A 144179-nucleotide genomic window follows, 5' to 3' on the forward strand; every position below is an offset into this window, starting at 1 on the left:
CAGAAGTCCAACTATTGAGACAGCTGTTCTATATTACTTGAGACTGTAACCTGAATAGACTATTTCCATGTGATTTTCACAAGGCACAATTGTTTCCCAGGGCATGTGACACACTAGGAATTTGCTGGTATAGTTCCATTGGAAAGGGACTGACACTGCACATGTGTGTAGTTTCTGCTAGTAGGGAGATATATGTGTAGTGGTCTGTTCTCTTTTCAGTGCCATATTTTTTAAACACTGGAAATGGGGGCAGAATTTCTGTTTCAGATGTATCATGCATGAGTTTGAAGTGTGTGACGATCAAAAATCTACAGAAAAGCAGCCAATGTTTTTTGTTGCTTATCTAAACTAACCAAGACCAGAACAGACCTGTTACTTTCCCTTCCACATGCCTCTGCTGGCTCCTTTCACGATTCCTGTGAAGTCATGACCTTCCAAGCTGTCAGGCAGCCTCTAACAATCAGCATTACAGTCTTTACACCTTTATACTAATTCTGCCTCGGATTAAGCAGGAAAAAACATCTGCAAAGTATATTTGTCTTTCTACATGCATACAGCTGAATTCAAATTGAAGATCTAGTATTACAGTATAGGAATGCAATACAGGTTGCTCAGTTAGTATTTCCCAGAAAGCTTCTGGAAAGATCACAATCCTAAGGTGTCCTTTTGACAGGTTTCCTCTTTCTACAAACTTGCTCTTACTAGAAGATTCATTTTTTGTAATCGTAAAATCATAGAAACATAGAATAGTTTGGGTTGGAGGGGACCTTAAAGATCAGCTAGTTCCACCCCCCTGCCATGGGCAGGGACACCTTCCACTAGACCAGGTTGCTCAAAGCCCCATCCAGCCTGGCCTTGAACACTTCCAGGGATGGGGCATGTACCACTGCAAATTCTTTTTTCCATTGCTTAATGTTTATCATGACCTGTGTCTATCTCTCATCTCTGACCAATTATCCAAAGGTCAACACATAATGCCAACTTCCATGTTACTTCATTGCCTACTGCTAATATTTTCTAACCAGTAACTCCCTTTTTTCCCTATGTCTGGGAAATAACAATCATAAACACCCCCCAAACCAGACCTGTTTTAATTCTTTGGTCCTTTCTACCTTGTTCACAGAAGTTCTGAATGATTTGTGCTAGCAGGCTGCACCAGCATCATACAGTCAGAAACAGATATTCTGTCCAGCAATTGCAATGGGACAGTGAAATGTGAGGGTTAGTGTGTGAGTACCTTCAGAAGAAGAAAATAGAGCATTTGGTTTTTTTTTAAACCTGAGAAGCCAGCAAGAACTAATGGATGGAAGGTAATGCTAAGCAAATTTCAACTCAGGAAAAAAGGCACAGTTCTTTTACACCAAATACGATTAAGAATTTGAGGTGGGTACAAGCAACAGGGAAGAATTAATCCCTGGATATGTCCAAATTCAGACAGATTTCCTTTTATAGAACCAGTACTTCAGCCAGGTGGTGTTTGACCATGTTTTATCAATTACGTGGTGTCACCACACAAAAGTAGCACACAACCGAATAGACTATGAGGTATAAATAAGACGATCATAATGATTCTTCTGGCCTGAAACTTTGTTTCCAGTCAAGAGTTCCCACGCAATGGAAACCCCGAGCAGCTGACTGCAGTCCCTTTGTCAGGGAGAGGAGCAACAAACTCTTACTCCCTGAGGTGTCCTAAGCAATCCCAATGGTTGTTGTGATGTTGCTGATGTTGTCCTGTTGTAAATGCCCAGACATCTTGACAACCACACTCAGCTCAAGATTTTTTCCTCTCCTGTGCTGCTGTCGTATTTGTGTCACTTGGGGAACACTGCCAGTGGATTGGATTGGGTACAAGTGTAACCAGACAGGCCACCGAGGCGGGGAGGGAGGACAGCTGTCCTAAGCATTCAAAGCTTTACATTCTGTGCTGCTCTGATGTGACTTGGGCCTCAAGATATTTTTTAAGCTGGAAGAAAGCCTTTTTTGGTCTTGCAGCTCTCTGAATCTGCCTACCTGTTATTTAGGATATGTTATGGTAGAATCCGGAGCAGTATCTTATGCTGTTTTATTGCAATAGAAATTCAGAATAAAAGAAACAGGCTTTTTACTGCCCAAGGAGAAAAAAATTTACTGCCATCTCAAGCTATCTGTGTATCTGGAATCTAAAACTTCCTCAGATTAAAATGAAGAGTAATGGAAAAAAATTTTGATTCAGGTATCAAAATGTATATACTTACATCTGTAAAAGTTTTTCAGTCAGCAATGTAAGTATTACCTTGAGATAAAAATATAGTTGCAGAGGAATACTCAGAAAGGCTAGCTTGTGAGACAAGACACAGGCTAGATGATCTATGAAAAAAAATGAGAAGTACAAAATATGAATAACTTGTCTAAGCTGTGTTTGAATGTGAAGAGTGTGTGGGGAATCCTACAGTCTTTATTTGGGTAAAAACACCCTTTGAAATCAAATGTATCTTTAACTTGAGGACCAAGGACACTAGTGGGTGACTAATTTAGTGACAACTGAATGCCAAAGAGTAAGAAGAGTAAATAATCTGTTGAATGGCATAGAGAAAGAATTCAGCAAAACCTCTCTGTCAGGAACACTTGCAGCCATACAATAACTGAGTAACAGTAGCGGTGATGGTAAGAACTGGTGACTTCCAAATGTAGCTTGATCTGAAGCACCAGAATATGGACCATAGAGAGAAACAGGAGTTAGAGGCTGGGATGGAATAATCAAGTAGAACTCCTCAGCCTGTCTCCTGTAATGAAACATTGCTTTGTTTTATGCACTGTGGTATTGCTTTTGAAGACCTGAAGAAGAAACCACAGAGGAGTGGAGAAGGACTAGGGTGTCTCGTTGAAACTTCTTCAGTGGTTTCTTCCTTTGTTGTTATTAAAAATGGCCAATGCTATCTACTAAGACAGTGTAAATTTGGGGCCTGCCTGGGACTGGTAGTCTTAGCACACCTCTTATTGTACCTGTCTGTGGTGGACTCAATCCTTTTGGTTATAACAACCAGAGAATCAAAGAAATCCAGCAGTAGTAAGGAACAGGAATTAAGGAGTCCAGCTGCTCTCATTCCTAAATAAAATTGTGCCTGATCTTAATTTCCAATAGGTCTTCCCTATTTACCATGAAATCTGGTCAGACCTCCACTGTATCATTCCTTCAAGCTGCTGTGGATGTAAGTCATTTAGCCCTGAAATCAAACAATATAATTTTTCTAATGAGAGTTACCTGCTTCCAGGCTTACTATTTTAGAGCACATTTATGAGCATATATAAGTCAGATAGCACATCATGTGTGGCACGGGCCATACGCAGCATAGCTACATGCTTTCAGTGACATGAACTGATGGTTATGCCACAGAAAATTCAATAACCTTGAATAGTGGGATATGCCTGAACTTGATACCATTTGACGTTTTCGTATCAGCTCTCACATTGGACTCCTCATGCAGGTGATCTGCTGTATGATCTGTTATGTATTCCTTTCCTTCTCCTTCACCCCTGTGAAAGAGGAGCAGATAATTTCCATGTTATCTGTGTGAGGCTATGTGGAGTGTGAGAATTTTTTTCTGTAAGATTATCTGACTGAGGACCATGTCAAATAGGATGATAAGGAAAAGAGGAAAGCCAAACACACAAACACAAAAAATGCGACTAACTATTGATAAGAAAGTCAATAACCAGAAGTAAAATCTGGTTAGTGGCACTAATTGATAAGGATAGTGGAGTGTGAGAATACTTATTTCAGAAAGATGATCTGGTTAAGGAGCGCCTAAATTCAGGTTGATAAGAAAAGGTGAAGGCTACAAACATACAGAGACACAGACCTGACAGACAATGATAGAGTTTATGAGAAGAAACAAACCTTGCCAGTCGTACTAATTGATGAGCTATTCCAGAAAAACTAACCTGGACTTTGAAACAGAAGATTATAACTGGAGTGGTTGGGATGGGGTGGGTGAAGATCCTGAATGCTGGACCAGAGGAATGGGAATTGGTCGATCTGTGCAAAGTGATGAAGAAATGTTTAGGGGAAGGAATCAGGGAGGAACAATGAGAGGAACAGACAGAAAGGGGTATAAAAGGGGTCGGTTATGTATAAAATAGGGCTGGTCATTACAGCGGCTGAGCCCTGTGTCTGATCACTGCAGTCTGTCCTGTCTTCTTTAAAACCTTTCTCAGCTATGTATAATCTCACTCTTCATCCCACGTGTATGAATGCTGCATGGACTGAGTGCTGGTTACTTTGGGGACTGGTATGAGTGGAAGGGGTGCCAGCTATTTGTGCCCCTACACCCTACATGTAGGTATTGAGTGTGAGGCCTGGGAGTGGGGTACCTGTGGGATGAGTGTATGAGTGCGTGCATCTGTGTGCAGTGAGCACTGACTTAAACCACAGACAGTAGGTGACCAGACGGCAAATGTGTGTGTGCTTGTGAACACAGAGAGCATCGTCTGTGTGTCTGCACTAGTGACCTTCAGTATCTGCCAGACCAAGAGGAGCAGGGGACAGGACCGCAGTCAGTGGGCGCAAACTGAAACACAGGAGCTTCTAAACATCAGGAAACCCTTTTTGTTTTTTACAGTGAGGGTGGTCAAGCATTGCACAGGTTGCTTAGGGAGGTTGTGTAGTCTCCATCCTTAGAGATATTCAAAGGCTCTTTGGACATGGTGCTGGGCAACTGGCTTTAGGTGGCCCTGCTTGAGCAGGTGGGCTGGGCACGATGACTTTCAGGGCTTGCTTCCAACCTCAACCATTCTGTGATTCTGTGACTGGGTTGCCTGTGCTTATTAAGTCTGGTGTAAGTCCTGTATGAAGGTGCTGTTACGAGCAGTAACCCCCACAGCCGGCAGCTACTAAAGCCTGAAGGCATTAAAATAGACTTTGCATGGTGCTCCCAGTGGTCCTTTGGGACTATAGGTGTCTTCCCTGCGTTTCCCAGAGTGGTGAAGGCACATGACTGTAGTGTAACTAGTTCCAGTCTCTGTCTGCTTAAAACCTGTGGTTGTGTCTCGATTTAATCTGTTGATTAATCTGAGATTAGATGATAGAGATAGCTGTTGCTACAGTGGATATCTGCAGAGGGTGTCGTGTGACACTTGAATAATTATACTAGGGTAAGACAGACACCCTTATGGTCCTCATCTTTGCACTTGGCTGAAAAATAGATTTCATTGTAATAGCAAATGAAGAGGTGTCACTGAGCTGATATACTGCTATAGGGTCTCCTATGGTATGGTTTGTCTACATAACTACAGTTAACAAACTGTAGTAAGTGCTGTTGGTTTTGTTAAGGTGTATCACAAACACTTCCAAATGATTTGATTAAATTAAGGAAAAAAACCCAAATCCCAACAACATTTGGAATGTGAGCTGTAACTTCACATCATTGGTGAGAGACTGTAATTTACTTGGCTCACCCTAAAATTTAGCAAAATGTATTTAGGTATGCATTCCCACTGGCTGAAGCACCAAGTTTAATTAAAGTATCACTGTCAGCCTGTTACCAGCTCTAGAGTACTTTATGTTGTTCAAAGCAGTGGAAAATATACTCGTGTTGCCACTTGCAGTAACTCATAAAACAAGTAGTTGAAACGTTCTGCTGCACCAGGCAACCCTGTATTTTCTGTTTGTGGCTGAGCTAACCCTCTGTCAGCTTTTAAAAGAGGTGTTAAATCAAGAAGGGTATGAATCAGAGCTTTCCTGAGTCAGTAAAACCTTACCACTGACTCTGATGTACTCCAGAGTGGGTCCTTGGACAGCAGGGTGACACATTACCATTTAAATATCTTTTAAATTATTGACTCACTGTAACTCACAGGTGTGTCTTCTTAGATATAAATAAGGATACTTACTAAGAGATTAATTTTATCTTAAGTTGCAGGGGAAAAAAATTCCAACATTTTATATATTCAGGTATTTTAGTATTTGTTCAAAGGCTGGTACTAGAAGTGTCTGATGTTCTGGATGCAGTTCAGTCTAGTTCGGTTGGAATTACAAGTTGAAAAACCCTGTCTGACTGTTTAAAACAGCTTCCAGCAAGTGTTTTTTTTTACAGCTGCCATCATCCTCTCTCCCAGGAGCTGCACAGCCTTCCCTTGGTTGCAAGTATCTCCTTTTTTTCCTCCTCCAAGTGTCTTGGCTCTTCCGTGGTCTCATCTCCACACAGCCCATCTTAATTTCTGGGAAAGGTAGTTTTGCCTTTTGGCAGTTCACAGCTGCATGTAGCCAGCCTTACAATGCTTGTAAGTTGGGTGCCAAAAAAAAAAAAGAAAAGGTTTTAATAAAGGAAGAGAAAATGCATGGAGAAAAATGAAAATAAGCAGAAAGCAGAAGGTAGAAAGAACTGTTTAAGTTTCTTAGGAGCAGAGATGGGCTTGTTCTCTCCCCACCCCACCCACCCCCCCCTCCAAAAAAAAAAAAAAAAAAAAAAAGTAGGCAGTCAGGTGTGTTTTCCCTTGTGGATTTGTGCTCAGCTGCATGAACACATTTACAGTGCTGTCAGCAGTCAAGTGCATCTGTTACTGCTCTCTTGTTAGCAAATCTTCATAAGCAGGTGCACTGCCTCCAAAATTTATTTGAATTAGGTCTTTCAGGTGGTGGTATTCTCCTTTGAATAAGACACATTCTATTTGGTATATATATGGACCCCATACCTGATAATCCTGAACTTCTGCCCAAAGGTAATTGAGGAAAGAGCACAATTTGTTTTCATATGGTTGAATTTGTGTGCATTGTTTTGTCTCTCATTTGTAATGCCAAGGGAGATGCTAGGACCTTGGCAGCTGTGAAAGAAATCCAGGAGACTGTTCTATGATCACCAGTGCGCAGTATCTGTTGTTCTAGCATGGCTTTAGAAACTTTACCATAGGGCTTTGTGAATAATTAGGGCTGCCGCAGGGATAAGGAACTTCATTGCTAGTTACCGGTCTTTTAATTTATATGAAACTATAAATATGCTGCAAGCATTTGAAGAAATCAAGAGCTGACATATTCACAAAGCTGGACTTCTGAAGCTGCCATACAAAGATGCATTAGGTTTTCTTGGAACTGGAGAAAGCTAAAAGCACAATGTCACTATTAAGGCACTTTTACAGGCCAAAAACTTACCTCTTCTGACACCATTTCATTTCATTACCGTTTTGATGTTTCCTCCAGTAGCTAAAAAGCTAATGCATCTTTTTTCTGAGCTCCATTTCAGGTCTTCATGTTCCCCCTTTGCTGGGGTAGTTGAGCCTTTACCTATTAAACAACCCACATGTAGGGACTGGTATAAGATAAAGAGGTAGTTCTAAAATACCACATTCACAAAAGGATTTTAGCACATGCTCAGTTTTAAGTGCTTGAATAATCCTCTTGATACCCTGCTAAATCTCTGCTTTAAAAACACACCTCTTAGGGAAGAACTTCTGTTTGGGAAGTGGAGGAATCAGGGAAAGATGTCTTCAGTGTCAGGAAGGAAGTTTGTTTGAGAACATAATGTAAATTATTTTACAATTAAAATGCTGGATAATTTTTGTGCTCTGCTACCTAAATTTCAACGCCACTGAATAGGACAATATTGCAGTTTCCCCTTCTATCCTGTATTGTGAATAGCTATGAAGAGGAGAATTTATTTATTGACTTACCTGGAGACAACGGGACTGGCCTCACTGTGTGGCTTGTTCTTGTCTATGGCATGTTCCCTACAACCCTCAGGATGCACTTTCACATTTTTGGTATCTAACCACACCCCGAAGAAAGAACTTAAAATAGAAGAGAGCTCAAGTGTGAAGGCAGACAGAGCAGGCTGTACATTCCTCTATTTCTTTAAAGATAATAAATATAGAATAAGAAATTAAGAGCAGAGAATGCAATGAGAACTTTAAAGTTTTCATGAAAACCACTCTTACCTCCCATAGGAAAATGCAATAGGAGAGAAAAGGAGCTGTGTAAGTAAAGTGGGTTTGTTCTGCTTTATTACGTGCTAATTACTTTGACAGCTGCTTCTGGAGCAACATCTATGCTCAGTACATATGCACTCATTCCAATGTGTCTGCCTCTGTAGATCTAATTCTGTCCAACAGAGTTATAATTTAAGATTGATGGGAGGAAGGGAGAAGTTTGTGTCAAGCAAATGGTAGTCCTAGACAATAAGAAAGTTTAGGAAAGTTCCTTACCAGAGCTATTTAGGAAACTTGGATTAATACTGTGAAAGCAAGAAGAATGAGTTGGTTAACGGCTTTTCCATATTTTGCTCTGCTTCCCATACATGTATGCATAAGAAGCAAGCGTGACTTAAAAGAGCATTGTTCATATATCAAAGTTTTTTATATCAAGCACTGGAAGATCTTAATTGTCATTTAGTGACTTTGGTCTTGACCCTATTACTATATAAGTGAATTTAAAGATCTTGTTGTTTTGACATACTTTGAATATCAATAATTTCCCCGCTTATTGTGTGTTGCTGACTCACAGGATATTTGAGTCATTATGGGCCAAGTCATGAGGTGTGATTAGGTCTGCCATATAGCCAGGTTTTCCCAGATATAGTTGTCCTATTTCCAGACAGAATAGGAGGAATGCAATTATTGCTTCATGCTTGTTACAAAGCCTTTTTGGAGGTCCTAAGTTTCCTTCTCTTCCCTTCCCCTATATGGGCTCACATAACGGGACAAACCCCTGCGGGGTTGCATACCACCGGAATGGGGCAGAGTAACTGAGCCCATGCTCACCAGCTCTGCAGAGCCAGTGCTGCTACCCCATCGCATCTGGACATGTCAGAGCCACCACAGTGGTGCCTTGGAGCTTCTGGATAGAAATCTAGGAGCCCTACAGGCACCAAACCTCTATTTTAGTTGGTAGTAATCAGGAACCAGCAGGGTCTCACAGAACTGAGTGCTTTGGCTGTGTTTTTTTCTTTGTGTGTACATGCCTCTATGTGTATCCTTCCTACTTTACCTACAAGACACAGAGAAATCTCTCTCAGGTTCACTGGTGATATTATGGAGATGGAAACAGTGAGGAGGAATTGGGCTTTCTTTAAATGCATATTAATAGGCTTTTTATACTGTTGCTATGCCTTTACATGTTGCAGCCATGTTCTCAAATACAGGGAGCTCTTAAGGAGGCAATAGGGAGGCTCATTTTACAGCCTGAGGCACCAAGGGGATCTCATGTCTCTACTAATAAGATTCTGGAGTTTGCGTCTCCTCACTGGTCTTCTGAGTTAGTGATTATTTCAAAATGTCAATATTTTCTAAATAAAAAGTTTAAACTGTTTTCTGATATTAAACTCTTTCCCATGTGCTTGGTGTTGCTGGGAAAAGAACTTTCAACTTTCAACATAAACAATAGCTTTTTTTTAGGAATAAGGTCTATCTTTTATTAAAATACAGTGTAAAACTGCATATGGGGTAGGGCTTTTCTTCTGCCTTTATATCAGACCCTTATTGCCTATTACGCTGACCTCAGTTTTGGGAGAATCACTTGGGTAGTTCTAAATATAGCACTGATCTGCCCTTAAATGGGCGTGAAGGGTCAGTAGCCTTTAGAGAGGAGAATTATTTTTGTTTTCCTCAGCCAGAGTTTACTAAGCTGGGAAAGGCTGGTCTTCCTCTTTGCTTCACAATTTTTCTAAATCCCTTGGTAAGTCCATTTTTCATCTAGGTTTTCCTTGTTCAGAACAAATGAGAGTGATTGTGGGAGGGTGTTGAGTGTTTTTCTGTAAAAAATAAATTGCCTTCCTTGGGGAAAACAAGCAATAAGCAGGACACAGACTGATTTATGAAAAGACAAACAAAAAAGTTGAATCGTTTTATTCTGTGCATAGTCAGATTGATTTCATTGTGTATTACATTTCCTTTGTTTCTTTCTGCATACAAAGAACTACTTTATACCACTCGATAGCTCTATTGGTATATGTGCTTCTCCAATTGCATATATATTGGCAGTGCCACTTTCTTGTGTGCTTATACTATATAGAGACAAAATGTGATTTCTCTGAAGTGTGTAAATAATTAAGCATAAAATTCTATAGTAGCTGGCAAAACTACTTGGCATTCTAAGAATAGGGTGTAGCTAGAACCAAAAATTCTACTTTTATCTTTTGTCTACCATACTTTCAAGTACATGTCTTCAGGAGACACATTTCAGTTGTCTATATTGTTCTAGGCTATGTGATGTGCTCTTCCCCATATGAAAATTCCAGCAAAATACCACTGATAGAGTCTTGGGAAATCATGTTCATGTTCTTGAAACTATGCCCGTGTATTGATAATAGCTGTGAGTCAATGAATGTATCATAATGAAGGATAACGAAGGCTGAGATGATGGGAAGTGACTTCCACTATCTCACTGTCTCACATTCCTTGCTGTCCAGTTGATGTAATACACTTGCCAAGTGAAGGGAAATCTTAAAACTTTTTCAGAACATGTTGCAACTTTTTGTGCATTTGGAATTTTAGGATAACAGGGTTTCAAGTCAATGTGGACAAATTCAGCCTTATTTAATTCCCAGTCATCTAAGATCATGAATTCATGAGAAAGCATCTCCCTACCTGGGAGAGTACTCCATTTTCAGAATTAATGAGAAAAGTAATGCGTGCATTTCTGTGGATGACATGAACCAGATTGAAAAATATTTCTGTTTAAAACTTTGTGAAACTAGGATAATACTATTCCCAAACAAAGGAAGTGTTATCAGTAAAACACAAGACCAGCTAGGATGTAGCTAAAGACATCAGAAAAGAAAAGACAAGGAATCTCAAAGCTTGCTGAGTAATATCTGGAATTCTACAGGGTTTTAGGAAATAAGAATTCCATATGCTTTTTTTTTAATTCCAGAAGCATTTGTATTCTGTTATCAGAAAAGTTAAAACTGAATTCGTATTATGCAGAAGGAAAAAACTCTTTAATGGGAAAGAAAGAAGCATCCTAAAATGACAGTAGATTGTGTGGTTTTTTAAGTTCATCCTTTTTCACACACAGAACATAATTTTCTGTGCAAGTTCTAAATACACACATGCATATAGAGATAAAAGACCAGAGAGACATATTAGCATTTTAGAATTTCATTACCAAAATGGAGAAGGTATTACCAGGCCCTCTACAAAGGTTGACAAAACAGGGCTTCCTAACAATACTTACCTTTGAACAATGTGGAGAACAGCAAGCAGAACTACAGACAGGTAGAGGAAACAATGCTTACATCATGGGAAAAACAGGACAAACCTTCAAGTCAATACAAATAGTTAAAAATACTTAAGAAATATGAGATACCAAGGAAGCAAGAATGAGGATATGCACTTAGGAGCAGGATGTACTGATCTTTCAGCCAGAATGAGGAGGACAGGCTACATGAGGGCAGGCAAGAACCCGCAAATCATTTCTGGCACTTCTGCAGATGGACAAGGACAGAGATGAGCAGAGAAAGTGCATGTTCCATAGTATAGCGTTGACAGGTCAGGCAAAGTACATGCTGTATAGTGCATTGCTCATGACAGGAGCCTCCTGAGTCTGGGAATTCAAGTTGTCTATCTATGGTGAGCACAACCATGCTCTTCTTCCCATGGCATTTATCAATCCCATCCGTCAATTTATTTGGTTGTGTGCCTGCTCTATGAGGCTATGCGAATGATCATGCTAGAATTTACTGCCTGTCCTTTAAATCTTAAATTAACTTGCTTATCAAACTAACAATGTCTATATCAGACCCCTGGCTTCTCTGCTGAAGTATGTGGCCGCTTGTCATGTGGTCCTAGATTATTGCTTTCTATTCAGATCAGCATTACTATGGCATAAAACTATGCATATCCTGGCCTGGGAACTCTGCCTTTACTCATGATCAAGTATAAATTGTTGTATACATGCTACTAAGCATGTGGAAATGTATATGTGAACAGTTTAATTCATCTGTGTTTTATATCATTAATCTTTAAGAACATTTTGACTGACTGAATATTTTTGTTTGGGTTTAATAGTCTTCTGAGTGGTTTATACAGCACATTATATGAGTGCTATTTAGGTCCTTCTGATGTCCCTAGCATTTTCAGTCATAGAAATAAATAGGAATAATAAACAAAGAAGGTAGGAGTACAATGTCGCTGTGTTCCACCAAAAAAGTAGAGGATGAAAGACTAAATATTTTAGGATCATCTTGTCCTGTAACTTTAGGTCTTTTTTTTGAAAACTAGGGACGTTAAGAGGATCTGCATGGATGAAGTTCAAGGGTTGTTTGTGTCACACAGGCCATATATTTCAGCAAGTTCTCTGTAACTCTTGCAGTCACATACCACTAGAACTTGGTGAATAGAACTTGAGATTTGCATTTTAAATTGCTACAATTAACCAGAAAATAAATTTGTCTGTCTCTTGGCCTATTTATGCTTTTTTGTTGTTGTTGAATTTTCAGTTGCCCACTGGGAAGTGTTTTGGTTTGTTTTTTTTTTCACCCAATGCCTCTGCCAAACTTCTACCTGCATCTTGATTTTGTGTCAGTTCCACCAATTGACTCTTCAGTATAATTAGGTCTCCAGCCCCTACCAGTAATAAAATCTTAGTTCACCTAAATCAACAACTTCAGCACGGCTAAGTTGTCATCCGCGTATGGTGTTATTTACTCTGTTAGTGGTGGGTTGACTAAATATTGGTATATATTTCAAACATCTCACATAAATGAGTATCAGTGGAAAACTGGGAAAAGTCAACACATTGTTCCTAGGAAGACAGTAGAAATGTCTCTTATTATGAACTCAACATACCCTACATGCTCTGTGGACTCTGCTGAAGGTGGTTTTAGAGCAGGGCTCTGATTTTGCTCTTCAGGTACTTGTCTTTGCAGCACTATTAAGTATTAAATACATACTCTGCAAGCATCATTGAAATGAACTGATGATGATTATTACATTTGGAATTGTTGACAGGCTGCTCCCCTTTGTGTTAACAGAAGGCAAAATGAGTCTGGCTGTTAACGAGCTCAGTTAATTGCTTGCATGGAGGCTGGGAGTGGATGGCTATGCTTGTTTCTGTTCTAAGGGTGTTTGGGTAAATGTAAAAAAGATTTGAACCCAAATTTTGAGAAACTTTGGGTGCTGATTAATATGAGAAGATACATTAATTACAGTGTAAGTTTTACATTTAGTGGAAAAGGCTGAACTGTAAATGACAAAGATGTTTTCTCCTTTCCCAAAAAATGAAAATAACCTGCACTGTGATCCATCTAGACAGTTGACATTACTCTGCAACCTTTCTATGTCAGATTGCAGTGGAAGTTACATACATAGCAACATGTAAATCACATGTTGACAAATTCACAGAATTACTTAACTGGGCCACACGTAAACATGAGTAGCACTTGACAGATGAGTCAGCTTAATCTACAGGTTTGCCCTTTGCACCTTCATTCAGGTAAAAAGGCTAATTAAAATTAGAAAAGAGGGAACATTATACAATTAACTGTCCAGTTAACATATGAACTATGGGGGAAGTCAAATGTCATATACACAACAGTCACACAGTTAGAAAGCAGGAAAACCCCCAGTATTTGGTGTCTGCAGGTATAGCATGATGTCATGTACCAGTATCAAAACTAGGAGAAGCCAAGGATGCTCACGGATCTGTGTAACTGTGTTCATGTAACAGACAGTATGTCATATGGTGAGTTAGTAAGTCCATGTCAGCTCAGCATTGCACTAGGGCACCTAACTAAACTAGCATCTCTGCAAGGTGCTGCACTGTGCTGTACTAGCTTGGGTCATGTTAACTTTCTTATTTCTTTAGAAAGGTGGTAATATATTTCTTTAATGTTCCATAGCAACATTGTAAACCTGTTCTATTTTTGTCTTGCAGTGTCTGGTGTTTTGCCTAAAGCTCTCGTTCTTCAACGTGTGACTTGTCATTCTCATATCTCTTGAAAAAGGACTGAAAAGGTAACTATAGACTATGCAGAAGATGCAGCTATCAGGTGATAAATTGTAGAAACTCATCTCTTTAGGTCTCATGACTTTTTTTTAATACGATGTAATATTGAGTATATTTACTGTTCTCTGGCAGAGACCTTTTTCCTGGAAAATTAAAACTAGCTGATTTAAGAATGTCATGACTTGGGGACATCTGACTCTGCTTTCAAATACCTGAAACTAAGTCAGCCACAGATGGAATTTATTACACAACTTAATCAATAACTAGCATTTCCTTTTGTTGGTAAATACTATGTACTGGAAATATGGTATTTACAGGTATTTTACTGTGTTTAAAGGTTCAGTTTCTTAGCCTATAAACCACAGTTTGTGGTTTGTTTTTTTTTTTTTTTTTTTTTTTTAAATTATTTGGGTTTAATTTTATACAGTTCAGGCAAAAAAACCCTGCCAAATGAACACACAAAATGAAATGACTTGCTAGAAGAATTGCAGTCTTGCAATGAATCGTTATACATTCTTTCTGAAAATATGACGTGTTGTATAAGAAATCTAGCTCTCATTTTTCAAGAATAAATTGCTGCAATGAAATGTAGAAAATAATTTTTTTTTACACATACAATCTGGCTAGGAATATAATTAGAAAAAATGTTAACAAGCCACACTTTAAAAACTAATGTAAAAGTCTTGGTAATATCTGTAATTTTTCAACAGTTTTATTATTGCTTCCCATTTTCAGATGGGGATTTTGCAAAACGATTTTTCAAAATATGAGATACTAATAAAAATTCCGTTATGTGACAGAAAACATCATTGCTTTCAAATTATGTAATAAACATTTAGAAACTTATTTTCAACAATATTTCATTAAGGTACATTGATTGCATGTACTTTTCACACAGTAAAAAGATTAATGAAACCAAAAAAATTACCTGGAATTTGAAAGGTTACAATGCAGTTATTTCTTCAATTTTGAACTAGATTTATTTTATCAGAAATTGCTTTTCCCTGAAACAGTTTTAAATTGAATTTTAATGTGGATATTGCTCATTTTTGTCCCCAGAGCATGTATCTCCAGGTGTTTGATAGGGAACATAACACAGCCTAAAACTGGTCAGTACCAGTTGAAATTAAGTACCAGTACCTTTGAAATTAAGTAAAAGGGGCTCGTGTTACAGCTTAATGAGTTTATAAGACTTCTATTCAAATCCCTTTAAGCTTTCATTTGAGGTTTGTTATGAAGCTGCCTACTTATGGGTCTTCTTGTTACAAATGCAGACTTTCGGTGTGGGTCTGAGGAGTTCCCTCACAGGCAGGTTCTCCTTGGCAGGTCCGTGGCTGGGCAGGGTCAGGCTGTGAGGAGCCGGAGACCAGCTGGAGGCAGGGCTGAGGGCCCTGGGGTCTGGATGTGGCATCCTGGGCCATGGGCAGGGTGGGGGGAGCCCTGGGGGAGGCTAGGCAGGAACAGTCAGCCCCCAGGACGCTGACACCCTCTTGGTGTGGCCCCTGGATGAGCTAGTGTTGCTTCACTTCCCATGGGTAGCCCTGAGGTGGGTCCCTGGCCATGGCTCTGCCTGTGCCCCAGCTGCTGGGGCAAAGCTAACAAGCTGCATCCCCCATGGGAGAACAACGGGGGTGCTCCCCTTGCCTGCCAGAAGGAAATTAGATGTTATTGCAGGAATTTACTTGACTAAAATCTTCAGGATTTGGCCCAAGCTGCTTTATAGACTTTATATTGGGAAATTGCTCCTGTTGTCACTGAAGTGCAGCTGGGGAAGGTGTTGGCTGTTCAGTTGCCCCCTGGAATCCCTCACCGCTGTTTAGGCCAGGTGGCCCAGGACTAGAGAGCCCCATATCCAGCTGAGACTGTAAATGGGACTTATTCAGCAGACAGTAGTTACACAAGCTGGCACCTACTCAGGGCATGGCTGGTAACATTCCCTACTTTCACAATAAGTTGTCATCATATTTCTAATGAGCACAAAGAGGTAGGCACCTCTAGGTTCTTTTAATGGCATGGTTGGGAATTTGCTTAACTCCAATTCAGTGGGAAACATGCTCTTCCCACCCACACTGCTTCTTGGAGCTGCCTGAATGTTTCTGAGAACCTTCTACCCAATTACTGATCAAACTATGCCATGCTTTGGAGAAAGTCCACTGGAGGACAACCAGAATGATTGACAGTATAGAAAAGTAACCCATGAGAAAAGCTTTGTTTAGTTTAAACAAGAGAGCTGAAAGGAGATGTGAAAAAAAATCTTCAACAGGGTGCTGCAAAAATGGGTGAATACAGACTATTTCTTGTTGTCATGGTGAATTGGACAAGAAACAGTGAGCATAAAAATTTGCAGCAAGGGGCAAAGTAAAAGGTTTGAAGAGCAAAGACTGGAACACCTGAAAATGCCCCAAAAGCTGTCAAATTTCCATCCCTGGAAATTTCTACAGAGATGTTAAATGACATCTGCAAAGAAGGGGAAAAATGATCCAACAAATTCTCTTCTAGCTTTATCATCTATGATTCCATAGCTTACACTGTGTGGCTGATAAGATACAGCCTGAGGTACCCATTTATATCATTGATGACTCTATTTGTCATAAACTGATGGAATTTTATACATTTGTATATGTACATGGACATCTAAGTATCAAAAAATATCAAACCTAATTGTCTGAAATATATGGCTAAATGTGATTTCACTCTCTGCAGGAACTGCTGATTGTAACAAACTGAAATATGTCTTCAGTAGCAGTGCCATTTTACCAGAGGAGGCACAAGCACTTTGATCAGTCCTATCGCAACATCCAGACAAGATATGTACTTGAGGAATATGCAGCAAGAAAGTAAGCGCCTTGTATTTTACATATGGAGCATAGAGAAGTTTCTATTTTGGGTAATCAGTTCTTAGAACCAAGATATTTAGCTTCCTCCTCTGTTCCCCAAAACTGTGATTTATTCAAAATGGTAGTTTTATCAATTCCTTCCATTGGGATGCTCGTCTATAGAGTGCCACCAGCATAGCTAGGCTTTCTAGCTACATTGCAATACAACCACACAGACATTTTACCTCAAGATCTGTCCTGTTTACTATTTCCAAATTGGAAATTCTTTTAGGCTTCAATTGAAACTCTGACTTAAAAAAATTTGTCATTAAACTTGTAAATCACAGAAACAATTTTTTACCCATTCTTCCATGTGACATGAGGATATCCTGTCTCCTGAAGCTGGCTATTCTTAATTATAGTTTTTGTCATTCAGTTTCCTTTTTAAAAATTAAATAAAGCTTTAACTCCTCTCATGTGAAATCTCAGAGTTTTAGCCGCAAGATACATGATCTTTTTATTTCGAAGCCTGGAGCTTTGAATCTTGGCTGATTAAGAATCCCTGTCCTCCCTCCTCAGTAAGTAAGATGCCTAGCTAGCTGTCTAGCTTGTCCAGCTTCCCTTATGAAAGACAAGAGTTTATGCAGAAGGTTTTGTGAAGTACAGAAAGGCAGGAATATTTAGAAATAGAAAATGTTGTAGGGATTTTGGGTGATTTGTCTATTACACAGGTTGGTACCCTCATGGTTCACTGAAGTGCTATCACAGCACTTGAATGACTGAAGACTGAGATAAGTATAAATTTAATAGAACTGAACGAAATAAAATGCCTAATAATCTCCAGTGACAGATGATGGGCATTAAGCCCTTGAAGGGCAAGTGAGAAGCAGCACCCTAGTGCAGTCAGGGAGGGATGCAAAGCAGGTTTCTCACTGAACAGTGCTTGGTCATGGTATTCAGCTCATTTAAAGTTGTTTCTTATACTTTTGAGTTCATGTTTTACCAGAATTGCCGGGTTATAACAATGTCTTTTATATTTGAAGGGCAGCTTCAAGACAGGCTGCTTATTATGAATCAACTGGCTTGGGAAAAACAACATGTAGACTCTGTGCCAGGAGGGCACGCACCTTGGCTCACGAAGCAATACAAGAATCGAGGAAAAGGTAAAGCTCTGTTTGTCCCATCTGACCTGTGTAGTGGCTCTGGTACCATTTAGTATCACTCTTTTGCCCGGTCTCTTTTCAGAGTTGAAAAGACTGGAGGCTTCTCTGTCACTGTTCTTCAGTAATCTATTTTGGCTGGAATACTAAATGACTGAGTGTCACTTTCAATCTCACATTTCAACCCAGCGTTGTTCCCCTAATCCCCACTCTGACCCTCGAAAACAGCTTTAAAACCAAAATAAATTAGAATCTGCCTGGGATCCAAAAGTCAATTTTTAACTGATTCACTTCACTATTCCTAAATTTCTGACTTGGATCAATTTAAACATTTTGAGTTCTTTCCTTAATATCAAGAGGACTCACTGTCACATCTCAGTTACAGCCTTGATATGAAGTCCTATAGTAAATGTGCTGACAGCAATATTCCTGTTAGTGATTTTGACTGTTTCTTCTCTGCCATGCTCTACAATGACTGCACCAAAGACACAGAGAATTTTTACTACAAGAATGAATTCTGCATTGTTTGTAGAAAATGTGTTGCGAAAATCATATACATTCCTATGGTTCTGGTACTTTGATTGTTTTTAAATGTATGTCCTAGAAACAGAATGTTCTAGGAATATCAAAATAATTTGTATACTCTGATTTATTTTTTTAAAAACTGTCTTAATTTTTATCAATATAAAAAAATACATGACAGAAAAAGGCTGGTATATAAAGTACATTGAAATGGTACAAAGAAATATTTTTAAAATACTATACAAATAATGTCTTGATCTACTGCTCACTGAAGCTTATGCAAGTCTTCTCATTTGCTTCACAGCATGCTGGGTTATGCTTTAAGAGTCTTACTGTATTCTACAATGACAGTCATGTTAGAAATGCCTGATGTTCAGCTCCCTCCCTTTGTTCTGGTGGCAAGGCAAAGACTAGTGTAGGTTGATTACTGAATCAGCATGAATGCAGAAGCACGAGCTAGCTCCTTCTGAAAATGTTTATGAGTAGGTTTTTTTTAGGTATTCTAAAAAATCTATGGAGTTAGATTGTCAGGGAACAACCCATACATTTCTCAAAATGTTGTCTTTTCCTGGTAATTTCTACAATACTTCCCGCTCACCCTTCTCCAAGGACAGCTTTTTGGCATGCAGTCATTCATCAGATCCTTGTGGACACCTTGGTCTGTATCTTTGAGGTGAGGTCAGCTGATACAGCCCATGGAGCTATCACAGCTGGGTGCTAGAGCCAAAGGAACACTGTAAGCAAGGCCCAACTGTTACCAGGGTGTGAGCAGTCACAGAACGTGCCTTCATTCCTCTTCCTTCTTGTGTCCATGGGAAGGAAAATTAGGGACCAGTAGGAAGCCAGGCAGGTTCTTGATCTTGATTACCAGAGGATTAAGATCGTGGGGTACCACATCTATGCGAGCATGCCCAGCTTTCAAGACCTGAAGCTATGGTACCATATATACAAGGGGAAAGAAAATGAAGGAAAATTCATATTCATTGCACATGCTCATTAGAATAGGCAGATAGGCTCTAAGAATAATTTCTAAACTTGATTTTAGATCTTGCTGATATGTTTACAGAGCCCTCAGTTGCCTAACGTGTATGAGTGACAATCTTAAAGCTTCATATTCGTTGCTTTTACCTGATATTTTTTCTTGTTGTACAGGACTCATGAACAAAAGTCTGATGCAAGTGAAGAGAAAAGGATCCGGTTTGCCAGTGAGTTGTCTGCTTTGGAAAAAGAGATTCACACAGCCAGACACCATGCTAGGGAACATCTGGATAGACTTGCTATACAAAGGATGGTACAGTGCTGAACTTTTTTGTGTTTATCCAAGCAGGATTGTAAGATATACTGAAATTTAGGCCCATGTTTCAAATACTAATAGAGGTTTAGCATCTTTTAATTGTGTGAATTTAAGATTAGATCTTCTACCCTATTTGAGTGTGGTGCTAGATGCTCCTTTTCTTTTCCTATATTTAATAGGTAGAAGAAAATATGGCTCTGGAAAGACACGCTCTTGAGGAAAGTATAAGTCGAGCTCCTGAAATTCTAGTGCGCCTGAGGTCTCACACTGTCTGGGAAAAGATGTCTGTGAGCCTTTGCTTCACTGTCCAGGGATTTCCCACCCCTGTTGTACAATGGTAAGAGACCGGCGTTTCCTAGCCCTCTAAAAATGTTGTTAAGCTTTTTTCATTTGGAAGTTATGGCATAACTGATAAGTGTCACATACATAATGGCTATGTTAAACCCCTTTATAATCCTCATAGATGTGCTGGATTGTAGCAGTTGATACTGCAGTGGAAGGAGTGGGAGGACAACTTACTGAATGGCCCTGTGCAGTAAAAGAAGCAAACCTGAGTATTTCAGAAAGCAGACTGCGGAAGGCATTCCAGTCTTTCTGGAAATTGAGTTCTCTGTTGAAGTGGCAAATGGCAAAACAGCTCACAGGCTTTTGCTAAGCCTGGGTGAAGTTGCACAGCATCATTGTTGCTACGGGCTGTATCCGTTTTCGGTTTGTGTCAGGCTCTATTGAGGTGGATATGAATGTAACATACCTAAACCGGCTCTCCTTTCCAGACAAGCGCTGTCCTATATATGTGAGAGCCCCAGGCTGGATTGTGAAGGTCTAACCTGAGGCACAATCTTGTGTTATTTCCCTTGTTTGTGCCAAAGTGCTTTACTGTGATCCAAGACAAAGTTTGCTTCCTGTGTGTCAGGGCTAGTGGACTGGAAAGTTCAAGTCACATGCCATCTTCTCTCTACTTCACTGCCTGCTCTTCTGGTTTGAGTGCACGTCTTCTCTTCCCACTTTCTTACTGCAATGATGGTCCCCCTTTGCCTTAATGGTCCAATGTGTATCTATCCATATCTACTGGAAAATGCTCTAAGCAGGTAGAGAAGATTTATATAGAGAGCTCAGATGATAGTAAATGATACCTGGATGTAAAAATCTACTAAATGAATGCACTGAATAGTACCTGATACTAATGAGTTCATTTTTTTCTTGATTGTCAGGTACAAAAATGAGGAATTGATTACCCCTGCAAGTGATCCAGTGAAGTACAGGATTGAAAGCAAATACGGAGTACATGTGTTGCATATAAACAGGTAGATTATTCTGGGGAATACAACAGTTTTTTATGTCAAATACAATTAAAAATTCACACAAAAACTGCAAGAGAGTTGTTAAATTCAGCACACTTCTCTGTTGGTAGTTACATTTAAGCCAGAGAATGGTCACTAAGTTGCTGAATATTAAATCCTGAAAATGAAAAGAAAAATCAGATATTTCTATTATTTAACTACAGCAGTCTACAAGAAAATAGAAAAGAAGAGGTAAGCAGCTGGAAGAATAGGTAAAAGCTGAAAGAATAACCAAAAGGAAGTTTCTTTTTAATTAGAATTATATCTTCTCAGCATTCAAAGTGGAAAATTGTCTGTGTATTTTATGGTCTTGCCATGATGAAGCTCTTTAAGGTAAGCAAAAATTAGGCTGGTCAGGGCAAGGCTGCTTAGTCTTCAGTATTTGTTTTATTTTATGTTAGGTTCTGTTTACTTTTTGATCTCCTTTTCTTTGTTCTGCAAAAGGTAGGGAAGTGTAATTTTTTTTTTTTTAAAAAAGGTTCTAATGGAATTAATTTTAATTTAATTAATTCTATTTTTCAAAATTATGTTAACCTTGTGGTACAAAAAATGCCTGGGTAGAACAGTTTCCCAAAGTAATCCCATGCTGTCCTAATCAATTGAAATATTGCATGCTACATGTGACTCAATACAAGCTTTTTTTAAAAAAAATAAAAACCCAAAGAAAAATGAGGGCATGACTGTGGTATTTAAAAAGAAAATTAATATCTAGAGCAGAGACACAAACCCCCCATTTTCATTTCTCCAGAACATGAGCATCAGCTGTGCTCAAACAGCTGGAATATTTGTGGCTAACGCTTAGCTGGCCAAACATTTCATCTTCTACCCTGTCTCCATCTGTCAGCAGTGGAAGCAGCCCTGAGCACAGCCTTGTGACATTAGTACAGAAAATAAGTGCATCATTCCTTCTGCTTTTGGGAAGGACTATTTGCCTTTGCCATTATGCAGCAATGTCCAGCACAACTGTTTACCTTTTCATAGCTCAGGGTGGGAGAAACATCTACAGAATATGGCAGCAAAAATCATGATGTTGGTGCTTTTTAAGGAGTAGCAGTACTCTGGAGTACTTCTAAGGTACTTGTAGTCTTCTACCCCCACATCATGGATAACTTGCTGACTGCTCTCTCTATCCTTGAGATGTCTCAACACAGCTGATTCTTCCCACCATCATTACCTCTGGAGTTAAGAGCAGCAGGTGAAAAGATAAAAACAGGTGGTCTTCTTGCAATCCTTGCCCTTGCAGCAGAGTAAATGGAAAATGCTCTCGTTTTTCTGGGTATGTCTGTGACAGTCAGGAGATGAAACTTCAGTGACTTCCTGCCAGTGAGTGACTGTGACTGTGTTTGTTTCCCTTGGTTAGTGTCCATGAGTGACTGCTTGGTGAGTCCACATGCCGGATATGTAGTACATAGGTTCCTTTTGTGACATTTTGGGAATAAGTGGCTTTTTGAAGAAATGAAAATCAGTGTCGATGCTGCTTTCTGAGCATCTGTAACCATCAGGCTGAAGGGTACTAATGGCTTATGGATATCCCCTTGGTGCTTTTTTTTCTTTTTCCTGTGCTGGTTATCTGTCATGTAGACACCATACACAATCAGCTTTGGGGGTGTTCATACCCAGCCGTATTTATTCAGACATACCACAGAGTAATCTATTGGTACCCACTCAGGTTCCCGCAACCACCCATCATCACCCACTGTTTACTGTTCCCAGACCTGTACGTTTTCATGCAGGCTCCCTCATGTTCAACCAAGCTGCCATCTTCAGAGACTGTTGCTCTGTGTCTCTTTCATTCTGTCTGGCCGTGTGGTCTTTTTGCCACCTAAAGATGCCTGGCTGCTCTCCTACAGGTTTCTCTTCTCCATTTAAAAGAATAGCGGGGAATTGTTATGATTTATTTACCATAGAGTTATACAGTTTATTCAATCAAAATTTCTAATCTTAGATTTATTTCTTTATTACTATTCTATTTTATTTCAAAACTTAACCATCAGCTGTATTTTCTGTCCCAAATGACAGAAAATCAACATACAGAAAGTGAAAGAACATTTTGATAGTGCATTACTAATATTAGGTGTTTCTCATATTGAAAACAATGGATGTATAGCTAGTGGTTAAAAAAAAAAGTATTATTAATGCTTTTATACAAACATGTATCAATTAACTCTGGATCTTCCATACCTACCTTTGTTCTTTGTGCACATATATTTGGAGTATTTTTTTGCACGGAGGGTGGGTGGATGGGGGGGTGTGGGGAAGTAGAGCTGTTGGGATTTTCTACCTATCCACTTCTGTGCTCTTCTCAGCTGTTCATACCAAAGTGCTGAGCTACATGCCATCTGATCCGCAGCCACTCAGAACGGCCCTGGAATTTCTTGGCTACCTTTCTAACGCTTCAGTGAAGCTCGGGGAGTGAACTTTTCCTTCTGATGCAAGTGTGATATTTATTCCTATGAGTATTCCTTGATCCCAGTGGAAAAATTCTTGAGGTGACCAGAATGTAACCGTGTCATCTTAAAGTAGTAACTGGACACAATTTCATCCCCCTGTTTGCTGTCTTCTAGGGCCCATAAGCCTATACAGTGACTGGATCATTTTCTCTTCTCTGTCTCATATTTTTATGATGTTCTGTGCTCAATTTACCACATTTTCTGCATGCATTCAGTGCTATCATTATCATATAGTGCTTCTTTCTTGCTTCTTTTAGGCTTCTTCAATTGGGAGCTTCAGCTCAAGGTCTCCCTTGAGCAGTAAGGAAAAGGGGATTGGAGTGTCATTATATTTTTTGCACGTAATTGGAGGAGAATAGATACGGCCAGCCTGCACTGGGGTAGTGATTCATTCCATCTTTCATCTCACTTTTAATAGGTGATTCAGAGTAGACTGTGAGGAATCCTCTGAGGGAAAGCTACCAGTAGTTGAAGGGATTGAGACATGTCTGAGAATGTGAGGGTTTGTTCAAAATGTATTTCTTTATCCCACCTAATTTAACTATGGGTAGGCATATAATACAAGATTTCTATATCAGATGTAGTCAAGATGAGGATGCCCTGTCGCTTTATAGCATATCTGCAAAATATTTTCTGTCTTAGTGTATATCTTAGTATTCTCGATTTCTTAGTTGCAGCTGCTACTTGTTTAACAACAGGCTTTGGTTTTTTGTTTGTGTTTTTACTGTGATGCCTCCTTAAATGAATCACTTAGCTTTATGCAACTGTGAATGGCTATATTACATTTTCTCATATGTCGGCTGAGGCACAGAGGGAACAGCAGTGTGCCTCTGGCTGGGGACATTCCTCCCCACCCCCCCCACCCCCCCCCCCCAGTGAGCAGGCAGGTGAGCTCTGATAGGGGCTGGATGGTAGAAGGATCAGGGAAGCAAGTTTGATTTTCCAGAGCACTGTCAGTGTGTGCAGATGTGGCTGCACAGTCTCACCTGTACAAGGCTCAAAGTTTGACAGTATTTTGTCTTTTGTTAAGGCCCTCTCCCTTGCTTGTTTCATTAAGTCATCCCTTAAGTGCTAGTAATTGCAGCAGAAAAGGTTTGTGGTTGCATCAACAAAAATGTGCGGCAGAGCCAGCAGAGTGCAGTGTAATACCTGCTGCCAGCAGGCAGAGCTAGCTCTCTCATCAGGCGCTGCACTCCTCAGCACCACCAGCATTGCTTTAAAAAAAAAAGCTTAAAACTTGAATGAGCCTCCTCTTCTAACTATTCTCATTTAACAAATGACACTGTGCAGTCACTACAGCGCTATTTTAGTTTGATTAGGCACAAAAAGCTTGAGATGATTTAATCTGGAGAGATAGTGAGGCCTGTCCTTTCTCCTGACATAGGTGGAAGCAGAGCGGAGCAGAGTCACTGCGGCAGAGGCAGTCCTCTGGCATAGAAGGCAGAGCCTTTGAGCTGTACAGGGTTGCTTGGGTGATAAACTGCAGCTCCCAGGGTTTTGCAGGTATGCAGTACCAGTGAGTATATAGGCAGCAGGCATGGTGTTGTGCTCTTTTTTCCTTGCTGAAATATAAACAACAGCACCCAAATGAAATGGTCTGTGATCTTCTGACCCATCAGTCACTGTCCCCTATAAGCCGCAATAGTTGTGAGCTTGAGGAAGTGGTCACCTCATAACAGAGGTCCCCTCGTCAGTAAAAACAAACCCCAGCCAAAGGAAAAGAATCACTCTGGTTCAGTCTGACTGAAGAACCAGAACATGAGATGGTAATACTGTAAAGTATTTTTACATTGTGATGTCATATAGCCATAACACTGAAAATTGTGTCATTTGGATTCAAAGGAGGCAATTTTAACTCTGTAATTTACTACATACTGCCTCCTGTTCTTGTCATGCACTGAATTGTGTTCCAATTCAGGCAAAAATGTTGTTTCAGCCTTAGCTCCTGTGTTTAAATCTACACCAGGCAGACAGATGAAAATATGCATTTTAAACAGATGTATCTACCTGGGGAATATTCCCCGCGCAAACATTAGTGCTTCAGAACCTCATGTGGATTCAGGGCAATTTAATTTTCACAGAAAGTATTAGTATCTTGGGACAGATACAGCTCTGCACTCACACTTCATGCTATCTAAATGTACTCCATGCATATTTCATCTGACCTTTGTAAAGGCTGGAAAACACATTCTCCATCATGATGCCAGACTAACTGTTGGAGAGACCACACCTTGCCTCCTGGGTACTTCAAATATCATTTCTAACTGGTTTTGACTCAATGCACTTTGCAGTGCAATTCAGGGAATCTAGGATTTTTAGCATACAGGGAAGTAGATAGTTTCCTAGATAATCCTCAGTCTGAGAGTTATCTTGGCATGAAAGGAGGGTCAGGACCTTATGTGACTTGCCGTGCTATCCAACTTTCTTCAGAGTGGGTCTTAAACAAATGTGCTGTGTAGCTCTTACATATTAACCCCATACACTTCCAATATCAGATTTGATGGCATTCTACTGAGTACTAGGCTATCTAAGATGGTTTGATTTCTCTCCTGGAAAGTCAGGTTAGAGATCATAGCAAGGAATTATAAAATGCTTCCAAAGCAGTGACCTCCAGAAAATGGATAGAGTTGTTACAGCTTCTTAAATAGCAGAAAGTGCTTGGCCTGCAGGATTGTTACATGTATGTTCATAATAACCGTAAGTATCTTGTTTCTCTTCATAAAACCAAAGGATATTGTAAGAGTGTGGTCAGTTATTTTGTCCGTAACTTGTTCTTTTATTCTTCCTGAAAAGAATAACTTTTGTCAAATAGTTGCTTTCAGACACTGAACTTCTTGAGCTAAAGAAACAACACTTTTGTGAATCTCCTGTCTGTTCTAAGACTTTTAGGATCATACTCTGTTTTCTCTACCTTGGAGACCATCACAAACAGGAAAATCTCATCAAATAATGTTTTTTGCTGTTCCTTATGAGACCAAAAATATGGGGAAGGGTAAGCACAGATATATACCCATTTGAAAAGTTAATCAGGTATCTGCCATTCGGCTTCTTCATTTTAGGGAGACAATTTTGCTGTTCTTGCACCTCTACATTTCTGATGCTTTGAGTGGTCTAGCACAGACTGGGGCCACGTGTTTGTTCAAATTACACATTTTATAGTTTCTGGATTATTTTTACACCACCTTGTGGTTAATGGTAAATCACTCTTTAGAGCCTAAATCCTATGTAATTCTTACAGAAATTTGTTCCTATTGACTATTTTATCTGTTGTTTTGCTGGAAAATGAAGCCAAAACTGACAGCAGATGATGACTACTTTAAAGTGATACTTAATCAGAGTTAACCTCAGTTAAGATATACTGATATTTTGTCCTTGTTGTCAACACTCTGTAACAATGAGCTGTTGAAGAACAGTTAAGTTGGATTTGACAGATGCAAAGCAGCCTGAAGTGATGCTTTGTTTATGCGAGGGAATGACCTAATACAGCATTGATGAGGTACTGTTCATGACTCAGTTGTGATATGGGTGCTCTATGCTGTCTAAATCATGTCCAGCCCAGGGACAGATCAGCACCTCATCAGCAAACACAACATGGTGTCCTCAGCCCCTGCCCTGACAAATGTAAGTGTGCACTGTTCTCCTGGAGGGTCTAGCTCACCCAGGAGAAACCTGCACATGTAGGTGGTAGGAAGACACTGTGCACCTCTGTAGGTCTTTGAGCAGGATGGTGAGTGGCATGGACTGTGGGCTGGAGAGCAGGAAGACTTTATAGGGCAAGTATCTAGAGGCAAGGCCTGCAGGGTATGCTATAGCATATACATGCTACCAGTGCCTAGGAATCGCACTCATTAACTCTGCCTGACATAATAAACTGAAGATGTGACCTTCTGGCATGGGTTAGACTAATCTTCTTGTCCTTCAGGACAGAGTTGCCAGGACATCCAGACTGTTTTCTGGAAATGGTCCCTTACTATCTCCTCGGCTGTGTCCAGGAATCCTTTTGGCGAGCTGGCACGCACCAAGGCATACCAAGGGCTGCTCTAACATATCAGCACTACCTGATCAAGATCCAGTTTCTGGGGACAAATAATCTAACACTGTTTAATTTACTAATATTTAATATATGTTATTAAATACACTATGTACTATTTACTGTATACTCTCTCTATATCTCCTTAAAGTAGGGATGTAGTACAGAGTGATGAGAACACCTCACAGTTCCAGTACAGTTAATTCTGCGATGCTCCTTCTTGTAAGAAATTTTTGAGATGCTTCATTTGTTGTTAGCCTTTTTCATTACAGCAAGACACTGTACTGGGCTGTGGTAAATGTATGAACTATGTACATCTCAGTATAGAGGCATTATAACATGACTTAGGAAAAAGGCCTGTACTGCAGTTTTACCTTGCTTTTGCCATTTTACCACCCAAGTGTTAAATAGTGTGAAGCTGGGATAGTAAAAAAAAATCTTCTTTTAAGAAGTTAGTGCAAAGATGTCAAGTCTGACAGCTTTCAAGCAAGTCCAAAATCAGTTACGCTTTATAACCCAAATATTAAATAATATTGAGGCTACTATTCTGATTATTTTAAATTGTTTTTCAGACTTACTTTGCTTGCCCAGACTGTAGTAGGGCACTCAAGGGCTTCATACCTAACTGCAGGCTTTTTAAGTGACCTAAACTTAGGACTTACCTCTCTGTATTTGATAATTAATTGTATGATAAACTTTGTATTTTACTGCTTTGTGAAATGTGTGGCTGAAGAGTTGCCTTCAGGAGGAGCTGTTGGTCCTGTATGTTTAGAGAGATAAATCTCAATTTAGTAGGGCTTTCATCAAGCGGTGTTTTAGACATCACAGTACAGATAGTATCATTTTTGTGATATGACACTGTCCAGACTATATGCAAGAGCTGAAAAATAGGTGTCTGATGTGCCTGTCACAGGTGCTATATACCCCCAAATTGGCATCCTTTTATGCAATTTACATCAAACACTTTTACATATTCTTTCTTCTCCCACACCTGGGATATATGATCTCTTAGAAAACAGGTGCAACCAGAATTTCATCCCTTTCATTTGGCAGTTGCCAAGAAGTTACAAATTTGCTCTTCTCAGAGGAAAGTAAGTGCATGTATGCAGAACATTGTATCTCATCACTGGAAATTTCTGAGTGGCCTCCATTAAATGCACTACTAAATAAATTGCACAGAAGCAGGATTTAATTGTGTGTGTTTCAGACAGCACTCTGGTTAGCTGATGGCTCAACCTAATAGAAGTTCCAAGAAATAAAAAAATCAACAATTTCATTTGACAGACATATTGTAGAATACTTGACTAATGGAAAAGTTCAGGAAAAAATATTGAATTGGACAAAATAAAAAGTTTTGTTCATTCAAAACTAAAACGCTTTATTACATATTATTTAGTATGTCTCTGAAAACAAAACAGAAGTAAAATCTGTAATACTTTTTTTTAAATTAGAATATTCATCCTGAAATGTAAAAATGAAATATTCTACCCTTTTTTTCCAAATTATTTCTTTATCTGGACTAAGTTCTTTCAGCAAAATTGAGGAAATCTCATTCTACCCAAATCTGCATTTAAAAAAAACTAGTCCAAAATATTTTTAACTTCTACTAGTCAGTAGTCAGTTACATTTATGTTTATAACTTAGCAAATAAGTTTATTTCAATTGTAAATTTGAGTAATTGCACCAAAAATATATATTTGCACATAGTTTAGTTTCCTTTAATTATATGTCAAGAGTTCTTCTCCTTACCTACTCCATTTTAAATAAGAAAATATTGGGACATCAAAGTTTGTACCTATGTCTTAACATCTGGCCTTACGTCTACTGATAGAAATTCCTCTTCAAGGAAGGATGTAGTAAGTGAGACAAGCTGGGTCCTATTTTACATGAAGTAACTATTTTTTGCTTTATTTTTCATTATATCTTCCTAGCATAATAAATATGTTTTCTCACTAAAATTATGTATCAAGCAAAACCATCTACGCCCATGAAAAATTTTGGTTATTTCCCCTGTTTTTGTATCATTTCCTCTGGACTGCCTAAGGAGATAAGAGAGGCAAAAAATGCCTGTATCTGCCTGCTGGGAATACCTATAGAAGAAGGAATTTATGCAAGCATCACATGTACTTTTCTTCCATGTCTCTTTCTTAAAATATGTGGCAGCAGGGCAAGATGGATCAAGGAAGAAGGTTACATTCAGAAATGGAATAGCCAGATTGGCATCCTCCAGCTATCTCCTTTGATCATTCTCTAAAGGTCGTTTCCAGTTTGTTTCAAATTAAAGCAGCCTATACACTAAACCGTGGCAAAACTGCAGTAAAAAACAGTACCAGCTTTCTAATTGTCTTTCAACATCTTGCACTGTGTGACAGCAGCAAAAATCTTTATACACGTTCTTGGGGTTGACATATTTTGGTTTGTAATATCAATCATTAAGAGAATTTGTATTTGCATAAAGAGACATCTGTTTTCCTCCTTCCCCTTTTCAGAGCTGATTTTGATGATTCTGCTACCTATTCAGCAGTTGCAACAAATGTCCATGGGCAGGCATCAACTAATTGTGCTGTGATTGTGCGAAGTAAGTCCTATTTCATGATTAAACCACAGAACAAATATAATACACATGTCATTGAATGTTTATTTTTTGTTTATTTATAGGGTTCAGAGACAATGAACAGCCTCACCCAGCTGGGATAATGCCCTTCCACTGTAAGCATTTTTTTCTTTTTGCTTAGATAGTTTATGTACTCTTACCAGAGTAATGCTTTACAGATGAGAAAATTTGATACAGCTTGCTACTTCTGGCTTTGCCTTCTAAGCATTCAGTTACAATAGGAGCTGTCCAGATGCTTTTGCTTTCCCAGTTGCATTTCTAGATCAGCATACAGTATACAGAGAGCTACAACTCCTGTTCAGATTGGACAGTAATTTGTTTGTGTCAAGTACAATTTACTTATACTCAAGAATATTTTCATCTTCTCATGCATAGTGCCCTTGTCATATGATGTCTGCTTTACTCACATTGATGTCCAGTTTCTGGAAAAGTTTGGAGTCACCTTTGGAACTGAAGGTGAAACACTGACCCTGAAGTGTTCTATGCTGATCACCCCAGACCTGAAAAGACTACGACCTCGTGCTGAGTGGTATAGAGATGGTAAGTTAGTGCATTGAATAGAAGCTATCTGGAAAATGCTGGAGGAAACACTGAGGACACAGATCAGGCTTAGAACATGACATTCTCAGAATTAAATTTGAAATAGAGAAAACAAATATCTCTAGTTAGAATTTATAAGCCTGCATTCCCTTTCAATTAAGTGATGTGGTCATCCTTTCCTTGGGCACCCATTTACAGCAACAGGAGGTAATCTCATGCTATCTAATAACACAGTAGTCAGAACATGTACTGACTAGGTGGAGATCCAAACTCACTTCCTAAATTTGACCACGTTTATAAGTGAATGCTGTTACCACTATGTGGAAGGGTATTCACAGAGCAGTAAATTAAAGTCTGAAGCACTGAGGTGTGGGCATAGGCCTCCACTTCCATCTTGCTACAGTATTTATTGCAAATTTTATATTAAAATCAATTTAAGGTATAGTTCAAAAATACTTACAAGAACCAGGCCTGAAAGACACGCTTTTACTCTGTTGTTAGTGCCATGTTAGTAGTTGCTTTCCTTGCCTCTTCTGTCGGTGAAAAACTATGCTATGCCAAGTGAAGCAGTCTTAACAGAAAGTACTAAAAATAACATCACTGAAGTATATTATATGCTGTGGTGGATGGTACACAAACCCTGCATGAGTAATGTTTGTTCACCACACCAAAAAAAAGTCTTGAAACATAAAAATAACTACTTAAAGTTTAACAGTTAGCAGGCTATTGTAGATATCTATCTCACCACTTTTTACCAGCCACAGTCTCTGTGTGGGTTTCTGAAGTAAATATTCTGCCTGAGGATTTAAGGAAAGCCTTGGTTATTTGTGAATGGTGAGACCTTTCCCCAAAGGGACCGCATTTGAGAATGGAGGGCTCCCAAGACTGATCAGACTGGTCCCAGGCAAGCTGGCAGAAATTTCCATAGCTGACAAAACGTGGTGCATAAACTAAGAAGTGGCAGTAAGCTTAATAAGATGGTCAAGAAAATTTAGGACTAGGAAAATCAGAAAAAGAATGCTTTTATTGCTGCTTGTTATGCCTTTTGTTTCATGTACATTATTGTTTTAGTCAGATTTGCATCCAATCCTTCAGGGAACAGACTACTACTTACTGTTTCATTCCTATTGCTCTATCACTGTGGATACTTCATTGTAATGGAACTACTATATGTTACTAAACCAAAAAAATATGAAATAATAGAAATGGGTTTTGTGTTTGGTGAATTATCTAAAATCTAAGGCTCATCCATGAACCCAGTTACTGTTTCCACTGAAGTGTACAGGGATTTGTAACCACTATAAATAATTGCTCACCTCACCATTGAGTTTACCCATCAGTTTCAATGGAACCTTTACTTTGTCTCCTGCTAGGCCCAGTTTCTCAAGGTGCTAAACCTCTGGAATTTGGGGTTTGGAGCTGCAGCTATGACAAGCTGCTAATTTTCAAGGGATGCCCTGTATTTTTCCACTTTTCCTCCAACATGAATTTTTTTGCACATAGGTGAACAAACAGTTAAGGCCCTTTCAGTTTAACCCTTTATAATGCCAAGATAATTCCCTCTTGTATGTAACAATAATATGCTCTCTGTTTTCCCTTTTATTTGACTCAAGTTTACCTTCGCTGTGAAAACCTGAGATGAGAACTTGGTCTCTTTGAAACCAGTCGGTTTTTGCTATTGAGTCACATAGGCTTTCATCCCATTATTCTACTTACGTTACAGGAAAATAATATGATACAAACAAGCTTAGATTTGTCCTTCATTGCACATACAATATTTCCAAGAGATGTACAGATGCATCAACTGGCAGAACTTGTTCCCAGACTCAGCAGGAATTTATGCACTATGAACCTCTGCTATGTACTACAGTTCTCTGTGTTGAGGTCTTGAGAACTGGAGGCAATGCATAAATGTAAACAATGAGAAGGTTAATATTTTTTTCAACATAATGCTTTTTAGACATTCTGGGGTTTTTTTGAGAGGTAATATTTAATTCTACTCTTGCACTAAGACAAACTGGGGTTTTCCTAATTTTTTTCAGTTTGTGTAAATCAAATAATAACTAAATCCCTGAGAGGGATATGTATGATTTACTTCTAATAGTTATTCACAAGAGAAATATGTGTTTTTCCAGCATTAATAAGCCTCACACGAGTGAACCTTACTGGGGATGATGTCTATGAGACTCCTAGGGGTATATAGTCAACTGAATCAAATCCTCTACAGTGGTTTGGGATTTGACAAACATGAATAAGAGTCTTTAGTTCATGGCCCACTCAGAACAATTTAAGATGCTGAAAGAACTAAATCAAAATAATCCTTCAGGAATGTATAACTAATCTGGATATGAGTTCAGCTGGTAACAGGAGCTTTCTGTTATTGATCTCTAATAGAATATATACATTATAAAGCTGTATGCTCCAGCATTCTGCAGACATTTATACTGTAATCTAGAATAAAATAATTGAATTCAGAGGGAAAAATCATGGAATGCAGAATTTAGCTGAAACTTCAGCAGACCAGAATACATGATGAAAAGAAGCTTCAGGATTTAGCAGTTCCCCACTCTTTATATAAATTTTCAGCAATGTTTTAGGAAAATGATGTCATGTACTGAGAACAGCATGCAAGGCTTCAGTCACACTGCCTCCAAGGGTTAGTGTCCTGCAGGTTCATTCTTTGGTAAGTTCTGGGAGAAGTGACAGAGCACAACATGTGAATACACTGGGAATTTGAGTGCAGTAGTGAGACCCTGTAATTGTAATATTGTTGTGATGGCAAGTGCATGAACACCTGCTCTATCAGAACTTCTGAATATGTTTGCGGCCTGCAAAATTTACTCTTTTTCTTGGCTTGTCTAGAAAGTCATCCATCCAGACTGCATTAAAAAAGAGAGCTCCTACTTTCTTAGGGGATCTGGTGGGTCTTTGACTTTGTGTGAAAGAGAGAAGTTTTCTGCTTTTACAATACATGACTGCCTCCATAGTTTCTGGTCTCAGGTACATATAAAGGGTGGAAATGGGTGATTTTGGCCTTACTGGACAACAGACTTGCCTATTGTTTCTATATATTAGAACTAGAGAGTCTACAATTCCACTCAAGCTTGGAGTCTAAATAAGTTATCTGCTTTTCAGAGCTGCTGTTCATTCAACTTCATTTTCTCTTCAGGATTTTCCACAGAACTCATGCTTTGGTTAAAGTTTCTAGGTGTAGACATTTTCTGTTTCATTTAAAATACTTCATGTCTCTCTACACAAAGTCTCAGTACCATTGTGACATGCAGGACAGAAAGGGGACATGCAGATTTTCTAGGTAAGGATCTCATGGGAAGGAATGTGACTGAATTTACTTTGTACTTATCTCAGAAAACAACTGTATGCTTACGTGATTATGTAATTTACTGCTGTAAGTTTTAATAGTGTATATCTTCAAGATGCTTTATTATCTGGATATGTTTTTATACCTTCTTATGCAATTCAACTGGTAGGTGGGAAAACTGCTTTGCGATTGAGTGTCTGCACTAAAGTGTATTTAAACAACAGAATAATAAACGTTTATAGATATCCAGCTCCTTTAAATACAGTTCTGCTGCATTGATTACAATAAATTAGTATGCAATAGGTCTTAGGGAGTTAAAAATAAAAAATAATACAATCCATTATTAAAAAGGGTGATATGAGAAAGTCCCTTGGCTAGCATAAAATATCCTGCTCATTCTTTTGCTCTGGTTTCACTAAGCAATCAGATTAATTTGCATTAATCATGGGCCACCACCTCTCACCTGTGAGAGATTCAAATTTAATTTTGTTCACTGCTCAACAGGCATGCCTTGAAGATTTAAATTTGGTGTATATTTATAGCAGTCTTCAGATTAAACTGAAATCTGGTCTTTAAACTTGAAGGAAGAAATTGAGTAATCTGACATTTGACTTGAACAGGTACCAAAACTCTTTAAAAATGAAACAAAGCTCTACCTTGTATTCATTACAGAGTATGGCTAGTTTTCATGTCACTGTTTCAAAGTGTGGATAATATTTTTCTCTGTCAGTGTATTAAAAGTTATAGTAATGAAAATTCTGTTGGCACTGCATAGGGTAGCCTGAGACCTCATATTCTACAGAATTCACTGATCAAGTAAGTTTAGAGAGATGCAGCTTACTTTCTGTAGAGTTTTCAGAGCATCAAAGCACCATCGCTCTGAATAAAGCTAGTGTAAAGGTTAGTTTGTGCTTCTCATTAGCACAGAGCTGCACCAGGACATAGGCTGTTCTGGCCAGCTCAGTAATGTGTCTGATGGGTCTTCTCTTCCAGATGTGCTGATAAAGGACTCCAAGTGGACAAAGCTGTATTTTGGAGAAGGCCAGGCAGCTCTTTCCTTTACACATCTGAACAAAGATGATGAAGGTTTATACACCCTGCGCATGGTTACAAAAGGTGGAGTGAGTGAATACAGTGCATACCTGTTTGTCAGAGGTAAACTTTTCATCTGTTTCTTGAGGAGGATTTTAAAAGAGTAGTAGAAAGATTAGTTTTATTAAACAATCCCATGTAATGATTGAAGTACAAAATAAGTCCAGCATCATTTCATAGTAATTTGATTTATATAGTAGTCTGTGCTAGAAAAAATAGTCACCCTACATGAATGGGGAACTTCAAGAGAGACATGCTCCTGAGGACATTTTCTTTCCTGAAGAAGCAGAGAAATCATTCTTGTGAAGAAACAGCTTGTTCCTTTCTTTGCCATCTCCTTTCCTGGTAGGAAATACACATCTTTGCATACTACTAGTCCTCACTGTGATGGTTTTAGTTCTAGAGATTGCCAGCTGGGAATAAGCCTTGCTGCACATTTTCGTGTCCTGTGCCTGGCCTTAGGAATAGACACAGGAGAAAGCAAAAGAAATATCCCCACCACTGTACCAGTCACAGTCACCTCATTAATTAGAGAAAAGAAGCAAAGTAAGAAATTGGCTCACTGAAGAAATAAAGTGTTCACAAGGGACATAGGTAAAAGGAGGTAAATGTATTAAAATAGAATAAAGGTCAGAATTTTCCCTCACATTTGCATGCAAAACTCCCAGTGATGTGAGAATGAGCTTCCACATGCACTTCTGAGCAGAACTTAGTTTTTACTTTTTTGTTTTTTTCGTTAGAAGGTGAAAATATTTCTGGCTGAGCAGTTCTTTCACTCTCTTAATACACTGGACAACATCCTTGATGATGGCAAACTGGAGCAGCCCCACTGAAGCCATTGGAGCTATATTAATTTTAAACCTTGTGCTTGGAAACGTATTGAAACCTATGTGTCTTGCAGAAGTGTCATCCAGACAGTTTGTGTGGGGTGGAGAAACATTAATGTTTTTACAGAGGGTTGAGTTCCATCTTCCTCACAGGACTGGTGCAAGGGCTTAATCAGCTTTGCAATATGTCTTGAACAGGCCACTCTCCCACCCTGATCTCATTGGAAACAATTTACTAAAGCTTTCTATTTGACAATTAACTTGTAAGAAAGAAAGTACCCATTAATATATAATAATTTTCCTAAAAGTTTTTGTTGTGTTGGTGGGCCAATTTTAGGTACCTCTATTGTCCATTTTATACTATATCTGGTCCCTTTGCATGCACAGGGCCCTGGACTTGAGCTATGTCCTCTGGAGTTTCTAGTGTCTTCTATTGGCCTTCCTCTTGCCTTTTTTCATGTAGGCTGTGATATGACACTAAGCGCCAGCCATTTCACAACTGATTAGATTCTATAAATTTAGACTCTGTACAGGGTGTTTTTCTGTTATAGAAATGTTTCTTTGAAATAAGAGAACTTTACCTGTCAGGAGACTTCGTTAGGAGTTGTGGGTCCACATCAGTCAACATCTCTCAAAATGAAGCCATAAAAGAGTATCTTAATGGTAAAACATTGCTTACTTATGCCTGTTGGTACTGTAAGACTTTAAATGAAAAGTAGCCTTAGAAATGTACTAGGAGTTTGCAAATCTTTTATTCCTTAAGAGATTTATTTTCCTCAGCTACATGTTCTTTACTGAGTACCTTGGTCTGATCATTGAGCCACTGTTTTCAGTGGGAAAGAGCATCAAAAACAGATAGGGTAGTTCATCTTTTAATTCTCATGGGAAGTAATAGGTGTTTGATGCTTAAATTGTTTTTCTGTCCTCAAAAATATTCCTGATCATTTTTAACTATGTGGACATATAGGCATTTTGGGCCTGATTCATTAACACAGTGAATTAGTGTGTAATGAAATCTTTGGGCTCCCATTCATATAAACAAATAGCACAGTGAACTGGAAATCTTCCTTTTTGTCTTTGTGATAGATTTCAGAAGAATCAGGGTCAAAACTGATTTATTTTTATTTGTGGTCCAGATGCTGATGCATTGATTGCGGGAGCACCAGGGGCACCGATGGACGTTAAATGCCATGATGCTAACAGAGACTATGTTATTGTTACCTGGAAACCACCAAACACAACCAGCGAGAGCCCAGTCATTGGATATTTTGTTGATAAGTATGTAAACACTGGGATTTATTTCGTTCATTGCCAAAAACATGTATATAATGAAGGAAAAATAATACCATTATGTCCTTCAATAGGGTTCTTTAGATACATATTTACAGACCCTTGGCACTGGTAATCAGTTGCCTGCTGTGTTAAATTGCTAGATTGTTCCCTGGCAAACTTTTAGCCCAGATGATCTAGTACCTTCCCAGGCAATTCTGGGCACAGTCTTGGAGTTAGCAAGGGCTGGGGGCCATTCCCAGTAATCATTTGCAGGCAGCTACATTTCATCAGACACTAAAAACATTCAATAATATGGAAGTGGCCAAATAAGAGAATAAGCCCTGGCAATATTTAATTTACAGAAGCCAGAATCCATGGGCATCCTGAATTAGATTTAGCCTCTTTAATCTGTATACTGCAAAAGCTGAAATCTAGGATTTATTACACTATCTTTTTATTTCTGCCTTAACTGTGGTACACCAGGAGCTCAAGGCATGGGCTCCCGGGAGCTGGTAGTTTAAATCAGAATGGCAGTCCTCCCTCCTTCAGCATGCTTTGCACTTTGCTGGGGTTTCAGCTCAGTGCAGGCAGCCAGAGAACAGGGGATCCAAGCTTTGTTTTGCAAGCCTCTTTCCATGAAGCAGATGCTTCCCCCTTGTAGCCAGAGCAGAACATCTGATGCTTAGTGTCTGAAACTGCCAGTCAGCAAAAACATTACTGAAATGATTTCATAATGTATGCTACTCTAGACTTACAAGCCACGTTTGTAGCTCATTGCTACTTGCTACCCTGTAATTTGGTCTAGTTATGTGACAACTGCCTGAGAACTGCTGGAAAATGTTGACTTATGAATGGCAGCCAGTATGAGGAAATTAACTTAAGCCCTGGGGACTCTACCACTTATATCCAATTTGTGCAGTGCATAGGTCATGGGAGTATTTCTCCTGTTTTCTGTATAATCTAGTCAGCTGTGCCTTTTGACATTTTGCTTGGATTACTGCAGTGCCAGGGAGCCCTGGATTATGACCCTATTTTTCCTGTCACTGTCAGGGCAAAAGGCAGTCTTCTCCACAGAAGTTTATAGTAGTAGGACAGAAAACAGATATGTACACACAAAGGAGTCAGTATAAGGGCATCATTCTGCTTCCTAATGGCTCTTACACTCCATGGCCTGAGCATTGTTGGATGAAAAAGCACAAAGATGTTTGCTTAAAAAATTGACAAGAAAGACATGGAAAAGGTTAGGTGAATGTTACAATTTCATCATGTTCTTTGCAGATGCGTGTTAAAAATAAAAGTGAATAACTTGTTCTTTATATGACAAAGAAGAGAACCAAATGGAAGGGAAGCAAGAAGTTGAAAAGGCCAAAAACCATGCAGGAAAAATTACCTTTGAGATTGTATTATGAATAAATATGAGCAAGGTGGGAACTGGTTGTCTGATCAGAGGAAAGAGCATATAAAATGTGTGACTTTCATTAATGAGGTGTATGGTTTAGTTCCTCAACTTAGTGAGGATGACTTCTGAGATTCTGACTTGGTGTGTGTATTTATTGTGGGATGATACTGATAAATGCTGTCTTTTGCTACTCCAAGATGCGAAGTAGGTTTGGAAAACTGGGTCCAGTGCAATGATACTCCTGTAAAAATCTGCAAGTATCCTGTGACTGGTCTTTATGAGGGACGGTCTTACATATTCCGTGTGAGAGCAGTGAACAGTGCTGGCATTAGCAGGCCTTCTCGAGTCTCTGAACCAGTTGCAGCTCTTGACCCTGTTGACCTGGAGAGAACACAAAGTAGGTTATGCAATGGTGAAACATACGTTGAATATTTGATCTTGGTTTTTTTTTTTTTTTTCCTGTTTGTTTGTTTTTAAGATCCTGTTTACTTAGTTAACTTAAGGAGCAGGATTTATTTCTTCTTTTGGTTGAATATCTCACTAATTTCAAGGTGGGGGATGTAGCTGGAATGGCAAGGTTCATACAATTTGGCAGAACCTGGCGAATCCATCTCTGTTATGGGTGGTTTTTCTCAGCTTTAAATATATACACACATTATCACAAGGGGCAATGTTTTAGAGAGAGCTAATATGCCCTGTTGCATTTATCCACATCTTTTTTTCTCAGTGCAGTGCCAGTGCTGGCACAAAGCCCCCATGGTACAGGTTGTGGGGTCTCTGATACTGTGAATTTTCTGGCAGATGGCAAAAGTCAATCTATCTGATGAACAAGCTCTTTCTGAAAGCTGTTGTGCTCATGGTCACTGCAGGTTGCAAAGGAGCCTTATGAGAGGTTCTTCATGAACAGAGTAAGCTGGCTGGCCATGGGGAGTAGTTTGATTGGTTTAGCCTTGTCCTAAACTCCTGTACGGACTCTGTATATTGTGTATTTGCACACTTTCTGTTTTGTGTGCCCCTTTTACTCAGAGGGGAATTAAACTCATTATGAAGACTGCAGAGCACTGCCCCAATGTTGTTTGTAAAATCTGACTTGAATATGCTATGTTTCCATTACCTTTATGATTAATTCCTATAACAGAAGTCCAGTTCATGGTACAATTGTTTACTAATTTTCCACAGAACCGAATGCCTGTACTGTGACTATAATTCTTGCTTTTTAGCACATCTTTAAAAAGTACTGTCTTACCATGCTCTGTTTTCCTATGAAAGTGAATGAACCAGTGTACGACTTTGAGTTGACTCCATCTGGGGAAAGATTTACTAACAATGTTATAGAAATAGAGGTATACAGGCTTTTAAACAGGTGATGAACAATAATTTGCAGAATTTGTGAATATATTAAACTGATTCAAGAAATTAATTGGCTATTTTAATTAACAGCTATTTCTGTGGATGAAGGGCGAAGGATTGTGATCAGTAAGGATGACCTTGAAGGTAAGTATCTTTCCTATGATTTTAGTCCATCTGCTTATATTTCAGGAATGTAGCATCATAATTAGAAACATAGCTTGAAAAGAAATCCATCTAGTGAGTAAACTCTTTATAATAATGAATAAAAATAGATATTGCAAGTCTGAAAGAACACAAGCAAAAAGTGAGGTCTAAAAGGACAGAGAACACACTCTCAACAGCACTACTTTCATTATGTGCTGACAGCATCTCCTCACCTTTTTTGCTTCGGCTAGTGCTAAGCTGAGCTTAACCAGCTGAATATTGCATTTGATTGCTCATATCTCCCTTCCTCCTACCCTTCTGTGAGCCAAATACAGCTTTTTTGGAGTGAATTTGATGATCTGAACAAGTTATTTCCATTTTCATAAAAACCTACACTATCCATCCCAATTCTTTAATATATATCTCTCTATATTATATAGATATATCTATCTGAATAGGGAGGTTGTTCTTAAGGTTAAGGTTATGTACTAAATATTGTTTTTCCTCAGGAGAATGGGAGAGGTCACTGCCAACTTTTGAGATACAGCCTGAATTTCTCCTGTCTTTGCCTGTTTCTATACGTGGTGATTATTTTTTAGGCTTGGTTAATGATCTTTTTTTTTCACTTAAACTGTCAAAAATGTTAATGGTAATGGCTCAGCAGTAAAAAAGTCTGTGTACTCTCTTCCACAAAGTTCATAAAGCTTTAACGGTATGTGATTATTGAATAACATAGAAAAAGAGAAATCACCTGAGAACAGGTATAGTTTGAAGGAGAATCAGACATTAAATGGTTTCCCCAGTGCAAGGGCAGGACAGATGAAGTTTCTCTATTTTTACAGTGGTCTAAAATGAATTGATAGGGGTACTATAGGAACAGAATCACGTTATAGGATCAGAATACATTTGTCTTACTTCTTTGGCTTCACGGAACATACTTCTGCGCTCAGGGCTCCCTGAGAATGATCAGAGGCATTAAATGGCCACTCTGGCATAAGCATTAATGTTGGCATTTGGATTTCTGTTACGTGAATGTGCGCAGTTATTAACTATATGGTCTCCACGTCTATATGGTTGTCATTTATTAAATGAGTATGAATATCCATATACCATTGTTTAAATAGATCACTACTTTCACCTGCAAGATTGGAGACCATTTCTGAAAAAGTGATCTCATAGATCACAAATGGATTTCCTTTTTAGTGCTGGATCACCTTCCATTCTGGAAGAGCAGACTGTACCATCATGTTAGATCATTACAAATCATGTCATCTTTGGGTTTTCAGGGATGTAAGTTAAAATGTTCAGTTATGTAGAAACCAATTTGAAACCTTTTGACTTTATGCATTATGCTGTGAAGGTTTATTGTAATTTTCTTGACTGTATGTGCCTTTCTTAAAGAAAAAGTGTATTTGCAAGAAGTCAATATAGAAAGCATTGACAGAAAATAAATTTTCTTTGGATATGTCAGTTTGTTTTTAAAAAAAGTCTGGTTTTGTTTGGGAAATGTGTGTGATGAAATAACTTCAGTGCACCTTTTGAGCCTGGTTGGTTCTACAGATGTTTATAAACTGTTAAAAAATCACTTCCATGATTTAGATATTATTATTGAAACATTTTTTTAAATATAAAATCCTGAGCATTTAGAGGATATATGCTCCTTGCTAGCCTGAGAAGTGGCAAAAGGTACCTTAAAAGAACAAAACTTTTTGCTTTCTCTATTGCAAACCATAAAATAAAATATTTGTAGCTATCTGCTGAGTTGCCATTTCTGACCTGTTACCAAGAAGAAGCTTCTTCAGGGCTGTGTAGCTATGCCTGAAGCAGTCCATCATAGATCCTAGCGTCTCCTATCTAATACGGGTTTACACCATTGTAATTGCTTGGACAGCAAAACTGGTGGCTTCTCAGACTGCAATGGGTGAGCATGATCGCAAAGAGCCACACTAAATTCCTCCAGCCTGGCCCAGGGTACTCAGCTCCTGCCTCGTAACCCTGCAGAGTGAGTGAGGAGAGGGTTTGATTAGGCCACACCAACTGGTCGAGTCACCAGAGGGCTGGTGACATACTTTTATGTGTTTGATCCACGTCTATATGGTTGCCAATACTATCATGTTACAGCATACATTGCTGATAGGTTCTGCTTTCCACTTTGTTTTAAGCTGCTTTTCTGCTTACTGTTCATCCCTTCCAGATATCTTCTTCTAGTCTCACTTCTTGTAATAACCCTTTAGACTTCTGCCTTTGATCAAAAAAATTTCTTGTTTGCATATAGTGAGTAGGTTTTTTTTCTAAGGAATTCTGTCCAGCAGATCAAATGTGATCAAAGAAACAAAATGTGACAAATGCACAGGTTTTCAGGGGGCAGATTTAATTTTTACTGAAAAAGTAAATAACTAGCTTTTAAAACTGATGCTTTATTTCTTAGAATTTTGTTGAAGTGGGCAAGTGAGCTGCACAGATGATACCGTAGCCCCTAATAGCTGAGCATTGCACTGCAGGGTGGGACTTCAGAAAGATGAGCTGTGGCATGAGTGCTGACCCAAGGGTTAATCTGCTGTTTAACACTCACTACGTTTATTGCTCTTCCAGGCGACATTCAGATTCCAGGCCCTCCCACCAATGTACATGCTTCAGAAATCAGCAAAACATATGTTGTACTCAGCTGGGATCCACCTGTTCCCCGTGGCAGGGAGCCACTGACGTATTTCATTGAGAAGGTACTGTACTGTACAGTGGTGGCATTCAGCTGTAAGGTGTTCCATTGCTGTGTGCAATTACATTCAACTAATTTTTAGAACTACAGAATGAACAATAAACCTAACAATTTCTGTGGTCTCACAGGATTTGGCAATAGGATGTTAGAGAAGCATGGACAATCAAATCTCTTATTACATGATTTAATGAGCATTGAAATTCAAGGTCCGGGAAAAAGAATGCTCCTGTGCTATTTGCTTACTATTGTCTAAAATGAAAAGAAACTACATGTGTAAGGTAGAGGTTTAATAGAAAAATCTTAAGATTTTACAATCCTAACAGGCAAGACTGGGAAGTTTGCAGTCTGCTTGTATTAAAGGGAAGTTTCTGATAGTCCTGTGGTAGAGCAAGGAATAAACAGCAACTCATAATTTGATCCTCACTTTCCTTTTTGCAGGCTTATGACACTCTCTGCTATACCCTGACATTTCCAATTTATTCCCTGTAAGCTCAGTGGAGAGGCAGATGCCTTTCTCAAGTTCGCTGCTCCCTGGTAGCCTTCATAGCTACCACCTTCTTCCCTTTGACTTGACAGGGGACTGCAGTGATTACAGTGGGAGAGATCTGTTCTTCTCCCATCTAAGCTACTAAGATTTAGATACATCTGTTCCCTGAGCCAGGTTTTTAAATTAAGTATTTTGGATTATAGCCAGAAGTCATAATCTTTCTTCCTTGCTACAAAGTTTCCCCAGTAGGTAAATTGGGCATGGTACCTGACCTCTAAAACCCTTACATGCCAAACTATACTTAGTTTTTATGAATTATGCCTTTAGCATATACCCCATCTTAATGATCCACAAACATTAAAACTGTCCGTAAAACTGGACACATTCAATTTGCATCTTTCATATTGTGACAGCCTTTTCTCAGGGCTTTACCATGTCATTTTTTTCTTCTCACATCTGTCAAGAATATTCCTCCAAAGTTAATTTCCCAGACAATCATTCTGCTCACATCACTCCTCTTTTTACACCCCCCATCTTGTCTTTTCCTTCATTACAGTCAAAACTACCACTTCAAAAGGCCTTCACAGCCCATGTCTACATTCTTCTTCATCCATTACCATCTGGGTGTTGAACCAATATGTGTCAAGTGAAGTCCAGTCACTAGATAAATTTCCCAGCAAGCACGTCCATGATTTCTCCCACTCTGTCTTTCACGTTCAAAAGAAGTAATGAAAATTTCCATAGAAATAAATATCTAGTTTTCTTTCTGTGCAATAAAATAGCATGTCTTTGTACTTATTTGTGCTTATTCCCACTTGTATACATCCTCTGTTATCGATAAATGTCAAGCATACTGACTTAAGGATTTTGAATCACTCTTGGCATGAAAATATCTTGTTTCCAGAATATGAAGAAATAGCTCAGATAAAAATCTCAGATGTAGATTTACATTGAGTGGACACCTACATTTGATTAGTTGAATTTCATTCTAAGTATGAATTAGAAAATATATATGTGTCTGCTTGTTTTGCAGAAATGGCTTTATATAACCCCAGACACAGTATAGAGCAATGACAATGATGAACAAGTCTTAATTAAATGCCAAACTTACTGAGGGAAAGTGAGAATGAGAACTAAAAGACCATTATTAGAAAGAAAAGGTTCATTATACTAATTAATACCTGAATCTAAAATCTTTTTGCATATAAATAACTTCTACATATGAATAGCTCAGTCAGTTCATAGGTGAATGTTTGTTTTTTGCTTTCAACAGTCATCTGTTAATTTTGAAAAGCACAATTTCTTGTTAATTTATTTAAAATAAGGAAGACTCAGTGCTGAAGAATAAAAATGTATTTTTAAAGGCTTCAGGAAACACAAAATGGAAATGAGTTCTCTATGCTGTATAGCAATGTTCCCTTGAAATCATTATTTAACAGATAAACCAAATCAAACTACAGAATAAAATGTGATGTTGATTCTTTCCTTTGTGAAAATGAAGTAAAACAATTAGTGTTTTTCATGCCAGAAAGTAAAATATATGTAAAAATAATGCTTATTTAATATTTCCATATTTTTATGATGAAAAAACGGATGTTATATTTCTTTTTTTCTGTTAAGAACACTAGGTGGATTCAGTATCTATGAAAATATTTTGATATATGGGCCCCAGCTGTTTACATTTTTATTATTTATCTATAGTAGGCCTCATTATACACAAGGTAGTTTCCAAGCACCCATGAAACACTTCCTCCTCTAAGAAGTTCATGGTCTATCAGGTTTTGTTCCCAGACTCTCTGTTCCAGAATTTTATAAACTTTTAATTTGTATGCACCTTCCTGTGCTTGAACAAAATTTTATTTAAGCTATTTACTGGGCACTTGGGTTTTACTAAAGTTGTTGAAAGAATCCATGACTAATTTCTGTTTTGGACCAACAGTTTATCTAGGGAACCTAATGGACGGCAGACTTCTCTCAGAGTGCTGGTTTTCTGGCTTTCTTCCACGTGCAGTTGCGGTGATGGTTAGCTCAGCTGCTGCATTGAGAATATTCAAAAGTAATTATTTCATTTGATGAATGTTTTTAGGGACATGAACTTACTTAATATAATAAATAAAGATAAAGCAGTGAGTAAAATAGCATCCCCTTCCCTACCTTTCTTCAGAATTTGGATTAGGACTTGCTTTTTTTATACTGAACCTTTGGGTGTTCAAGTGAGTTTTGCAGGACATGAGAGTAATTCTTTTGGGACCAGTCACAGTTGACAGTTGTGGCCCTAAGTGAAGGCTAGCTGTATGTACAAGTGTGCATATATTGAAGTCTAGACAGGCAGGGAGACATTCAGTGAGGTATTCAGACCCTTTTGCAGAGTAATGAAATGCATGAGCTATGAAAATTTGCATATGTTAAAGTGAGGTATTTGAGAGTGACCCTTCTCTCATAGCTATGAAATAAATTCATGACAAGATGCAATGTTCATTTTTGACAGTTCACAGAAGTGATTCACAGCTTTTTTTTTTTTTTTTTTTTTTTTTTTTTTGTAGTCTATGGTTGGCAGTGGAAGCTGGCAAAGAGTCAATGCACAGGTTGCAGTAAAATCTCCTCGCTATGCAGTGTTTGACCTTGCAGAAGGAAAATCGTATGTTTTCCGAGTCTTGTCAGCAAACAAGCATGGCATCAGCGATCCATCTGAAATCACAGAACCTATTCAACCACAAGATACTGTTGGTAAGGCATTAATTGTAAGGTATTAATATTAAATACAATTCATATTTTACAAAATGGAAATAGAGAACTCTCATTATAGTTAGATTAGTATAATTACAAGAATAGTAATCAAATCAATTTGTGTTCAATACTGTAAATAATTTCAAAAAGACCAAGATGCTAACTTTTAGAAACATTCCAAAACTTTCTTAATAATCACGTCTCCTTGCTGAGACTAATAATTGTTAAAAAGTTAAATTAATTTTAGGTTTTTATTCTTCAGAGTGCTCTATTAATGTGACTTGTAAAAAAATAGGATAATACAGGTTAATTGCTAACTTAATGATTGTATTGTCTGGCTCAGGTAATTATATACTACCTAATTCCCTACAGTTTCAGCTAGATAAGGTAGCCTTTCATTTCTTTCTTAGTATTCTAAATTGCAAATTACTGCTGATGCAGAATTCCTGTGTCATGCAAATGACTGGATTTCAGGGGTAGGGGAAAGATACACCTACATATTCAGTGGTAACTTACAAATGAAAAGTGTTTATCTTGGGGCCACTTTCACAAACACAAGTGAAAATTTAAGGAGTGGTTACTCATCATGTTGCTCAAATATTTGGTTTGCTCTTGCAGTTTTGCAGGGGTCACATATAAAAGCCCCATGTATTGACAGCTGTCACCTTAAGAGCACATATTTTACTAGCACACTTGCTGGAAATATAAGAAATATTTACAGTATCTGATATACCATAGTTCACTAAGTGTTGATAGCCATAGCCTTCTTAATGTTTACCATTATTTTAAGAAATGTAATCCATCACCTTTAGCTTTGTCTATAGCTATACATAATGAGATAAAAACATCTTTTGCTTTTATGTATTCTTGATTTGATGTCTCATTAATGCATATAAATTATTTAAACCATTCCACATGCCCCAAAGTAGGGAAGAAAAACTCTGTATTTATTTCACTTAGTACAGAAAATGGACTATCCCTTAGGGGTTAAAGCAAGATGTTCTGAATAAATCATAGCTATAGCTGAAAGTAGAAAGCAGAATATGGTATTTTAAAGAGAAACTGCAGGAGTATTTTCAGAGGTGGAGTTTATCACCTGAACTAAAATATATCAGACGCATATGGCCTGTTTTGGTTGCCTGCACATAGCACCATTTGACATTCCTGAGAGTAGCTGAAACAACTTCATGGGGTTGGCAATCATTTTGCAGGAATTATGGGTAGCTTTCTCTCTTGGGCACAAACTGGAGGATGGATGGGGTATCCTAGGCCATCCAAAATTACACTTAATATTATGCAATTGAATTGAGTGGTTAAATAATATGCAGTTTGAAATGAACAGCTAAATTTTGATGTTTCCCTGTAGACATCTACAGGTGCTGTAGATGCCTCTGCTCTCACTGTGGCAACTGCAGGATGGAGCTCCATGCTGATGGAGCTCAAATGGCTGATGTTGCCGAAAGTTGCCCCATGGCACACAGCTACGAAGCATCTACATTGGGGTGAGATGAATAATTTTCAGGACTCTGATCAGATCAACCACTGATCAGAGGCTCAGTTTAATTGACTAAACAGAATCTAGTACATTTTGAAATGCTTTCACCCTTTTCAAAGGGATGTAGATGTTCAGTATCTCCTGTGTCATATATGGCAGCTCCATGAAGAAGTCTCAGATGCTCTAAAATGGCCCTAAATGAATTTGTTTGGGTAACTGAATTAAGCCCCAGCTCTTTGATTATAATGGCAGCTTAAGAACATATGATTGTAGACCCAGATAAAGTCCTAAATGTAGGTATCTATCTCAAAATGAACTCAATTGATCTTACAGATTTATTGCATAAAGTACAACAGTGGGTAAGTATTATTTTTTTATTGTGAGATTGAAAGACTTAATGAAAAAATGCTGCCTTTCTTTTCTTTCATGCTGCTTGTAGTTCTCTACAGTGTATCAATCTGAGGAATTTAAAATGCCTTCAATAGATGAGTGCTGGATGCCTCTCTTAATGTACCATGAAAGGCTGAGACACTGCATTCATTCCTTATATTATGAAAGCTCAGGCACAGACTGTGTGTTGGCCCTTACTAAGATTTATTTTTTTTTTTCCATTTAGATCTTGACGTTTCTGGTTCTATTTATGCACATTCAAGGTGTTTAGATCTATATAAACCAACAGTGACCTTTCACTGCATGTAAAGTGAACTGTGTACTATGCTACATTGGGAGAACTGTAGTCAACTGATTGAAGGAAGCTTTATCCGCTTCTGCTTGGTGCTGCTGAGGTTGATCCTGAAGTATTGGTTCCAGTTCTGGCTTCCTTAGACTAGAGGCATGGATGTAGAGGAACAGAGGGACTGGAGAGGGCCAAGGGATGGCAACCAAGATAGCCAGGGACCTAGAGGTTGTGACCTGTGAAGAGAGATGGAGATAGCTGTGCTTGTTTAGTTCGGTGATTTACAAAGATGGTGGTGCGGAACTGCTCTCAGCAATACCAGATGACAAAAAAAAAAAAGAAAAAAGAAAAAAAAGAGGCAACAGTCACAAATTGTAGCTTAGTAAATTGGGTTGGACATATTTTCTCAGTGAAAAAGGTGCAAGAGTGGTGCAATGCTGGAAGAGGTTGTGCAGGGGAGCTGTGAAATTTTCATTGTCAGAAGTTTTCAAGACTTGGACAGACCTGTGACTGACAATTCAGTTTAGTGTTGGAGATAATCCCATTCTTAGTGATAGGTTGGACTAGACAATCCTCAAAGACCTCTTCTAATCAATGCTCCTATGCTTCTGTGAAATCCATCTAGCTAAGTTTAGCTAAACACTTAGCAGTCAAACATATGTTTAAAGTTGTCCTGAAAAGCTGGCTTTTTCTGAATTGGGGTTGTCATTAGTTGACTGGAAAGCAGTATTTCCTAATACTCATGCTATCACAGCTCTACAGTTTACATGCATTTCTTACTGATGCAGTAGTGTTACACGGACATAACCTATACATAAGCCTCTTTATTTGAAAGAGAACTTTTGAGAGAGAACATTTTCATATCTGTACGTCTTTATTCACACTGATATTTGAAAATATGTTCTCCTACAACTCACTGATCAGAAAATCTATATAAAATCAGACAGGTAGGGAGCCTCATCACTTAGAGTAAGTTTAATATAGAAAATATTCTATATAAAAATTTCTATATAAAATAGAAAAATAAATATCTTTATACAATGTATAGAAGTATCCAGACTTACAGTGAAACAAATATACTAAAATGTATCTCATATAGCAATATTAACAAGTCATAGCTGTAGTGATTAAATATGATAAAAGTATACAGTGTTGCATCTACCTCAGCTTACTTTTATTTTTATGTATTTCATAGTAGTATATGTTTTCTCTCTTTTTCTTAGTTGTCCCCTCTGCACCTGGTCGAGTAGTGGCAACAAGAAATACAAAAACATCAGTGGTAGTTCAATGGGATAAACCAAAACATGAAGAGGATTTGTATGGCTACTATATTGACTATTCTGTGGTGGGATCAAATCACTGGGAACCTAGTAATCATAAACCTATTAAATATAACAGGTATTGACAGTACTTCTGTATTTTGGGGAGATTTGAAAACTGTAGGATAGTTTTAAGCTAATTTTGGTGTTATCATGGAAGGAGAATGTTGAATGAATGTGAAGAAAAACAGTGTACAAATTCTCAGAGCTAAGCTTTTCAGATTGCAGGGCAGACTTGTCGTGTGTCATGCCCCCCACCTCCCTCCTTTTTTAAAAAAAAAATCTCCAAAGGGAAGCATCTTTTGTGTATTCCATGACTTTTGAGTTATAAAAGCAGGTTCCAGAGACATGATTCTTTGAGTATGCATAAGATGAATGACTTTCTAAAAGTCTGAATTGTGTTGTGGGATAAACAGAGCTGATGCACATGAAGAAGACTATGAGAAGAAGAGGGAACTCGGAAGCTTTCCCGTAGTCCATGGACATCAGGGCAAAAGGGCAGGCCATGTCTGCTATAAATATGGTAGGGAAAGTGCTTTGGCTGCTGGCACTACTGTGCAGGAAATCCAAGTGTCCTGTCCCAGAAACATCAGGGCTCCCTGACCTGCTAAATCTATGGGTAAAGGACAGTAGCCCCTTTTTCTAGTTCCCTTGTCATCATGCTAGCTCTGTCTGTATTTCTGATGATTTTTGTACTCACTCCTGAAAATATTATACTTCATTATGTGATTCTTCAAGTAATTTCCTGTGTGATAATCATGTTTAATTTTATTGTAATCATTCACCAAATGCAAAGTTTAGATGCGTAATTTGTATTTTCTTATGGGCATGTAACAAATACATCATGTTTTTTAGTGTATTTTGTCAGTTATTAATTAATTTTGAGTGAGTATTCTGCCAAATCCTTTGACCAAGTAGTCAAGGAATTTGATCAAAGAAAATGTAGAGGCTAATTCTTCGTCAAAGGGATTGGGACAGCACAAAAATAAGAAAAAACACTTCATTTGTTCATATATGAACATATCCTACAGTAAGACAGTTCTGACTATTGTGCTACGGTAATTATCTAGAACCTGAGCTCAAAACTGAAAGCTGGTTTTGATAATGACTATGAAAACACAGTGAAAAATATACTCCCTTCCCAGAATAGATTAGAGTTGAGCAAGCCAGAGTTCAGAGGGATTGTATCGCTAGTTTATCTGACTCTACCCGGTACATCAGCAATAGCAATTTAATGAGTACTGTGACTTTTATTCCAGTGTCCCATCCAATTACATTGTATGTTGTTGTATTATATTGTAAGTCATTGCATCACAGTTTCCCTCTTAGAAATATAGTCCTTTGTGAAGCACTCATGCAGTTGAGTTTTCTGTTTGTTGCCAGGATTTCATGTTACAGCACGGAATGGTTCCTATAAAATATAAACTAATATGTGATCCTACTGTTTTAACCCAGGTTTGTTGTTCATGGTTTGGAAACTGGAGAGCAGTATGTCTTCCGTGTGAAAGCTGTGAATGCTGTAGGATTCAGTGAAAACTCACAGGAGTCAGAGGCTATAACAGTACAGGCAGCCCTTAGTAAGTATAATTTTGTGCAACTTGACTTCTTGTTTCTTGAATGAATTATGTATTTCCAGCAATCCACTCCTTTGGTCTCATATGTTATAACAGTACATTTTGCAGCATTTAGCACATCCTCTTAGTGATGTTTATGCTCTGGCATGTGGCTGTTCTAGAGAAAAGACGTTGTCGTGTTTTTTGGTTTGGTTTTTTATTTTTTTTTTAAGTTATTCATAATGCCTGTTAGAAATATTGGGTCAGATTCACTATAATGATCAGGTTGCTGTCTGTTCCTCAGCTGTAACAAAGAAAACGTGAAACTGGATTGTTAAACAAGTAGCTTCTGGGTGATTTGGAGTAGTGCAAATCAGTTTAGCACAAAATCTGCTCATTAAAAAGAGTTTTAGGAAACTTTATTACTGTGTGGCTGATGCAAAGACAAAATTCCCTTTGGCTGCTTCAGGTTGGAGCACAGTCTACCTCCTGTGGCACCCTGCAAACAAAATTTCAGTGTAAGAACTATCATTGTGCAGCCTTCAGTGGGAATGATACATGCCGGGTGAAAGGTTGGATAATTATTTAGAACAAAAAGTACACAGATCTGGGCTACTATGATCAAATTTTCATTTCTGCACAGTTTCATTTTCATACTGAAAAATTAAAAATAGAACACCTTTGCCCTATCTGAATGTCCTCCATCTCTTGGAGAAGAAGACCAATAGGCATACTTGTCAGAAATAACCGTCTAAAAGATTTATATTTCATAATGCCTATTAGAAGATACATTTGGATGAGGTGTTACTGACAAACTTACTCTATTTGATTTTTTCAGGAAAAAGTGTGTCTCATATGGGTAGGTGGTACATGGCACATCTATCACCCCTGTGTTGTAAATGCACTTGCACCTTTTATTTTGTCACTGTGTGTTTTGAGGATGAGGGTTGCATGGGGTATGTCACCAAGCTCAAAGCACGCGGATCTTACACACACACTTATGGGATGTGGATGTTTTTTATCTATTTTGATAGCCTTAACAGAAATTTAGCAGGACTATTTATAGGTGACTTACATTAGCATGGATAGAATCTTCCTGTAGTATTATTTTAAAGGTATGTATAGGAGTTTGCTATGGTCATTTACCAAGAAGCAGTAATAATTGCAAAGGCCATATTTTATGGCTGCTGAGTATACCACCACCTTTGAAAAAAAGAACAAATCAGTTCTGCTGATTATTATCCATTTTCATGCTAATCATTAGTACAGCTACAAGATCAGGGACTGTATTAAAGGCCTCTGCCAAAATATTCTCTTCTGAATGAGGTAAGCTACATTCTCTCAAGTTATACTCGTAATTCAACTGAAAATATCATATGAGCTTTACAGGCAGGAGCTTAGCCTGTGCTGACTGCAGCACAACAGGGTCAAGAAAGGGTATCTTTGGGCAAAATTTCATGCATGGATGGCAAATACAAAACAGTGTCTGCTAGAAAGGTGTTTGTTAGTGGTAGGGGCATAAAAAACTCAGGAAAACAGTTTTCTTCATCTCTAGGAGGATGTCTGGGTGACACTTCTGCTTCTGCTACAGATGGGAGTAAACTCATGCAGGTCAACTCATGAAGGAAGTGTCTTTTCTGCCTCAGCATAGGTTAAGTTACTGAAAGTCTAGATTTTTTCTATACCTTACAGGGCAGAAAGCACTCCCAGTCTGAAATAGGCATCTAGTAGGGGGATAGGAGAGGGAAACCATGAAGTCCATAGATCAGACAATCATGACTTAATTTCATTCAAGTTCAAGCCGCCTTCTTATTTTTTTTCTTATTGGGTGATTCTTACTGTATTGCAAAAGCACTTGAGCAGCTTATTTGTTTCTTAACAGGAAAAGATCTGGTTAATTTCAATCTTCTAACAATATTTGGTCTGGAGACATTTTTGCTGGCATTATCATTTCCATACCAAAGATAATCTATTCCTTCTTGCTATCTCGTGAGAGGGCAGCACATTAGGCAGATGTTTCAAAAACTTCCACGTTTATGTCTGAAGATAAAATTAATGTTTATTAACAGCTTTACAACTGCTTTGTTACTTATATGTTACTGATAGCAGTATGCTGCAGGGGGAAAAAAAAAAAGCTGTACAAAAAATGCTAAACAACTTCTACACTGCAGTGTTTTAGACTCTGTCCTAACTCTCAGGTTGCTTATTTCCTTATAGCTTGTCCATCATATCCTCATGGTATCACACTTCTGAACTGTGATGGTCATTCAATGACCCTTGGCTGGAAAGCACCGAAGTACAGTGGAGGTTCACCAATCCTTGGTTATTATATGGATAAGCGGGAAGCTAACCATCAAAACTGGCATGAAGTCAATTCCTCCCTTATTACCCAGACGATTTATACGGTTGGTACTTTTTAATCCTTATCTTTCTGGCATTGATGTGCACCATTTCTTTGCTTTTGGCGGAGTTCTACTTTCTTGCAGAAAAATTACTGTAACAAAACCAAGTCCTTCCATTTTGTATTTTGGAGTGCAACAGGCCTAAAAACTGGATTAGAGAATCAGTGCCATCCTGTGCTATGATATTCCAATAAGGCCATTCAGATGAGGAAATTTTTGAGGTGAAAGGTGTAAAGCACATTTTTTACATAGAACAGGATGAGCTATAAAATGCTTCATAAAGTAAATTAATTAATGAGCACTATATATATCGCCAGTATAATAACATGCAGAGAAAGGATGGAAGCATTTAGCAGGACAGATCACAGAATCACAGAATGGTTGGGGTTGGAAGGGACCTCTGGAGATCATCTTTTCTAACCCCCTGCTAAAGCAGGTTCTTCTAGAGCAGATTGCACAGAATTGTGTCCAGGCAGGTTTTGAATGTCTCCAGAGAAGGAGACTCCAAAGCCTCTCTGGGCAGCCTGTGCCAGGGCTCTGCCATCCTCAAAGGAAAGATGTTTTTCCTCATATTCAGGTGGAACTCCCTGTGTTGCAGTTTGTGCCCATTGCCCCTTGTCCTGTAGCTGGGCACCACTGAAAAGAGCCCGGCCCCATCCTCTTGGCACTCACCCTTAAGATATTTCTAGACATTGGGTAAGCTTCCCTCTTAGTCTTCTCTTCCCCAGGCCCAGCTCTCTCAGCCTTCCCTCGTAAGGGAGAGGCTAGCGCCCCCTCATCATCTGTGTATCCCTCCACTGGGCCCTCTCCAGTAGTTCCCAGTCTCTCTTGAACTGGGGAGCCCAGCACTGGACACAGCACCCCAGATGCGGCCTCACCAGGGCAGAGCAGAGGGGCAGGATCACCTCCCTCCACCTGCTGGCCATGATCCTCCTGATGCACCCCAGGGTCCCACTGGCCTTGGCCACCAGGGCACACTGCTGGCCCATGGGCACCTTGCTGCCCACCAGAGCTCCCAGGCCCTTCCCCGCAGAGCTGCCTCCCAGCAGGCCAGCCCCAGCCTGTACTGGTGCGGGGGGTTATTCCTGCCCAGGGGCAGGACCCTACACTTGCCTTTGCTGAACTCCATGAGGTCCCTCTGCGCCCAGCTCCCCAGCCTGCCCAGGTCTTGCTGAATGGCAGCGCAGCCTGCTGGGGTCTCAGCCACTGCTCCCAGTGCTGTGTCACCAGCAAATGTGCTGAGGGGACACTCTGTCCCTTCATCCAGGGCATTGATGAAGTTGAAGACTGGACCCCTGTACTAACCCCTGGGGAACACCATGAGCTACAGACCTCTAACTAGACTGTGTTGCTGATCACAACCCTCTGAGCTCTGCTATTCAGCCAGTTCTCAGTCCATTTCACTGTCCACCTACCTAACCCACACGTCCTGAGCTTACCTATGAGGGTGTTATGGGAGACAGTGTCAAAAGCCTTGCTGAAGTCAAGGCAGACAAGACCCACTATTGTCCCCTCATCTACCCAGCCAGTCCTTCCACCATAGAAGGCTATCAGGTTGGTCAAGAATGATTTCCCCTTGGTGAACCCATGTTGACTACTCCTGATAACCTTCTTCCACATGCTCAGAGATGTCCTCCAGGATGAGCTGTTCCATCACCTTTCCAGGGATGGAGGTGAGGCTGACTGGCCTGTAGTTTCCTGGGTCATCCTTCCTGACCTTATTGAAGACTGCAGTGACATTGCCTTTCCTCCAGTCCTCAGGCACCATTCCTGTTCTCCATGGCCTTTCAAAGATGATGGAGAGTGGCTCTGGCAATTACATCTGCCAGCTCCCTCAGCTCTCAGATGTGCAGCCCATTGGGGTTCATGGATTTGTGGGTGTCAGATTTGCCTAAATGACATCTAATCTGATCCTCCTTGACCAAGGGAAAGTCTTACTTTATCTGGACTTTCTTGCCTCCAGGGTCTGGGATTCCTGAGGGCTGGTCTTAGCAATAAAGACTGAAGTGAAGACGGCACTCAGTAACTCTGCCTTCTCTGTGTTGTTTGCCACCAGGGCACTCACCTCATTCAGCAGCGGGCCCACATTTTCCCTATCTTCTTTGTGCTACTGTTGTACTTGGAAAAGCCCTTCTTGTTGTCCTTGACATCCCTTGCCAGATTTAATTCCAAACAGACCTTAGCCTTCCTTGATGCATTCCTGCATACTCTGATAACGTCTCTATATTCCTCCCAAGTGGCCTGTCCCTTTTCCCACATCCCATAAACTTCCTTCTTCTGTTTGAGTTCGGCCAGAAGCTACTTACTCATCCATGCAGTCCCGCTGTCCCCTTTGCTTGATTTCTTACTCATAGGGATGCACTGACCTTAAGCTTGGAGGAAGTGATGCTTGAATATTAGCCAGCTCTCTTGGACCCTGCTACCTTGTAGAGCCCCAAGCCATGGGATTCCTCCAAACAGGTCCTTGAAGAGGCCACAATCAGCTCTCCTGAAGTCCAGGGTTGTAATCCTACTTATTGTCCTGCTTCTTCCATGCAGGATCCTGAACTCCATCATCTCATGGCCACTGCAGCCAAGGCTGCCCCCAAACTTCCCATCTCCAACCAGTCCTTTGTTTGTGAGTACAAGGTCCAGGAGCCTCCTCGACCCCTTGGCTTCTCTACCACCTGTGTCAAAAAGTTATCATCAGTGCTCTGTAGGAACCTCCTAGACTGTGTGTGCACCTAGCTGTGTTGCCTTTCCAGCAGATAACAGATGTCATATGATCGTGCTGTCAATAGAACTGGAGACTTGTAAATCAAATGGAGATAGGCTGAGAACAAATCTAACTGCACCTGTTCATACTCTCTAAATCTGCCTTCAGCTGGAAAGGAAGTATATTAATAAACCTAGCATTATGCCTCATTGCCTCCTTTCCAGAGTACCAGAGCCATGATTTTAATTTTGAAATAATTTTTTTCTGGTTGCACTTACAATGAATTCAGTTTCTTAAAACAGGAAAATTTTGATGTGAACTTCCATGAGGAAAGGTTAGGAAGATAGGATGTAGGAATTAATTATCAATCTGATGCTTGATAATTTAAGTTGAACAACGAGATTTTATTCCCAAATATTTCTTAAAATTATTTCTGAAAGTCAGAAAGTTTCCTATAAACCTCACAGCAGAAATAAGTCTTTAGCAGCTATTTGACAATAAAGTAGAAAATAATGCTGCAGATGAGCTCAGGAAGATTATTTCATACAGAGAAGGCAGCCAGCAACACTCAGGGGTATGTATGCTTGTGAGTGAGTTTATACCTGACATCTCTGACATAGCAGATGGAGCATGGTTGGTGAGAAATAAAAAAGGGCAGGTAGGATAGGCATGGAAGGGCAATACTAAACAATGCTTTTAAGATATTTTTATTTTTAATGCATTTGTAAACAAATGAGTCATTTAAATCAAGGGAAACCATTCATAGTTTAAGTAATTGGATATTTAAGTCTCAGCCCTGCCAGTAACTCTCTTTGTGCCTGAAGATGCATCTTCATACATTAGTTTGAATGACTGAAATCTGAAATAATGATGGGAAATAAAAGCAAGAAGTTTTTAGTAGCACAGAAAATTTTATGGCATATTGCAAGGTGAGAAGGCCTTAAGATATACAGTACAGAAATGAGAAATCACTAAAGGTTTAAACCCCACTGAATAAATAATTCTATGGGAACCCCTAGATAGTCTTTCCCTTAATAACCTGGGATTTCAAAACCATTTTTACAGGCGGAGCTGTTATTCTATCTTGTGAATCACACTACATGGCTCTCTATCTTCAGGAAATTCTGTTTGAATTGTATCAGTGCATGACTTTTCCTAGCTTATGTTGTTTGCTTTGGTCTTGTATTTGATGCTATCTCATGACGTGTTTGTTACCATACCATCATATGTTTATTACCATTAAAAAAAGCACACCAAAATCCTTTTTTATTTCACATTTTCCCAAAGGATATCATTATTATTTATTTATTCATGAAAATCTAAAACTGTTTAGTATGTCCACTAGAAGTACTACCCTCACCTGTGCCTTTCTTTTGAGACATATGACTAAATATAACTTCGGGAAAATTATGCAGAGGTTGGAAGTGTAGAAGACTTTATTATATTTAGGTGATCTGGAAGAGGAAGGGTGAAAGAGTGCTGCTCCCATGAGGTGCTCAGGGTGTCAAGAAGCATATGCATTATAGCTTGTCTATCTTGACCTCAAAATGAGATGGTGATGTGGTGATGAACTCATTAGAAAAGTTAGGATTCATTTACCAGGGATGTTTGCGGAGGTATAGCATGGATTCAGGTCATCCCATTTCCAGTGCTTACTTCCTCACTTAGTAATGGTAGGTAATATTAAGAGAAAGATGCATACAAGCCAGAAAAAAATTACTAAGACAGTCTTTCCCAGAGTTATATCAGCACACTGTGGAACTAATTGGATTGGCTTTTCCTTTAGTTTCCTGGTTTCCTTTCTTCCCTGATCAGTTCACTATGACCTCTTTAGACCAAAACACCATTTGAACTCTTGCTTAAGTGAATGACTTACGAATAGCCATTCATAAGCAATGCAAGAAGGTTATTTCATGTTAAAACACTCACCCATAAGGATCTGCTAGTGGTCATTCATTGAATGGGCTCCTTGGACCTTTATTCTAAGCTTTTACAGCCTCTCATGCCAATATATTGAGTGCTGTTATTCGTAGGATGATTTGGCTGAAACATGGAAGCACAATGTAGATCTCTGCAGTGATTGGTTTCAGAGTAAAATCTTCTAATTAGATCCTTCCATACTCCAGCAGAACAGTAAGAGTAAGGCCTGATAATTAACCAATGCTTATTTTAAAATGTTTAATTTATTAAAATAATATAAATCGTGGCTTTTGATATATTGAATTGTTTTCTCAAAAAAGGTAGAGGATTTGACAGAAGATGCCTTCTATGAATTCAAAGTTGCTGCTGCAAATCTGGTTGGAATAGGTCAACCTTCAGATCCCAGTGAGCATTTTAAGTGTAAAGCCTGGACTATGCCAGAACCTGGTAAGTCTATTAGTTCCTCATGAATTTTAATTCAGTATAAACTCCTTAAAACACCGTCAGTGTAATGTTTCAGCCAAATTCTACCGGAAGTCTTTTGGTTAATTTCTGCTGTATTACCTATTGAGTTTGCCATTGCTTCTGAGATCTCCTGTTAAAAGCTACCGCCACATTCCCATTGGATGTCCTGGGAAGTGGGTGACCTTTACTTAGCTTGCTGAGTGTCTCCTTTCACTGCCTGCATCAGCTTGGAGAAGAAAGTCTTCAGCCTTTAGTCTATGTTTTTATCTCTATCAGCTGTTCACCCCCAGCCTTCCAAGCTCTGCTTCACACTCGCCACCTGTACAGTATATAGCCATTTCTGCACCATAATTGCAGTCTATTAAGAATACTCCTGGAGTTTCAGATTCCAAAACTATAGTTTTTGGTCATAAGTAAGACACAACAGGGGCCTGTTTCTTGACATAGAGGCAAGTAGCACTGTGTAGCTCATGCTTAACATCTGAAGGCTTCCAGTCTCAACTAGCGTGCCCTTATTCATGTATTTCCCCTAGATTGTACCTAGGTGTTACCTAAGAATTATTAGCCAGGTGTTAGAACAAATGTTCTAACAAACACACAGCAGAAGTGACTGCTAATACTCAAATCTGTGCTTAGGTTGTCTGCAGTTTTGCAATGTAGGTGTATCTGAAGACTGTCAACTGCAATGCTAACTCTGTAGAAAATGTTAAATAAGTATTTTGAATTCAGGACCACCAGTAAAAGAAAGTTAAACTTTAGTCTACCTCATGAGCACAAAACCCTAAGCGTTAGACATCTAGGGAATTTGTTCCCCTCAGTAATGCTCGAGTTCTGTAAATAAACTATGAAAGGGTTTTTGAAGGCCCATTCTGCTTATTTTATAACATGATAACACCCTTGCTCATACCAGGCAAGACTTTTGCTGAAGCTATTTCTGATGTCTGCTACCATTTGCCTAAACAAAGCATGTCACAGTACAGCCCATAATGAAAACACAGGCACCTACCACTTTAATATATTTCTACCTTTTCCCCAAAATGCTGTAAAATACTGCTGTATTGTTAAATCAAATTCTGTTTATGACACTGAGCTTTGGCATGCATTTAAGGATCTATTCTAATACTTATTTATGTCATCAGGAGCTGTCTGACACCTACACACATCTGTTTCATGCCTAAATGTTCATGCAAATATTATGTCCGTAAAGAAAAAAAATCCAACCTCTAAATCTGGTTTTGTAAACCTACTAGAAATTTTAGTGATTTCAAAAGGACATAATTAGCATAAAGCGACAGGAAAATGTCAGTTTCCTTTTCTATGCTATATGTAAAAAGTAATTCTGGCCTGGAACAAGAAACAATTCAGTAAGATTGCGGGATCATTTACTAAGAAAGACTCTCAAATGTCACCTAACTCAACTGCTTGCCCACATGTACTATCAGCTATACCTATCTCCTTGACAGAGGCTTGTCTAATCCATCGTTAAAGGCTTCTACCCATGAAGAAGTCTAGTCTCTTTCGACAGGATCTGTTCCTAATCTTACTATGCTTACAGTTTAAAAGCTTTTTCTGATGTTCCTGAATCTTTCTTCCTGCAATTTAAACCTGTTTGCTTTTTGTCCTGTCCACCAAAAACTTGAAGAAGAGATTATTCCTTTCCTCTCACATCCTAGATTTCCCCTTCAACTGACAAAATCCAGTTCATGCAATCTTCCCCATAGATCAAGTATTCTTTATCTCTACATAAACAATTTTTTTGCTATTCTTTGAACTTTTTCCACTTGATTCATGTCTTTCTTGATTAGCAGCACACAAACTGGAGACATTGTTTCAAATAAAGATTTTTCAGTGCTGAGCAGAGAAATGGTAACTCCACACCTACAATTATTTGCCTGCTTAGAAATCCCTTTCTATTTGTCTTTTTAAAGAAACATTATACTGTTATGCTAAGTTCCAAGTTTACTTCTTTTCAATGTCCAGATTCTTTTTTGCAAAACCGCTTGTCAGAGAGTTGTTCTCCATGTTTTCTAGCTAAATTCTTCTGAGTTTATAAATCTTCCTTTCTGGATTTAATGACATGACAAAGCTGTCAATAAAATATTTAATATGACCTTAACTACCTTTCCGTTAATTACATTTTCTTATGATCTAGTAATATTTAATATAAATGCATTATCAGTGGAATAATTATTTTCCTTAAAGAAAGGATCTGTGATTTATTCTCTCTACAGTGTTTCTAAAACGTCAGTGAAATTGCCTAGTGTGTAAACAAGTGAAGATTATCCTTCATTTTAAATTATATATAAAGAAATAAAATAAAAGGCACTTTCAGGAAATGAAGAGAGTGAAATTTCCATTTTCATAATGAACAATCTGACCTTTCTACTCCTTGGCCGATTACATTGTTCTCATTATGAAACCAATTGAACGAAGAGCATTGCATTCGTTGTGTTTAAAAAACAAAACCACAAACAACACCCTCATACCCACCCCCACTCCCACAAATTGCCAAACCTGTTGAAATATTTCACAAGTCTTTTGTAGAATAAGTTTTTAAACTATGGTTTAGCAATAATGAAAAGAAATAATTGAGATTTAACTCTGGGAGAAAGAGGCTGACCCTCTTCCTTGACTTACTAAAGATACTGAAGACTAATGTAATGTGACTGCAATATACTCCCAATGTCAATGAAATATTCTTCCACCTTTTGATATGGAAGGGAGGTTTTGTTAGAAAGGCCAAAACCCCTTGCAGGATTTCCAGCATGAGTGATGGATTCCTTGCCCAGAGCCCATAATTATTTCATCCTTCTGCAGAACTCTAGTCTTAGGTATCTCTGAGCCTCTGTGAGTTAACAATGATAGCTAATGAATTATTTTACATGACTTTAAAAAAAAAAGTGAAACATCTGTGGTCTCAGAATCCTCAGAATAGAACATATTTCATTACACATTTTCTTCTACTGTCTAGATTTCTAGCAGCTGCATCTGCCAGTAGAATTTTAATTAACTGTGGATATATAGACATTTAGATTGGGATTTTTAAAGAGCCCTCAGAGAAAGCTTTAGGCTCCTTGAAAATGGCAGTCTTCCCATAAGAAAATCTAGTGTTTATCCTCATAAGGTCTGCAACCGGTACATACAGGTTTCTTTTCTGAAATGTGCTTATCCACTGTGGGGAAACACTTTTCTACTGTTTTTTGTTGTGTGTTTGCTGAATGGCATACATTAAAAATTTCATGTTAATTCATCACTGGTTAAGATCATGTAGGCTGGAATGACAATCAGGTTTGTAAGGTTTTGCTACTCTTCTTTTTTTTAAATGAGGAGATGTGTTGCAGGGAAAAGTAATATCTTGAATTAGACCAAACTGACAACACTGAGAGAATCCCTAAGTCTCACGTACATTCAAGTTTCCTTACTCTAAATTTAAAACACAGGTAAGCTTCCAGTTACATAATCTGTCTGAATATCAGTATTCTGTCACGGGTGTTTTCACCATGGTAGGAAACAGATATGATTATGCCTTTATAGTCTACTGGTATAAATAAATATCAGAAGTATAGCAAAAAACAAATGCTACAAGTTAAACTGAATAGCACTAGAACAGTTAAGTGAAGGAGAGAAGGAAAGTATAGTCAGGACAACATAATCTGATAGCTCCAAAGGTATGTACTCTCACTTATTCATAGAATATCAGGATGTTTTTGGTGTAAATAGTCCTCCTAACACACATCATTATAAGAAGTTCTTCTTGGTTATCATCATCCACCTCACAATGAAAAATTCTTCTGTCAGGGAATGAGAAGCCCTATCCAAAGTCCACTGGTACCAGTGGGTTTTGGATTAGTCTGAAGGATCAGGGTTGATGTATACCAACAAAAAATAAAAATCCTGATCCTAAATTATAAACCTGAGTCAGGCTCAGCAAATCAACTTTGATGTGGGGCTGGCGAATTAAGTAATAATAACCTCTGTTACTTGTTGGAAAATTTTAAACTGCATGGATTTTGCACATGAATAGCTTTCCCTTAAAATGGAGTTACTAAGATCTAGCTAAGAATGTGTGCTTCAGAATACTAATGTCACTCACTGCGTAAAGCAGGCATTGCTGTATAGAGCCATGAAGGAAAAACAACCTAAACACCACATATACCAGGTTTTTTGAAAATTACAAGACTTTTGAAAGCAAACACAGGCAAATCAAAATTATTTTGGCCTCTAAAGGGCCAGTTTGCAAAATTTTATTATATTGAAATGAACTTACAATATTTGAAATATTTTAGGTCCTGCCTATGGTCTCACAATTTGTGAAGTTAGAAACTCATCACTGGTTCTTCTGTGGAAAGCTCCTGTGTATGAAGGCAAAAGCCCTATTACTGGGTATTTAGTGGACTATAAGGAAGTAGATACAGAAGACTGGATCACTGCAAATGAGAAACCTACTTCCACGCGTTATTATAAGGTAACATTTTCATTAGTAAGTGTTAATTCAAAACTGAGTTCTAGAAACAGCTGGTTGAGTATAACAAAGATGTGTATTTGAACATGGGCTTATGCTAACATCTTCATGGTAAACAAAAGAGTTTAGATTGTTGTTTAAATTGGCTTTGGTCTTTATCTTTTTCAAGGTCACTGATTTACATGAGGGTCATACCTATGTTTTCAAAGTTCGTGCAGTGAATGATGCTGGGGTAGGCAAGTCATCTGAGATATCTGAACCAGTGCTTGTTGAGGCACGGCCAGGTAATGAACTGTTTTGTCTCCTCTGCTTGTAAAATACTGGAATACTTAGAAGGGAATTTAATCAATCTGATTTGATATTGCAGTGCAGTTAAGTGTGCTTTCAAGAGTTAAGAAGCTCTCAGCCTTAAAACTTAAAGAAAAAAATCTTGTTTTTAAATTTTTATTCTCATGAACAAAGGTGTTACTTGCTGTAAGTGAGAAGCATGACAACACATATGTTAAAAGTTCAAGAGTGATAAAAATTAATTTCCTTAAATTTCACATTTTCTCATATTCAGTTTAATTTTATGGATGTGTTTCTCAATAAGTATTTATCTTTTTCAGTATTCCTTTTTTTTGTGTAGAGTAAGAATCTTGCTAGTATGCAATGCTGAGTCAGCATGTGACATACGCTTCAAGATCTGCAAGTAAAATCGGTATCTGTTAGTGAAGATGGACATAATTTGCATGGGTTTAGTAATCTCTGAATTGCAGCTCAAAAGAAAAATGCAGCCTTGACATTTGAGTTGATTCCTGTTTTGCAGGAACAAAAGAAATCTTTTCGGGTGTAGATGATGAGGGTAATATTTACCTGGCTTTTGAGTGCAAAGAAGCTACAGACGCATCTCATTTTGCATGGGGTAAATCATATGAGGAGATTGATGATTCTGATAAATTTAAGATTGAAACAGAAGGAAATCAGTAAGTCATACCAGTCTATAATATTATTAGAAGTTGTGTTTAAAAATCTCAATAACATGAGAACCCCCTTTAATTATATCCTTCTTTATTGGTGATTTTAGTTCTAAGCTGTACTTCAAAAATCCTGATAAATCCAACTTGGGAACTTACTCTATCTCAGTTAGTGACACAGATGGGGTTTCATCCAGCTTTGTTATGGACGAGGAAGGTAAGGTTCTTAGTGTCTCAAGTCTTTCTTCATTTTATCACCTCAACTGCACTAAAATTGTCCAAGAAATAAAAAAGAACATTTTTTTCCTATGCATTAAGGAAAAATAAAAAAGACCACACAACAGGCTTTGATTGATTATTAGTTTTTCTGATTATCACAATAATGAAAATTGGGATAACTTAAGGCAGTGTTTTATTTTTTTAAAAAAGATAAATAATATGCCCAATTAGAATTGTTTTCTTTATGCTGAGACTATAATGCTGTTTGTAAATATCTGTTACACTTTCAGTTAAACCTCTGAAAATGTTGCTTGTTTCACTGTTTTGTGAAACTCTTTCTCTAGTATGTCACTTTTGCTGTGATTTGACTTTATAGCTTTTCACATCTTAGAATAATTGGTTCTCTATTAACTGCAAAGTTACCATCGGATCTCTGCTTACCAAGGAGCCTAATATAGAGACAGACCTTGAGGTTCTAGATACAGTTTCATATAGCTGAGATACAGAGAATTATTGAGAAGTATGTGAGAAAAAGAATGTTGTTTTAACAATATCTGAATACATTGGCTTAAATTATCCTTTGGTTTAAATTTAGATTAGTTTTGCTTTATTTCATTGTAAGTATTTTGTTTTATTGGAGTTGCAGTTGCAATGAATTTGCTGCAGTCTGACTTCGGTTTACCATCGCGAGGTGGTGAGGTGAAAGGCAAAGTGGGGGGACATTTCTATTTTTCAATAACACAAAAATTATTTTGGTGCTTTCCCAGTCTACAGGCTTTAATTGCTATGTCCAGTTCCTTAAGCATGAGAATCCCTCTAGTTACCTTCTTTCAAAGTGATTTAAGGGGAGAAGGTGAAACTAAGTGTGTGTGATAGTAGGCAGGACTTTTGTCACAGTGTGAACCATGTCAAACCTTTCATTCAAAGTAGGTGTTGAGAAGAAATCCGTGTGCAGTGACAAAAAATATGACATATAACATTTATGTGGACACTTAGCCATTACCAATATCTGCTTCTTCTAGGGAAGCTAAACTTTTAATATTGTAAGTTTTTCAGTGAATACTGTAGGAAAAGACAGATATGCGTTTATCATAACAACTTCTCTTTGACTTAGTTTTGAAGCATCATTCTGAAACCTGTCTGTAAGTCTTGTCACCGTCAGCCCTGCCTTTGAGGTTTCATTTGTAAAAGTGCACTGAAGGTTAAGGTGTGGGTTCCCAGCCCACACTTAGCTCATGTCTTCCCTGGCTATATTATCTGTCACTCGGAGTTATACTTTGTACTGGATCCCTGCACAAGTATCAACTTGTCCATCTTTGCACTGGAAACCATTATTTCACTACCCATTTACTTCCTCAAATGCTATAAATTCTCCTGTAATTTTGCTAAATCCTTGACCATGTCATAAATCCTTGCTAATTTCCTTTGGTCTTTACATTACCTGTAAGTTTGAAATTGGCAGTAATGTTCATCTTACAAATCTTTATTGGTAATGAATATGATAAATAGGGTTAGTATGAAAATCTAAGAAAGTGATTTCTAGACACTCACGCAGCCTTCATGAGGATTTAGTGCATTAAATAAACTTTCTGTACCTTTTCTAAACTAACCTGCACTCAATCTTGTTTCCTGCCACAGTAAACCAAGCTTTTCAGGTACAGTATCAGAAAGGAAGTCAGCAGATAAAGGAACCTCATACACGACTTAGAAGTTATTGTCTCCCACCTTTCATTTAAATCCCATAGAGAATTTCAAATAGGTTTCATCCCTTGTTTAGGTTCTTTTGCACAAGAGAGCGTGCATGAAAATGCGTGAAATAGGAACACTTGTTAAACCCATATATCAGAATTTTAAGTTTCTTAAATCTCATATTTTAGTCATAATTTTCTGAAGAATTGGGTATTTCACATGAAAGACTTAAGGAGATTATCTGTTGATGCTGATATGTACCTTCTTTGATGCTCATTTTCTGACTGTATTTTTCAGAATAAATTAAAACGTGAATATATTTCTTAATTTCAGAGCTTGAACGTTTGATGGCATTAAGCAATGAAATAAAGAATCCAAGTAAGTTAAATATATGAGTCTATTTGACACTTCTAGAAGAAATATAATTGCATACTAATGACTGGAGTTCCAAAAAGGTTCTTCCTCAGGCAACGGGAGCTTCTTTTTTCAAAGAACTTGGTCCTTATATTTCCATTTCCATTACTCTTTCAAAGACCATTAGTTTGCATTGAATGAAATCCTCATTGCCTACAAGTCTTTTGAATTTAACTTTGACAACAGATTATGGGTTGCTACTAGCCAATTCCTTATAAAATATGCAAACTCTAAGCTGTAAATTATTTTCCCCTTTTGAGAAATTAATTTTTACATCAGCCAAAGACTGCATTAGACATCTTTTCCCTGCATAAAATTTATTCTATATCTAGCATCCCGTAAATAATAGGGAGATAGTAATATTTTACTACAATAGTCTTTTTCCTCAGAATGATTCATGCATTATTGGCTTCTGATTGCTTTTCTCTCTGCAGCAATACCTCTGAAATCAGAATTAGCTTACGAGATTCTTGAGAAAGGAGAAGTTCGTTTCTGGATTCAGGCTGAAAGCTTATCACCAAATTCTACCTACAGATTTGTTATTAATGATAAAGAAGTTGAAAACAGTGATGTAAGTACATATTGAGTACTATATATATATATATGGGATTTTACTTAATAAACCTTATGCATTAATAAGTATCCTATTTCTATCATAGAACCATAGAATCTTTTAGGTTGGAGAAGACCTTTAAGATCATCAAGTCTAATTATTAACCTAGCACTGCCTAGTCCACCATTAAACCATGTCCCTAAGCACTACATCTATATGTCTTCTAAATACTTCTAGAGGTAGTGACTCAACTGCTTTCCTAAGCAGCCTGTTCCAATGCTTGACAACCCTTCCAGTGAAGAAATTTTTCCTAAAATCCAGCCTAAATCTCCCCTGACACATGTGGAGCCATTTCCTATTGTCCTATCACTTGTTACTTGGGAGAAGAGACTGACACCTATCTTGCTACAACCTCCTTTCAGTTGTAGAGATAGATAAATTCTCCCCCAGGCCTCCCTTTTCTCCAGGCTGAACAACTACAGTTCACTCCTCTAAGACTTGTTCTCTAAAACCTTCATCAGCGTTGTTGCTCTTCTTTGGACATGCCCCAGCATCTCAATGTCTTTCTTGTAGTGAGAGGCCCAAAACTGAACACAGGATTCAAGTTGCAGCCTCACCAGTGCCTAGTACAGGGGGACAATCACTTCCTTAGTCTTGCTGACCACACTGTTTCTGGTACAAGCCATGATGCTGTTGGCCTTCTTGGCCACCTGGGCACACTGCTGGCCCACATTCAGTCATCTGTCGACCAGCGCCCCCAGGTCCTTTAACACCAGCAGCTTTCCAGCCACTGTTGCCCAAACCAGTAGCGTTGCCTGAGGTTGTTGTGACCCAAGTGCAGGACCTGACACTTCTCCCTTGACCCATCAGTCCAGCCTGTCCAGATCCCTCTGTACAGCCTTCCTACCCTCAAGCAGATCAACGCTCCCACCCAGCTTGGTGTCACCTGCAAACTCAGTGAGGGTGCGCTCGATCCCCTTGTCCAGACCATTGATAAAGATATTAAACAGAACTGGCCCCAATACAGAGTCCAGGGGAACACCAGCTGTGTCCGGCCACCAACTGGATTTAACTCCAGTCAACACCACTCGTAGGCTCAGCCATGCAGCCAGTTTTTTACCCAGTGAACAATACAACTGTCCAGCCATGAGCAGCCAGTTTCTCCAGGAGAATGCTGTGGGAAGTGGTATCAAAGGCTTTACTGAAGCCTGGGTAGGTAACATCCACAGCCTTTCCCTCATCCACTAGGTGAGTCGTCTTGTCGTAGAATGAGATCAGGTTAGTCAAGCAGGACCTGCCTTCATGTACCCATGCTGGCTGGGCATGATCCCCCAGCTGTCCTGCATGTGCCTTACGATGGCACTCAGGATGATCTCCTCCATAACCTCTTCTGACAGTGAGGTCAGGCTGACAGGCCTGTAGTTCCCTGGATCGTATAGCTTCTTAAAACCATGTCATTAAGGTATGATAACACCTGAAAGGAATGCCAATCTCTAATCTTTCTTACAGTATAGATTTTCTGCTGCAGAGTGAGCCTATTCATACCAAAAAAAGAGAGCAAAGTTTAACCCTCAGAAGTCTGTATTAATTTGGGGTAGCTAGATGACCAACAGCCAAAGAGAAGGAGAAGTGAGACACAGATCATTATTAAACACATCTGATTAAAAGTAGTGCACAAATATTTTAAGAAAATAGCTCAAGATAAAAAAGCTGCCTCAAGTACAATTTTGGACTCCAAACCAGCAAGACATGTTGTTCTCGGAGAACCTCTGAGGCTACTGCTACTAATTCTGCATATAATGTGGGAGGCATGTGAGAATGCAACAATGGTCATAGGTATAAACTTTTAGATGGTGTCATTTTCTTTCTTTCTTTTTTTTTTTTTTTTTTTTTAATTTGGCATTGATACTAAATGTGCGTTGAATGGCTACATGGAGATGAAAGGTCAGGACACCAGCTTCCTGCATTTTCATAGCTCTAGGAAGATCTTCTATAGAAAGGGATATAGAGAAGTGGTCAGACTGGGCTAAGAAGAAAGCCAGGTCATGCCCTTGCAGGGCTGGGGTATGGTTCATTTACTGGCCACAAAGCACAGAACTGGAAATACCTTTTCCTGTGAGGAAACCATTTCCAGTGCAGCTGTTTGAAAAGTTCAGTTTATTCCTGAGGATGCAAAGCCTGGTTTGGCCAGAGAAACTTATCAGCATTTTTATACCAGAGAAAAGCAAAGAGCATTTACTTTAATTACATATTGATAGGTGGAAGAAAAAGTGTTTCTGAGTGAAATACTTCTCTGTTTTTCTTACATTAAGAAGTAGTAAGCTATAGCACCTGAATGTTAGTGACTAAGGTCTACTGAAATGACAATATTCTGTCTTGGTAATGTAAGTGTAACAGAACAAGCTATTTTTAGTTCGCATATGTTTGGGAATCATTGACATCAGAGACAGTCTTGAAGTGGAGCTGCATTATTTCACCTCTTTAATTAGTAACCCACAGGTGACATTTACATTTGGAGACTGATGATATTTTTGTGGAAAGTCACATAAAAGCCTAGTATTTATGGTGCCCATAAAATCATTGAACTTCATCTTGCTGCATAATGGCAATAGTTAGAAGCCTAATTACACTCTAAAACCCGCCTGGAGACTAGGCTACAGTCACTGAACATGTTCAATAGACCATTATACTGGTGAATTGTAGTCTGATTCTTGACATTGGCTGAAGTGATAAATCTTTCCTTCTAGGTCCTAACAGGGAACAGTTTTGGTAAGATTTCAAAAAAATCTGAGAATGGAATGAACTGGACCCTATTTAAGCAGCTTTCATTTTAATATTCTGATATTTTTTTCATTTACCCAAAAGCAAGAAATAAAATTCTAGAAGTGTGATAAAGGATCAGATTAAAACATACATCTTGCTCTTCGTTTTCTGCTTCTGGCAAATCTCAATATAACATTCTCCCTGAGAACTCATGAAATGAATGTAAGTGTTGTCCTTGACCTCTGTGGGCAAAAGACTGTAAGCAGCAATTTGAATTTGCACCTTTTGATAGTCTGGTGAGGTTTATAACTTGTCTTTTTAACCTACCTTGCCTATCTCCTCCACCTTTACAGATGAACTCTTACATAAGTAGTTTTTCTACTTAATTTCCTGACTAATTAAATCTTGATCTATTCCTTGACATTCTGTCTTTCTGTGAACCATATATGGGAAAGTGCACATCCAGATTATATGAGCATTTCCCCCTGTTATTTTATATAAATATTATACCTCAGTCTCTTCTAAGTCATTTATTTACTAAATTGTTATCCTAATCTGTTGGCTACTGCTTTGTTAATTATATTGTCTTTTCTCTTTCTTCATCGTTCAGTTACCCCATTAAAATTTGAACTAGCACTGTTTGTACATTTGAAAGTGCCAGTAATGAATGCTAACAATCTTGACTGTGTCTACACTGTTCTTCGGGCTTGCTGTCCATAGAACAGTGAATCTGTTCTTGAGGCTGGCCAGGGGGTGTCCCTCAAAGCTGAAGCAGATATACCTGTGGGGTTAATCCTATTAATTTTGGTTCAGTTCTGAAAGTTCTTCCATGTAAGAAAGTGGTCCCGGAGAATTTAATAAGTAGCATTTTTACTAGCTTTCCCCCCCTCTTCCTTCTTTCTTGTTTTCCTAAATTTTATGTGTGGCTTTAGGTACCTTTTTCTACTTTTGGAGTCCAGTAAAAAGGTTAATCAAAACATTTTGTCTATAAGGCATCATGTCTCCTTTTAACATTAATGGATTCTATAAAAATTTACTGCATAGAACTCCTTCTAGATGGTGACATTTACTTTTCTGTCCCACCATTAACAGAACATTTTACATATAATATCCTTGGCCCCATTGGTTACTTAAAAGTATCGACCAATAACTTCTGTGGATTATTTGTACTTTGCTTTGGGAACGTGTTAGTTGAGATTCAAACAGCATCAATGTTAGTGGGCCACATCAACCTCATGGTTGTTACTCACTGAAAGAAAGAGGATATTACTTAGTAAAAAGTGGTTGTATCTAAAGTAGTACCTGCAAATTCAAAACACATTTTGCAAGTGTTGTCCAATATTTGCTTGCAATTTTCTATTCCCTTGATGATGCCTGACAATAATTTATATTTCAGGAATATTTAATAGAAAGCAAACATAAAAATGACACAAAGTGAAAAACATTTAACTTTGAATTCAAGCCAATATTTGGTATTTTGAGTATTCTGCAAGCACTTTAATAGGTAACCAGATGTTTTGACAGAATTCTAATTCTTTTTTGCTGGATTTGGTTGATCTTTTAGTTCCTAGAATCTCTGTTGGTTTTGCATAAATTACTGTTGTCACAGTCTTCCACGTTAGCGTTCTTTGAAAATAGCTAGCATTAGATAAGCAAATCATTATACCCTTCCTAAATAAATTTTTTTTAGTGAGAAAATAATATCCGGTATTGAGCTACCACATATGTCTCAGAGGTATTTAGTAGTCATGACTTTTTGGATTTGTCTTGATAGGTTTATTTGGAGATCCACGTTTGTGTCTACAAACATAATACCTCCAGCTGTTTCTGGACTCTGCTAGGAGTAGTGCTTCAGCCCAGAAAAACCCCTTGTTGAGCTGGAAGCTGCAATGCAGCTAAAGGCTGGCTCTGTAGGCTTTTCTTCAAACATGCATAGTGCCATAAACTATTATTTTTAAATCCAAACCACCTGTATTATGATGACTTGTGGATTCCAAGTGCAGCTGCACACAGAGGTTTCTGTCACCACTGGGATCTTCTTATACAACAGTAAATACAAGCACAGCCCTTTTCCATAGTTTACAATTTAAAAGACGTGAAAAAGATTGTGTGGAGGCAAGGATATAAAAATTATTAATTTGATAAAGAATCATAAGTAATTTACCCTATACTACAGTAAAGTTATCATTTGTTTATTTCAGAGGCATAAAATGAATTGTGACCGTTCAAATGGCATTATAGAAATGGTGATGGACAGATTTACAATTGACAATGAAGGTACCTATACAGTACAGATTCAAGATGGAAAGGCCAAGAACCAGTCTTCGTTAGTTCTCATTGGAGATGGTAGGTTCACTGAAACATTGAAACTTTGATTTGGATGAAGAAATGAACTCCAATTATTCTTTTGAGTAATTTTCTGACTAACTCATTTTTCATTCACCTCTCCTAAAATTTAGCATTCAAGGCAGTATTGGCTGAGTCTGAGCTCCAGCGAAAGGAATTTCTCAGAAAGCAAGGTAAGACAGAGTTGATTGGTGACTTTAGGCCCGGTTTGCAGCTAATAATGCATCGCTAGTGAATACTAAGTGCTTGTAACTTCCACTGATTTCTTTAGAAGATGAGTATATTGCACAGTGTGAGAATACACTAAACCCTTGGTGGATCTTATTTTCCAGTATTGCCATGTGATACATGCAAGTTGTGACAGAATTTTTGCTAAGTAGAAAAATAAAGTGGGAGTCCTTATGAGTGATTGTCCTTGCTCAATGTTCATGAGAAGTATGCCTGTTGTAGGCTCTGATCCAACAAAACATTTCAGCACAGTAAATTTTAAGCATATAAGTTGTCCCTTGAATGTAATTGACAGAAGAGTAGACAGCATAGTGTCAGACAAGGAAGATTAAAAACCCGATCCTGGGGTTTTTGTCAAGGCAAAATTCCAGGAACTAGATGTATATTTCTTGCATAGTTGCTATACAATTACAGTCTGTGTAACAAGTACACTTGTTATCAATATTGTTTGCAGTTGAAAGTAAGAATTACTAATGGATACCTAATTCAGAATTCTATCACTCTGAAATCCTTCAAAAAATGCATTTGAGGTCTAGTTTGTAATTTTCACTTGGTTAGCACATGGTTTTTAGGTTTATTCTAAATAGCTTAGAACTAAATAACATTCTTTACATAAGCAATGTATTATTTCTATTTGGGAGGGTGGGTTATTTTTTTCCCCCATAGCTTTAGGAAAGAAATTTTATCACTTTGAGCACAAACTTTCCAGATCTTTCAGTTCTCAATATTTTCAGTGAAAGTTTGGGACTTTGCCACCTCCTGGGTCTGGATATTGCAATTATGGGCCCTAATCCTGCAGACACTAAAATATATAAATTTACTGACATGAGTAACCACAGTAACTTGCTATGTATGTCAGAGGATGTTATAATTGTCATCCTTTTTCTTTCTTTCACTGGATCTCTCTGATACTCTTAATTGCTTTAAACATATGCTTCAAGACAACTTTGTTTCTCAGGTCCTCACTTCTCAGAGTTTTTGTATTGGGAAGTTACAGAGGAATGTGAAGTTTTACTTGCTTGTAAGGTGAGGATATATACTTGAAATAATTTGTTAGAATATGTTGATTAAAAATTGACGTAGGAAAACATGAGGAAAGATTTTGATATTTTAAAAATTAAAAGCTTCATATTAAAACTTTTCTTAATATTTAGAAATATTTTAAATTAAAATTTCTGACTTACTACTCCTCCAGCTGTATTCATTAAAACAAGACAAAACAAAAAAAATGCAGCATATTTCTAAATGTGTAGGTGATCTAATTTTTTACAATAATTGCAAGCCATACAAATCGTTTAAACAAAATGGTCCTTCTTCCTTTCTCAAAAAATAGCCACAAAACCAGAGTTCAAACTCTTTCCTCACTGTTTTCTGATTTGGAGGTTCCTCTACCAAATCATCTGCTATTTAATCAGCTGTAACTAAACATGCAACAAAAGCTTCTAGAATTAAAGGTATAAAACATGATTTTTATTATATTTGGGTAATGACTTTTGAATCTTAACTAATGCTAATGTGCCTGGAATTGAGAGTAACTTCTGCTAATAACATCTTTATATGCCATTCTAAACTGATATATTTTCATTTTTATTGCTCTTTTAGAGTGACTAATTAGAGGTCTGAATAACTAAGTCAATTGAATTCAACAAGCATCAAGCTCTTTGTTGCTTTTCCTGTAACATGGACTCTTTTGTATTACATTTCTCCACTTCTTTTGAATAAGTTTTTGGCTTTTAATTAGACTAACTTGAATCATTCATTATGAACAATTTCCATGCACGTCTGTGGGATTTTTTTCCTTCTTTTTTTTCTACTCACTAATTAGAAGACCTTTAACCTCAACTTATTCCCAGCAGAACTGACCTGGGTGGTGAAGCTGCCATTCTGTGTGCCCCCATTTTTGGGCTCAACACGCATTAGCTAACACGGTACCTTTGCTAGTGCTGAGCTGCATAGCTGGAGTACTTTATAATCTCCACATGTATTGGCCTCAGGCATGAACCCTGCTTATCCTTTCATTCACATGGGGAATTAAATGTTGCTGAACCAGTTATACTAGTGTTAATTCTCTACAAATTAATCTGAAATTATCCTTCTTTCCATTGACTGTCAAGCCTGTTTATACCAGTGAAACTATGGAAGGCTGAGTGTCTGATTAGATGCTTTTCACCAGTGTACTTTTTGTTCATAAGGTCAGAACATTTTATGTAAATGAAATCTAGGATGTGGGCTGTTTGCACACTCATCATTTTAACTATGCTATTGACTTTATAATGTTTGTTACTGTTAGTATGTGACTGGCCATTAAGTTCACATGGTACTGTTTATGCCTGTTTAACTGATATTTGTTCATAGGAAGAGCTTGCACCATAAAGCCTGGATTTGTCCTACAAACTTCAGATACCTGACATTCAAGTTAGTAATGTGGCTGCCCTGGGCTATTTCTCTGCTAATAAAAACATCTGAGGAACAATCTCTCCAGGCCATATCACAGCACTTGGCCCAGGTCTCTTCTAGGCTCTGTTTAGTGGTCCTGTGAAAAAAGAATTGTCATGAGTGTTTTTCCCTTTTGAAAGAGCCTGGGATAATGTAAAGGAAGTACCTGTAAGTGAGGGCTTTTTGTCTTGAGTTTCTCAAAGGACATGGCATGAAATAGGGGAGTTAGGAAACCAGGCCAACTCAAAACCTGTGTAAGGCAGATGACTGACTCTATGATCCAGATCCATAACAGTAATAATGAATAAATATGGATAGTGTTATAAAACAGTATATTAAAGTAATACATGTTACCTCATGTACTTATTTCCTATGTGATTGGACCTGACTGACTTGATTGACTCACTATTTACTTCTGAAATACCTGGGACTGATGATCTTGCTCTTGGTACTGTAGACGCTGCCTGCCAGTGGGACGTTTGTCCGTCTGAATGATAAATTGATGGTGTTTGCTTTTTATTGTGTTTTTATTTTTCTTCATATGCCAGCATCTACTATAATTTTTCTTCAAGTACTTCTAAATTTCAGAACATTCAGAAGTTATCTGCTCTTGCATAACTTTGACCCTTATTTGTACCACGTCTGTTAAAAGCAAGTTTTTGGTGTGTGTGGCTAAATAGCAAAAAAGATAACTTTTTACAGTAAATTTCAACATGAAATAACTTCAGCACTGCAAATAGCATGTGTCTGAAACTCAGCCTATTTATTGTCAGATTGAGTGCTAACAGTCCGATGAAAAATTGTGGAAAAGCATTAAAGGCTTGTTCCTTCAGTCTTTGTTCAAATAAAATTGCTACTCATGTCATATGACTACAGGAACAGTCACTTTATAGTTACTGGTAAATGTAAAATGCTGCTCACTTTTGTCAAGCAAGGCATTGCTTTGAGCGAGGTTCTGGTCTTAAATACTCCGTCAGAGATCCATAGCAACCACAATGGTTATTAAGCAGCCATATATGTGATTAATTTGAGCAGGTTTTATAGAGATGTCCAGGAATCAGTATAGGAGGCCCACCTATTTGTCTAGTCACCCCTATAGAGAGCTTTCCTAGAGCTGTTCATTTATGGAATGACTTCTGTAATGTGAAAGGGGCAGAAACTGGTGCATGTTTTCCTCCAAGCAAGTCACTTGAAAACTGCTGCCGATCTGTATTAACTTCTGGGCTGCCCTCTATCCATTTGTTCAGTTCTTTTTTTAAGGAGGCTTTTAAAAGGAACTGCCTGGGGAATGAGAAATGTCTTGCTAGCTCTGTCTTTCTACCAAAGCCATGCTGACCGGGAATTCAGCCTATGCACAGAAATACCATTGCATTTTTGTGATTTTCAGAAAGGTATGGGGATAGTGATGTCAATAAACCATCATGTTTCTGAAAATGAGAAAAATAAAACAGGATTTATAAAAAGAGCTGGGCTTTTAGCTTCTTTGAATTCAGTTTGAGGTCATTCATCCAGCGATATTTTAAGTGTCACCAATACACAATTTATATTTCAAAATTAGAGCACTGCTTATGGCATAGCTGTAGTCTATATACACATTACTTAGATGAGCTGCTGCTACTACAGTCGAATTCTGGCTTTCAAGCAACTTCTCTGCATTTGCATGCTGTTGTTAAGCCCCTTTGTATTGGGAGACACTGCAATTTGTAAGATTCCTCAAGTCTGTATTTCCCATAGGATGCAACCTAGTAGAAAAAAAAGATTTCTAGTGCAGCTTGCAATTTTGAAGTCAGAATAGTAATTTCAGTTGCTCTTTGCAGTTCAGCCCTGAAATACATTGCTTAGGTAGCTGGGATAAATCTGCAAATTGGCTGAAGACTCTAAGATAGGGCCTAAGTTCTGTGTTACAGCTCTCTGGAGTGACATGGCAAGCAAAAAGATAAAGGGGACTTCAGCAGCTCTAATTTCAAAGATACTTCTCACAGATATCTCTAGACAAACTACAACCACATAGCAGGGGTGCAAAACCTTTAGGGGAAGAGATTAACAGGACCACCTTTAAGATTTGCCAAGGCCCTGAAGCTGCTTACTTCTGACCAGTTCTGTGCTGCTAATAAATACTGTAGGACTAAGATTTGCTTAGTAGCACTTGGTTGAAATTGGTTTTTTACTTAGCTTTATTTGACATGTGTTATAAAAAGAATGACTTCTTATGTTGGAAGTACCTGAGTGACTACCTACTGTACTATACCTTTCTTCAGGATGTAACCAGGCTTATGTGCCTTTTCTGTTGCACAGGTTGCGAACACAAAGAAGGAGACTGTTTTCAAGTGGTATAAGGATGGTTCTGGGATTGACGTTGATGAGATGCCTGATCTGCAGAAGGGAGAATGTCACCTCAGTATTCCCAGGGTACGGTATCACTTACTGATAAAAAATGACAGATTCTGCTTGACATGCTAGATTGGCCAGGCCGAGCACTAAACCAGCTATCATGATTTCTGTGAAACATTTTTTAAAAGACCATATTTTCTACCCTTCTATTAGCTGGTGAGTAACTAATGCTAGCAAAAGAGTACCTATTTTTGTTATCAGCTCAGACAGTTTATGCCTAAGTTGCTTCAGCGTCCTTAGGTGAACTCTATCTCGTTCTTTCTTATTGCTCCTTAATTTTTCAATTTGTTCAAGCACCTCGTTTCTGACAGTGTTTCAGTTTTATTGCCTAAAATAAATAGGCTTGAGGTATATGGCTTCCTAAGATTTATATTTATGCAAACAGGATAACCTAACTTGTGTCTGAAGCCTTAGCTTGCATAGCAGCTGCCTTCGTCAAGTGCCAAAACCTCCCTGGATTGAGTTTTTCTGCTTTCAGCATAATGCACATTTCATTTTATTTATTTATTTATTTTATTTATTGGTTTTATATTCTTCTGATGTCTATCTTTCATTTCACTTGCAAGAGCATACTGATTTTCTAGTGGCTTCATTTTTCTTGAGTAGACTTTCATGGAGGGTTGTTTCTGCTTTTCTTGAATTGTTCTTGTTACTTGTCATTCAATTATATGATGCTTCAGCTATGATTTTCTTGCTTCTGGACTTGTATAAGTCTAAGACTCAATTAAATAACCTCCAATCTGTATATAATTATTTATATATTTCCTTCAGGTTTTAAAGTAAATTAAAATAATACCACCCAAACCAAAAACCCCTACTGCCTTTAATGCAGTGTTACTATGTTAGATTTTAGAATGAAAGCTCTCCAAGGGTAATGAATTAACTATTTACTTAGCATAGATATAATTTGATTACAGTTGCTGCTTGAATGAAAGCTACTGAATTGATATTCGGACAGTTAAAGGATACAGATCTGTTGTTATGCTTTACATAGGTTGCTTCAAAAAAGTACTTGTTTTTATTGAAGAAAAATTGCATTTTTAAAGTTTGTGTGGGTTGAAGTTACTGTCTGTTACATCTTACTGTATTACTTCTAATTCCTATTGACCAGGATCAATCCTGTTTGTCTTTTTGGAACAAGAAAAAACCCATGGTTTCTCAAGGCAATTGAACTGAAATCAGAACATGTATTAGGCTTAAGAACTAACCACAGCTCCACAAAAAAGCATGCACAAGCCATTCATAGTTTCCATCTCATCTCTGGTAAAATGAGGTCCTTCCCTGGGTAAGAATCAGGGGGAGGGCCAACGAGGCAGATATCGTGGTGGGGGTCTGTTACTAGACCACCCAACCAAGATGAAGAGGCAGACGAAATATTCTACAAGAAGCTGGGAGAAGTCTCATGATCATTAGACCTTGTTCTCATGGGGGACTTCAACCCACCAGATGTCTGCTGGAAATATAACACAAGAGAGGAAACAATCTAGGAGGTTCCTGCAGTGTGTGGAAGACAGCTTGCTGACACAGCTGGTCAGTGAGCCAGCCAGGGGAGATGCCCCGCTGGACCTGCTGTTTACAAACAGGGAAGGACTGGGGGGCGATGTGGTGGTCAGAGGATGCCTTGGGCATAGCGATCATGACATGACAGAGTTCAATTCTCGAAGAAGGAAGGAGAGGGGTCAGCAGAACTGCTATCTTGGACTTCCAGAGGGCTGACTTTGGTCTGTTTAAAAGCCTGGTTGGCAGAGTCCTTTGAGGAATAGTTCAGAAGGACCAAGGGGGCCAGGAAGGCTGGGCATTCTTCGGGAAAGTATTAAAAGCACAGAGCAGGCTGTCCCCATGTGCTGAAAGATGAGCCAGTGGGGGGCAAGCAGGCTGGCCTGACCGAACGGAGAGCTTTGGCTGGAACTCAGGGGAAAAAGTAGAGTTTAGCACCTTTGGAAGAAGGGGCAGGCAACTCTGGAGGGCTATGAGGATGTTGCTAGTTTATGCAGGGCAAAGATTGGAAAGGCAAAAGCCCAGCTAGAACTCAGACTGGCCTCTGCCATGAAAGAGAACAAAAAATGTTTTTAAAAATACATTAGAAACAAAAATAGAGCCAAGGGTAATCTGCATCCTTTACTGGATGCAGCTGGGAACATTGCCACAAAGGATGAAGAAAAGGCTGAGGTACTCAATGCTTTCTTTGCCTCAGTCTTTAATAACAAGACCAGCTTCCCCCTGGGTACTCAGCCTCCTGAGCTGGAAGACAGGGATGAGGAGCAGAATGCAGTCCCCACAGTCCAGGCAGAAATATATACTGACCTGCTGCTCCACTTAGATGTGCACAAGCCTATGGGGCCAGATGGGATCCAGCTGGGGGCACTGAGGAAGCTGGCAGAGGAACTTGCCAAGCCACGCTCTATCATTTATCAACAGCCCTGTCAAACTGGGGAGGCCCCAGAAGACTGGAGGTCAGCCAGCGTGAACGCCCATCTACAAGGGCAGGAAGGAGCATCCAGGGAACTGCAGACCTGTCAGCCTGACCTTGGTGCGGGGAAGGGTTATGGAGGAGATCATCCTGAGTGCCATCGTAAAGCACATGCAGGACAGCTGGGGGATCATGCCCAGCCAGCATGGGTTCATAAAAGGCAGGTCCTGCTTGACTAACCTGATCTCATTCTACGACAAGACGACTCACCTAGTGGATGAGGGAAAGGCTGTGGATGTTACCTACCCAGGCTTCAGTAAAGCCTTTGATACCACTTCCCACAGCATTCTCCTGGAGAAACTGGCTGTTCATGGCTGGACAGTTGTATTGTTCACTGGGTAAAAAACTGGCTGCATGGCTGAGCCTACGAGTGGTGTTGACTGGAGTTAAATCCAGTTGGTGGCCGGACACAGCTGGTGTTCCCCTGGACTCTGTATTGGGGCCAGTTCTGTTTAATATCTTTATCAATGGTCTGGACAAGGGGATCGAGCGCACCCTCACTGAGTTTGCAGGTGACACCAAGCTGGGTGGGAGCGTTGATCTGCTTGAGGGTAGGAAGGCTGTACAGAGGGATCTGGACAGGCTGGACTGATGGGTCAAGGGAGAAGTGTCAGGTCCTGCACTTGGGTCACAACAACCTCAGGCAACGCTACTGGTTTGGGCAACAGTGGCTGGAAAGCTGCTGGTGTTAAAGGACCTGGGGGCGCTGGTCGACAGATGACTGAATGTGGGCCAGCAGTGTGCCCAGGTGGCCAAGAAGGCCAACAGCATCATGGCTTGTACCAGAAACAGTGTGGTCTGCAAGACTAGGGAAGTTGGTTGTCCCCCTGTACTAGGCACTGGTGAGGCTGCACCTCACATCCTGTGTTCAGTTTTGGGCTCCTCACTTCGGGAGGGATGTTGATGTGCTGAAGCGTGTCCAGATGAGGGCAATGAAGCTGGTGAAAGGTCTGGAGAACAAGTCTTATAAGGAGCAGTTGAGGGAACTGGGGTTGTTTAGTCTGGAGAGGAGGATGCTCACGGTGGAATATTTGCTGTCTACAGCTGCCTGAAAGGAGGATGTAGGCAGGTTGGTGTAGGTCTTTTTTTCCCAGATAACTAGTGACAGGACAGGAAGAAATGGCTCCACAAGTTAAGCCAGGGGAGGTTTAGTTTTTATATTAGGACAAAAATTTCACTGAAAGGGCAGTCAAGCATTGGAAGATGCTGCCCAGGGAGGTGGTGGAATCACCATCCCTAGAAGAGTTTAAAAAAATGCATAGATACAGTGCCTAGTTACATGGTTTAATGCTGGCCTTTGCAGTCCTGTGTTAATGGCTGAACTTGATCTCAAAGGTCTTTTCCAACCTAAATGATTCTACGATTTTGTGATTCTAAGATTATTTAACCAGAATGCAGTACAACATATGTTGTTTGATTTAGGGAATCATGCAGAGCAAAAGTTGTACTAGTATCAAGTATGTCAGTAAACACCTTGTGTTTTCCTTGTAGCTGTCTCGCAACGATGAAGGAGTTTATAAGGCAACACTATCAGATGATAGAGGTCATGATGTATCAACTCTTGAATTATCAGGAAAAGGTAACATTCAGTTTACTATTTTGAAGTAATGATGTCCACATGTTCCTAAGAGGTGTCAAAGATCTATCCTTGCAAATGGCATGTTAGCAAACATTTTTTGGGTTCTTTGCATTTCAGTTCTCTGCTTATGTTATAGAGGCCTGAACTGCAGATCACCAGGTTAGAAAGCTTGATACTGGGCATTGTAATGATTAATCTCTAGCACTCTGACAGGCAAGAATTGAAGTCAGTTGCTAATCAGACATCCTCTTTTATGTGAGATCATTTGTAGAGTGCTTGCTCTCTCTCAAATTTGTCAAGCTTTAGTATCTACAAAAGCCTCTAAAGCACCAAGGTGCTGAATATGTTGGTGTGGAACTGCCAATGGGGACTGAGAGTTTTTTTGATGGTAAAATCATAAAGCTGTTTTGTGGGTTAACTTGCATTAGGAAGCTCAGCCCACACAGCCACTAGCTCACCTCTCCTCGGTGGGATGGGGGAGAGAACTGGAAGGGGAAAAGTGAGAAAAATCCTTGGTTGAGATAGACAGTTTAGCGGATAAAACAAAAGCTGTGCATGCAGGCAAAGCAAAATAAGGAATTAATTCACTGTTTCCCACCATCAGGCAGGTGTTCAGCCATCTCCAGGAGACAGGGCTCCATCACATATAACAGTGACTCAGGAAGACCTGAGTCACTGTTATATGTGTCATAACTCTGAACATCCCCCCTTCCTCCTTCTTCCCCAGCTTTTTATTGCCGAGCATGACATGATATGGTATGGGATATCCTTTTGGTCAGTTGGGGTCATCTGTCCCAGCTGTGTCATCTCCCAGCTTCTTGCGTACCCCCAGGCTGCTCGCTGGTGGGGCAGTCTCTGAAGAACAGAAATAAAAGGCCTTGACTCTGTGCAGGTACTGGTCAACAACAGCTAAAACATCCCTGTGTTATCAACACAGTTTTAGTCACAAATCTAAAACATAGCACCATACAAGCTGCTATGAAGAAAATTAACTCTATCCCAGCCAAAACCAGCACAATCTCTGCTCCTTATTCCACACCATTTATGTCATGCTCGGGTCCCACACTAACACATCCTCCTCACTTCCTGCCCTTTGATATATACACAGATATAATTCCCTTAGTGTATGGATTTTCAGGTAAGGGATATCCTGACCACTGCAATAAACAACAGGTGCAGTAGCTTTTCATCTTATGATCAGGGGTCCTTTCAAGCTTCCAGAGACTATACTTCAGGTATGGCGAGAGTGTGCTGTGCTGGCAATGTACAGTGAAATGTCTATTTAGAGAATTCACAGTATCTGTGGGTCCAGGAGGCTTTGAAAATGGCAGCTAACAAAGCCACAAGAACTGTGGTGTTAAACCAGACAATGGGTCTCCTAAGTGCTGGAGTTAGCCTTGAAACATGAAGGATAAACAAAGAAGTTTAGCATGAACAGGGAAGATTGCGTATTGTATGGGGCAGGTCAGTTCAAGCTCAGTGTGTATTTGCATTCAAATGAAAATAAATGCAAATAAGGGTAAAAGAACCTAGTCTAAAATTCACCAACGCTAGGCATTTAAATAAGGTTTCATATGTTATCAGATATCACAATGAGCTACCGTAATCATACATGTATTTAAATTTGTTCAGTTAAAAAAATGTTAACTTCTGAGTCTATAGCAAAAACTGATCTCTTGCCAACATAAATGACCTTTACTCAACTTTCTATAAAGAGCTTCCCTGGGTGTCCTTGCTTGGGTCCCACCAAGTAGGCCAAAGTAAATCTGGATTCATCCTACCTGTATGTAGACATTTGACTCCAATAAAGAATATTTTTTGCTGGGTCATAATAGGGGGATGAAGACATGTCAAAAATTAACTCAGTTTTGCCAAAGATCTGAATTTTTTTTCTTCCAGCAGTATGGGGAAGTACCTGAAATAAAGAGAAAAAGATGAATATCGGACTGAGCTCTTAAACTGTGGTTTACCTCAGAAAGCTGTATCATCACTTGATAGCCTCTTAGGCATTTCTCCTCTGCATAATTTCTGCCCGTTATTCTTTCAGAAAATTATCTCATTTAGGCAGTATAGGTAAAATAACTCTACTTTCCCAGATACCTGTAATGTAATTTATATATAGTATGCAATTCATGTTCTTATGTCAACATGCCAGTAGAAGCACATTACAGTTTGCAGGTTACAGAATTGAATCACAATTTATTTTAACAGAGACAAAAAAAATGTGCAGATACAGATCAATACAGACCAAAATATATGAGTAGTATTTTCTGAACTTCATGCATTTCATTGCCTTCCCTATCCATAAAATTTCTTCAGCCTTGAATACACATTCTTTAGTCTTAACTATGCATTCTTCAGGTTATGGTGCTTCTTTTTTTTCTCTCTCTTTTTGTCTTACACAATGATACTGAATAGGATTCTTCTGCTATGGGAGTTCCCTGCTCTCCTGCCCTGGTCTCCAGGGTTCTTCCCTTCTGCAAACCCATCAGCTCTGTGATATTTCAAAAGCTTGATATGATACCTGGTTTCTTTCACTTGCTGTTGAAGGGGTTTACGTTTCTCAAAGGCTGTCCTACAGGGAGCAGGTGAAAACTGTTTTCACCTAGAATGTGATAATTTCTCTTTCCCCTGCACTCTCCTTTGAATGTGAACTGTCCAGTTTTAAAGACCTTTTATTTTTTCTGGCCTGAGGGATATAGACAAAGATTTAACAGCAGGCATCTGACTCCACACACAGTGGAGATAATGAGTGACACAGCACAAAATTCATATGCTGTACACAGTCTCCAATTTGTCCCATACACCTGTTGCAATTTTAATGGTTTTCTTTGCCTAAGGATGTGAAGATTTCCCATATTGCTTTAATTAAACTGAACATAACAAAGCTATATTCTGACTGAATTTTGATGGTGCAATTTTATTTTTTTTCTCTTCAGTGTATGATGATATAATTCTGGCATTGAGCAGAATCAGTGGTAAGTAAATGCTGTCTTTAATTTTCATGTAGGTTTTTTATGTTAAAGTAATCTGAGCCTGAGGCAGACAATTTTTATTGTAAGTGCGAAATCTCTGAGGCTCATGATGCTTATATTATTATGGACATGTTATTAAGTTTCTGAATAGGCAGTTGACCTTGCTAATTGACACTATTAAAAGGGGAAAAAACATTATTTCACCTGGCTTGTTTGGTTTAGATACTGTGGCAGTGTGGTAGCAATAATTTTCTTCCTACTTCCTTTTAGTAAGTGAACCTTGGTACAGAGAAAACAAAATTCTGATCCTGCTCCCAGTGAGAAGCTGGGAGTCATTTCAACTGAAAGAAGAGGTGTTGCACAAGAATAAAATTTTTGTGCAATTAGAATCATGACACTGCTATTTCATGGCAGTTACATGACTAGCTTATTATTTCACAATGGATCTTGCTAGCCATGATGCTTGCATATGACAATAAACCCATAAACTCACACTGAACTTTCACCTGATATAAATCAGCAGGTCTCCTTTGAGAGGCATGAACAATTGTCTTTTCATAGTAGTTGAGAGTCATGACCTAAATCTTAAGGGTTTTTTTTTGTCCTGACAGTACAAGTAGTCCATTTGACAGTTTACTGTTCATCCCACTACCCTGTTTGACCGACATATGTTTTATTTTACATAGGTAAGTCAGCCTCTCCACTGAAGATCCTTTGCACTGAGGAAGGAATAAGGCTCCAGTGTTTCTTGAAGTACTACAATGAAGAAATGAAAGTCAACTGGTCTCACAGGTAGCTAAGAATATTTTTTCCATTTTATTTCAGAAGAAAGGCCACCTTTATGATTTACTATTCTGTGGTATTCATTTAGTAACTGGACCACTTTAATGAATTTCTTTTTCCAGCACATCTATCTTTTCACATAGATAGTACATACAGGAAAGGAAATACTAAAGAACTTGTCCAACACCTATCAGGAGAGCTGTAACAGCCAGGAAAAAAGAACCTACAGTATTCCGGCCTCTTATTCATAACAAGACTGTTTCTCTTCCAGTATATTTTCTGGTTGGTTCAGAGACAGCAAAATAGTTTTCTGTTCAGGGCTGCCATTTTCCTTAAATGCCAATACTATGTGAATACCAAGGATCTGCTCTCACAGTTTAATAAAAGCCAGTATTAAGAAAGGATTTTTTTTCCAAACTGTTACAGTCGTAAGTAACCCAGATTATTTTAATCTGGTTCCTCATCTTTGAAAAGATATTTGAAGAGGCACAGAATACTTTGAGAATACTTAGCCCTCAGAGCTAAGAATATGACCAGAAATTAACTTTAAAGTTCCCAATAGTTTTCCACCCTCAGTGTTATATTAATCTTTGACTTTGGAGACGCTTTATTCATCTGTGTATTTACAGTTAAATATGTGTTCAAATGCTTTGCTGTGTCAGGCCCTCAGGTTTGAAACCACAGGTAAGGTTTGGAAGGATTTTAAAACTCTTCAAGTGGTTTCAACTTGCATGTTCCTTGATGGACTACAAAGATGACACCCAGTGAACTGGTTTGACTTGGACAGGAAGAGGCTGGTTTGTCGGCATATTGTCTTAGTTTTGCAATGCTGTCCAGCCTTTGATTTCTGTGAAGACAGGAACAAAAATCTCTGTGATTATCAGATTCAGAGAGGTGGAGAATACTTCTGCAAGGGTGTGCAGCTGCACTTGTAAGTCAGGCTTTGTATTCAGTGAGTTCTATTCTTTCTTTCAGTAAATGTGATACTAATATGATGGAAAAGAAAAGAAAAATAGGTTTTGCTTCTGCCTTTCACCATATCTACTTGAGTTTTAGAAGTGACTTAGTCCATTTCACCACCCAGTTCATAAAAATACAAAAGTAGAGAATGCTACATGGCTAATATAATGTGTGCATATTTATATTTACATATGGACACCTTGCACCCTCCTAATATTTCAGATTTTGTAATGTCTTATACATTGATTGTCTTGAGGATCATTGAACACAAATTTTGAACAAATAAAATTTCAATTCTTCCATGAATTCAATGACTATAAGCCAGAGTTAAAAGCTAAAACAAAGACTAAAACAAACTAACAAAGCAACCAACCTTCCTCAACCTCCTCAAACCTTCCTGCTCTTTTAAATGGGGTTCTAGCAATTTTTTTCTTGGAAAAAATGAAAGGCTAGACAACCCATATTTTTTTTACCACTGTCTGCACATCATGAAATATACCATGTAAATTTCTAGCTAGCTTTGAATTATCGACTATACTGCATAGCAGGGAACATAACACCAGCCCTAAAGCAGCATGCATCATCCACTCATGGCACAGCTGGGAATATTATATGTAGTATTTTCTCATATATAGTAGTTTCCAGGTATCTAATGTGGTACGCTGAACTCAATGTAGTTGTCTTACAGAAAGGGAAATATTAAAAATTCCTTTTCCCCATCAAATAATTCTCTAGGTGCGATGCCAAATCAGCCTTATCTGGGCAAATAAAATAACTGATCAAAAAGAAGCTAATGCTGACTTAATCTATGAAAAATTCCAGCTAAAAATTCTTGGGGAGGAAGGATGAAAAGAAATATTTCTTTAGTTAATGAATGAAAAAAGAAACTTTTCTTCAAATCACTGAAAGTGTTCTAGATTGCATACTCTCACTAAATAGCTTCTTCTATTTCCACTCTTCATGACCTAATATGGACCAGAAGAACTCCTGATCTGAATCAGTAGGGCATTTCTCATACTCTTAGCTTAGGAAGTGATGATAAGATGATATAATACTCTGTTTTTTAAAGATCTGTTTATAGATTATCTGCAGTTAGGAAATTTACTTCTCGTAAATTTACGTCTTGTAAAGACTTCTTGTCTTGTTCTTTTTTTTTAAAAAAAGGTGTATTGTGACTTGATACAAGAGTAATAAATCCTTTTCAAATCTTTTATTGTTTTCTAGATTGGCTTTTGAAGTTAATGAAAGGTAAAGATATTTTTTCCTCATCAGGAAAGGTTATTTGCTTCTAGTTTACTATTCTAATATATTCTATGCTAGTGTGTATGAAGTGTACAGAACTCTATCAAGTCATGCACCATTTTCAGTACAGACATCTATGTGCATACAGATATAAATACAAATTGTGTATGTGGAGAGAAGAATGAGAAGAGGGTGAAGAAATTAATCTTTGGAATGAAAGCTCAAGCTAATGTTTCCAAAGTGTTTCATACCCCTACTAGGAAGACAAGAATCTTCTGGGAAATTGCTCCCATTAGTTGCAATTTATCTGTAGTTTAGAAATACCTTGTTACCCTTTGTAATTTTTTATAGGTGATCTCCTATGGAGAATATACATCAAAAGAATGTTCAAACTCATTTCTGTTCATTTTTTTCTAGGGATTCTAAGATTTCTTCTGGTGAAAAGATGAAGATTGGAGGTGGAGAGGATGTTGCCTGGCTGCAGATACGTGAACCCACTGAAAAGGATAAGGGAAATTACACCTTTGAAATCTTTGGTGACAAGGAATCCTACAAACGCACACTTGATCTGTCAGGACAAGGTATATTTCTAAGACCATACGTACATGGGGAATTTTCATGGATTAAACAGAATTTACTGGAAATTATCAGAGGAATGGTAGTAAAAAAAGAAAGCCTTTGGTCAGAACCAGTTGTAGTTCAGTTGCATAACTGTTATAATTTTTTTAGTATTATATCTGTTTTCACCACCAGTAGCATTGGCTTTCAGGGGTTTGGTTTCCCATTTTGCTACTGTGTAACCCTGGGTTTTAAGAGCACTTTAACATGGGTATATTTTTAAATATTTATACTAAGTCCCAAGTGCAAGTTATGTTCATGGACAATAACTCTTTCAATTGTTTTATTACAGCTTTTGATGATGCATATGCAGAATTCCAGCGACTCAAGTAAGTGCTACATCTTTTGCATTTTAATGCTGTAATAACAGTGATTTTACTTACAGAAACAAATATTTTATTAATAATTTAATTAATAACATTATATATTTCTTTTCCTCTCTTCCTCAACAATTTTAGGGCAGCTGCTTTTGCTGAGAAGAGTAAGTTTATTTTACATTTTATCAAAGGTGTTCTACAATGTAGTCTTTTGTTCTTTTTAAGGCATCCATCATGATATGCTCTCATAGCTTTCAGAGTTCTGTGGCTGCACAAATCCCCTGTCAGCACATAATACAGCAATAATAATAGTAATTTGTGGATTTATTTATTTTTAATTCCAATGGAAACTCACTAAAAGTTTTACACATTTTGTAAGCCTCCACTGTATCTTCTTGTGTCTGTAGAGGTTTTGCAAGATGTGAGTTTCTGGGTGTCGTACAAGGAGGTGCTGACTCTGAAAGCTACTGATTATATTGAATATTGGGATCTACCTATAAGTAAAAAATTACCTGCTAATGTCTGTTAGGTAGTGCCTGCTGAGACACAGACAGTGGGGAAGCTTGTTACTGTTAGGGGCTGTAGGAATACTGGTACTTTGGTATCAATACCCTGGTAATGACAAAATGCTTCTGCCCACAAAGAGTGGCAGAACAAATTTTTCTTAGATTTTAGATACCACCAAGATGCTAAAAGCATCATCCTTGCTTTGCTTTGTGCCTAAAGCACAAACTGTCAAGCTCAGTAGTAGCTTAGTGTATCGGTTTAGAATGCTATAACAGCACAATCTCTGCTAAAAAGTCTGAGGGGACCATACAATACATTAAAAAGAAATAACACAAAATATCACAAAAATTGTATTATTTTACATTTAATTAACCAGGGACTGCAGGCTTTTTAAAGGATAAATCCAAATAAAAGTTGTGACTAACATGGTACCAAGTTATAAAAACATTAAGAAATGAGTAATTTTGAGGTCTAAACTTAACATGGTCCACATATTTTTCTTTAACTCCTAGATCGTGGCAAAGTCATTGGTGGTTTGCCTGATGTCGTTACTATAATGGATGGGAAGGTAAGGACAGTTTTTGTCAACAAGTCATGCTGACTGGTGGGAGGTTTGCTTTGATGGCAAACGGGGAAGGAATGCAGATGATTTCGTAGAAGCTAAGAGCAGAAGGAGGTTAATTTAAACCACCTAATTGTAGTAACTTAATTGAGACACATGCAAATTCTCAGTAAACACAGGTACCATAACCTGATTATACAGTCAAAGGAGGCACAGTTACCCGATTCAGATCTTTGGCAAGCAAGGCCAACCTCAAGGCATTGGTCTTGTGCTGGCTGTGTAGAGGCTCTTAGTCTACTGCATACTCAAATCTGGGATGGATTTCAGCTCTGTGTACTGAGCAGAGCAGTTCAAGGGGAGAGTCCACTTCTGCCCTCTAGAAGAAATAAATGGAAGAGGCAGAAGAAAGTAGTGACCCTCTGAGTGCCAGCATAACAGAAGGAAAAGTTAGGTCCCATTCTCCAGCATGTCAGACATAGACTGTTATGGCTGGTAAGAGTAAAGGAGCGTAAAGAACCTGTCTGTGCCAAGGGGCTGAACTCCCCCTTCTTCTATATATTGGCAGATGGCCCCATTACAGTATATAATTACGGGAGACGGAAGGCCAGTGAATACACTTTTTTAAAAAAATTTAGATCAGTAATAACTAAACACCCAGGTACAAAATCAAAATTGGCAAATCTTTTTAAAGTCCCTTCCTAGGTCAACTTGACTAGGGGAGATGAAATTTCATGATTCTGACTGACTGCTTGTTCTTCACTGGGATTTTTGTCATGATGGAGTAGGATCTCATGCAAACTCAGGCCAGACTCTCTGGATACTAAGACAGAGGGAGAAGACTTTTAGTCTGAGCTGCTGTTAATCCTTAATGGTGCAAGGAAGTAGTGTAAATCAGTCTTTCCATCCTGAGGGCGAGTTCCAGACTACGGACACCCAAATCTTCAGTCCAGGAAAGGCAAACTTTTAATTCTTCCTACAAAGACACAAAGTTCTCGTCTGTTTCTCCTGGAGTAAATCTTCTATTGAGTGCCCTGCCCTTCTCTATGGGGAGAAACTAGGTCTTCAGTCTGGGAAGAAAAATTACTGAAAGAGAACAGGGTAAAATAAAAAAGAAATCTGCAGTATTGTGCACCGTTCAGAGGTGCAATAGTTGGAAATTATTATCCAGTACTTTACAGCACAAGAACTAGGGAATGCCTAATTACATGGTCATTACAGGCCTTAAAGTATCAAAAGGAAGTATTTCTTCAAGTGGTTCATAATTAATTTGTGCCTTACTAACTCAGGCAAAAATAGATTTGTGTCCAAAAAATAAAATAGGCAATATCATGAAAGGAAGCCCAGCAGGGACCATTAAATACAACGTTCTTGATACAACTTGTGCTCATAACCAGTTTAAAAGCCACCAAATTGTGGAAAGCCAGAAGGTATACTGGGAATAAGATACACACATAAGATTCATCCTCTGTATTTTTGTATACTTTCTTAAGCAGTTGCTTTTGACCTCTAAAAGAGCTAGACGGACTTCCATTTTGCCTGACTATAGCAGATCAGCTCATGAGCCAATGTGACTTACCATCTTCTGGCTATCAAGAGCATGTTGATCAGGCTGTTTACATCTCTTGTATGAAGTGCATCTTCAGAGACTACAGCTGTATGGCTCTGTGTGGAAACTGATTTTCTTATCACCAGAGTAAGACGTTGCACACAACTCTTCCAACTTTCTATGTACTTGGGTATTTTCTGGATAGCTAGGAGCAGTAATTTCTTTAAAAAGATGGGGGAGCATATGTTCCTTGCAGTGGATGCTGAAAGCTTCTCAACTCTGGACCAGACAGAGATGATTTTCCTCTTGGTCCATTCTTTCCTTTGTCTCTAATGGGTGTTCACATGAGGTGCTTCTTATTGTGGTAGACAGAGGCACCTGACAGCAGGAAAGCTAGTCTTTTAGGAGGTTAGGTGTAAGCCACTCTATGACCAACACCTTAAATCAGTCTAACTGTAAGGAAACAGCTCGATTAAGTCACCTGACTGCATGAACAGAAAGCTGCAGTTTCCTCATGCAATCATACCCTAAAAATGACAACCTTAAATTAAGGAAATGCTGTGTAGTGCATTTCCAGAAGTAAAACGTTTCAAAGGAGACCTAATCATGTGAGGATTACATAACTGAACATGTGAAGAGAAACTCTCTGGTTCCTGAAATCAGGCAAAACAAAATGGATCACAAAAAGGTGAAACTTCAAAATCACCTTTAAAATAAATATAAACGGGTACCACACAAGGGTTATGTAAGTACAGGTGTCAGAAGTAACTATTAAAAAATAAAAAAGAGCAGAGAGTTTTTCTCATGCTGTGGAATGGTATAACTACACAAATACATGGACACAGGACAAAGTTTACTAGAGCTTCTTAAAAGAGTATAAATGATTTTAGGTCACATCTATAATTTAAGAAATTAGAACAGGTCAAAATGATCTAAAATGACTGTGGAATATATCTGTTCTCTGGTAAGTTTTTAATATTAACTTATTAAGACTTGATTAATTATTGTGAATTAATTATTAATTGCTCTTGAATGAGGTAACTTTTGAGGGCAATAGTCATGAAATGTTGCCTGAGTTACAGAAAGGACAGTAAGATTTAAAGCCATGTTATTAGACATTTCCCCAAATTTTATTTTCATATTTGTATCATTACTCCTTTAACTATTTTGTAGTAAGCCTGGTTCCTATAGGTTATTAGTTAACTTTACAGCCTACATGATACCACATCTTTAAGAGTACTCACACACTTAGGTTGTCACTAGCTTGTACACTGGGCATGTAAATCTTTCTTCAGTATTCCCCTCTGACTTTGGAGTATGCGGTATGCAAGACTGCTTATATTTGTGAACATATGGCACTTTCAATCACTTAAAATTTCTTCCTGCTTTTTTTTTTTTTTTTGTCTGAGTTATATCACACCTATTCAGTCATCATCATTCAAGAAAAATATTATATAAAAACACATACATGTGCACACAAGTGGACTTTCTCTGCTCCCTCTGGGGTCAGGATTTGGTAAAACCAGAAGGGAAATATGGAAGGGAGGGAGTACAAGGAAGCATTCTGGTAGAAACTATCACTTTTGGGTTGTTCATTGGTTTATTTTCTTTCTTTTTTTTTCCCTAACACAATGGTGCATATGTGAAATTCTTAAGGTGACTTTTAATTTACTACGGCAGATTATTTGGCAGAATGAGTTTCTAGCAAAGGTGGACAAAGTAGACACTAATCAATGTAACTTCTCACATGATTATTTCATTTATCCTGTCATCACTGTACCTAAATACATAAAGTTAACATACATATACATAGAGTGGTCAAAATGGAGTTCAGCAGTAACTATATAAAAAATTAGGAAGAACAACCATGAAAATTTTATGGTCTTCTTCAATCTCATTTCAGTCCTTGGAAAACACTTGAACTGCCAGGATGGCTTACTGAGGTCATTTCAGCTATTCTCTGAATATACTATACATGCATGTAACACTTTTACAACATTTATGTATTATTTATTCTTTGTGAAATATTTCCATTTTACTAGTCAGCAGCACCTGGAATCAGTGTCCAATGATTCATGTTATGTACTCTATTTTTAAGTGATTTTTGTTGGGGTATTTTTTTTTTTTTGTTATCATCTCAAGCAATAACCTCAGGAGGCCTTGGTCAGAAAAGATTTGCTCACTTCTACTCCCTGCTGTGTACAGGGAAACTTCAAGGTTGTTTTTAAATCTATCATTGCCTGAACCTCATGTCAGACTAATGGGTTGTCAGGAATCTCCTGCAGGCAGGACTGTAATGACAGTCCAACTTACGATCTTCATACACTGTTACCCTGAGGCTATTACTGCATTGAAGTCACTAGTAAGATGGTGGAAAGACTGAATCAAAGGAAAAAACCTAGGAACCCTATTTTTCAGTCCTCAATAATATGATGCCTGTCTTACTTTAATTAACTAGGAATAAGAAGTGCCTGAAAGCAATGTTGAGTATACGCTGGTTAAACAAATCTGACTGATCCTCAAAATTACTTTTTTTTCCTCCCTCAGACATTGAATCTGACCTGTACTGTATTCGGAAATCCTGACCCCGAAGTGGTTTGGTTCAAGAATGACAAGGCCTTTGAATATAACGAGCACTATGCGTTTTCACTGGAACAAGGGAAATATGCCAGTTTAACAATCAAGGGAGTGTCCTCAGAAGACTCAGGCAAATACAGCATCCATGTCAAGAACAAGTATGGTGGGGAAACAGTGGATGTCACTGTAAGTGTGTACAGACATGGTGAAAAAATGCCTGAAATTAAGCCTGGCCAGCTTGCTAAACCCAGGCCAATACCACCATCGGAGGACGTCCTCAAACCTGAGGGCACAGCAAAATAAAGCTTGACACTACATTTGACAAACAAAATAGAACACGTGAGATGTAGTTGGGGTACTCCCACACATAACTATATGGCATGTCCAAAATAAAACTGAGCTTTTAGGAGTTTGCTTTAGGGACGTAGCTGTGCTATGGTGCTTTTGGCTTTTTGCTATCTGCAAGTCCCACCCCATTACATGTCTGCAACAATCTCATTTTGAATACATGTAATGGGGTGGGACTTGCAGATAGCAAAAAGCCAAATGCCTGCCAGAAGTTCTCATATGCAATGGCAAGTTGCACATCAAACTTCTATTTCTACCCTCTCCAACCCTCTGCAAAAAAAACCCCAACCACTAACAAAAACCAACCAACAAACAAACCAAAAAAACCCACAACCCCAAAACCCTCTGAGAACAAATGTCCCACCAGCAAAAATATTGAACTGCAGTTAGATACATATTCAGAGATGGTTCCTCCTTTGTTCCACACACAGTCCCTTTGACTTTGAAGCCTCTGATGCTGTAGGTCTAGTGGATAGTCTATATTTAGTAGTGATACTGTTGTTTTATAGTTTGACTTTATCTTTGCAAATGTTCACTGTTTACTTATAGAAGCGTAGGTCACATGGTTGTATTTTGTTTTTCTTGCTTTGTGCTAATAAAACTTTAAAAGTCACCTTTGCTACTCACTGCTCCAAATCACACCTAACTAGTTCTGTTTACTCTTTAAATTGTTTAATTATTGCTTATTGTACAATTTCACAGCTGGTAGCATGCAGACTATCGACTTTCAATACAAAATGCAAATTATGGTTAATCACAGTCACTGGGTGGCACTTGTGACGTTAACTTTACTCTTCAAAATACAGGTCAAGATGCAAGCTTAAACTGGTATCAAAAGACATGTATACAATTCAGTTAAGACAATTGTCTTTGATTCTCCTCTATTCAAAATGAATAACAGGACTCATCCATGGGTGATGTTCTGCTAGGCAAAGGTTTCAATATATGCTTATCATGAAACGTTCAAATAGATTGGACTTCAGTGAGATTACTCACTTATGTCATACAATACATGATTGAGCGTTTGCAGCACTGGCTTTTTCAGATCACGTTCCCTGTTCAATAAAAGTTCATTTATGTACCTTGATGAACCTTTGCAATTTTCTAAGCAGCTTCTAGCAAAGAGTTTTTCTAATGGTAACTAATACTGCTGATACAGATGTCCCAGATGCAGCCCTCCTGTCCTGTGACTTCTCCCAGTCTCTAGGACAAATGCGAGAAAAAGGGAGCATTGTGGGAGACAGGGGAACTTGGATGAGGGGTGGCCTGGAGGAATGTCACTCTGCAAAACGTTCACTGGAGAAGGATGGAAGTGTTTGGCACGAGTATTAGGACTGTAACTTGTGTTTGGGGTCATGGCTGAAAGGCAGTTCTGAGTCTTTCTGTCACCCTTTGAGCTTAAGTCTCTCTCTCTCTCTCTCCATCACCCACACCCCCAAGACAAACTGAAAAAAACAGGAAAATGAGCAGTACCAAAATAAATTTTATCTCAGAGCTTTTTTCCACTTTTTTTCCCCCTCATCTAAGTGACATAGACCTTCCATTGTTTTGTCTGGCAAATGTATTTGTTAATACTCCACTTGATTCAAAAAATGTTTTATTCTTGAGACAGATGAAAAGCAGAGGAATTAGTTTAGAAGCTGTCAGATACCGTAGGTTGGAGCACTCATCTGGGAGATGGGAGAGTGGCATTCTCCTTCTCCTTCTCTCTGTTCATGGGGTTCTGAACCTGTATCTCTGACCACCAAGGGTAGTGCACTAACCCCCAGTCTTCCCTGTATTTGGAAGTGCTGCTTCTATTTATCCTTTTAAACCTTGTCTAACTAGGCAAACAGACTGAAAAAGAGACTAGACCTAGGCATCCTACCTCTCAGATGAGCAAGTTAAATGCCAGATTTGAGAGGTTTTCCTCCTTTTCTTGTACCTTACCTCAGTTTTCAGTATTGAAGGAGGGATTGAAGTTGTGCTACTGTAGGCTAAGAACATGATCTTTTGAACAGATAATGGTGAGGATGGATTTATTGTAGTTTCAAATTCCTCAAGTAAGAAAGACTGCAAGACTTGCAAGTCATTGATATCTGTGAGTAGTCACGATAAAAACCGAACAAGCTAGCTCTGGAAAGGAAATGGTCTTTAATCACACTTCATTAAAAGATGCTTGGATTTTAAATAAACAGCTTGTTGAAAGATTTGTGTACTTAGAGCCAACAAACAGTGGGTTTATATCTAAGTACAATATAAACAGCCAGGAATTACATTGGACAGTGATGAAAAATGCTTCTTTTGTGTGAAAAACTATTGTGGCTGTGGAACCACATTCTGTGTCTGGTCTTTGAGTGCAAGTGTCCAAGAGGGTTAAAGACTCAGGAACATGATATTGCTGTGAGAAAGTTTAAGTAGGAAATTTTAGAAAACAAAGCAAAGAAAGGATTTATCCTCCAAATAGCTATCAAAATAAGAAAAAAAATATTTTTATATAAACCTGTCATCACAAGAACTTCAGCAAATCTCTCAATAAAATAACTCACATTCTTCTTTTCTATTCTAATTTCTTATTAAAGGCCTTTAAGGTTTTCAAAATCTTACTATGGCAAGCTCACAAAACGTCAGAGCCAGTCTCCGTAGCATACAAAGTGAGCATCAGCGAGAATTTAATATTATTCTTATCTCCTTCTACAGTACACAGGTTAATTTTAGCTGACGCTATCAAATTATTGCATGTTATGGCAGCTTTTCAGAGGTATCCTTGGGCACAGGAGACAAGGTTAGTCTCATCTTGATTGTACCTTTAGCTGACCTTCTTATTTAAGCAAGCTCCACTTCCTTCCTTCCGGGCAAACAGAAATAATTTATTATGACAGTTAATCCTATGCTAAAGTACAGAAATTATCATTCACAAGAACATGGTATTCAAAAGGCTAAAGGACTTCCTATAAACTGTTCCACATTTTTCAATATTCAATGTACCTTTGATTCTTCTGTACACATTTAAAAATATTGTTATCAGTGCTAGAAAATTAATTGGGTCAATTCTGTTTAGAAGGGACTATCTTTTCAGAGTGAACGTGCATCTAGTTGCCCAGAGGGGCAATACCATTGGATGGATATTAGAGGGACAAATAGGATGCTCTGGTAATTGAGTCAGATGGAATACATGATGAGGCACATTAGCATTTCCACACACCCTTCAGAGGCTTAGTGTCAGCATTAGTTTAATTAATAAACATTTTGAAGGAGGGAGAGAAGAAAGTAAGATTTGCTGGAGAAGGTCTGATGCCAAACAAGCCTACTCACACTAATGTCAAGGGAGATGGACTCATTTATACAGGGTGTGAATCTAGCCTGTTATTTTTACAAATCCAGGGGCCCATTACAGTGAATTAGCTATTTGTTACCTTTAACAGAAATGTTTCTATTAGAAGGATTTTCTGCCACGCTGATGAGTTTTGTGTTGTCTGAGTTTCATGTTGTGCTTTTCCTAGGCAGTGCTAGCATGAAATGGAGCACTGTTGTCTTGTCACAGGAGGCAGACAAGATGTCAGCTAGTTGCGCTGATGTGCCAAAGGCGTGACTGTGTCTGCCATGCTGGCATTCTGCTACAAGGCTAGCAAGGTTTCCTTTTCACCAAGCACCTGCTTCCTTTGAATCAGCTTTGATATGTTACTGTTTATTTTCTTGAAAGCAAGTTCTATGAAAATTCCTCCTAAGGCCAATTTACAGGTGCTTTTTATTAGGAAAAGCTATGGTTTTTTAATGATAGTATTTGCCTCTAGTGTAAATCTTTCCCCAGCCCGTAAGGTTCACTTGCATCCCACAGCTCAAAAGCTTGTGCACACTTCATTAATCTGCTCTTGTATGAAGACAGAGGTTCAGTGATAATAGCACCCTAAGTGACGTTAACGCACAGCCAGTTTTTAAAGGAAACTTTTGAAATATAATAAAGCACTTTATTTCCTGTTTTAGAGAAATAAGAATAAAACCTCTAGATGGCACCAGAAGAACAAGATAGAAATGAGCAGATCTTTAAAAATTCTGCCAGTTATAGCATATCCATCATTTTGATGCAAACACATCACTTCGGGAATGGAAGATTATTAAAAGCATTATACTTATGCCAGTGACAAGGACAGGTCCAGCAAATGACTGTTTCCCGGAAATAGCAGGTGATTTTGCAAGCAATAACGCTGTCTCTTAATCTTTGCATGACACACATTAAGAGGTTAAGCATGCCTTGTAAAATATTGCAAGACTCACGTTACGTCAAGTTTCTCCTTAGGATATAAAACCCCAGCAGCCCAACTACATTTATGAAGGTAGATATGAATTTGAGCTATAAAGGCAAACCTCTCTGACTCACCAGCTTCCATAGGTTTTCAAAACACTGTTTCTAGTACTGCAAAGCTTGTGCCCTACAGTTTTTGTTCACTCTTTAGAGGGGGATGATTCCATTTGAAATTAACAGGAGGTCTGAGAGCAAAGAGCGCAGGGTCTGGCTGTGAGCACTGCCACTGCAAGATTCAGTGATGTCAGGACCTGTAAGAAACTATCGGTAGCTTTCTATATTAATATTTAATTCCTCATTGGAATGTGCAGTATCTTAGTACCAGCTTTGTCCTTGGGTATTAGCTCAAGGTTTATCAGACTGTTATATTTTAAAAATAGCACACTTGACCTCACATCATTTCCTTTACGAGCATTTGAACTTTTTGTGGGTGCATTAAAGGACTGTTAACTTGTAAAAAACTTGTCTCGTTTTTTAAGTTAATGTAACTTCATTTTCTGCTATTGTTGCTCCTATGTTACATTAATATTGTACATCTGAGAGTCTGATAGGAAAAATAGACTTAGACACCCTACAGCAGTTAGAATTAATATGGTTAATAGCTGCAGCTGAAGACTTTCCCATGGTATTCTAAAGTATCCAGCAGAGCTGTCCCACACAGATTTCGCCGGGCACCAGTGTCCCCAAGAGAGAATCTGCCCTCCACCCTGCCAAAGGCCTCTGTGGGAAGCCGTTACCCATCTGATGACGCTGGTGCACACAGCATGTAGAAAAGAGGCATATGGAAAAAAGCTACAACGCCTGTTACAGACAGAGCCAGCCGTGGCTCTTTACCATTTTAAATCATGGTAAAAACGATGATCAAAATTTTAGTCTGCTGACTTAGTACACCTTCACTGGACCATTTTGAATGAAGAAGTGCACTAAAAGCCAATCCAACAATTGTAAATCAGCCCCAAAGCCAGCCCTTCTGATTGCAAGATAGTCTGTGAAAAAGAACCCCACATAGTCGTGTGCCACTTTTGCTGTCTGGGAAAAAATGCCTTCCACATATGAAAATGGCAATCAACCTCCTGTGTGGTGCTTAATGGGAGGTAAAACATAAGATGGCTCCCTGGCTGGGAGTTATGAGGCCACATGCAGATGTCTCCATCTGAGCTAATCACTGAAACTCCCTTCTTAGAAAATGGAGAGAAACAAGTACTAGTAGGGTACAAGTTATGTCATTCTAAAGCAGGTGTCTCAAATAAGTGAGATGAATCATGTCTATTCTTTCCACTGACTGTACAGGGAGCTTAGTGTAACCAGGTTGGGTGGGACATATCTGGATGGCTGGTGTTTGAAGTTAGGTGTGATGAATTCTGCATGTTTCTCTAATTAACTCTTTAGCTGAAAAAGCTGTTTACAGAGATGCTTCATAATAGCTGGAATTTTTGCTGCATTTTTACTGGCTGGCTTCCTCCACTGAACTCTTGCATTTTGAAGCCTTTGCTGCCTTCTTCGATACCCATGTTATTCTGAAATCTCTGTGCAAGCATTTACTGACTTCCAGCAGCCACTTGGTCCTAATTCATGGTTGCCTCTCATAATTGGCCTTTACATTGTGTTGGGCCTTCTAATCTTTAAAATACCTAAGTCTTTATCCCAGCTTTTGATTAGTTGTGATGCTGCTGTTAGTGAGAGGCTTGTTTCTGCCTTTTCTTCTCAGTGCCATAGTTCTGTGGCAACATCTCAATCAATAGATGCTGTAAGCCATTCATCGTCAGTGCCCTTTTGCTAAGTCTGCAAGACATGCTTTGTGCAATTTCTCTGCTGTGCTGGCCAGGCATACCCTCTGGCTGGAGAAGCATGATTCTGTGCTTCTCACATGCCAAACTTCTTCCAGCGTGCCTAAGGCAGCTCAGCAAATGGCCAAAGCTCTGAATCCTCCTGCTCCTGGGCTTGAACCCATCTGGTTGTCTTTAACCAGCTCCCAGTTATCTTTATGTTTAGCTCTGTTACACTCTAGACTTTGTGGTTTCTTGCGATGATCTGTGTTCCTCTGTCATTCAGCCTGCTGTCTTTTGATACTGCTTTAATGGCAGAATCTGTACCAGTAAATAATAAAGTACCAGGCTTGAGTACCTAGTCCCCGGGCCAGCACCCTGTACACATTACATCAACCTCTTCTAGCATCCACCACAAAGTGTAATGTCATCTGAATTACCCACTGGCCACAGTACTTACCCACCCTAACTTCAGATCAGGTGTTCAAGCGTGGGTGAGCTGGCCTGCACCAAAACTTTGCTAAGGTCAGTCTGAACAAATAAAAGTACTACCTAATTACGTTCAGTGCTGATGCCTAAGCACTGGTTCATTTACTAGCAGAGGATATAACTAAAGTGTTCAAGCACCAGTAGCCATGTGAAATGTGTATGTGATAGCATCAACATTTAGTGCCCCGTTAGTAAGTAAATAATTGAGCCTACATGTCCTGCTGTTATTGTAAGCACTTTCAGCAAGCAACCCTATCCCAATGAAAATGAAATGTTTGGTTCAGCAGCCTGTGTGTCTCTGTACTGTGGGTGCCTGAACCCAGCACTTCTGGATGTTGATCCTTTCACATTCGTGATGCCTTTTTATCAGAATCCACCACTGACTGTCTTCCCACTAATTTCTGGGTAACTGGGGGGAAAAAATAGTGTGTAATTAACTGGCACGTTAGTACTTGAACGCCTCTGTAATGTAGACAGCACTTTACAGGCTTAGAGCTTAAACTTCCCAATTCTCTTGTTGGCTTTTGGACAGACCTCCAGGTCATGTACAGTAAACACCTGTGGCAGCTTTTGCTGTTAAAGGTTATGTTCTGACCTTTCAGGAACAGGTTGGGCCTTCATGAGACCTTTCTCCGTAGTGCATACTGCCTGCTGTTCCAGGCTGTTTGGTATTTATGGCTGGTCAGTGGGCTTCCAGGCTGCCGTGGATCTACATTTTTTTCTCCAAGTGTGACACGCGGACCTGTTTCACTTTGTCATGAGGTCTTAAGCTTGCTTTTGTGTTCCCTTTAAACACAATCATCTTTTACTGTCACAGCTCTCCTTTTACTGGTTTCAGACAGCTATGTTCCTATGGATCTTATTCTTTTCAGGATTACTCCTCTGAGGCAAGTCCACATCCCATCTTTTTGTGGTTGCCTGAAGTGTCCCACTGCAAATCAGAGAGTATCTCTGGCAGACTTCTCTGTCTCCTGCATCACCAAGTCACCTGTGTTGTAGTCCATTTAATTAATCATGATTTCCCTTTTAAGAACCATAGCCTTATCTCATAGTACCGAAGAAACTCAGAAACATAATTTTCATCACCTTGAGAGCTCTGTATGGTCTTTTCTGATGGGCTCTGGTCAGGCCTCATGTCCATCCCATGCCAAAACGTGAACTGATATGACTGTTCCATTCTGAAGAACACAGCTAGTAATTCCCCTTCCATCCGAGTACAGTCTCTTTGGACCTGACAGGCTTTAATTAAAAAAGCCATGGGCCAATGACTTTGCAGTAACTGTGCTCCCAAGTCCCCTACTGAAGCCTCAGGCTTTAATTACAGATAATTCACAGGCATTTCAGGATTGGCAGCTTGCTTATATTCATCTTTATTCTTTCAATGATCTTGTATATTGACGTTAAAGAGACAGAACAGAGATATTCCAAGTGGCAAAAGGGACTTTTCTCTTTAGTCCCAGCAGTTAAACAAGTTGAGCCACTAAGGGGTAACACGTCCAAAAAAACCCTGCCAAGACTTGTACTGTATTCCCTTTCCAGGAACAACACTGTGAATGATACCAGCACACCTCCCCAGGAGATCAGGTTAACCATCAAAGGATTGCTTATCCTTCTCACAGGAGTAATCATCACCAGCATAAATCAAATCCAGCTCACATGCCAAAAAGCTCAATCCAAGGTGTGGAAACCCTCACCTCTTATGTACGTTAATCAATATGGTAACTGTAGTACATTCTGTACCATACATGTTTCTCGGTTGTGTTTGCAATCTACTGTAACAACAGTTATAAGGGAAGGAGAAGAGGGCACCTTTCCCACTGAGATTCAAAAGGTAATTTGAGATAATGTGACTCAATTCGAAGAGGATCTCCAATCTTGGTGGCATCTAATTAATTTCACTTATGACCCCACCGACAGTAAAGCCGCAGCTTTTGTTTACACAATAAGCAAGACTTCATTATACACCATATACCCAACCATTACACCAGGATTAAATCACAGTGGAACTGACCTCTATCCATTAGAACATAGAGTATGGGCCCCAAAAAAATGGGAACACATGGCAAATTATTGATGTTGATGCATGTGTTGTATGGGACCAGCAAGGATTTATTTATGAAAATAATACCATTAAGGCCCATGATATTTGTATTGACACTGAACAAAATGTTTGTCATTTTGAAATACATCCTGATGAAACCCCTGAAAATGTACTTGTATATATTGGAAATGGATGTGTTTGTGTAAGAATGCTTTGTGATTCTGTATTTACAGACAACATCACTGTGGAGACATAATCACTCAAGTATCAGTAATTTTAGCGAGATTATAGGATGCAACTTTAACTATTCAGCTCCTGTCACAACCCACCAATTGCTACAATCTAACTATACACTGTATCAAGACTTATTGCATACCCCTATTGGAATTAATTTCTTTGGTAAGAAAACTGTTGCAACAAGATGATCTGAGTCAATTGCTAAAATGAATTTGGAACACTGAGCAAAGAACCCTCATTACCATCTATCATGATGCAGAGAAGACACAACATGCCCTAAAAAGAGTGAAGAATGATGGACACATCACTGATCAGAAACTGTTTTTGGATGGTCACCAACAGCAACTGGAATTTTGAATTTGGTGCTGCATCCAATTATAGCTGTGTTAGTTCTAACCTTATTATGTTTACTACATATAAACATTCTGTACATCGAAGTTTGGCAAAAGATGAAACAAATTATGTCAATCCACCATGTAAAATGCATACAATCAACTGATTCTATAATTGAAACAGAATATAACCAGCATTAATTGTGACATTTAAACTAAAAAAATTATCAAATAATTGTACTTTTACCACTGGTCTGCAATACACCACATATTTATGACATAGAAGCAAGAGGTAACTACTACCACTGCATGAGTTGATGAAGTGGATTGACTGTAATCACGGGGTGGAGTATGATGGATGCACTTGACCCCTTAAACAAACTAGTGGTAGTTTGGTACAGGCTCCACAGCAGGTAAAGGCCTAACCCGTTAACCTAACCCAAGAAATACTTCAGTTTCAATCTGTTCTCTGAAGGCCCACAAAGCAGCAGAGTGACACCGGGAGCATAAACACATATGAGCTTGGAAGACTGATCATGCAATTAATGCATGAATAATGGGCAGCTTTTCCAAGACATTTATCAAGGAACAAAGAAAGTTGTGGGTACAAGAAGTCTCCTGCATATCTTTTTAATCGCATGTAATTGGAGTACAAGTCAACAACTTTATTCCATAATTATGAGAGCCTAAGCTCCCTGCTAGGCAGCATGGCTACATGATGGTGATTCCCCTTGAGCTGGGATGCCTCTCAAGATTACTCCTTGAGACAGAGAGACCTTTTAAAAACGGCAAATCTTTGGCAAGTGACTGATATTTTGCATAATCTTGTAGGATGGTAATTTTGACTTGTACCTTGGTAACTTTGATTTTGGTAACTTTGATTTGACTTGGTAACTTTGTTTTGTGCCTTGATAGTTTCGAATCATTGTTCAAAAGATTGTGCTGTACAGTAACATAGGGCTATCAAACTTTGTTAAGTCACACTTTAACAACATCATATTAAAACCACTTTTGCTAATACCTTTGACAGTGGTTCTTTAAGTGATATAAATCAGCTATTAACAACAGATTAATGGAGAGAAGCAGGAAAGCAGATCTGCAGAAGAAAACTGACTCTTGGTGTCTTCTTGAAAAACCTGTCTAAATTCGGCCAAGTTGGTAAATTGTAGTTTGAATGTGACTAGAGATTTCCTAGAGGTAAAAGTCTCTCATGATTCTGTGTGCACAAGTCAAGCGCCAGCTGACAGCAACTTGCCCTTTCTCTGGGACCCTCCTGAGGCCCATCCTCTGGGGATGCCAGAGGTAGCGCCTGCTTTCCTCCTAACTACATACTGTAGCAAAGCACATCTCTTTTCTACCTCCTGCTTCCTTGCAGGATTCCGGCAGGGTAGGAAGAAGGATCTGGCTGCTGCTGGTGCAGAGCAGGTAAGGGTAGATGGTTTTGGCAAGCCTGAGACTGCAGGGAGCCTAGGGCAGAGGGGGAAAGGAGGGCCATGGAGATGCTGGGGGACAGCTGATAGCACAAGTGAACAACACTGCTTCAGAGAGCATCTAATAGTGGGGATACTGGCCTGGCTGTGAAAACAAACAATAGCAGGAAGAGAGGAGGTTTTCGAACTACAAGGGGGAGCACGAGTTAGCGGGGAAGAAGACTGCAGTGAAGGGGATGGGCAGTCAGGCTGAGATGAGTACCCAGATACGGGTATGGAAGAGGAAACAGTGAAACAGAATACAACTGATTAGGAAGGCACAAAAGCAGTAAGAACAAAAGCATGGACGGGATAACATTTATTTCTCTCCAGAGCCTGAGATCATGGACATTTTCGTGTATCTTAGATTAGTACATTTTATGAAATGTTGTTGATTAGCCAAAATTATTACTGGTGGCAGCTTCTAAGGAAGAAAAGCATGGCAGGTGAGTGGGGGAACAAGGCTGAAATTCAGGAAAATCAAAAGATCTAAGCAGTAGGATAGAGTGATGGGAAGAGAGACAATGGTGCAAAACTGAGGGGAAGATGGTGTTGTAACCGGGGAAGACCATGTCAGACCACAAGCCAGAGCAATATGGAAAAGTACCAACTCCAAGATCCTAAAGCAAGACTTGGCAGTAACACCAGCCAGAATATGCAGGGAAGAAAGAAAGAAATTAAACATTCAATGAAGCTTGCAAGCTGAGATTGATAGTGGGTATGTTGGCTATATGGGGATATTTGCAGTGGGAGTGTCAGAATTTGTTTGCTGAAAGTGTTAGGTGGCAGAAGACAATGGCATCAGAAGCAGAGATGTGTGACTGTGCTGCACAAGAAGGTTCAAGCTAGTCAGAGGAATGTAACAGTTGTTCTTTTAGTTATGGCAGATATATCCCTGCAAAGCTCTGATCTTCTATGTGTAGAAACTAGCAAGCTAACTAAGGAACTCAGCTATGTGATTCTAAATAAATACATGAAAGTGTGTGACCAGATCCTCAAGACAAACTTGATAAATTCGTGATTTGAAACTTTCTGGCTTCTTCTCAGGATGTCTGTACAGCACTGGACCTAACATAGAGTGATCTGATTTAGTTACTTATGAGGAAAAGTGGGACACTCTCTTCTGAGGGGATGCTGGTAGGGAATTCTTTCATTTGGGGAGTTTCTTCTTCTTACCAGCTGTCCAAATACTAATAACAGTAATACTGACAAAAGGAATTTTATGTTTGGGCTACACAACCTGATTAAATGCTCTTTTGTGGTTGACTGGCAGTAGGATGGATCTCAAATAGGCCACAGCAGGAACTGCACAGCTATCAGTATTCTCTCTGCAGTGATTTCATCTATCAAGCTGCATACAGCTTTCTGCTTTGGTTTTACAAAGCCAAAGTCTTTAATAGAAAAAATAATAAGGGATACCACGGCCTGCCAGTTTCACTGATGTTTCCCTGGTTCTCTGTTCCCAGCTCCAGTGACACATTGTAGCCATAATCGTAATGTTTATGACTCTCTTGCTCTTCTGGCATGGTGCAAAACAACCCCCAAGAATCTAGCATATATTTTTCTCACCTGTACAAGTATTTTGTTTTCATTACCTTGCCATTGTGGCCATGAGCTATTGTGTGAAGAACTGTGGCACTGCATTTGCAGAAAACAAATCCATGCATTTTAACTGTTATTTCTGATTTTTAAGCCCTGCCTTGTTAGATTTCTTTATTTTCCTGAATAATAATAAATGCTTCAATGATGAACCTACACCTAATTTGGAAGACAAATAGAAGCTACTTCATGTAGCTCTTATTTTCTTTTTTAAAATTTTATTTTGGTGGCTAATCCCAGATTGCTTTTTTAATAAGGATTTGATTGAGTGCATAAACTATTATACAGTATGAAACACATTTGAGAAGCTTGATAACAACTGCTACAATTTTCCTGTTTAAACCAGAATGGCAACATTTTAGCTATCTTGTTTTTTTAGTGGAAAAGATTTAACAGACCACTGTTTAAACTCTTCCCAGAAAGCAAAAATGATGAGGACAGGAGAGCAGAGCAAAGGTAGTGTACTTCAGGCATAAGAGACATCATGACAGAAATACCATGGGCAAGTGAGACTTGAAAAAAAGTGAAGTTGTGAGCTGGAGTGAAATTAGCAAGTGGAAGTGTAGGAAACTGAGAGCACAACTGGATAAAAATAGATGTTTTCTACTTTGTCCTACCTGTTAAAATTTGAAGAAGAAATTAAAGAAAAAAAGAATGAAAGAAGTTGATCACATCTACACAGTGACAGATCCACCATAAAATCTCAATTTATCTCTGGAGTATCCTTCCCTAGAGGGGAAACTTCTTCACAGGGGCTACAGCACATACACCTCTAGAAACAAACAGATGATTCTGTGTCTTGTATGATGCAGCATTCATGAAAGCATGTGAAAAAAGCAGTATGTGAAAATAAAAGGCAGAAATAATGCTTCTAGAGGCTAACAGAAATCAAACTGGAAGCAAGTAGCTAATTTTCAATAGTGAAAATCAATTAACATATGAGGTACAGCCTTCAATAGCAATTAAGACAGGGTCTTTCTGAATAGTTACACATTAGTTCAATCAGAAGTTATTTAATAATTGCTGGTTAACTTGGTTTGTGGGATTTTTGTTCAGGCTGGTGAATTATTTTCTTCCTGCCTTAAAAATCTATAAAGCAATTGCAGCAATTCCATATAATCTTGTGATATTAAGTGAAACTGTAATTCTTTCTTTGGCTCATGGATTTAGGGACAAGGTCTTGAACAAAAGAATAAATGATTGTCATGACGAAGGGTGTACAACTCAATATCAATGAGAAGTAACCAAAAGGGGAAGTTCAGCTAGATGTTTCTGTGAGATCTCTCTTCCCTTACTGGGGAGGAGAGATGAAGCTTTTCCTGGTGTAAAAGATATATGACAAGATACAGCTGTGTTTGCATTCAGAGACGGGGATCATTAATGATCTTGAGTTGAGTGCAATTCCTTGCATGTCACGAGGCTGAAATTTTGAGTTACAGGCTTGTCATATTATTGAAATAAATGGGGTCATACTAAGTGACATGTTGTTGGGCACTGGGAAGGTTTGGCCCCCAAGGACTTTATTCACCCATGCTAATTCTGCTTATCAATCAACTGGTCTTTCATATTTAATCCTGACACTAATATATTCTTGCAGGAGAATCTTAATTTGTGAGCTCTTTGTGTTCTCTTGCAAGTCAAAAGTTAAACTAATTTGATATTGTACTCCCTTGATAATGAAAAAGGCTGATGAGAATAAAAGGGAGTTTACAGTAGTGTGTCTCATTAAATCATTTTGCATTTCAGTAGTAGAATGGTTTATCTTTCGAGTGGTGTTTCTGATACAGGACAGATAAAAAAAAGCTGTCCAACAATCACAGTAGAAATATGTGTTCATTATTTTTATTACAATAACATTCAAATTTCTGCTAAAAATCATGTCTGATTGGTGCTAGCAGTTGTACAAAAAGCCCCAGGTCCATCAATAAGATGTAATGTTGCCTATGGCTGCAATTTCTACTGCACCACCTCATAATTTAGATTCAATGTCCTAGGCTGATGTGAGTATCTCAGTTTTAATTTAAAATGTTAGAATGCATTTCTAATCTGGCAGTGGTGCAGAAAAGCTTGAGAACTAGAAGAGGTTAGAAAAATGAGAAGCAGCAAATAGAAGAATTTACCCTTCAGGGAAAAAAGCAAAGGTCAAGTGCATTTAACACTTCTCAGGAGAACTGGGCTTGTTTTGTCCTCTCTAATCATATCATTTACAAGTGTGGCCTCCCCAGGTGCACCTGAAGAAAAGGATCCAGGAGTGGGCTGCTGCTGCAGCAGCAGGTTAGAGAACTACCTGCTATGGAGCCTCTTGCCTTGAAGGAAGGATACAACCTGCTTCTAATCACCATTTTCCTTGTGATCCTTACCTCATGACATGACAGAAGAAAATCAATTTATTAGACTTAACCCCTACTCCTTGGTTGCTGTTGAACTGCCTGAAAAGAGGATACCGAAAAAAGCTGTATGTTAGATTGTTTTTTCTGATGGGCCACATGAAGCCCCACTGGATGTGAGGTTAGCATCCCTAGGTTATAATTTTATTATAAACCTGAAGGCATTTGTGTGAGTTAATTATGTATGAACACAGTGAGATGAATTTTACCTTCGCTTTTTAAATAAAATGGTGTGAAGATCAAGATTTATCAGAAAACAACCTGCTTAAACCAGACCCAAAGTTTTCCTTCATCCAGGAGTCTGATTTCCAGGCAATGTGTTTATCTGTGCAAGAAGCCTTCTTGATCGTATTCATATAATAGCCTACTTACTGCTACATACCATAACGCGATGTAAAAGTCTCATGACAGAACTGTTATCTTTAGCCATAAACTCATAAATAAGCTTCTTTATCCAACAAAGTGCTGTCCTTTTCATTGTTGCAGCTTTTGCTTGTGCTACTCTAAAGCAAATTTTGTATGCTTATTAACATAATTGTCACATAATATCTCTGCTTTTGACAAGAGAAACACAAGCCCTTATTTTTCGTACTTTTTGAATAACAAAAAAATATTCTAGACATCCTTTCATAAAATGAAGATTAATTGAATTGAACTCAGATTAAGGCAGATCTTCAGTATTTACTGTTTGCGGGGGGAACTAAGGTCTAGAAGATACTTAGTGCTGTATGTGCTCATTAAAAAGATGAATAAATCAACCAGTTTAACTCACATTCACAGGTAAAAAAAATAAAATACAAAACAACTTACCAAAGTCTAAAATGATCATTTACAACTTCATGAAAGAAATGTTCTTTTAGCTTAAGGGCAAAAAGAGAAAGAGATGAAAGAGGAACTGATTTCTCATCAGAATATGAGTAGAAACACTCATGATGCCAAAGAGATGTGTTAAAGTTTCCCAAGAATGACAAAAAACAGGTCATATACGTAGGTGCCTAAACACAGGTTAATGAACATTTGGCTATGTGTAGCCTCTGTCCAGTGCTGCAGTGTTCATGGATCAAAGAAAGGCAGCATCTTTGCTGAGCACTGAATCCTAGAAATGTTAATGAGGTAGTACGCAGAAGTCATAACTGTTGCCACTGTGAAGTGGCCATGAAAATGATTATCTGGTAAGATGTTGGAAGCAGAGCTACTATCCCCTAAATTCTCATGGAAATCATGTGATTTACTAACTTCTCATTGCGTCAAGATTTCTAGTTTGTCATGGCAACCTAGGAGCAGATAGAGGAGTAGGATGCCATCAGGCAGCAGTCCTAATGCAAGCATAAGTTAAATGACTATAAAGTTAATGAACCGAATTCTTCGCTGCAGCTGCAAGGCACACAGTGTAACTTGGGGAGGTGGCACAGATGCTGTAAATTACTTTGGATGCCATTACCATGACCCTGGGCCAGCTGTGTATCAGACCAGACCAGTGACATAAGTTACAATATTCTAAGTGCTGCTGTGAGTGGTCCTGAATGGCTGTTGTGGCAGCCATGTAATGCCAGTGGCATGCTGAGTCCCTGCCAGGCTTTTTTTTTTTTCCATTTTCTTTTTTTTCCTTTTCTTCCCTACTCCGGCCATAGGATTGAAGACAACATAGGCACTGCTACCTTTCTTCTGCCCTGCTAGAAAATTACCCTATCCAGAATAACCTTTCCGCTGCTGCTGGCCCTTTTATTTCAGTAAAATACTGTAAGTCATCTTGAATGCAAGGGACAAGCTAAGGAAAGCTTCCCCTTGATTTGCATTTGTTTCTGTTTTACATTCTATTTTATCATAATAGCACGGACACTAATTTTGCTTTAATTGTAAATCCTAGATCCAAGAAAATGCTTTTAATGGTATCAAAAGACTATTTAGCTGGGTAAAAAAAATGGTAACTGAAAAGCAATGTTATTGACAAAATTATCTGTCAGTGCAATGGCATCCTCTCTACAGTTTTCACAGTGTGATGATATTAGTGCATGTTAAAGCTGCCTGCCTGCTCTGCTGCCTGCTTTTTAGTGATAAGTATTATCTATTATATTGCAGGGGCTTTTGGTCAAAGCCTTGCATATTTTGCAGTCTTCTCACTATATTTCAGGGTCTTCAGGTTTTATCATCTGCAGATGATTGTTACAGACAAACTAACAGAAATTAATCTAGTGAAAGAACAGGAAGAAACATCTGCAGCCGGGGACACCAACAAACAGAAGTTCAGAGGTAGCACTTGAATCATGTGAAACTGGGACAGACCTAGCAGGGGAAAGCACTGCTCATCTCTGCAATAAAACCACACAGTTTAAGCCACAGCTGTAAAATTAATGGGATTTTGGTGAGCTGCCACTCCCTGGGGATAATAGTCAGCCTACATGTCTAGATTTCTTACATTCTCCTTTCCTTATCCAGGTAACCTAGGCTGCTGAAGTCTTTTTTTACACTGTCCTCCTCTCATATTTTTTTTTCCTGTGGAATATACTAGGAGCTCTCATAAAGCAGTCACTGTATTAGGAGACAGAAACTCCCTAAGCCTGGGTAAATGTCATTGCCGTGGAGCAACTTTCACCCCTGAAAGGTCACAGACTGCAGTTCCAGCACATTGTGGGCCAGCCAGCAAGCAACCAGTCAAGCACATCAGTTCAGCATAATACCACATTATTACATTTATCTGGCCTGCATTAAACAAGCTGCAGTCCCATGCTTTGTTTTCCTTGACTTTGAATGAATGAGGCAGCTTTCATAGGCCATCCTAAAGCTGTTCATTCCAAGATTAGAAAAAGGCCACAGCATCTGATGGGGGATTTAGGCTGAATGGAAACACCTAACACCAAAACTGTGATCCACAAAACCTCACCCAGCTTCTAATCCTCATTATTATACATTTGATAAATAACTAGTATAGAACATTAAAGTTACCTGGTAGCACCTCAGCTGTGATAGAGCCAGAGAGTTCCTGGGACAGGGTCAGTCTGCCTGAGCCCACCTCTTCCTCCTGTGTCCTGAGCTAGTATTTGTAGAGAGATGAGTCTTTGTTTTAGATACTTCCTACTACAAAAAACAGTACCTTGAAAGAAAGCAGTGATTCCTGCTCTCTTTTTTTTTTCTTCAGTTGAGCGGTGGTTGTGGGGCTTTTTCTCATGTTGTTTTGTTGGTTGGTTGATTTATTTTGAGGGTAGAGGGAAAAGGGTTTAAGAAGTTTCCAAACTGCAAATCCCAAATGGAAGACTGTACCACCTGGTAGTGCTGGGGCACTAACTCATTGCAAACCCTATTCACGACTTCCCTTGAGGCTGCTCTGTGCTTGGTATACAATTTTTTGTGGGTCTAGCTGTTCTGTATCAGGGTGCCTAAAGGTTAGGTACCATGCTGCTTTCCTAAATTCTTGTGGTATCTTATATTTTGTTGTTTATGACAGGTTGCTGTGCATATAGAGAATATTTTGGGAGTAAGCATTTTCTAATCTAGTTATCTGATTTGTCAATTTTTCAGTTGAATTTGAAAAAGTATGTAAGGAACAGGTAGGTGCTTACAAACATATTTACATATATATGCACACATACATTTTTTTTTTAATCAAATGACAGCACTAGGAAGACCGCAGTGGTGAATGCTGCTAGACCCTTTACACTCTTACTGGTTATGTGTCACAATACAGTAGAGATTATATATTTATTCCATAACATTTTTAAAATATTAGCTGAAGTTTTCATAATCAGCATGACCAATTGTTTAGAAGACTAGTGATAAATCACTCATCTGATGATTACTTACTGCTGATGACTTCTTTCCCTTGGGTGATTATTCTGTTGGAGATTATTGCACAACCTATAAAAGTTTCTAAAGCTGTATTTTGTGTGGATGAGCCAACACTTTGTAGAAGGGCTCTGCATGTTACAACTTTGTCGTTTGCTAGGGCAGGCTGCCGATCTCTGCCTTCACTTTTCTGAACTTTATCAGAATATCTAATTTCTATTCTGCTTTAGGGTCATGCTAAGTTACCAATTTAAAACAGTTGCTGTGATGTTGACAGTTTTAATTTGTTCCACTTGATATGCTAGTAGGCCTATTGTCTGTTCAAAGTAGATTTTGTGGTTCTGAAAGAGACAGCTTCTGTATTTTCTCAATGCAATGCAATTTGTACCCATATTGCAGCTTCAGACATCTCCTTGAGGGCAAGTCTAATTGAAGTTGCTTGATTTCTGTTACCAGTCTCAGTCTTTTCAAACTAGGTTTCTTCTTGTGTCTAATGCTTTAAGCTTCTCTTGTATTAGCAGGCCCACTCAGGTGTAACTTTTTCTCTGAATCTGTCTGCTTGACCACAGCCCTCTGGTTTGCTTTAGTCAGTCTCCCAGCTAACATTTAAAAAGCACTTGATGAGCTCTGAGACTGTCTGATACTTATGAGAATTTATTTGTCCTTAAAATGAATGCATGTCAGTTAAGCCGTAAATCTAGCTCTGACTCACCTCTCACAAGTTGCACCTTAGCTGGACTCCCAAAAGAGCAGGGCAGGATTCAGCGTGGATGCGAGGACCACAATCTGGATCTCTGTCATTCAGTAGTCACTTAAAGGGGTAATATTTCAACAGCTTCTAAGCAAGTTACTTTACTGGACCGCCGTGCAGAGCTGTGTGTGCATTTTTTCTTGGGAAAAAGAAGTGAGTTACGAAGGGGTAAACATAAGTTTGTATGCACTTGCATTGGCATTAATACTTTGTAAAAGAGAGCATGTGGGTGGAAATATACAGATGTAACAATCACTGCTTTAGATTTTAGGAAAAGCATGTAATTTATTACTTGAGGGTTTTACTTACATCTTTGATTTCAGCAAGATGGCAAGTGCTTGACATTAGTGGATCTTTTCTATATCAAAGCAACAACCAAAACTATTAAGTGTAATTATCTCGACTAATCATCTCATGATCTGGGATTTTTTTGGACCTTAGTGTAACTTGCATTTTAAATGTATTTGGTTTGTGATGAATTTGAGTTAGGCTCACACTGTAGGGATATATTTTTTTTTCTTTTCAAGTAAATAGCTACTCATGCAAAGCTTTTTTCCTCAGCAATCGATGAGCTGTTTTCCATACAGTTTTCCACCTACACACAAAGCTTATCCTCCCTCCATTTCCTCTTTCAATATTTGAATTTTTTTTTGTATTTTAGAAACAAATGTTTGAAGTTGGATGTGCCTTTTACTGAATTGTTGTCAGGAAGAAAGAAAACGAGGAGGAAAAGCAAGAAAGACTGATAGGAGAACCAGGATGTGGGTACCAGCGTGTTCAGCTCCCCTTAGCATGAGCAGTCTTTGCAGTTAGGGGAACCGCTGCCCCTGGCTTCCCTTTGCCTGCCCTCAGTGCCAGCTTTTTCCCGTTAGGAAAGGCATTTAATGAAGAATGCAGGCAGGGGATTTGAGTTACACAGAGGAAGGGGGAGGAGGGAACCTATGACAGGAGATGGTCAGAGTGGTTGGCAGGAGAGTTTTTTCTTGCAGTCTCAGCATGGTGGTATGTTCTAGCTGCAAAATACTACCCGGGCAAAACAATATGTGCTTCTTACTGTAGACTTCCAGTCTGGTAGATGGAAGATTTATGAATTCTCTCTGTCATGTGATCTCCATATGCCAAAATACTGGCCTGGCTACTGAGTGTGTAAGGCAGGAGCAAATTGGAAGTTTCCTGGAAATTGTACGTGGTATGTTTTATCATCTTTGATTTGGAGAAGGGGAAATGGGACACAGAAAATTAAGTGATTTACTTGTGGGAACAAACACAGCCAAAGCTAGTAACAGTACCAGAATTAAAGCACTCCTACTGCCCAGTTTTATCTCCATTTATGTTTTGTCATGTTGCTGCATACAGGGACTTAAAAATTAATTTCGCTTCTGAAATAACTTAGGATACTAACTTGGACCTTTACTGGATTACTATATTGCAAAACCTTCACAAATATTTTAGGGTGGTTCAGGAGCATCTGGATCATTAATTATGAATTAGCTGATACATCAACATTGTGAAAACAGTCTAGGCCCAGATCCGGAGCTAACACAGACCCATACATTTCCATTGCAATCACACTCCCTGAGCAAGTTAGCATTGCAATATTTCCCTAAGTAGTAATATATACTAGGCAGTGTATTTCAGAAATTACAGTGTGGGTATTACAGACAAAACTGCCACGCAAAGAATCATTATTGTTAATCCTTAATAATGTATTATATGCACAAGGGTCCAATTATACATCATAAAGAATTTTTTATTTCAAAAGTCTTTCTTAATGTGCACTATTTTCATCCCATATGTAACATTATGAAAGTTTCCAATTAAATAAAATTATGTGTAAGGAAAATCTCATTTTTATACAAAACCTAAACTTATAATAGCAAGATAATAACACAGACTGAGAAAGGCTATTATTTTTGTGGCTTGTAAATATAAAGGTATGCAAGGAAACTTTTTCCCCACAGGACTGATGACCTTTGCATGTATTATTAAGAGAAAGAGAATTCCTCAACAGAAATTCAGCAGTCAGGCTAAGGTCCTGGGGATGTATTTGAATCGTGGTAAACATTTGCTGATATAGTTATGTCTATCACATTGTTACCCAAAATAATGATGCTCCATTTTGATTTCTAAGTTAAATCATAGTGCGCTAGAAATGCATGGAACTGCTGCAGTTTACTGAATCTTGCTATGAAAGATTAGAATCATTCTGCATAAGCCTCAGGAGACTTGAGGTAGTCTGTGAAGTTTTCACTAGGCATTTTTTCATGATTTTTTCATGCTATTAACTGATAAAATAGATGTACCAGCAGACTTCTAGTTATGTTAGAACCTCCCAAATCCAGCAAGATATGAGGGAGAACAGTTGTATACTTATTTCCTTGGCACAGAAGTTTCCTGAAGGTTCAGTTTTCTCATTTAAATCAGCTTCTAGTAAAGAAGAATACTTCCATAATGAGTGTTTTATACTTTCAACACATGGTGGCTATGCTAATCCTGCCAATACCACTGACAGTGAGAATAGTGAGTATCATTCATCAAATCTCAGATGCTGGAAAGAGTAGATTTTTTTCTCACATTCAGCAGAACTTAATATTTTTTTTCTAGAAAAGCTTTTTGCCATTAATACAGAGTTTACATATACTACAGCTGTTTTAAGCCACTGAAACTATTAATTATACATATATTCATTACTGTGTGGTGATCAGCATGGCTTTACTGGGTCAGCACACCAAACTGCAATATGTATTAGTTTGTTTTTAAGAGAGATTGGAATGGAGATTTTATAGTTAGAGATACTAATTATAATATAATTTATCAGGGTTTCCATCAACTGTTGACATTTTAGTCAAGATTTATTAATTGGGCTCAGCAGCAGAGCATCATATTCAGCTTACTGTTGACTCCTACAATTTATTAAAAAATGATCTAGCTTTACCTTATGTATCAGAACCAGTTTGCAGAGAGCTTTTCTGCTGCAAAGGTATCTGTATTAAATTAGTAAAGCAGATTAAAAGAGAAGGCAACATTTAAAATACCATTAAAACTGAGCAGTAAATCTTTCACTTTAAAAAAGAGAGGAGGAGGATATCTCATTTCTCATCAAAGGTAGGCAACTAATTAGTCTCACTCCAATTAATGCTTAGGTTATACAGAAGATGAATGATTCTGTCTAGATTTTTATCCTTTGAATGCAAGGCAAAAAGGAAATGGAAAGTTTTCATTTTTTATGTTTGTGTTGGTACCTTAAAGTGTGAATGTATGGGTTACGGACAGGCAGTGGTGTATTATTTTGGCTGCAGAGCTAAGTGCATGCTATTTAATCACTTTTATTTCCACTTTTTACAGCTGATAAAGAACAGATCCTGGCCATGCTGAAAGCATGTTGACCATCTATACAGTCTACAGATGGCTTTTGGAAGTGTATCCAAACTGGTGAGTTCAGTGCAGAGAACATAATGATAAAAGTGACACATAAAACTTAGGCTCAAGGTAAGATGCAGAGTCTGAGCCCAAGATGAGCTTCCAAAAAAACTACTAGTCAATCTCAGTTTCCTACAACCAGTCCCATAAGACTGTTCACTCCCCTAGCTCCTGCTTGTTCCACTTCTTTTAAGTCTGCTGTTTGAATCCCCACTCCAATGCACAAGCAGACCCTGGCATAGGCTCAAACTAGGGAAGACTTTGGAACTCCAACCTGCTTCCTCAAATAGAAATTGCTTCCATGTGCTCTGCAGAAACTGCTTGCCTCCAGGCTAGCATAATACAAGTTTGCCTGGAGTTGTATGAAAGCAGACCCAGTGGGAAGCAGGTTGAACAAAATTGTTTGCTGAAGACAGCATGTGGTATGATGGAGGAGGAGGGCAACAGGTCAAGCTCAGGAGCCCAGAAACATGGGCCTTTGAGCAATTTCTTGGATTGCTCATGCCTATAGCTGGGCTTACCAATGGCTGGAAGGATGCCAGAAACACAGTTGTGCAGAAAAGTTGTAGCTTGTGCTGTTTTTACACAGACCAATTATTAGTCTCCCCAGTTTGGGAAAAAATTTACTCCCCTTTTAATCCCTCCAGCCCCTCATTTGAGAAATGGTGATTTAGAAAAAAAAGATTGCCAAGTTGAGTGTTAATTTACCTTAGAAAAAGTGAAATATTATTTCCTTGAACAGGGGCATATTTTAAGCTCTGTGATCTTTATTGTGGGTTAGAAATTCTCTGGGGGGCAGAGGAGCTTTTTCCAGAAATAAGGGGCAGATCTCTGACAAGAGGGATGCACAGCCAAGTTCTCTAAGTAAACGTATGCTGGTCTTAGCATGCTGCCCTCTCACATTTTCAGTTGCTTTCTATGAGCTCTCTACCTTTGTCTTTTGCTGTGTTAATCTAGCATCCTTCATTTCACTTTTCTTTCCCTTAAATAAAAAAGGAGAGATGGGGCTGTTTTCCAAGGAACTGGGTAGAAGTCAAATTCTTATACACAGATGCCATAGAAGGCGAAGAGATGCAAGCAAATGTAAGTTTCTTAGTGTCACCAAACACAGGTCCACTGCAGACTGCTACAAGCACTGGGCCACCTGCCTCAGTGGTTTGCTCAATTTCTGCTGTTCAGAAGTGTTTCCTGGCACAGGTCACAGCAGCACATATTGCAGCCCTTCACTGACTGCTACAGTGCTGGCCTACAAGCAGACGGAGAGGATTGCTGAAATGTGGACTTACCACAGCTGGACTTCTTTCCTGTTCTGCCTGTTTCCCTCTTCCATATGTACATGGTGTGCAGAGGTAGTATAGAGGTAGGCTGTTTCTTAAACATAGCTGCTTTTTGAGCCAGCAAAACTGCTGTTAGGTAGTACTGCTGACTAGTCACCCCCTGTTCAGTGTCATCTTTTCAAAATCTAACCTGTCTCTAAGTCTCCTTTGTAGCATGAATTAGGCCTATGATGCTTAACTGTGCACAGCAAAGGAGGCAAAAGTAATCCACTCATCCTGAAAAATAAAAACCAGCATAACTTGAACAGGATGCAATTGAACAACATTACTTCTGTAAGCATTTTCTGGCCCTAGCTTGTAAATTAAATAAATTTCTGATAAAGAAATACATGGAAATCCTACAACATTAGTTGTTCATATACCTTGCTAGAGAATTATTTTTCTGTAACAAAGCATATTTTCTGCTCTGTTGAACTACATCCATCTTAACAGGATCTGCCTCTTTTGGATTTATACATTTACTTGAGTAGGTGATCTGCCTGCCTGAAAGTGGGAGTTTCTTGAATTATGAAAACAGGAATATCTCTCATCCACAAACCACTCTCCACAGTTTTTATGACACTATTCAAATGTTAATAGAAGAGTTACTGATTTTAAAACATAATGATCAGTAACTATTCAGATATTTGCTTCCTCTGTAGTTTATGAACTGACAATAAATATTACAGTTCTTTGGTGATTCACTTGAATCTGTGAAGATATTTCAGTGAACTGGACATGAAACCACTGTCCTTTCCTTTTTTTCTAGTATTTCCAAAGTACCTCTGCTTTTGCAAACTGCATCTTGAATGGCACCAACTGTGAGCAGTTTGTTTCTCTTTGATGAGGCACTTGCTTTCTTGGACTGAAAGTGAGCTTCAGGAGCCAGATCCTCAGCTGGTGTGAATATATGAATAGTGCTGAAGTAAATACATTTCCATTTAAGCTGCCTGCTGATGTTCCCTTTCATTACCTTAGAGTGATGTGTGTCATCCCACTCATATAAACCTAGCAAGGCTGATGTTATTCAAGATGCTATTTGCAAGGCAGAAAAGCTTTGCTCACTGTAAGGGTAAAGGGGCAGTGGTTCTCTATCCAATTCATTCTCTCCACCACTGAAAAGCTGTTTACAGGCTATTGGCTTAAGCAAATCACCACAACATATTTACTTCCAAAGCAGAAGGCAATAAGCAGTTGCTCAAGGGTACATCAGTAAATTAAAGACAATGGAGTTATGGTCATTTACTCTGGTGGAAGGTCTGCCCTAGTTTTTAAAAGTATATTTTTATTATCTGACCAAGGCTTCATTTTTCATACATTGTTTTCTATTACAAATAACTTATTTTCCTAGTGCCCATCAAATAAGTTCAGGCATCATCATGTACCATATGTAACACTATGCAATAATTCCATAATGTTGAATCTAGAGACTGGGGAGTAGAAACAGCATGGCATAATGAGTTGGAAGGAGGGGGGTGGGGGGAAGAAAGAGAGGTCATTGAATAACATGTAGCAGAAAGATACCGAAAGAAGCTTCAAGGGATCTCTTTAAGAAAAACAAAAACAGTAGAAGACAATCAGAAACAGTGAAAGATGAGGAAAGGATGGATAGAAGAAAGGTGTTTACATTTGTTTGGCACTAACTGTAGGAAAGAAAACACTGCTTTTTTTTTTAGGGTCAGTGATGTCAACAATTCTAATTGAGCAAATCAACATATTTTAAGAAAAAATTTGTAGATCTTCTGTATGTATTCCATTTAATTACTAGTGGCTGTGGTGGGTTGACCTTGGCTGGATGCCAGGTGCTCACCAAGCTGCTCTATCACTCCCCTACTCAGCAGAATGGGTCAGGGGAGGGGAGCAAAGAAAATAAGATGAAAAAGCCTTGTGGGTCAAAATAAAGGCAGTTTAAAGAAGCAATAGCAAGATCACATATGCAGAAGCAAAGGAGAGCAAAAGGTGTTATTCTCTACTTCCCATCAGCACTTGATGTTTGGCCACTTCCCGGGAAGCAGGGCTTCAGTACGCATAGTGGTTGCTTCAGAAGACAAACATAGTAAATAACAAATGCTCCCACTTCCTCGTCCTTTCTCTTAGCTTTTATATCTGAGAAGACATCCTATGGTATGGACTATCTCGTTGGTCAGTTGGGATCAGCTGTCCTGGCTATGTCCCCTCCCAAGATCTTGCCCACCCCCAGCCCACCGGTGAGGGGGATGAAATGCCGGAGAGACAGCCCTGGTGCTGTGCGAGCGCTGCTGGGCAGCAGCCAGAACACTGGTGTGTTATCACCCCCTTTCCAGCTACCGATGCAAAGCACAGCACTGTGAGGGCTGCTGTGGGGCTCAGCCAGACTCAACACAGTGATGTTTTTGATTAATAACTAGTCATATTACAAACATTATTTTGTTGTGATGTGCTATTTCATAAACTCTTTGCATTGCTTTTAAAGCTGCCAAATGGCTTGCACATTTAAAAATGCTAATTTCTTTACTTTGACTATAGTGGTTACTTCAGGGGACTATCACCTCAAGTGTAGAGGTCTGAGCTTCAGGCTTCAGATTGAGTTGATCATCACTTCTTCTTTGGAGAAAGACTGGAAGAAGGTGATTTGCATCCTCGACAGTAGTGTAGAAGTCAGTGTCTAAGGCTAGATGAGAGGAACGCCATGTGAAGGTCCCCCACTACCTTTGAGAGTTTTGGATCTCTTGAATAATATCTCCTATAGGTCTTTTGAGTACAGATTTGTTACATATACATTAGGCACGCATATGTATCAAAAATCATTGAAGAAACCTGTACTTAACGTTTGGACTGAGCACTGGCACAGGTTGCCCGGAGAGGTTGTGGAGTCTTCTACCTTGCAAATATGCAAAAGTCATCTGGACATGGCCCTGGGCAATTGGCTCTGGGTGATTCTGCTTAGACATTAGGTGACCTCCTAAGGCCCCTTCCAACCTCAAACATTCTGTGTACATTAATTAGAAATTCAGTGATCAGGAATTAACAAATGTGTGACACTATTCTACTGGACAAAACAACACCATTTCAGTATCTTCTTGTTGCTAAGGATGTAGGAATGTTTGAAACACTGAAGTGACAACAGTCATGACATGCATTGCTATCACAGCTATAAAAATAAGTACATAAAACTATGTATATTTTCTTGAATGTCCTGGCTGAAGGACAAATTAAAAGAATATCCTATATTATAAAAAAGCCTTCGGTTACAGCTAGTGATAGTATATAAATGTGGTAAAAATAAAACTGGCTTTTCCCCTTTTTTTCTTTTCAGTCTTTGAATCATGTAGGTAATAACACATTTAAAACGTTTAATGGAATTTACTGTAAGTTACACACAGACTTTTTTACTCCTAAAGGATAATTATAATTATTTGAATTCTTCTTCTCATTAAAGATGTCTAAAATGAAGTTAAAGAAAGCATGTGAACACTCTTCCAAGGCTCAGTTCAGATATGAATACAATATTACCGCTTTGGAAATACTTGTTTAGTGCGACAGAACACCTGCTTTTTTAAAAAAGCTAACTCCTCTGTTCTTTCCTGGATTATACATTTTTGTTGGTTGTATTGATATGGTTAAGGGAATAATTGCTGGACTTTATTTTTTTAAACTGATTTGGTAGGTATTCTGCATCTCTGTTGATTGCTCAGAAGAGAATAGCCCTGGAGCTAATTAGAACAGGTAAAATAAAGCTACAGGCAGCCTGGTTCCATCTCAATTGTTATCACAGGGGTTGGATTGAACTACAAAGCCACAGTAAAATCTACCACATAAATTTACTGCATAAATCTACCACTACCAAATCTTAGGTGTTGGTAAACCAGAGTTTAATTATAACAATATCAAATGCAAATTTTTAATTTGTAGAGGTATAAGAAATATGGTCATATGTTGGCAATAAAACTTATCAATCTCTACCTCCTGTGAATCTCTTTACAGAAGAAAATCTTTGCATGCTAAACTATAAAAAGGAAGGATAGTTTTGTATTGTAATACATTTAGATTGTAATATAGAAGAACCAAATGCATGGAGCAGACACTATGTGAAAATTTGACACAGCATAGTTAACCTTACCCTGTGGAATTGACTATTTGGAGTCAGCAAAGAGACAGGAAAAGATGGATAAGCAGAAGACAATGAGAGAATCCTGGTTAGCTCTACGCACAAATAGGTTCTGTGTGGTCTAGGTTCGTGTAGCCATTGTGACAAAGGAAAACTTGAAAGAATTTTTGAGAGAAGATAATAGAGGAATGAGTATGACTTCTGCATCATTTTCTATACTGACTCTAATCAGTCATGTCAAGCTAAACTCCCAGTCCTGTGCTTTCCTCTCTCTTAGGGCTGTGATCTCTCATCACAGCTAAATTCTGCCTGTGTTCCTCAGTATTTAGAATCATAGAATCATTTAGGTTGGAAAAGACTTTTGAGATCATCCAGTCCAACTGTTAACCCAGGACTATCAAGTCCACCACTAAACCATGTCCCTAAGCACCACACTAATGCATTTTTTAAACTCTTCCAGGGATGGTGATTACACCACCTCACCAGGCAACCTCTTCCAATGCTTGACCACCCTTTCAGTGGAGACAATTTTCCTAGTATCAAATCTAAACCTTCTCTGGTGCAACTTGAAGCCATTTCCTCTTGTCCTGTCAATAGTAATCTGGGAGAAAATACCTACCCCCCCACCCCCACCCCCTACTCCCCCCGCAACATACATCCTCCTTCCAGGTAGTTGTAAAGAGCAGTAAGATCCCCCAAGTCTCCTTTTCTCTGGGATAAACAACCCCAGTTCCATCAGCTACTCCTCATAAGACTTGTTCTCTACAACCTTTACCCGCTTTGTTGCCCTTCTCTGGACATGCTCCAGAACCTCAACATCCACCTTGCAGTGAGGGCCCCAAAACTGAACACAGGATGTGAGCTGCAGCCTCACCAGTGCCTAGTACAGGGGAACGATCTCTTTCCTTGTCCTGCTGGCCACGCTGTTTCTGGTACAAGCCAGGACGCTGTTGACATTATTGGACACCTGGGCACACTGCTGGCTCATGTTCAGCCAGCCATCGGCGAGCACCCTCAGGTCCTTTCCCACCAGGCAGCTTTACAGCCACTCTTCCCCAAACCAGTAGCATTGTGTTGGGGTTGTTGTGACCCCAGTGTAGGACCTGGATGCTCTTCTCCTTGTTGAACCTCATGCAATTGGCCTTGGCCCATCAGTCCAGCCTGTCCAGGTCCCTCTGCACAGCCTTCCTACCCTCAAGCAGATCAACACTCCCACCCAGCTTGGTGTCACCTGCAAACTCAGTGAGGGTGCGCTCAATCCCCTTGTCCAGACCATTGATAAAGATACTAAACAGAACTGGCCCCACTAAAGAGCCCTGTTGAACACCAGCTGTGACCGGTCACTGGCTGGATGTAACTCCATTTACTACCACCCGTTGGGCTCAGCCATGCAGCCAACTTTTAACCCAAGGTAGAGCACACCCATACAAGCCATGAGCAGCCAGTTTCTCCAGGAGAATGCTGTGGGAAGTGGCGTCAAAGGCTTTACTGAAGCCTGGGTAGGTAACATCCACAGCCTTTCCCTCATCCACTAGGTGAGTTGTCTTGTCGTAGAATGAGATCAGGTTAGTCAAGCAGGACCTGCCTTTCATGAACCCATCCTCTCTGGGCCTGATCCCCCAGCTGTCCTGCATGTGCCTTATGATGGCACTCAGGATGATCTCCTCCATAACCTTTCCTGGCACCAAGGTCAGACTGACAGGTCTGCAGTTTCCCGGATGCTCCTTTCTGCCCTTGTAGAAGGGTGTCACGTTGGCTAACCTCCAGTCTTTTGGGACCTCCCCAGATCATCAGGATGGTTGATAAATAACGGAGAGTGGCTTGGTGAGCTCGTCCATCAGCTTCCTCAGTACCCCCAGCTGGATCCCATCTGGCCCCATAGACGTGCACATCTAAGTGGAGGCACAGGTCGGTAACTGTCTTTGCGTGGACTGTGTGGACTTCATTGGCTCCTCATGCCATTGTACCAAAATCACGTGATTGCCAGGCATATCCACAGAGCACTGACTTTCCTGGGGTTTTAATTTCAGAAATATTTTTGCTCCTATGTATCCCTGTATCTATATACACTAATGTATACATTCTTGCCCCATGGCTTCTGAATCAGGCATATTTGTTTAAAATTTCCAAGCCCCAAGTTTTTGGCATATAACTCTGCTGTGATTAAGTCTCCCTATGGAGGACTGTTGTGCCTCTGGTGGTCCAAGTGGATTCCATAACTTTCCCTTTCCTTGGTCTCATTGTCATACTCTGTAGTCTCTGGTTGATCTTCACAGCACTTCAGTTTGGCGATGCAGCTACCTGACTGCCTGATGCCAAAGCTCACCTTGCCTGCTGTGTGGGTATTTGTCATCAAACAAATCTTTTGGCAGTCAATCTGTAGTACAGCCACAAAATGGGACTGCCAAAGGGTTTATAGGACAACTACTCTTTAATTTTGATGATGGCACAAATGATGTGTAGGTCCAGACACAGGAAATAAACTGCCTGTACAAATTGCTTATTATACCCAACACCTAGAAATAATCTCTGGCATATGGTCGGAGCCTCTCAGAGTGTCTTTTCCTAAATGTGCCTTCTCTTTCAGTCATGAACTCACAGAATGCCGCTCCTCCTTTTTCTGGTTGTCCACTTGCATTTGTTCATTCGTGGCTGATCAAGTAATAGAAACAAATTCTCTCTGCCATGACAACATGCTCTTACAGTTCCTTTCCCAATTCTGTGGTTTTAAAGTCTGCACTCATATTTAGTTTCTATGGTATGCCGGACTAAGTAGACATAAAACAAACTGCTTGGAAGCAGTCTGGCAGCATAACACAGAGCTAAATGAAGGCTAATTTACTCAAATGAGAAATACAGTATGCTAGTACACAGGTGTAATATGTGTTGTGGATCATATCTGGGCTTAATTTCACCACAGATCATCTGCTTTTAATCTTTTGATCAAGTTTAGACAAGAACAGTAGAATTTACTTTACTTATCTTGTATATGCTAGTTTTACACAGGTAGGCATATTAAAAAATGTACGTACAGTCTGCTCAGCCTAAACAGATATGATGGCATGAGGCACAGAACATGTGCATGCTATTTGCCACGACAGGGAGTAACTATCAAGACAAAAAATTTCCTTATATTACACCCCGCCTCCCCTCCATCAAATTAAACAGGTAAACCAAGTCATTATATCTCATAGAACCAATACAGAACTGCATAGTATTTTCACAATGCTTTTAAATATATGACGATATTTCACAGTTCATTTTGTCTGCTCTTAGCAACATCCTAGGTACAGTGTTAGTTTTGTGGTAGAATGTACTGTTTTTATAGGAACCTTTTGGATAAAGAACATATGTCTGATTTTTAGCTTTCCTAAGAAAGTTGGGCAGGTCTGATTGTCAAATATTTATTCTCATTTAAGCTTGTAGCACTTGTAGTTTATAGTCATTATTTCAGTTATATATTAACACTCCTAATGCACTTTCCTGCTTTTGTGTTTTTGTCTTGTTACAAAGCCCTGTGAAATACTTTCTTTGACATTAATTACAGAAAAAGCTGAGTAAATTTGGATGTTTATTATAAAATATTCAGAAGACAATGGGAACTTGGCCTTAAGTGCTGTAATTTTTACTCTATATCTTAAGATGACCAGATGTTCTCATTCCTAATGGAGTGTTCATTATTTGTTATTGCCACTTTCTTGAGTTGACTAGCTGTTTTATTGAATGTGTTTCTGAATCAGCAGCTGTCAATAAGCCTTGAAAGAGGTGTTTCTGTGCAAGGAGTCTTAATATTTTTGAAGACAATAAGTCTTGGGACCTTTGAGACCTCCCTGGTTTTGAAGTAATATTTCTGTCCCTTAGGAACACTGTGTAAAATTAGGGACTAGATTATTATACTTCTTCCAGAAGCCAACAAAACACAAGCGAAGAACTATAACAACTGTGACTTCCCTATAAATGTACTGCAAAACAAAGGAGGCTAACTTTTCCATTCACATAGACAGTACTTTAATAAATTAATCTCTTCAGAAAGTTCTTGAGCATTACTGAGCCTTCAACATGCACTAATTCTTGCACTCAAACTAAAGGTCAGCTTTAAGCCCAGACCCACAGGCAGTCTCCAGTAAGAACTTCCGAACTCACTCCACGCCTGCAGTTCAAAGAGATAATGGGAAGGTCATGGCTGAAGGCAAGGCTTTGCCTCCAAGTCATCCAGCCCCACTCCTTAAACCCTAAGCGCTACAGTAGTAAGTGACAAGCAGAAAATTTCTTGTTCCTGATTTCCTGCCCTTTCTTTATAGCCTATGATTATCTACTTAGCTGAAAGTAGAAAACTGATCCTTAGAAAACTGTATTTGGAAAGAAAAGGAGCCAATGTTTATAGATAAAATATACACATAAATTAAGGTATATAACTTGGAGAAGCTGTCCCTCCCTTCAATGGGACAAGCTTGGAAATGGGAAAAACAAAAGTGAGAAAATTCATGGGTTGAGGTAATGACAGGGAGATCATTTTCCGACTACTGTTGTGGGAAAGACGAGCTCAGCTTGACAATTAATAGAAATATTTAATTCCTAAATCAGATATTAGGAAATAACAACAAAACCAAGAAAGAATCATCTAAATAGCTAGGGAAAAACACACACATCCACCTTCCCCAGGCTCAACAGACACCTCTCCTCTGCCTTGTTACTGCAGCGGGTACACTCTGCCCCTCCATGATGGAATGGGGTGGTGCAGGGGGAGTTGTGGTCTGGAGTTTTGGTTTCCATCCTTCTCACCAATTTCCTCTGTTCCTGCATGAGTCCTCCATGGCTGCAGTCCTTTTGGGAATACCTGTGCTGGTTCCTGGAGCACCTCCTCCCCTCCTTCTCCTCTTGTGCCCAGCTTGCAGGGTTGTTTCTCTGACTTTTTTGCCTCATTCCTCCATGCCTGTGCAGCAGTTTTTACCCTTTCTTACACAGGCTCTCCCTGAGGCCCCACCAAGGGGGTCTCACAAGGCCATGGACCGGCCGTGCCCTACAGGGGTGGCTGGAGCTGGCGGGAACCAGTGGGAACCAGCCGTGCCCGGCCTGGGGCAGCCCCGGCCACTCCTCACAACCATGGTTGGTAACCATGTATGGGTGCCTGCGCCCCATACATGCTTATCCTAAAGCTTAGTGTGAGGGTATCCTCTTTGCATTTCAGTCGAGGGTGTTGAGATGCTGGGTGCAGCATGAATTAACCTCTAATCCAGCTTTGAAAATAGAAATGCCTAGAAGTTAAATACGTCGGTGTTTGCCAGTCATTTTAAAATCACTGTAATGCAACTGCAGGTGAAGGTACGTCAGGATGCACTGAGGTCAGAGCCAAACTTCAAAGTGAAGGCATCAAAAGGCATCAGTATATTCCAAGCTTGAAATCACTGCCTTAAGAGAGTATGAAACTGGAACGAGGTAAATTTTAGACATGGAGAAATTCAAATATGATGGGCAACCCTGATTAAATAGAAAGCTTGAAAACTTGTCTCCTACTCATTTTGTTCTTTCTTGTCAGATCTCTTCCTCCAGCCTTCTTATCAGTCTAACTTTCTTGAAAAAATCCCTAACAGTATCCTGTGGACTTCTAAGAAAATATTTTTCCCATTACCTCAGGCTTGGATGTTGCACCCTGCTGCCGGCAGTATTCAGTCAGCCTGCATGAATGGCTCAGCTTCTGCAAAAAATAAAGCAGATGATAGTAATTTAGGCAAGTTATATATTATTATTCTCATTGTCTAAAAAAAGAAGCTGAAAGACTCAATGAAATATTGAAGTCTGATAGACTGAAGACTACTAAAACAGTACAACATGTTTATGGAACCACAGAAGCACAGAATGGCTGAGGCTGGAAGGGACTTCTGGAGATCATCTACACCAAGTCCCCTGTTCAGGCAAGGCCAGAGCAGGTTATCCAGGGCCATCCCTATCTGGGTTTTGAACACAAGCAAGAAACAAGACTCTACAACCTCCTTGGGCAACCTGTTCTGGTGTTTTACTACCCTCACAGAAAAAAGGGTGTTTTGTTGTGCTTAGATGTAATCTCAGGTGTTTCAGTTTGTGCCCATTGCCTCTCCTTCTGCCAGTGGACACTATTGAGAAGAGTCTTCTTCCTCTCCGATCAGGTATTTAAACACAATGATAAGGTCCCCCCTGAGCTTTCTCTGGACGGTCCCAGCTCTCAGCTTCTCCTTTTATGTCAGAGGCTCCTTATATATCAGATATCCTCCAATCACTTAATTGTCTTCATGACTCTGTGCTAGACTTGGTCCAGCATGTCCATACCTTTCTTGTGCTGGGCAGTCCAGCACTGGACAATGCAGATGCGGCTTCACCAGTGATGAGTTGAGAGGAAGGATCATCTCAATTGTGTGCTAGCAGCACACTTTTGATGGAGCCTAGGATGTTCTTGGCCTTCTTTACTGCAAGGGTGCATTGCTGGCTTATGGTCTGCTTGCTGCCAAGACCCCAAAGTCCATTTCTGCAGAGCTGCTTTCCAGCCAGTTGGCCCTGATACGTACTGGTGCATGGGGTTGTTTATCCCCAAGCGCAGGGCTTTTCACCGCCCTTTGTTGAACTTAGTGCTCTGGCCAGTTCTTAAACCTGTCTAGGTCCTTCTGAATGACAGCACAACTGTAGGGCGTATCAGCTGGTCCTTCCAGTTTTGTATCATCTGCTAACTTACTGAAGGTATGTTCTATCCCAGAATTCAGGTTAGATGTGAAGCAGTATTGGATCCAGTCACTTCTGATCCCTGGTGTACACCACTAGTTACCGGCCTCCAGCAGGACTTTGTGCCACTGATCACAACTCATTCAGCCCAGCTGTTCAGCCAGTTTTCAATACACCTCACTGTTCACTTATCTAACCCATACTGTCAGCTTGTCTGTGACGATATTATGGGAGACTATGTCGAAAGCCTTGCTAAAATCAAGGTAAACAACATCCACTCCTCTCCCCTTCTCCACCAAGCTAATCACCTTGTTTTAGAAGGCTATTAACCTATGCAAACATGATTTCCACTTTTGTCAACTTGGGGACAAGCTGATGCTTGGATCTTTGTCAACTATGCCCAATCACCTTGTGGATGCAACTTTTGGCCCCATGGACTTATGTTTCTCCAGTTTGTTTGTCCAGGTGGATGTTGGCTTTCCTAACACCAACCCTGCATAATCAGACAGCATCTCTATATCCCATGAAGACCTCCTGCTGCCTTTGCTTGATTTCCTGTTTTTTGGGATGGACTATTCTTGAGTTTGAAGAAGGTGATCCTTGAATACCAGCTATTTAGATTTAGATACATCTTAGGAGTAAATATTTTTAAAACTGTATCTTCAGCTGGTGGCAGATAATAAAATAATTAGTAGTGATACAAAAAAAGTAGGGAAGTTTAAAATATTTGAAATGTTTTGTATTAAAATGAGTTAAAAAGAAGCATCTCATAATCAGTAGAATAGATATTAAAAGTTTATAAAAGCAACAATGGGGATAGATATTGTATGTAAGATTATTAAAATAACAATTTAAGGAGATTTCTTTAGCTAATTAATTAAAACATTAATTTAAATAATAATGGAACTTTGAAAAAAATGGAAGGCTGTGACTGTGATTTTTAGAGTTAAAGAAATTAAAGTGGACCAGTTTTTGGACACAATTCCTCAGAAAAAATACTGGGATTTAGATCTTAGTGAAGAATTTTAATGTCTAAAAATACAACCCCATAGTAAGAACTGGTTTTGGATGGATTAGGTTTATTTATATGGAAACCTGTGTGATATAATATGGTATCCAATGTCATGCTAATTAAAAAAAATGACTTAGAGAAATAACAGGAACTCTATCAGCTGAATTAAAGGCTTATTACTGCAAATCTATAAATTTACTCTTTATTTGTTGCAAGTAACATAAGTCCCTCCTTGGACTAACATTTCAGTATTTATTTTTCTTTATGATGTTGAAGCAATTTACCAGGCAAATCCAGCCATGATGTGACTACTGACTGAAGAATAAGCAATGAGGACTGCATATTCTCATACAGGGATATTAGTTACCAAGGTAAGTGGTCAGCTGCCAACAAAATGCACTTTAATGCTGAAAAGTAAGTTAATTTAGGTAAGAAATGCAAACAGTCTGAAGGAGAATGTATGTCTTGGAAAACAGGGCTCCTAGATACCAGGAATAACCGGATCCTCATGTCCTCCACAGTGTAATGCTGGGGGCTAGAAGAGCTAATATGATCCTTGTATAGGTAAAGAGTAGAAATAAGGTCATGAGCTTGCCTCTGGCTGCACCACTGTTAGGTTGAAATAATAATCCACTTCATCTGCTTCTGTAATTTAAGGGAGATGTATGAAGACAGCTTGAAGGAAGACACTCAAAATGATCTATGAATTGCAAAACCATGTGAGGTTTAAGGTGCTCAACCTATTGAGCTTATTGAAAAGCAGGCTGAAAGATTGTTTCACGCATAAGTGAATCTGATGGGTGGAAACTTTCTAACATTCCTAAAAAAAGTCAAAACAGGATTCAATGACTCAAAGAAAATGTTTGATAAAATCAGCCCTAAGATAGGACAAATTTTACCTGCAGTGCAGGTAATTGAACACTGGGGAGATGATGGAATCACCATGGTTCAGAGAAATATAAACAAATGTGGATAGTTTTAAAAAAAAAAGGCAAAGAGCTTTAATTTACCCTCTGAGAACATATTGCCCAAAGAAGTGCAGCTCAGAATTAGGACAAAATGGATTAGAAAATACCATTTCTAATATTTTTTCCAGGGTTTGGGGGAAGGTTCTTCTCTAGGCACAATCAAGCAGGTATTTTTTTTTATACGTTTTATTTTATCTTCCTCTCTCACCTCTGAGGTGACCAAGACAGTATAAGGCAGTGCCCTGAGGTGGACTGCATCACCTGTCTGGGGAATAAAATAATCGTTTGTGTTTTGAAAAACACAGCCTGAGCAACTGTCAGTGCCAGAGTTGGAAAGAAATATTCTTGCCATTTAGATTCACAGGGCTGCAGAGTTCCTCCTTTTTTTCTCCTTGGCAACCTGAAGCAGAAAGCACCTGCAGGATTATTGAGGTGTATATTGTCTATTTAGTTCTCTGCTATTTTGCGGCCCAGAAGTGCTGCTGTACCCTGAGCTGCTCCGCTTCTCTGCTTGTGCTATGTGACAGTCCCAGCTTCTGCAGAGTGAAATGCTTTAACATAAGGGAGTTGAGGAGGGGTGTTTTTTGTACTAATAAAAGGGTTGCTGGGTGAAAATAAATGGTCTGTGATATCCAGGAAATCAGCCTAGATGATCTGAAGATCCCTGAAGCCTCAAATTCTATGAAGCGATAGAAGGTTAATCAAAGTAGTACATAAAAGCGCAATGAGGCCCATTCCTTTAAAAGGGTTATGAACCACAGGATCCAAATATAAATTCTGAATAGTTCTTGTTCCCCCTCTCCCATTAGAAGGAAATGTTTATGTAGGCAAAACTTCCATTAAAGTTGTCATCATCCACTTGCATATGTATTCACAGGACTAAAACACTAGTGGCTGGTTTATTGGGTTAAACCATTAACCCATGGCTGCTGAATGGTTCTTCAAATGACATTGAAATAGAGAAGTCTGCATGAGAAGAGGAAATCAGTGATATTAATACTAACTTCTCCCACATCAGTAGATACAAGTGTTTAAAAGTTGTGCTGTTTGGGTATTTGTCAATGAGCAGAGACATCACTGTAAGGCAACAACATCAATAAGTTTAGAAATTGAGGTTTCTAATTAAACATTAAATTTGTTTGCCTTGGGCTTGGAAAAAAGATAAGAAGCTGCTTCATGTGGATAAACAAATGCATGTGATACAATGGGGCAATGAGATCACTAACTTTGCAATATGTGGATTATTACTTTTTCACTTCATTTAAATAAGAATTATAATACTTAACAGAATGTCTGTTTACACAGGTCTAGGGCATGCTCAAGGTTACACTGTTGAAAATGAAACTCAGACTGTATGAAGTGGTCTGTTTGTTGCTTTGCAAGTGGTGACAGATAATCACTACCATATTTTCAGATGAGTGACCTGTAAAATAGCTGTAAATCTCTCTGTTTCATGAGCACTACAGGTGATCTATGTGTATAGGCAATGTAAAAAATTAGCTGAGAAGTCCCTCCTCTTAAAAGCCTACTGCTGCCTCGTCACATATTGCTCTTGCACCTGAATCTCCTTATGTTGCTTCTCTCTTATTACTGCAGTCTTGTGCACATTCTTTGAGGATATGGGTGTCTTGAAGACTTATTTACAAGGGTGCTGACTTTTTGTCTGTATGCTGAAATTTGTATTTCCTTTACAACAGAATTCAAAATTGAAAAGTTCCTAGTGCTTATAAGTGGCTGATCTATTTGTTTGTGGTTTTGACTGTGTTTGGAGTAGATTTTTGAGAACTAAAGCTTACAGTCCCCAGGTGAAATTATGTAAGTTACATGCAAACATTCAGTGTCTTTTTTGTTGAGAAGTGTGGTTCAACAATAGAAAAGAAAACAAGAACAAAAGTCAAATGCTGAATAAAAAACCATTACTTTCTTCTTTTATTTATGTTGCTTTAGGCAGTCACTAATGCTTTTTCAGCTCAGTTTAATCCAAGTAACTATTTCACTTGAATGGTTTGCACATTAGAAAAACTACACAGAAAAACAGAATAAGTAAGTGGAGGAAATTATTTTGTTTCCTATCCTTCTCTGTGCTTATAGAAGACCTGTTTTGGGAAAGGAGTTTTAAAGCATGTGAATTTATTTGTGAGGCTGGTAATTGGACTTAAGAAAAAAAGAATCACTTATTTTCATTTGTTTCCTTTCTTTCTCCAGCCAAAAGTTATGGTATCAAACTGTGATGAAAAAATGTATAAAAGAAAGTGTAAAAGAACTGGAATTTGATGCTACATGATATCCCAGAGACATCCAGGTTGACTGAGCAGCCTATCCTACCTATAAACCCAGTGAAGATGTAGAAACAAGTGGTTTTTTTTCTGAGGGAGTCTATAGTAATATGGTTCATGCTGAATTTTCAGTGTGTCCCAACTCACACCAGTAGTATCTGGTACCTCATGAAATATATCTGTAGTTACCACTTTCTTTTGAAGTTCTTCCAAACCAATCTCATTCCCTTCTCAGCTTGTGTGTTCCTTCCCAGTTCCCCATGACAGCGTTTGAACCATGAGGATAATGGCCTTTTCTGGATAAACTACATTACAGTCTTTCCATGGAATTGCACTTTCTGCACTGCCGTGCAAAGGTGGTAACAAGATTTGTTGGATAGTAAGGACATACAAAAGTATGACTTTGTAAGGCAGGGAATTTCTGTTGGATGGATGATGTGGCTTCTTTTCTCTGCTCACAGGGTTATTCCTGTATTTATTCAAAGACCAGGTAACATCAAACACAGCTTCAGAAATGAGAGACAGAACAAGGAACTTGGACCTATTGGAGGTTCAGGCCCACATTACTGACATTGTAGTTGAACTTAGCTCTTTCTGGAGACAGACTTAGGTGCAATCTTCTATGCCATATATCTCGCTGGGAATTGACCATGGGTACTTACAGTTATATACTTTCTGAGATAATAAATTCTTCTCTCAGATCATGTAGAAAACATGCCCATCTAACCAAAGCTGAATCCTGCTGAAAGGTGTAAAAGTTGTAGACTGTGACACACTGTGATCCTTTTGCTATGTTGACTAGTAAACGTGATAATGCCAAGGAACTTTTCTCCATGCTGGAACTTCATATGGGTTGCCAAATCAGCTCCTGGCATGCTTTTCAGCTATTGCTTTCTCAAATGATTCCTTAGCATGGTTCAGGGTTAACATGGGCCATGGACCACTCTCACTAGACAACTTGCAGTCAGCTGTCTTATACTGGAGGATGATATAGTAAAGTGGATGAAAGCTGTTCTGTCTAGACAGGTGTCTCTCAAAAGTTGTTGCTTGACATATCTTGTGTACTAGTAAAGTCATGGTCTGAAGTGTTCTCTGTGGGTCAGTCACTGTTGTCTCCAAAGCCCATGCATAGCCAGGAAAGTTTATGGGCTCTAATATTCCTCTTCTAAGATTTATTCTGATTCAGTGAAAGAGAAGACAAATAGGTGATTACTGGGTATTTGGAAGCTCCAAACAGTGCAGAACACAACAGTAGACTGCCCTAAGGAAGGTAAATCTGACCGCTGGTCTTTATACTGCCTTCCTCTAGGACAGACTCAAAGCACTTCTTTGCCTCTCTGTTGGTATTTTGGTTACTTAATTCAACTGAATGAAATGAAGTTCCTGTTTTATCCTATAAACATAACCACAGAGAATTTTTAATGGATTATTCCTTATTTTATTTTCCTTTGTTATAGATACACATCTGGTACCAAGAAAACTTGGGAATATCTGGATTTAAAAATAATTTGTCTTAGTTTACACATAGATGTGGGATTTCTACAGAGAGCTGTTGATCCTTTATTGTTTCAAGACTTTTCCTGTTAAATATCAAGGGTTTATTGTAAACCAAATGTATTAAATTTATTCTAAAATGTTTAAATAATGGCAACAGAGTATTTATTTTGCTCACTGTACTTAAAAATTGCTGAATTGTTTTCACCCATGTCACACAAAAATGCCTCAGGCAGAAAGCAGAAGCAGAAAATGCCATTATGAAAGTTTGAAATCTGGTAAATTTGAGTGTAAGTATAAACAAATAATTTTCAAACATGAAATCATGCAGCCATAGCTACTGAAATTGCTACATAATGCTGTTTCAGTAATAGGTAAATTTATCAAAGAGATTTTCTTTTGCTAGCTTTTAAACTAATCTTAGCCCAGATGAGTCCTAAACAATAGGGGCTCATATCTGTTTCATGCCACTTGAAAACAGAATAGGAAGGAGGTGCATTCATTAATAGCAGGATGACTAGGAGCCATCACTGTGATGTAGCTGAGAAAAAAATAAATTTGATCATGGGCATTATTGGGTGATGCTTTTTTGTAGGAGAGATAAATAAGTATTATTAGTATAAGGCACTTTAATAAAAATGATTCAAGGATTCTGGGATGGTAAAAGGGATGAAAAAATATTTTATGAGAGAAAGGTAAAAGAGAAAAAGTGTTTGTGTTTAGACAATATTGATATAGGAACAAAGAGGTGTAAAGGAGCTATAAATATGTTTAGGCTGGAATTAGAAGGAGTCTTGTCACCACAGGCCTGTGGCTCTGGGGAGCTCTAATAGAATAGTGAAAGGAATATGAGTTAGCTGCATCTTGGGCAGTTTATCATTTTATCACAGTTATAATTATATATGGTAAATGAGGAACAGATTTGATGCAGGAGAAGTCTTCCAGTCCTATACACTATTACTCTGGTGCAACTTCAGTGTTCAGGGGAAATATTCCTTGCAGACCGTCAGTATGTGTAAGCTATGACACAAAACCAATCTGTAACAAGAATTTTCTTTTGTTTCCTTCATGTATTTTCTTAAAGGAACCCCTTTCATCATAGCTGACAAGCTGACTTCTAAATGCAATAGCACAAGCATCAACTGCTTGGAAGTGTTAAATACCTTGGATTTTTCCCTCCAGCCCCCAAAGAGGCTGCAGTGATCTAGCTTAGCCAGTATCACCAGGGTTCATCATCCGTGAAGAAGGATGACAAGACCCATGAGGAGTAGAAATTTCCCAAACAACTGTTCTTACACGTGCTGTTTACTAAGTGCAGGCTTTCTAACAAAAGAAAGGCCATTGGAGTTGCAGTGAACATCAAAATAGAAATCACAACTCATAAACAGTTTGTGTGTGTGTGTATATATATGTATAGCTACAGAAAACTGGGAAACGACAAATAGTCAGAACTGAGGCATGTCCTCAGAGTTTTTTTCCTTTACCCTAAATGTACAGTCAGAGGAATGTGAGTGAGCAGTTTGATCTTCCCAAGGGTAAGGCTGAGAAGTTGCAGGACAGAGGGTGCTGAGAACGAATACAGAAGTATTGAGAAAGAGGAAGGTTGCAAGAAGGGCAGGGATAATCAGCTGCATAAGAATTTTTAAGTCTTAGTGCTTTCCTTCCTGTGCCTCCAGTTACTGCAGCCTCCACGTGCATCACCTGGTGTGGTAATTGTGAGTGCTGAAGACAAAGAACCTGTTTTGCAGCACAACTTGCGGGGATGTCAGGTGCCTTCTCAATGAGAGGTGATTCTCCCCAACTATCCTAAATGCTGGTAAACCAGGAACACTTCCATTAGAATCTACAGTACAATCCCACCACTTAGAATAGCAGGCTGTGTCTATACTAGCAAATTAGTGTTCAAGAAGGCACTTAAGCTGATTTGCTTTTACTGCTAAATTGTTGCAATGCTCCATGGCATAGTTTTTGGCCTGGCCCAGCTAGTACTGTCCTGGTCAATTTGGCATGCCATAGAGTTGGCACAGGCCAGAGACTACCCTCAATAGGTGACCTGCATGTGACCTTTTTGTTTTAAGTCTAAGGGATCACCTCACTCTACTCAGTGCTTGTCAGGCCACATCTGGAACACTGTGTCAAGTTCTGGTCCCCACAGTTCAAGAAAGATTGGGACAGATGGGCAAGGGTCCAAAGGAGCGCCATGAAGATGATCAAAGGCCTAGAGAAACTCCCAATGAAGAGAGACTGAAGGAGTTAGATCTCTTCTCACTTAAGAAAAGAAAGCTCAGGTGGGGACCTCATCAGAGTATTCCAGTATTTAAAGGATGCCTACAAAGAAGACAGAGACTCTCTCTTCATGGGGAACTGCATGGAGAATGCAAAGGGGCAATGGGTATAAATTGCAGTAGGAAAGGTTCTATCCCAATATAAGAAAGAAATTTTTTACAATGAGAACAATCAGTCACTGGAACAACCTCCCCAGTGATGTGGTAGAGATCCCATCACTGTAGGTTTTCAAGATGTGATTGGACAGGTTGCTAGACAACATCACCTAGGCTTCCTTTCCACAAAAGGTTGAAACAGATCATCTTTCAATTTCATTTCCAACCTGTGCTGTTCTAAGATTCTAGGACTTAATAGCAAAGAAGTTGCCCAGCAACATTTACTTTACAAGCACAGCTGTAATCCCAGGGGTCCTGACCAGGCTGGTGAAATTGCCATGAGAATGGCTGCCTGCACAGAAAAGACAAAACAGCAAGCTCACGATGTTTCAAGGGTACCAGGCTTCTGGGCAGACCCTGGCATCCTTGTTGGCCTGGCGCTGGGTGCATGCTGCTCATTGTGGAAGAGAGAGACAAGCACAGCACAGTACCAGCGCTGAGCCCACGCTGCTTTTCTGCCTGTATGTACTACAGCTGGCTCCTGACAGCCTCTGTGCTGGCAGTTTGGGAATTGAGTGCTCACCTGGCTGACTTCCATCCCCATTTGCTGAAGAGCCAGGAAGTACCTTGGACATAGCTGGGAGAGTGAGAAAGTGTCATTCTCTCCTCCCCAAAGCTGTGACCATCCTATCATAAGACAAGGCAAAATGAGGCCCTGGGACAGAAGTGAGACTGCTTTTTAGGTTGCTAGCATTTGTGTGCAGTCTTTCCTCTCTCCATAACACCAGCATTGCTGGTCAGGGCTTGGGAAAGTCTGGGGGAAAAAAAAAGAAAGAAAAAGTCTGATTTGGATTTGTGTGCTCTGAATGCATAGTGCAGATGACAGAACAAGGTAGAGCACCTGGCAACTCCTCTGTTGTGGGGAGGGAAAAGAAATGTGCCTAAGAGGCATCAGATGTTGTCATGTATGGTAGATACTGCAAGTTAAAATGGACTCTAGGATGCATATGGTACTGGCTAGCAGCATGTTTTTTTCCACCTGTGGTACCGGAGAGTTTTATTACTAGAACTTCAAGCAAGCTTTTTGGACATCAGCCTGTAGTGTCAGTCTGCCTGGAGCCCTTCCCATTCCTAACTATTGAGGGTGAGGTGGGTGGCAAAAGCGGAGACTTCCTGCAGTGAAAAGAAATTAATGAGAGTCCTGTGGATCTTAATGAGATTTTATTTTTTCTCAGCAGTGCGCCTTTCTTTCTGACAAGACCTCAGGTCAGGTGCTTTTTGTTGTAGCCTGATGGTTCAGGTAAATGAGAGGACTAGGCATGTTACATGTGAAGGTAAGCAAACACTGGTGTGTGACCTACAAACAGAATCTGTATTTTTTCTGTTGTGTCTAATGGATATGGGCCTGTTCCTCCTTGAGAAGGTGCTAGGAGGCCAGTTTAAGGTTGGGGATTGCTGAATTTGATTCTTCTGCAGCATAAACACTGTTGGGCTCATCTTGAGAGCAGGCAAGTATCACGATGGTCAGGGAATTGTAGTCCTGGAACATAGCTGAGACTGTTCTTATGTGTAAGTCCAGTTGCAGCCTGCAAGACTGATAAACGCTTTTGCAAAGCTGCAGAATATGCCAGCAGGAATCTGCATCTCCTCCTCACTGCTTTGTAGCTATCTCTCAGCTAAGGTCAAATCCTGGAATATAAAGCATGCAGTTTTTAAAAAAAAAAAACTGTTTTTTTCATTCCTCCAACAAATTAATGAATAAATGCATCCAAAACTGATTATAAGCAAAACAAAGAATTTTATCTGATCTGAAAGAAAAACTGTTTCATGTTATTTTCAGGATCTTGTAAAATTAATAAATGTAGGTGAATTTTGTTCTTAAAGTCTTTTTTTCAAACAAAGAAAATTAGAAACAAGTACTTTTTACCAAAATAAAAGGTTTCATTTGTTGTTTTTCTTGAAATCTTATGTATTCTTTAAAAATTCTGCTTCATAAATTTGGCATACATTTGTAACTGTTAGCAACCAACTTCTGACTTTTGTTCTAACCTCTAATAAAGATCTACCAAAATAATACAAATCTCTGCAGATGTCAAGAATGTAAACAACCTGGTGTTGTATGAGAATATCTTGTTTCTGAAATCTTTTTCCTCACTTCATCAGTTCATTAAATACATGAGAGTACTCAGTTCTAGTCCCAAATTGTAAGAACAGGTAATATTTGCTGTTTCAGTGTTTGCTACACTAAAGACTAGCTGTTCAATTTCTGTGTGATGTTTACAGTTAGGTACACACATTTAGAATCAGAAATAGCAATAATAGCTCAAGGCACAACTGTAAAGTAATGGCAGATACATATTTATTTTAATTACTGAAAAATTACTGTAATGACAGGAAATTAACATATGTGTTTACACCATACAGAAATTAAAATTGATCACAAGGTGCTAAATGTTGACATTTGTCATTCTCTGAAAATAGATTTTTTTTCTTCTTTTTTTTTTCCTGTGTGTGTGCAAAGAGCATAATTTATAGACTGAACTGTTATAGTCAATATGATGTAGTAGCATATGACTGTTTCATCAATAATTTCTATATTACTTATTCAATAAAGAGAGAAGAGAAAGAAATTAATCATCTACAGATTTGGTAGACTGGAATGTTACTAATTCAATGGCATTTCAATTCTAAACTTGCTATCGAAGAGAGAGAAGTGGAAATTTCCTCCAAGCCTCACTGCAAGACTGTTTTGGCGATGGTTCTGAAATACACTGCAGTAGAACAGAAACTAACTAAAGGTCATTAAATGAGATTTGTGAATCAGTTTGATTTTTTTTTTTAATTTTGGAAAGCAGATCTCATATCCACCTACTTACTTCAACTAAAAAAAAGCAAAATAAAACCAACATCTGAACAATGCAACCAAGTCTACTAAAAATGTTAAAACCAAAAATTGCTTGCTTTGTAATTTAGTTAATGTTGTGGCACTTTATTGTGAACTTGGGAGAGATTTTTATTAGTTCATATAACCTGAGACAATAGTGATTACTGATTATCATGTAATTAGAACATAAAAGTTGAATGTTAATTAGGTTACACTTCTTTAAAAATCTTTAATGATCTGTAAGACCATTTTCAAATTTTAATATTCTTTTACAACTAGATGATTCCCTTATACCTTGACCATCTCTATGAACTTGATAGAAAATAGATTAAAATATGTGAGAAAATATAATTTCTGTAATTGCATCCATTTTCCCCTTAGAAGGTTTCTATTGGGAAATGATGAAAACTGTTTTTAAGTACCAAGCACTTTGCATATTAAAACTGTCATGAGCTATTGTAACTGTCAGATTACTGTATAATATGTGCACAGTATGTACTTTTCCTAGAACTTAACAAAGTTTAGAAGGACAAAAAACATTTCTATACTGTAGCTGTTGTTCTCCTATTTTATCATAAAATATTGCTTCTTCTTTATTTTTACTCAGGCATCAGACAGGATGCTTCAGAAGAGATTGTGAACATTGGTGCAACAGTAGGTGTTGAGCATACTGTTGCTGCTGCTGAATTTGCTTGTATCAACTATATCTCTTCCCCCCCCGCCCCCTCCAACAAGAAGGTGGCGTGCTACAAGGTGATAAAAAGGAGGTCTTCAAAACATTTCTTCATCCTGTGGTCCTTGTGGTCCCTCATATGCTGGATGCTCCTGGATAGGGCCCAGAACCTCAGAAAAGTGTGTAACACCTCTCAAAACCCCTCCATAATTTCATTATATGCTCTTTTAGGTATACTAATTGCCCATGTTGAGCCAGAACATCAAAACCAACATCCCTACATGTATGGGGATGGAGTTGTCTGTTCCGGCAGTAAACCACCTCCACCCAACACTGCAGAAGAGACACAGCAGACATCTTTCCCATCACCAAGGAGCAGAGATCTGTGGATCACTGAATCAGAGAACAGTTTGGAAGGCCACAATTCTGGACACAACTTATATGTCTTAGATTAATATTAAAAGATAAGGTAATACTTGAAATCTAATGAAGCTAGAGCAAATTATTTTTTTTTTTTGCCTAAATGTTGGCAATATTTATTTTGTTTAAAGTAAAATGAGAAGAGATGTAAAAATGGTTTATGTTTATAACTCATATTTATCGACAAATTATTCTACAGTAAATAACTGGCATACTTTTATTCAAGGTCTGATACCTAAATTGCTGGAAACTATATTCAATTTTTAAATTTAAGTCCTTAGATTGTTGGGTTTTTTTTCCCCCAGATCTAGCTATTCAGCTGAATTTATGTGTTTATAATAAATTTTGAATTACGTATCAGTTTATAGTTGTTGAGAGCTTGCTTTCTAGGTCCGATTATTTTTTCATCTGAATTAATTTTTGGTTAAGATTCGTCCTCCTGAATTTCAGTTCCATTTTTGTCATTGTAGCCAGGAATCATCTCCCATTGTGTGACTTTAATATATTTGTTTATACTGTGGTATCAAGGACTTTTTTCATATTACCATAAAATCTCTAGATTTTTTGACACGCATTTTAGGATGTTACAATTTGAAGAAGTACTTCTAGGGAGTTTGTTTATATCATGTAATTTTAAAGGTTTTGTAAAAGTGCCTTTCAATGTTTCTTTCCTTTGAGGTACTTCATGGGATATAAAGCAATAAGAAAGTTTCTGGCTGGCCTTATAACAGGCAGAATAAACATATAATAATAAAAAAAATGAAAAAAAAATTTCCAAAAATTTTAAAATCTCTATCTTAAAAAAAGAAGACACCCCTCCCCCCCAATAAATCCAAAACTTTTAATAAGAAATTTATTTAAGATTAAGTATAGCAACTTGTGTTACTACTAATGACAGGAACTGAAAGGTAATCAGATACAGCAAACAGAAAAAACCCAAAACTTGCAGTGTTGCAGCCTTTTTTCTTCAAGAATTTAAAAAAAATTTGGCCTTGATTCTTCAGTTACACAACTCTTGAGATCTCGGTAGATATTAATAGTTTTCATTGCCAGTCAAGAATTTTTGATGTTAAATACAAATGATAAAGAACAGCAATTATAAGTGACTGCAAATTGTACTGACTTGTTATGTTTAACTAGTATTGCTGTTCAGATAAAATTATATGCTGTTATCTGCAAGATTTTATAATGCAGTCTAAGAGCTTGCTGCTGTGTTGAAATGCTCCACAAAGCATAATGTGGATATATTTGTTTTAACTGAAGATTGGTAAATGTACTGGTCAGTGACCTGATTTAAAAGCCATTAGACCATAATTAAAAATAGATCCAAATCAAATAGCATATCCAAGTTTTGAGTAATAGTATAGGCTCATTAAACTGAACTTAATAGACCAAACTGTTATTTACAAGAATTACATCTTTTTTCCCCCCAGCTAATGATAGCCAAAGTACTTAAGATTGAAGAAAAGCAAAGTTAAAAACTTCACACAGAGCAGCATACTCTTTGGGAGGAACACCTGGGTTGTTTTTAACACTTTGTACTGACTACATATTGATGTTCCTCTGGTGTTTTTCTATATTTTACATCAACTTATTCCTGCACAGTCAGTGGTTCTCGGGCATCTAACACCTATGGATTTAGAAGGTAAGTGTTTAAATACCTTCAACATCCTGGCTTTGACCTCAGCTCTGGTTTGAGGAAAGCTCTGTCTATGTAAGCATGTTGTTTGGTGCAGAGGACAGACACAATGGAATGACTGGTTCTGAGGACCTGATATCCACACTGCTCTTCAAGGGTCTTCTTCTGGAGCTGTTTGAGAGCGCTCCTGTGGACTGCATGCCTAGTAGCAACTGAAAAATATTATGTGCACTCATAAAGTTTGGTTTTGTCCAGAAGTAGTTGAATTCACATGCTCCAGGATTTCTCAGAACATGAAATGAAATGTAGTAAGTGGGGGAAATGGAGAAATTTGTTTTGAAAGCTTGTTCAGTCTACTAGATAAAAATGTACTATATCATATAAACAGTTATTATTGTAATGGTGATACCCTCTTGGGGATATGATGAGGTGAGTTTTCCAGGGAACACAGGGCTTGTTCTCTCTCAGTCAATTCTGGTTTTGTTTAGTCCTTATTACACTTGAAGCTGACTGAAAAGTGAACAGTCATTCTTCAGAAAAATACTTCTGATTTTTTTTTCCTGTTGATCACATTTTTACTGAAAATATAAAACAAACCATCACAACCTGAAAAACCTCAAAAGACTAGCTGCTATTTTCCTTACTTGCTTCTTGATTCTTACTGTTGTGAGGTATCATAACCCCAAAATTTAGATATAAACACATTTGATTTTCATTTTCTGCATCCCATGGGCTAATACTTAAACCCATTTATTATTCTGCCCCTTGCAGTGGTCAGTGCACACAAAGGGGGTTAGGCTAGACAGCTCTGATGGTTTGGGGTTTTTGTCTTTGAAGTGTATTAAGCTACAAATCATCCTAATTGTTCGTTCCTTTATGGGGAGAATATGAACCATAACATTAACCTCAAGAGACAACAATTTTGTGTTTGCCTTGATATACCCATTGTCAACTCCAGGTTTTAATTTTTTGCAGACTTTCAGGCAGGTGGTGCCACAGGTTGGACCATCTGCCTTCTGCACTGTGTTCACTTGTTGCCAAATAACCTGGGGGAAATGGAGCTTCACTTGACCATGGGACTTCTGGAACTTGCTTGGCTCAAGCAACCTAAGCAATGGACCTGGGGCTGAGAAAGGAGTCCAAGGAGGCTGGGTAGAAGTTTGCTGCATGTAAATTTGTGGAGGGTTACCTTCTTTTGTTTATTTCTCACCAAGTTAGTTCTTCTGTATCATAAGTACTACTAAGGTGGCTCGATCTCATTGTACTGTAAGTTAAGTTCCCAGTGATGGAAAATTTTTGTCTTAATAATATTAAACTGAATTTAGTTTAATGGAGATAAAAATGAAAGGTCTGTGTTTCTTTTGGCATCAAATTGCTTAAAAGTAGAAGGATAAGTTTAGCCACTTACACAGGCTTGTTTAGCATTTATTTTAGGCAGCTTTTCTGGCATTTTTTTACTGTAGACAACAGTTCAATTTTCTTTTAAGAATGTTATTCGCTTGGGAATCAGGACAGCTTTTGGGTTTACCTGGGATTTTTTGAAATATTTTTATTTCTATTTGTATTTGTATTTAATTTCTATTTCTGAATTATATGGGTTTCTCTTCAATACATAAGTCTTTTTTTATCACTTTCTGAATGTCTGTACTGGTCTTGGCAAAATGGCTTTTCCTGTGGCAACTTAAGACCCCAGGTTCTTCCATGGAAGTGTAAATTCCTCAAGTACTGCAGGAATCAGTTCTGAATATCTGTTTACCATATGAGCAAATTTACTGATGCCAAAATCAAATTATGCCTTTGATAGCATGTTTAAATTTTCATGATAAGTCTGCTAATAAATAACATTCATAGTTCAAAAAGTAAGCACTGGATTTTAAAAAACTCTTTCTGTTCTAGGTTTTGGGACTTTTTTACCCTTTTTGATCAAACCTGAGCCTTTGATTTATGAGATATATATTAAAATAACAAATGGGCTAGCCAAGTTCCCACTGGAACACACAGACTGACAGCATAATTTTACTAAAGGATATAAATCTTCAGTAGCAGATAATATGCTGACAGTATTTTATGAAGTTGATGTCAACCATTTTGTAACTTTCTGTCAAACTTCTGTCTTCCACTAGAAGTATATTGTGAAAGAAGTATTGGTGTTTCTTCTTGGCAAAAACAGTTGAGTCAGTGAAGATATCTTCCCATCATAAAAATGGCAGTGCAACCGAAACATAATTGTGTTTCTTAGCAGTCCCTACTTATTAGTTTATGTGTTCTCTTTATTTGCTTCTTTAAAATCATTCCACAGGATAATACCT

At 38.8% G+C, this 144179-nt stretch overlaps 1 protein-coding gene across 1 annotated transcript; it reads left to right on the top strand.

Moving 5' to 3' along the window:
* The first annotated feature begins 16642 nt into the window (after nucleotides 1-16642).
* On the top strand, nucleotides 16643-93566 carry MYOM2 (myomesin 2). The gene is made up of 36 exons (XM_037392963.1): nucleotides 16643-16749; nucleotides 17772-17891; nucleotides 19563-19701; nucleotides 19884-20041; nucleotides 20916-21008; nucleotides 30014-30102; nucleotides 30183-30233; nucleotides 30514-30678; nucleotides 34991-35152; nucleotides 37053-37194; nucleotides 38785-38984; nucleotides 40028-40081; nucleotides 42674-42801; nucleotides 45828-46011; nucleotides 49406-49580; nucleotides 50957-51078; nucleotides 53272-53459; nucleotides 58392-58518; nucleotides 62823-63001; nucleotides 63168-63282; nucleotides 63807-63963; nucleotides 64065-64171; nucleotides 66196-66240; nucleotides 66711-66847; nucleotides 71794-71938; nucleotides 72052-72111; nucleotides 73125-73192; nucleotides 76898-77011; nucleotides 80955-81042; nucleotides 83982-84020; nucleotides 84704-84809; nucleotides 87420-87583; nucleotides 87913-87949; nucleotides 88079-88101; nucleotides 88957-89012; nucleotides 93100-93566. The coding sequence occupies exons 1-36, from the start codon at nucleotides 16643-16645 to the stop codon at nucleotides 93430-93432; spliced, it is 4377 nt and encodes a 1458-aa protein (XP_037248860.1). The 3' UTR covers nucleotides 93433-93566.
* The last annotated feature ends 50613 nt before the right edge of the window (nucleotides 93567-144179 follow it).

The sequence above is a fragment of the Falco rusticolus genome, chromosome 6, assembly GCF_015220075.1.
Source record: "Falco rusticolus isolate bFalRus1 chromosome 6, bFalRus1.pri, whole genome shotgun sequence".
NCBI lineage: Eukaryota > Metazoa > Chordata > Aves > Falconiformes > Falconidae > Falco > Falco rusticolus.

Excerpts from the sequence above, each read along its gene's own strand:
- MYOM2 (XM_037392963.1), top strand. The coding sequence starts at position 16,643 with ATGTCTTCAGTAGCAGTGCCATTTTACCAGAGGAGGCACAAGCACTTT. Across the intron at positions 16,750-17,771 it reads GAGGAATATGCAGCAAGAAA|GGCAGCTTCAAGACAGGCTG; the intron begins GTAAGCGCCTTG and ends TTATATTTGAAG. Across the intron at positions 51,079-53,271 it reads AACAGTACAGGCAGCCCTTA|CTTGTCCATCATATCCTCAT; the intron begins GTAAGTATAATT and ends ATTTCCTTATAG.